General features: G+C 40.9%; 6 protein-coding genes across 8 annotated transcripts; 3 read left to right on the top strand and 3 right to left on the bottom strand.

Annotated features, from left to right (window-relative positions):
* Positions 1-9,795: 9,795 nt before the first annotated feature.
* Positions 9,796-25,954, top strand: opn4b (opsin 4b; the record flags this gene model as incomplete). The annotated part of the gene is made up of 11 exons (XM_079237135.1): positions 9,796-9,918; positions 15,593-15,729; positions 15,902-16,035; positions 18,631-18,834; positions 19,248-19,419; positions 19,856-20,017; positions 20,975-21,082; positions 22,730-22,895; positions 23,019-23,123; positions 25,061-25,135; positions 25,850-25,954. 11 exons carry the CDS (start codon positions 9,796-9,798, stop codon positions 25,952-25,954), a joined length of 1,491 nt encoding a protein of 496 aa, XP_079093261.1.
* A 6,405-nt stretch (positions 25,955-32,359) lies between these two features.
* On the top strand, positions 32,360-45,801 carry ldb3b (LIM domain binding 3b). 2 transcript variants are annotated; one of them, XM_079237136.1, is made up of 10 exons: positions 32,360-32,398; positions 32,661-32,965; positions 35,851-36,002; positions 36,246-36,321; positions 40,188-40,210; positions 41,844-42,041; positions 43,029-43,052; positions 44,414-44,580; positions 44,728-44,764; positions 45,167-45,801. In XM_079237136.1, exons 2-10 carry the CDS (start codon positions 32,870-32,872, stop codon positions 45,261-45,263), a joined length of 870 nt encoding a protein of 289 aa, XP_079093262.1. In that variant the 5' UTR covers positions 32,360-32,398; positions 32,661-32,869; the 3' UTR covers positions 45,264-45,801. The 2 variants fall into 2 exon arrangements, with proteins under 2 accessions (XP_079093262.1, XP_079093263.1); XM_079237137.1 differs by lacking the exon at positions 43,029-43,052.
* A 1,716-nt stretch (positions 45,802-47,517) lies between these two features.
* sncgb (synuclein, gamma b (breast cancer-specific protein 1)) lies at positions 47,518-57,123 on the top strand. Of its 2 annotated transcripts, XM_079237139.1 has the most exons (6): positions 47,518-47,645; positions 51,415-51,456; positions 51,990-52,117; positions 52,927-52,944; positions 53,861-53,902; positions 54,977-57,123. In XM_079237139.1, the coding sequence occupies exons 1-6, from the start codon at positions 47,525-47,527 to the stop codon at positions 54,983-54,985; spliced, it is 360 nt and encodes a 119-aa protein (XP_079093265.1). In that variant the 5' UTR covers positions 47,518-47,524; the 3' UTR covers positions 54,986-57,123. The 2 variants fall into 2 exon arrangements, with proteins under 2 accessions (XP_079093265.1, XP_079093266.1); XM_079237140.1 differs by lacking the exon at positions 52,927-52,944.
* A 2,152-nt stretch (positions 57,124-59,275) lies between these two features.
* glud1b (glutamate dehydrogenase 1b) lies at positions 59,276-75,788 on the bottom strand. The gene is made up of 13 exons (XM_079237134.1): positions 75,272-75,788; positions 71,988-72,068; positions 71,214-71,269; positions 70,428-70,491; positions 69,134-69,228; positions 67,798-67,977; positions 65,352-65,489; positions 65,077-65,214; positions 64,883-64,963; positions 63,902-64,025; positions 62,118-62,209; positions 61,243-61,305; positions 59,276-60,261 (listed from the first exon to the last, which is right to left on the bottom strand). Exons 1-13 carry the CDS (start codon positions 75,666-75,668, stop codon positions 60,142-60,144), a joined length of 1,629 nt encoding a protein of 542 aa, XP_079093260.1. The 5' UTR covers positions 75,669-75,788; the 3' UTR covers positions 59,276-60,141.
* Positions 75,789-89,341: 13,553 nt separating this feature from the next.
* prkcea (protein kinase C, epsilon a) lies at positions 89,342-120,515 on the bottom strand. The gene is made up of 15 exons (XM_079237133.1): positions 120,135-120,515; positions 105,853-105,916; positions 102,410-102,575; positions 102,288-102,322; positions 100,574-100,662; positions 100,195-100,324; positions 99,048-99,190; positions 97,676-97,778; positions 96,891-97,087; positions 95,675-95,848; positions 95,422-95,576; positions 94,956-95,094; positions 93,829-94,017; positions 90,884-91,030; positions 89,342-89,645 (listed from the first exon to the last, which is right to left on the bottom strand). The coding sequence occupies exons 1-15, from the start codon at positions 120,477-120,479 to the stop codon at positions 89,496-89,498; spliced, it is 2,226 nt and encodes a 741-aa protein (XP_079093259.1). The 5' UTR covers positions 120,480-120,515; the 3' UTR covers positions 89,342-89,495.
* A 6,062-nt stretch (positions 120,516-126,577) lies between these two features.
* six3b (SIX homeobox 3b) lies at positions 126,578-128,155 on the bottom strand (the record flags this gene model as incomplete). The annotated part of the gene is made up of 3 exons (XM_079237138.1): positions 126,578-126,716; positions 127,335-128,018; positions 128,118-128,155. The coding sequence occupies 3 exons, from the start codon at positions 128,153-128,155 to the stop codon at positions 126,578-126,580; spliced, it is 861 nt and encodes a 286-aa protein (XP_079093264.1).
* Positions 128,156-132,046: the final 3,891 nt, after the last annotated feature.

The raw sequence follows: 132,046 nt of genomic DNA on the forward strand, positions 1-132,046 counted from the left end.
GCCTGCTTTCAAATTAGATATACATCTTACAGCTGTAAAGTGTATCCAATAGTATTTTCTATTATATCAAGAGTGTCAATGTGCATCTATTGCAGGGAGGTCTTTAGACACTAATTGACCTCAAGCATGACAAAATAATGTTTTTAACAAACTCTCATAGTAACTGCTTTTTCATTTATTCTGTGGTCACTCATTCTGTGGTGTGTTGTTGACTGCTGTCACCAAACATCTGGATGCATAGCCTGAGGCAACCTGACTTTACTGTCAGGGTCAAAGTTTATCATCACCGGCTCTCCTTGTGTTTAACTTATACTGTCTCACTGACTAACTGAGTGTGCAACTGCCATCCACCCAGTGTCTGCATCTTAGGAATGAGTCGTGTCCTGCTTCAGATCATATTATTATGACGTTAGCATGGCTCATGTGGGGCCATGTGAGCAACTGAGCCTCAGGGTCACAGAATACGACCACAGTCGGACAAAACCACAATAACTAACAATATAACTAACAATAACCCAACATTACCTGACTTCACTTATCATGTGCAATATGTGATATATTATTATCTGTGAAATAAGATCATGTGTCATATACCTTCTGATAAAGGTGCAATATTCTAACTGTGCAGTATCCCCACATAACTTTCTTCCACCTCTCAAAATGTGCAATATTCCCATATGACTCTCCCCTTTTCCTTCTTTTCACAATCCAGGAACAGCACTTAGTACTAGCCTATGTATTACTGTTATTTAACATTTGCCCTCTCCTTTGTTGAGAATTTGTTTTTAAAATTGTATCTAAAATAGTACATATTACCACCTTTCTTGTGCATATTACCACCTTTCTGTACATATTACCACCTTATGTAGTGTTTTTATATTTTATATGTTTTTCTTTCTTATTATAGTGTGTTTTTCTTTCCTAAACTGTTGACTCTGAAAGAGCCCTGCACAAGAATTCCAATGTGTCTGGACTGTTGGTCTATGCACAAATGGCCTTTTTTCTCCATTTTACCAGCCGATCGCTGTCTAGTTCGGAGGAGGTGTTCTCGTCTACAGTGGAGAAAAGAAAAGACACAGAACTGACAGACAGAGGTGACTTGCACTTTATGATTTATTCATGGTCACCTCTCGTCTGCTCCACTCTCCATCCATCTGTCCAGAGGCCCAGATCCTGCATCGCCTTCGCTTGCTACGAAATAGGTCTTAAATCTACATGTCGGTGTTCCCGCTCTTCCTCTCCATCTGATCCCTGAGACTTCTGCTCGTCATCAGTCACGGGTTAGAAAAAAACTATAATCATTCAAGGATGCCAACTTGTTTTTCGGCAAATGTTGATTATTTTTTTCAACCTCAGTTCCTAAAGTGTATTTCTGTCCCGCTCATGTGAGGAACTGAAGGGAGCTGTGGTTTTCTGGTTGTTACTTTAGTATTACTGGGCCGTGGATGTTAACTATTCAGCAAGGCCTTTGATTAATTACAGTTGATTTCAATTATTTTATTTACTTACTTTATTTATTTTTAACATTGTATTCTGTTTTATTGTTATTGTATGTTATATCTTGAGCTCTTTTTGCAACCTCTCTCTCGCTCTACTTTTTTCAATTCTTCACAGATTCAAGCCATGAGCTGTTTCAGGTTTAAAACTACCTCTCTCGCTTGTATAAACATAATTTACTATGACAGTGATATTAACACAAAGTATTTCATTTGTTAGCCCCTAATCCAGCTCAATTTGCAGCTACCATTTATGCCTTTTTAAAGTACAAAGTGTTTCTTCTTTCAGCCTTTTCGGTTAATTCCTTTCAACTACAGTATTACAGTTTAGTTTCCAGTTTTCGTGGAATATTTCACTTTTAGCTTCTTTATGTAGTTCAGCAACCAATTCTTCCAGTTTGACATTTTAGTTGCATTTCCTTTAACAGTGTTGTGCAATTCCTTTGCACTTTAATACGTATGCAATCTGCTGTCAGCATTCACACGCATGTTCTGCAGGAAGAGCATTTTCTATTTGAGATAGAACTATTATTATTATTATTATTATTATGTGGACGGCCAGAAGAAGAAATCATTCGATGATACGATTGTCAGTCTGGTGCAGTTGTTAAACTGGTTGTTCGGAGCGATTCCAGGTCCCGGAGCAGCTTACCAGTCCCAGCTTCTCCCGACAGCCTCTGCCAGCGCTCTTACATAACCAAATACACACACAGATGGTTGTTAATGTCCTAAAATATGAGCTGATGCAGTATGCTTCCTTCTATTTGGAAGGCAATATTATTAATATATGTCAACAAACAATCAGTTGGTTTTAACATTGATACTGCATACTTAAGTTGAACATTTAATTGATTCAATCAATTTGAGCAGATTACTCGTTTTTGAATAGCTTGTACATCTAATAGCAGCAGCGGGACACGGACAGCTTGTCAACATGACCAGTAAGGCCCTTGTAATACCGTTCCAACAGTCCTAATATTTAGTCATGTTAATCCAGCTCAACAGGGCCGTGCTTACTTTGGACATTAGCGCACCATAATTGTTGTTTCATGATAGTCCTCTCTAATCCTGGGTTGCAAATGAGCAAATTAGACGTTAACAGAATTTGTACAATACTTTGATCAGATCACTCTTCTTAAATGAACAGCTATGGGGGTTGATGTAGGAACATGCAACATGTTCTGATGTCATCAGTATGTATTATATTTCCATTTAAGAGTTCTTATCTAAAATAGTATTCAGGAAATAAGTAATACATAGCTGAATAGAAGAGTTTAATACTTTAATAAAACAGTTATCTGTGTCTTTAAACCACTTGTTGCTCCTTCTGGGGTTGCTGGTGCGGCTTTTAAACCATTTCATTGGTCGAATTGAAAATCTATTGAATTGCCTTAAATGTTTATTCTTCAGTTCAGCCTTTTTTCCCGACAGCTGTAACTTGTATAACAAGATCAATCGTGTTAAATTGATTTGATACCAACGTGTAGCTGATTGCGTAGCTCAACACATTATTATTTAAAAATGCGTTCTATAAAAAAAAAAGCCTATTGGCTAATGATTCGTCGGCACCTTAAAGCTGTTTTGTTGCCCTGTATGAAAGAAGCTTAAAGCTTCAGAGCTGAGAGGAAATTGCAATTTGCATTGCCAAACTGCTAATAAATAAAGTTGGAAATCCTTTTGTAATCTCTGGAATTTAAGAGGAAGTTGCTATTGTGTCCCCTCTGAAACAGAGGTTACTATGTTTACAATTTGTTTGGCTGTTGGGGAAATATAATGCATGTAGATTAAGTGTGTGTGTGTGTGTGTTTATTAGTCAGCTTTGTTTACCCCTATATTCTGTCTGAACCCTGCACAGCCTTCCAGCCATCTCACAGATGAATATGTATACATATGACTGCAGGTAGAGAGCTGCTGACCCAGAGCGAGAATGAGAAAGATGAAAGAGAAAAGCAACGAGCTGCGGTGAGCCGAACACTGACTCACATGACACCTATGGTGTCTGCTGGACCGGATTGTTTGCTTTCAGCCTTTCCCAGCCTTCTTTCAGTGTCTCCAGGTCACTGAGAGAAGGGGACACTTGTGGTGTTTGTGGCGCCAAAAAAAACAAACACCTGACTGTGAAGCTGATATCACAGTTACTGTTGCATGTTGGGAACTTTAATGCTTTGCTTTCTGACAAAATACTAGCAAGACTAAAAACTTTACCATTAGCCGCAGCTGTGTGTTGCGGTAATGGGTCTTTTTGACATTTTTCCATGATTTCTGAACATAGCAAATAGTTGTGTTTGCTGCTTTAATAATGTTCAGAATGTACAATATAGCTCCTTTAACGTAACTACTTCAATCAAGGCTAAATATAAACAGATCTACTTTATTGGACTAATGTATCTTTGACTGAATTACCCAGCTCTGTGTTTCTCAATGCACCGCTTTCTTTCTGTCTGTATAGTTTAGTTGTTATGTCCTAATCCATTACTTGCCGGGAGTTATGACTGTACTGACCCCAGATTTGGTTTCGCTGAAATGTGTGATATCAGTCGCACGATCTGATCTGCTGTCCCACACCCAAACAGATTTTCTACAGAAATAAGCTGTCTCATAAGAAATGTTCAACACAGTTGACTGCAGTCAGTGTGTGTCGGTTGTGAGTTTGAAAATCAAACAATCCCAGAGCTGTCTTCCTCTCACTGATCCATGAGTCCACGACCCCTGATATGTAAAAAAAGAGGACAGAAGTTGTGGCTCAAGGAAAACAATTAGCTCCCATGGAGAACAAGGAGAAAGGGCTCTATTCATTGTATTTAGTGGACATTAAAGACATTAAATATGATATATGAGTCACGGCGTGGACCTGCATCCACTCGTGCGTTGCTCCTTTGGATGCACACACTGAAAAAGATGGCGCTAGTGCAGCTGGGAAACTGGTGTACCTCAACATACACAATCTCTTTAGCAGCAAGTATGTGCTGGTGAGGAAGGACAGTTGAATGGTGGGATTTGTATTTGAACACGCAAAAAGGAGAGCCTGGTCTGCTTTTAAAAGATATCAAAAGCTTTTGACTCGAGGCCTCAGAGACATTGCATTTCCCACATCGCTCCAACTACATGTCCAGAAGCAGAACATCAACATCATCAGTCAGACTGATGATGTTGATGATGATGCTTCATGATGCTGAAGTGGCTCGCTGCCCCCTGTGGTTCTCTAGAAGCTCTTTCCTTTCCCCATCTGATGGCTCTTGTCTTCATCTAGCAATCATTTTGACCGCCCCCCGTTGCAGAAAAACCAGAAGAAGTAAACCTAGCGAAGCAGTTTTGTCCCAGACAAATATACAGTAGCCCAGGAGTACACCAAGGCTATTAAATTACGGCTGAGACCGGGTCTCTGATCCAATGGGAGCTATGGGGTGTGATATATTGTCACTGGAGCTGCGGTGTAGGAAGATAGCAAGCGTTCATATTAAATTTGATGTAAAGGAAGAAAAACAATGCATGTTCATGTTAATATTAACTGTGCTTTTTCCACCAAGAAAATGGTATTTTAATTTTAATTCCACTGCCCTTCAGTGGGCACGCAAATAGAGGTCTGTGCTTATAGAATCAATAACCGTTCATTCCTTTTAATTTTATTAAATTAAATAACAGCAGAGTCAAGCCTACAGGCTTGAGTGTAAGATTTACTTACTATTTAGTTTCTCTGAATGTTGCTTAATAGACTCATCTGGTCGACACATTGTTTATTGACAACAACAAACACACATGTCTGACCTTAAATTGGGTCATTGAAGCTAATGATCATTAAACAACCTGATCTGAACAGGACTAAGACAGAAAGTGGAAGTAGGGTCATGGCACACAGCGCGTATTGTGCTGTTCTTTGTATTAGTTGCTTTGTTTGTACAATGCTACTGTTGTGTACAGTAAGTTCCAGATTGTGATCCTCTTAATATCAGCCAGAACTCCCTGTCATGGGACCAGTTTCTTTGTGGGTCTTGCGGCTCCCAAAGGGCCGCGTTGCTTGCAGATACACACACGTGGAAACGCGCTTTACCCACTAAATCAAAATACACAACCTCTACGCATGCAGGAAGGGTTTGTTTGTTAGAGAGTTCAGTGAGAAGTGAAGAAGATTAGAAGATAGACGGTTAAACATTGTGCAACCCTAAACTCACATGTCCATATGGGCATGTGTGTGTGGATATTTTGTGATTTAGTGCGGAGCTATAAAAGAGGCCCTGAGGAGGCGGGAGATACTCTTTCCTGTCACTCACCTTTCACGTAAGCAATCACATCTTTCTACCGGCCAAAGAAAGTGTAAATCTCAGTGTTAAATTGTATCCGCTGTCTCCCAGAATTTCCTCATTTCAACATTTAGCATTCCAGAGGTGGGTTAACTTGATGGAGTTTAAGGCAGGTATACTGTATGGAGCATTATAATACGGATAGATCAAATCAAGCATTCTGATTGGTTGAGAGTGAGTCACGAGGTGTAGTTTATTCAGCCATAAAGTACTGTACAGCCTGTTTACATTTAGAGCGTTCCATATCAGTGCGCACTTAAAATAACAGGTATGTTCAAATTGCGCGACCGTTAGTTGTCATTTCAAGCTTGACAGTTACCAAACATGTTCGTGTAAACTTTGATATTGTAACGTCCGCAGTAACGACTCAGATGTTGGTTTCCTTAACTTGCAGGTGTATTGCTTGAGTGTTCACAGTATTGCAACGGGGCTATTCGCTAACAGTAACGTTAGCTCAAACGGAACAGCTAACAAGCTCACTTAGCATCCCCCACACTAGCATAACGAACGACAACACAACGTCACTTCCTCCCTAAAATTAGATGAGGAATGAAAAGGGTTTGACCACAAAATCATGATAATTTCTAGTGAGAGATAATTACGTCGGTCATTTCCCGACGCGAGGCAAGTTCTCTAAACATCACGGAGGAGAAAAATGACGGAGAAAAGACGGACAGAAGCAGCGAGAGCACTTCTTTTCATCGGTGGCTGCGTGTCATCCTCCACCTGCTTCCAACCGGCAGTACTGTGTCTACAATAATGTACAGTTCAAGGGAACAGTACATTATTGCACGACACAGTACTGCCTCTCGTACCTTATTGCTTAACTAAACAGCATTAGAGAGCATCAGCTACATATTATTGTTGACTACGGAATAGGGCGTTATATAAGAGGTACATTGGGGTTAGTGTGCCTTAGTGTGCAAAAAAACAAAAGCACACCCAAAGGCAGACAGAGAGGGATGCAGCAAGAAGAATGAAAGGAGGTTTGGTATAAGTGAGGCATCACAAGACCTTGCTCTTCCCTCTAGAATGAACAACCACTGGAAGATTGCCACGCTTAAGTTCCTCGACATGTCAACACATTCCCAGTCAATTGTTCAGCATTTCATCCGTTGTGCCGATGTCTCCGTCCGCAGGGCAGAGCGCTCTCGGCTAAACGGTCTCTTGTGTACGTACAGGTTAAAGGCTTTATCGTTCACCCGGGAGCAGTTAGTCACAAGCCAACATGCTCTGGACTCGAGTTGGCTGCCAGCAGTCCAGGGTTCGGCCGCACCGGGAGTCCAGGAGTCGGCCGTCTGGGAGCCGAAGACCGTTTGTCCGCCGTTGTTAGGCCGGTAACTGGCCGGTGTTCAGATCGCTTGCACCGGGGCTCGGTCTTCACACCGCTTGGTCTCCTTCACGCCGGCTCCGGTCTTCTCTGAGTCGGGTTGTTTGTGAATGCAGCCCAAAGTGTGTGATAAACTCTATCTAGTGCAGTAAACCACTGCGATCATCGGCAGACACTCGGGTCTCTGTGGTCACATCAGCTGGAGAATCTAACGTAAAAAATATTCGGGCGGAAGGAGCCCAACATCCGGTTTTCAAAATACTAACTGATATGAATATGTTCAGAACATTTCTGACCACATCCAAACATTTTAACTGTACTGGTCTTACATAAATGTTGTAATATGTCAAACACAACGTACTGTTACAGTTAAGGCGGCCGACTCCCGGACTCCCGGGCCCGGGTCACTGGCCTCACCCCGCCCCTCTTTCTTTTTTTTCTCCGCAGAGTTACAAAATTAAAATATGCTTAAATAAAGCAAGAAAACAATAACACAAACACACGATTATAAACGTATTTGTAATACGTCAAACACAAACATAAAAACAATAAAACAAAAATATGTGTATAATCAACATACCTGTTTAATCAACGTATATGTGTATATGTGCAATACGTCGAACACAAACATAATCAGGGAGGCGATACGTTTCTGATCAAACGTAATTGGGAATGCGTATTAGTTCTGGGGGAACGTAATTTTTAGGAGACAGGGTTGGAGGCAGTTGCTATGGATGCTGTTGCTATGGAATGTAGCCTACACTAGCAGCAGGGACATTGCCTCTTCTTTTTTAACAGGCTATAGCGTGATATTGATTTCATTACTCAGATTTCGATTTACACTCATTTTTATGTTGGCATTTATTGCACAACCACTGAAAACTCAGACTTTGATAACTGCTTTTCGTGGACGTGTGTTGCCTGTCGTTACACTGTGGGTACCACACATCCTTAACAGTATAGATCTGATTTGTATTGTTTTGCTATTATAAACTATTTTGTTTTTAATTTAATTAAACTGAATTAAATCACAAATGGTATTTTCTTATAGTTGTAGCAGAGAAAAGAGTAGCTTTGAACTTTGAACCGCAAATATCTTCATGCTTCCAGATTTAAAGATGATATAATTAATATATGCGCAATGGATCACACAACTACTTGTGTGTGAACGGGGTCATGAGACTCAGCTCTGAAGCTCACAGCATCTTTCAGCTCGTTGTTTAGCTGCCCAGCCCCAAACTTTACTGATCTGGTTCATTCTCACTCTTGTAGCGTCGAATAGGGAGCGGTTGTTCAGTGTTCAGTGAGGAATCTCTGAAGAACTCACCTATACTCTACCGGCTCTTCTTCAAATGACAAACATACAGATATATAGCAACGAGCTGGTGAGCATATGGAGCATTTGAATAGCTAAATCCTATATATATATTTCCCTTTGGAGTTGGCGCAGAGCAAAGACAGATACAAAAGAGAGTGAATATTGAACTTCCCTACATCATGGACAGAATGACAAATCAATACTTAATACTGCTGGATGTGCATAAAATAAAAGGTTTGCTAGAACATTGCTTACACTGCCCTAAAGTGGGCACACAAAAAACTGTTATTGTAGGAGGCAATCTATCGATTTAAAAGGAAATTATGGCATTTATCAAACCGAGTTGTATTCTCATAATTGAAGCCTTTTGCACTTCACACTATTCCATATGATACATTGTTTAGGGAAAATAGCGCCAGCCTCCTTAAGTTTGGCGTGTTTTAAAACGCTTGTTTCTGAGTCTGACCAAAAGTAAACACAGCCTCCTTTATACCAACTGCACTGGGAACCCGAACAATTTGTCTGCAGTAATAATAAATAAACAAAGTTACAGAGACAGTTGTCAGAATGGACGCAAATAAGACTCAAGTGGGACAAAAAGGAATTTCCTGTGAAGTCGTTGTGTTTCCTTTTCGTACATCCTTCATTTTTTTCTCTGAATTCGTACTTCCTTTGTAGGATCACTGAATTTGTGACCAAATCAACCCTGAATAATAAATTCCTTTTAATCCTATCTCCTATCCCTCTCTAGTCTTTGCAGCAGCATGTTCTCCTGACCTTTCCTCACAGATGCACTATGAAGTACAGTCCAGTTGGCATGTCGCTGCAATGCAATAAATAAAGATGATCTGTTTTCACATACATGAAAGATGTGAGCAATACTTCTACAAGCTATACCTAAACATGTTGTTCTCTGCAGCTGCACAAGAGGACAGCAAGACACTGCAAATTGATCACAAGCCAGGAATATGTGCGGGAAATATTGTTTTGTTTACATGAAGTCTTTAATGATTGCCCTTTACCTATATGCCTGTGGAGGAAGCATTATAGGAAAACCAACAAGGGAGTATTGACATGAGAGAGAAAATTGCTCCATTGATTCCTCGAAGTTAAACAAACACACAGAACAATTTCTAGTTCTATCAACGCACACACGCACATGACACACTCAAAGTGCAGAGATTGGACGAGAGACAGAGAGCACTTCTTTCCCACCCCTCCACAGCTGCTGTACTCCCAGTACTCCCCGACTGGCCACTTGGACTCCTAGACCACCTCACATAGACCCTGCAGCTCTCTGGACCACTTCTAACACACACACACAACTGCTTTTCATCAACCACCGGACCGGGCATGGATTCTCGGCTCCTGATTGGACCAGAGGTCCCCACATCGGACCCGACCTCGCGGGCACCGTGGAACATCAGCTCCATCGGTCCGCACCGCCTCATGGAAATGTCTCCTGTCTCAACAGCTGTGAGTGTCCGACCACCACCCCCTCTTCTTTGAGTCGTTTGCTTGTTTTGTGACTGAAGGAAAAACCCCTGGAGAGCTTCTGTGCACAGCAGCGATCCAGAACACCTAAATACCAACTCGCCACATCTGGCAAAACAGGCAGAAACTGTCCGATTTAAGTCATTTTGCTGTGTTCCTTCCTCCGCTTTATGTTTTGAGTGGTACCGTATGAGGAAGGTGTGAGTGAGCTTGACGTTGAACTCTCTGTGAATGAAGGAATCACACCAGCCTTCCGCGCGTCCGCGCGCCGTTCATTCACCGCCGGAGCTGAATGAGAGGGAGGCGTAAAAAGCGCAACTCCAGTCATCTCGAGGGTTTCCACAGCTCGGCATGGTTGTAAAAAGATGCTGCAGATAGGTTCCACCTCTGTGGTGAAAGTGCACGTGGATTTTTTTGTAACAACATCTGTGCACACAAATGACGTTCACGAGTATATTGCAGAATTGTTCATACTTCCTACATCTTAAATTGTGGTGCGTTTAGCGACCTTGTTGCATGTCAGAATTCCGGTAGCATTCATGAGGACTTGTTTGTGCCTTTTGGAACCTTGTGTTGCACTAAATGGCATTTCATTTAATCACTAAGTGTGCTCTAATAATGTCACATAAACCAAATATGCCTATGTGTGTCTTCATTTTAATTTACTACATGCAGGCTGCAGGTTAAATTCAGTTCAGATCTAAGGAAATTCTTTTTGCATCATAAAGACATATGTCTTGATGCTGATTTGGATGTTGTTTGTAAATCCAAATATATACTTTCTTTAATCTAAAGCTGTGTAACCGTGCCAACTCTGATACCACTCACATCCCCCTGCAGCCTTACGTACACATCTATACACCTGGAAGGATGTGTGTTGAGAATGTTTCATAACCAAATCTCATGCACTCCATCTCTCTCTGTCGGAGAGTGGGATTAGTTTACGCATAGCCTTCAGGGAATTCCTTTATACAGATGAGTAAACCAATACAGTGGTGTATCCACCTCTGCACTGTACGTAGAATACAGAGCATGTAAATAAAGTACAGTGCATTAACTTTTGCCCAGGAGTCCAGACATTGATTTGAGGGAGAAACAGATGTTGGAAAGATGTACTTAGAAGCACATGGGTGCACCGCCATGGTAAATGTAGTTCAACAAGTGTGAATGTTTCAACTTGGACTTTGAAGTTCAGACCTGGAGGCTTCGGTCTCATGGTCTGGCCTTCCTGGTGCTGGGAAAGCTGATTCCGAAGCAATGCCCGAGGGCAGCTTCTCCTGGGACAGATGGGATCTTCTACTCCGCAACAAGTGTGGTTTTCATTTAAAACTCTGTAAAAGTGTTCTGTGTTTCTCTCCGGAGCCCTCTTTTCTTTTACCGTCATCTGTTGCTTTTTCACTTTTGATCATTGAATCTACAATCTCAAATGATTTAAAGAATATGGGTCCAATTGATGACTTTGTTTAATAAGGTGTGTGGGTCCGTGTGCATGCGTGTGGATTTGTTTTCTTCTACAAAGAGACTGTGTGTGTGCGTGTGCATGTGTGTGTGTGTGTGTGTGTGTGTGTGTGTGTGTGTGAGCCTCTGAAGTTGCAGATAACGCTCACCCGCCAACGTATTAGCTGATTAACAACTTGCTGGAGCCGTGCGGCAGATTCAGAGGCAGATGATTACATTACATTACATTTCATTTAGCTGACGCTTTTATCCAAAGCGACTTACAATGATGATTAGATGATTAGTTGTGCAGCAATGAAAGAAAGGATGTCGTAGTTTTGGAATGTTGTTGTGTTTTTTTTTTACCTTTACATATTCAGTATGATGAAACCTGATGAAAATGAAATCAGTAAAATACTGAAGCTGATTAATTTGCAAGACCACAAGGTTTTAACTGTGCAAACAAAACAAATAAAAATGAATCAGATTAAAATTAGATTGGCTTTGTGTGAACAAACTGGTCTAATACTTTGTCAGCTGCAAACTAATATTCAGCCCATATACTAGTAAACAATTTGGTTCCATCATATTGTACTTTAAAAAAATAATATTTCAGTGCTTGGCCATATGGCAGAAATCAATATATTTTCCAATATTGACATGCCTTATGTATGCAGAATCACTTTAATCACATCATTTTTTTAAGTGAAATGAACTGTGTTCCACTGTTTTATATTACATCAGACAAAACATTTTTTTTTAAATTTAAAACAAAAATAATTAACAACCATTTTTGTTTCACTGTCTTGGCAACATTATTTTTAGACATATATCATTACAATATGCATCCACTGAGAGAGTACAGAGGATAACACCTGATTTATGTTTGACGATTGTAGTGGATGGAACGCGGCAAAATATCACTTGAAGAGGTTTAAAAGAGAAATGATTTGATACCTGTAATCTAATCAGATGAAATCCTCAATGCCCATTTTGAAATATTGAATTATCACCTTTCGGCAAGTGAAGCTCTTCATTTACTGTTGAGGCTTAGTCCCATTGTCCCGGCTGTCTGTTGTAATGTGACGCCTGGATGGACACGTTTCTAATGAAAACACAATTCTCTGCACTGATTATGAGCATTACTAGAAGTACTTTTTTCATTTAGAGCCCCTCAGTCACATGTATTGATTTGTCTTGACTGGTGCACATATGTTGCAAATAAAGTAAATTACAGTGCATATGTTTGCGAGCTTTAAACACATATACACAGCTGTTAATGCTGGTATATGTACACGTTTGTGTATGCATGTTTTTTTACTCAGATTTTATTTCTTGGAAGTTTGAGTCATACATGGGTACGTGCTTGCAGAGTGTAAAGAGATATTACCACCCACTTTTTGTAATCATCTTTAAGGAGACTTGCTGCTCTTCGTGCCTGTCCTTCCTCCTTGCTGTGTAATCGGCAATAATCTTTCCTCGCGCGGCTAGAGAGGAAATGAGAGAAAGCAAGACAAAAGGAAATGAGTGATTTAGGAAACAGAGGAACAGAAGTGATAGGGGAGAATCGACAGGGTTCGGGAATCAGCGGCGATAGCGGAGATGAGAAAGAGATCCAGCAAGGAGAGTGGCAGGGATGTGAAAAGAATGAAGCAGGGAGGGAGGGGAGACCTTGAATGTGATCACCACATCACAGATGATGGCGTCAGAGGGGATCTAAGTGGGTCTATACATTCCACACACACACAGACACACACACACACAGACACACACACACCATATCTCCCTATCACCCTCTCTTCCTGCACTTCCTTTTCCCTCATTTGCTTACATGACCACTCCATCACTGTTCGCAATATCAACTGTCGTCCTTTTTAGTGACAGGAGCTTGTGACTCTGCAGGAAAGTAGGCCTGCTGAAACAGATGCTGTACAAGCACAGGCATGAAGCGAGGAAGATTGTGTGTGTGTGTGTGTGTGTGTGTGTGTGTGTGTGTGTGTGTGTGTGTGTGTGTGTGTGTGTGTGTGTGTGTGTGTGTCATGTCACGATCTCTGAAATGAATTCTCAAGTGGAGCTGTGTGTTCTGAAGTGCAGCTGTTAAGTGAAAATGTCATATTGATATAAAGTCAGCTTTTAGGATGTAACAAGAAACGATTAAAAACTTTTAGCTTTTCTTTCTTCTCTGCACTGTTTTTCATGCGTGTTTAGTAGCTTCTTTGCACATTACCGCCACCAACTGTCAATAAGCAATGCTATGATCTAATGCAATATGAGTTTAATCATCATTTTACAGTTTATGCTTAGGGAATGTAACACATTTATATTAGTTTTTTTTTGTCTTTTACTTATTAACCAAGGATATGAATAGATCTTCCATTACAGCTTTATGGTTTATCTGTGGTCATTAATAGCTATTTCTCTCCTTCTGTTGTATTGATATGACTTTCTTAAACCCCATCAATTGACACTTCGCTAAGTCCTTCCCTTTCAATGCAAACTGGCAAATCATAGCGTAGCATTGGCCAGTAGCATTGGCCAGTAGCATTGGCCAGTAGCATTGGCCGGTAGCATTGGCTCAACCTGGAGAGGTTGGAAGAGATATAAGTTTCTAAAACGTCCCTTTTCTACGTAAAAACCTGTGGAGCTAACATTAGCAGATTACGTTAGCACCTCATAGCGTTTGTACTTGCTACGCTAACTCGGCAACGTAGCTCTGACAGTTTGACGGAGTAGCAGCGTGGGAGGGGCTTAGCGAAGGGTCATTTACAGATACTGTAAGCTAATGTAAGCTGTGCCAGAGGCTAGACAGTTACTTTGAAAAGACACTTTCATCTTTACTCAGCTCTTGAAATACGATGAACACTGAACACTTCAGAGCGGGTACTTGTGTTCTGCTTGAAATCACCTAATTATGCTTTAAACCTCAGATTAACAGTCCAAACCAATTATTATGGACCTAATTCCTTTGCCTAAAAATCCTATTAAATTTTTATTTGAATAGATGTAGTCATGGTCTATAGAGTTGGCTCCTGAAGAAGTGGATTTTCTCTAACTCCAGGGCTTTATCTAACATTTGCTGACACATTTAAGCACCCTTTTTGAATGTGTACGAACCAAACTACAGCCATATCTTTAATCATTTAAGTCTAGTACAGTTTCATTGTTTAAATTGACAATGACTTCCCAGACAGAAGCAACAAAAGATTACCCACAAAATCCATCTTATTTTTTATGTTAAAAGATCTCCTTGTCTATCCTATGGAGGGTCATTTATCCAGTAAACAATCATAAATACTTATTAAAAATAGATGTTCTCTCAATTACAGTTAACAACGAGTACTTGCAGTAACATGAAGAAAAGAAGAACCAAGAGCTGTACACAATAATTTAAACAGGGAAACAGATTAACCGCCTTCATATAGTCTAATCATTATTTCTTGCTACATATTCAAATTTTTAAATGAACAAATCAAACTCCTATATGTATATCTGCATTATCAGATGTTTTGGCGACATGGGGGCAGCAGAAACAAGTTGTTATCTTATCTATTTTTTATTTGTTAGCAAACAATTCACAGTTTTTTGTTACGACAATATGCCAATGTAACAGGTCTTAAAGACAAAAGTTTGTTTTCATTTGTTGATTTTGTGGAATAACGAGAATGCTTTGCGAGTAAGTTTCCCAATTAAAATGTTTAACTTCCGACCCTCTAAGCATTTGTGGTGCACGATGCCAAACGCAAACAAAAAACATAATTGACCGTGAAAAACTGTTGTTTCTTTGTCAAGTTAACACAATTGAACTCTCAGCTGTGCAGCCTCCACATTTTTTTCTGGCTTTTTAACATTTAACTGAAAAACTTTTGCACAGAGAAGGTAACTTTCAGCTATTGTTTACCTTAAACAGCTACCCAATAACATGGCGACATATCTGGACATCAATTTATGCAGAACATGTTGTATTATATAATAGTATTACCTAAATTAAATACAGGCAAATATACTTTACATTGCTGGTAAAGTTTTAGTTGCTGGTTGACAATGTGTGCTACAAACTGCTTCTTCGTAATGTTGGAGTAGATGCATTTAGAGTTTACAAATGGGAACCGTTCCATTGTACTTTTCTCTCGGAGAGTTCAGAGATGTATGAGTTCTGGGTTGTGCGGAAAGCAGCCTAAAGCCAAAATTAACCCGTTCCTCCTTGTGTTCCTATTGCCAGGGTCCCGTGGTTCCAGCCCACATATTTCCAACGGTTGACGTCCCAGACCACGCTCACTACACCATCGGGGTTGTCATCCTGATCGTGGGCATCACAGGCATGCTGGGAAACTTCCTAGTTATATATGCTTTCTGCAGGTACCTTTTTTTGGGTACTGTCGTTTTAATGAGCTTCTTTCAATAAATATGTTCAGCACAAATCTCTTGGGCTGTATCTGTGAAACGAGATTATACACAGTCCTATTTTACCGACAATATTTGTGTGTGTGTGTGTGTGTGTGTGTGTGTGTGTGTGTGTGTGTCTCGGCAGGAGCCGGAGCTTGCGGACACCATCCAACATTTTCATTATTAATCTGGCGGTCACAGACTTCCTCATGTGTTTTACTCAGACGCCAATCTTCTTCATCACCAGCATGCACAAGCGATGGATCTTTGGAAAGAAAGGTAATGCATAGCAACGGTATCACATATGATTTTGCATTTTAAAATGCTGCAGAGTACCTGATGCAAAAGCAAAATAAACACAATCAAATGATGTGATACACTCTATTTTACAGGTGTGCGCACACACACACACACACACACACACACACACACACACACACACACACATCATTAATAATTATGGACACCCACTTTAAATTCCACAGGGACCTATGTAACACCCTGTATTTTCTATATGTGTGTCTTCCCAGTGTGTCCTGATTGTTTATTCACTTCACCTGTTCTCGTTCCAGACTCCTCCCTCCTCATGCCTGATTGTAAAGCCCCGCCCTCATTGTTTCCACCTGTGCCTCTTTGCCTGCCCTCCCCTGTGTATTTAGTCTGTGTCTTTCCCTTGTCAGTTGCAGGATGGTCTTCTTGGTCTCCCATGTGTGTACATTGCCGTCGAGCTGTAGTTGTTAGTTTTCTAGTGTGTGTTTCCCGTACCAGGCTTTTCCCTTGTTTTGTTTGTTTAGTAAAGTACCTTTTGATTTTGCCTAACCGTGATTCCTGTCGTCTCTGCTCCTGAGTCTCTAACCCCACCACACCCGGTCTTGACACCTACATTGACTCCCTTTCCTTTTAAATGTAACCAACTATTCAATTAACGTTCTACACACACTAACTTGACATCATCTATCACCCTTTTGTGCAGCATCCAGTATCCAAATTCCATCGACCACAAAGAGCAAGCAAGAAAGCATGTTGGTAGTGTGTTTTCTTTTGCCTTTGGAGAGAGTGATGCATTATGCATCAGCATGTAGCCTAGTGGGAGGTAAAAAGGTGGCAAAAGAGACGCCACTGATCAAACACTGATAGAGTATTTTCCTTCAGGAGTTGTCCTGACCTTGAAGAAGACAGCATATTGCTGTTAGATCTAGAGCTCAACTCTCAAAGGTGGTTACCTGCAAAGGTTACCTTTCCCTCTGCCTATCCTTCAAAAGACGCACACACACACAGATGTAGATAAAAAGGAAAGTCAGGGATGAATGGGGTGTTAAAATAATAACGCCAAAGCCTACTGTGCGTTGCCTTTATTTGTGTTTATTCATCCGGTTTTACTAGAACTCCACCAGTTCGAACCACACAACTTTCGATTATTGCTGGATATATTTATTCTTTCTAGTTCTAAGTTCTAAGGACTTGAATGACCCTCTGCTTCTTGTTTTGTCCCAATAAATTAAAACAAGAGAACCCCAGAAACTAAGTGCAGAATTCCCCTCACTATATAAGTCGAGATCCAATGACTCAACGACAACTACACATTAAAAATGTTAGCCTACATTGTGTTTTGTTTCTTTGCGTGTAATAATCTGTTACTCTTGAAACAGTTCAAGTGCCCACACTTCTAAATTTTAACCAACTTTGCAAAAGATTTGCAGAAACACATGCAAATTAGTGCACAATATGAGTTAGGTGCATTTAGATAAATCGGTTGGTGCTAATCCTCAAATTGCTGCCATCACAGAAGGGCACGACGACATTAAATAATTAAAAGAACACCAAACATCTCAAACACTGGATGGATTCATGTGGAAAACACGATATGTGAAGATGAAATATTGCATTTGTGTTCGTTTTTATGATTTGAGGAATCAAACATAGCGCCATACAGATGAGAGATACTGATTTGTTTTGTCTTAGTGGCATTTAAGACACATTCTTCATATTTTGTGCCCTAAGTCTGTTTCCATTGCACTTTGTAAATTTCATTTTTATTGATGCACCACATTTTTAAACAACCTTTTAATTTCTGAGATGTTTTACATACTTGTTATGTTGACGCCGCAGGGTTTTAAAATAATGTTCCTCTCTGGGGAACGTCTGCTGTTCCTTTGGAGCCAGTCTTGAATGCATTAGCCTCAGTAACTTAACAAGGCCTGTCAAACACACGCAGTCAGGACGCCGGCCGTACAGGCGCTGTGATATTCAACCCTCGAGAATTGTTTGTTTGAGTTTCTTCACACAGGCGACACACTTCAGATTTTGTCTTGTGCCTGGATGTGATTATTTGGCACCATAATTGCATGACGTGTGACCGGGTGGTGGGAATCGCACATGCAGAGCCCGAAGGGACAGCAACTGAAATAGTGATGATTGAGTATATTTTGTCAGTGTGTCTCTCTCTCTCTGTGTACAGGCTTGCACATACAGTATATCTGCAAGTGTGCATGTGTGTATCAGATGTAGAACAAAAAGAGACACTTTTGCATGTAAATACTTCCATTACAATCTGCTTAAAATGAATAATGAAGCATGTTTGTTGCAGGTGTTATGTAATATATGATTGTTGATAATAGGATATTTGCAAAGAATAAAAAATAAAAATCTCATATGGCAGTGAGATGGACAAAACAGCACAGAAATGACCCATACGGATCAGAAACCGTCCATAAAACTGAGTTGTGGGTTTAAAAACACAATTAGTTACAGTATTTTCAGCTGATGGTCAAGAAATGTGTCATCAACTGCCAGACAATAGATTCATCCTGATAGCTGTTAGAGTCAAAGATATGTTTCCTTTCCTCACTCCTTCTTTCACCTCCCCTCCTCCAGGTTGTGAGATCTATGCCTTCTGCGGAGCACTGTTTGGTATCTGCAGTATGATGACCCTGATGGTTATTGCGGTGGACCGGTATGTGGTGATCACCAGGCCTCTGGCCTCCCTCGGGGCGATGTCTCGCAGGAAAGCCCTGGGCATCCTGGCTGCTGCCTGGCTCTACTCCGCAGGATGGAGCCTTCCTCCCTTCTTTGGCTGGAGTGAGTAACTGCACACAGAGGCCTGAACGTTGAGTTATTATTGATCAGTTTAGTTTGTTAAGCTCTGTCTTAGTACTTTTCTCTCACTGTTTTTATTTGCGTCAGTGTCTCAAATTCCTGCTGAAAGTTGTACTACTATGTCAAATAGATCTGACTTTGCTTTCTGACAATATGGCAAATACATTTAGAATAAAATCAGTTATTATTAGGCATCACCTCATCATGCTTACCTGCAGCTAACAATACAGCCCAACAATATGAAGTAAATGATGTGTAAATGTTGGTCAGCATCGAGCTAAACGTTCCACTTCCACGTTCTACCTCTTCCATCGTCACACTGAACTCAAACTGCTGCAACGTTTCATATTTATCGGCTGACTGAATTTACGACCGTATGTGTTTCTCTCCCACAGGTGCTTATGTCCCAGAGGGTCTGATGACGTCTTGTTCCTGGGACTACATGACGTTTACCCCGTCGGTCCGTTCCTACACCATGCTGCTCTTTACCTTTGTGTTCTTCATCCCTCTCTTCATCATCATCTTTAGCTACTGCTGCATCTTCAGAGCCATCCGTCACACAACGCGGTTGGTACACGCACACACACACACACTGTTTGCATTCATTCATGCTCCGATCGTGCTCACTCTTGCAACACACACCTCCACATGCATCGATAAAGACCTGTTGGGTATGTGTGTGTGTGTGATACTGATGTCTTCTTGATTAACTATGTGTCAGGGTTTTTAAATTCATTTCCTCGGATGTCTCGCTCAACATGAACTCATACTGCCTTCTCCGTCTGACTCAAATTGTTTGTGTGCACCCAAGTACAATACATGTTGAAGTCAATTAACTTAGCTGTCAAAAGAAAAGAGAAATGTAAACACAAATTTCCTTCTGAAAACAAAAGATCTGAAAATGACACATTGTATCTAATATTACAAATGACTTAAAATAAACGAAAGACAAAATAAAATAAGGTTTCATAATAACTATGTTGCGTGTGTCTGTGTTTGACAGAGCAATAACAAAGATCAACTGTCAGGGAAGCAGAGACTCAGCCAAGAGGTTCCATAAGATGAAGACTGAATGGAAGATGGCAAAGATTGCTCTCATCGTTATCCTGCTCTTTGTCGTCTCCTGGGCGCCTTACTCCTGTGCAGCCCTCACTGCATTCGCTGGGTGTGTGTGTGTGTGTGTGTGTGTGTGTGTGTGTGCTTTGTCAATGACCGCTAAGGAGACATTTATCACAGTCTAGTGATGTCAAAACATCTCAATAAGAACTGAAAACCGTCGATGCTCTATTGTTCACTATAATAAAGCAGTATAGTTTAGGGTTGAATATGTTATTATAGATGCTCTAGAAACATATCAGATCTTAGTTAAAGCCACTATAATCATCATTTTCATAAGAGGAAAGTATCAAATGACAATGTGAAAACAATTTGACAATATGAAGGGGTTGCGTTCTCAGAATCAACGTCTCTGTTTCTCTGAATCATCCACAGACCTCATTGTAGTTTTCATAAGGGAATGTATCTGAACTGATATACTGAGATATATCAGTAAAAAGATGGACTGAAAATATATATTGTATGAGGTATAAAAATGTGTATTGGGAATGTGAAGTAAGCAAATTGGAATATTGTGGAATTGTTTTTTCTTTTCTTTTGAGAATTGGGAACTAGACAAGTATGTTGTTGCTTGTTTTCTTTATTAAATATATATTATTTAAATGTAATGAAGTGTATTTAATGTTTAATGCTTTTTAAATCATTTTGAGTAAAACAATGCATGTTCCAAAATGTAAAAAAATACTTTCATGGGCCACATATCATTGCTTCCTTAATTTGATGAGTTTTGAAGCAGAGTGCTGGTGGTCAGGACATCAGACTAATTGTATAATAATGAGCTATTAGTTGTAGTATTTGGATTTGATAGGATGAGCAGAAAGGCAGTATTGTTCTTTAAAGACTTGATGCTCTTATTAATGACATTTTGAGTACACATTGTATTGTTTGTGTGATTGTGTGACCCACTTCTGTGTCTCTACACTAGTCCACACCCATCACTTCTCTTATCACATGAATGTCTTTCATTCCTTCTCTCATTTGCCAACCTCCCTGCTGTGTCTCACAGGTACGCTGATATGTTGACTCCCTATATGAACTCTGTTCCCGCTGTGATCGCCAAAGCGTCTGCGATCCACAACCCCATCATATATGCCATAACACATCCCAAATACAGGTAGGTTGCACACTCAAGTGTTGACTTTCATTAAGAGATGATAAAAGGAATGTTACAATATGATGAATTTACTATTTACCTAACCATGCTCTTTGTCACAACTCTCAACTTCAAGTTTACTTTATTTGTGTAACCATAATTATGTTATAATTAGAATGTAACATTAAAATGTGACATTTTTCTGCTTCCTTGCCATTAGTTTTCTCTCCACGTAAATATTGAATTTTATTTTGGTGTGTCCGGTTCTTGGTGTTGCTTTTTCTCTATTTGTTTTGGCAGAACTGAGTTTTCTCTGTGTTGCCAGGTTGGACTGTGTCCACCAGTCTCGTCAGCTAGGGTTTGATCAAACGGTCCATATTCATATCAATGTATTTTAGTTTCGAGGCCAGATCATGTTCCAGCTGTTTTGTCTCATCAGCACCATAGTCTGTAAATACAATGTGGACGTATTCACCATGACTTCGCTTATTGGTTTGTGGACTTTTTGAAGCCTTGAGTTTGGCATTTTGGCCCTTCATATCTTGGTTTAGGCATTTAGGCAACCAAAAAGGTCACAAATAACTTCCGTGAACTGAAAACACACTGTGAATGGGTCGAAGTTGTAAGCAAAAAAAGAAAACCTCTCAGACCAGACGACGCCATGGTAGCGACCTGTCAATCACAAGATCACACATCCTAAAGCGTACCCTGCTTTATGGTCTATTTTACTCTTAATGGGACCATCATTTACTAAATGAACATCATGCTGTATTGAAGAAGACTTGAAACTATCTCCTCTAGTTTCTGACTTCTTTTTGCAACCAGATGACCGTTAGAAAGAATGCAAGTAGAAGTTACTTTTCAGCCCCTGAATTTGCCGTTGAATCACCACTACATACATAAAAAGATTATTTTGAGTATGTGTTGTCGATGCCCAGTTGTTGGTGTCAGTGGCACTCTTGGCACTAAAATTGACCTCAGCATAGACATGTCATTGTTCCCACACGTGTTGATGAGGTATTGACCAGTGAGTGGCAGACAATTGCTCATCAAAATGGGTGATACCAGTCATCGGGCTCCTCAGGCAACCGTAGAAAATGTTCATGGCTTCTCTGACAAACTGAATGACTGGGTACTGCAGGGCCAGCGTCAGCATGTCCCAGCAGCACAACCACCGATCTGTTCACCACCACCAGGCCAGCTTAGTCGTTTGTTAAGCACAACAAAGACATACAATGCTTTTACCTCTCCTCGAAAATGTAATTACAATGTGTATCCGAAAATAGGAATTAATGGCAATGACAAGCAAAAGTTGAATTTGTTTTATTTATTTAAGTTAGTCCCACCTGTCCCTAATAAAAAGCGCTGCAGGACGGATTATTTTTTCTTTGGCTATAATTGATGACTGATCTGTTTATGCTTGACACTACGGCTTAATGAGTTTATAGTTCACTGTCAGATTTACATTACTAGATGGATGCCTTGACTATATTTATATTCTTTCATTCACTTCTTGCCAGAGAGAATTTGATTTATCTTACTGGAATCCTAATTAAAGATTAAATTTAGCTCGGCATCCAGGAACGTCAAGGGGTCCTTAACTTCATTATCATATAATGAAATCGGTTAAATTATAGATTTGCATACGTCTCTCCATCCCCCCCGCAGGTCAGCGCTTGGCAGGTATATTCCCTACCTCGGGGTGTTGCTGTGTGTTACTGGCAGAGGCCGTTTCAGCAGCAGCAGTTTCCATTCCACGCGCCAATCAACCCTCACCAGCCAATCGGAGAGCAAAGGCAAGGCCCGCAACTCCTCCCTGTCTGAGAGCGAATCAGTGAGTGTACCTCATATCTAATCTGGTATGTCTATGTCTTACACTTCCAATGACACATGCTTATGAATACAGTTGCTGATGTTATTCTTGTGTGTGTGATTTTGTCCTTGTGTCGCCTCGCAGGCCCGCTTCTCAGACAAGGAGGAGGACTGCTCGTCTCGGACAGCCGCCGGTCGTCAGTTGTCCGTTGACGTTAAACAGATGCGCCATACCAGCCAGAGGACAAAAGTGAGAGGCAACAAGGGAGAGTTTGAGAGAACCGCCGCCCACAACCCCACTGACCCAGCCATATGTCACCTCTCACAGATCACAGTGAGTACTGGGGCCTAGTTCATACACTAACATTTAGATATACAACTATTTCTCTCACTATTCATGTGAACAACTGGGTGCAACACGAGGAATGCCGACCTCTTTTCAAGCATAGCCCGACCGTAACAATGATATCTATAGCATTCCATCCTAGGTCGATAAAGATCCATTCTCACCTTGATTCTCACATGACAGCCAGGTGGACTAGAGACTCTCGTGGACACAGGTTAAATGCTTCTGACTGCCAGAGGCAGTGAGTCAGAACCAAGAAGCAACTGCAGGTGCTGAGAAATGAAGCCAACGCGGAAGTGCCATAAACTGCAGTTCCTCAAATGGCCATTTTCCATCTGTAGTCCCGAGAATGTTAAAAAAACTAAAACAAACCTAAAAACAGAATTCAAATTAAATATACAAGGATTATAAAATGTTGACGCTTTTACAATACGTGCACAACAGTCAAACACAGCTAAACAACAATAAAAGACATGTAGGTAGACGATGGTCGACCGGCAAAGTCAAGACAGACAGAAAGTGGACAACAGACAAACAGAGGGAAAGTACAACATGGACAGATTGAGGAAGGCAAGGAGCATTGAGAGTGTATTGAAACTTCCTCCTTTCAATATACTCTATGGCTAATTTCCTCCTTCATGATTTACAATTTTAATATCACTCACCCATTTAAATGATATAGAGACTTAAAATCCACTGACGATCCATCTATTTTCAAATTTTTGAGAGTTCCTGCCAAGATGGTGGCAGCAGAGCCGCCCACTTTACCTATGAGTGACGTCACGTATGTCTTGGATAGCCAATAAGAAAGACACTAGGTTATATAAAAAATAAAAAAATGTTTTACTTTTATATTATATACTGAGCTGTATCAAAGTGATGTCCATTATTATGTGAGGTTAAAGCTTTTAAAGAATGGAAAGACGGATACTTATTTGCTTAAAATGTAATTGTTTGCATTTCAATGCATCTACGTGTGAAGGCATGGTGAAACCCAACACTTTTCACATGAACAGTGCTTCCTGGCGAATGCCTGCGTCGTCGTAAGCATCAAGCTGTCAGGACAGTGGCAGGGATTTATGTGGGGCATACAATATATGGAGCATTTCCGTCTCTCTGTAATCATCTTAGTTCACAGAAAAATCACAAGTAACCCACATGTACACATACACAACATAGGCATGCTGCCATGCAGGACTCCATTACAGAGGGTCCAGAGACTAATCCAATAATCTGTGAGTTTCAGACTTAATCCACAGCTTGCATTACACAACCTCGTATTTCAACGTGCTGCACTTGTTGCAAATGAAGACGGCTGATTGTTGAGTCTCTGAGCTCCATGTGCCTTGATCCCATCACAGAGCATATACACTTTTACTTTTGTCTATAATCAGTGCTTACCTACTGCGTGTAACATATACTTTAGCTCTCTAATTAACACGTCATATCTTGTTTGTTGCCAGTCAACCTTGCAGTGATGACAAGTCTCCATGTTTAGAGTTGCTGGTAGGACAGATTTCACAAAATCTCACACTATTCCTTTAAGAATTACTTTCACAACACAGTGGGTTTTAAGAAAACCTTGAGATTGTCGGTGCCCCCATTTTCAGTGCTAATGCTAATCCTGTTGCTATTGCCAAATGTGATGTTTCTGGCACAAGCTAACTTCATATAAGGAAACACCCTGACATACTTTTAAAGAGAGCTGCTCTTTTATTAAAGAGTGCGTGTTCAAATCGTGATCTGAAGCCACAGAATGTGACTAAGAGGGTCAAACAGTACAACATATCTTGTGATCATAACTAACACTAAATGGTTGTGTTTATGTGCGTACTGTTCAGACGCTGACGGAGCCTGAAGACATCTCCATGTCGGACATCACCAGCCTGAAGCCAACCAGTCATCTTCCTGCTACTGTAAGAGTCCTCCGATCGTCATCCTCTCGCCATGTGCAGTAGATGTGGCGTTTGTATCAAAAAAATCAAACAATTCCACAAAAAAATTTAATCAGCAATCATTTTGCATAGCAACAACTATTTTCGGAGTTTAGCTTTTAAGTAGAACTCCAGTCTGTCAGTAAGATAAAGTCCTTCAACCTCAACCTTTTCTGTCCATCCTGCCCAGGGGATTTAGTTATTTGCGTTTTTAAGTGGCTTATCATCCATTCTTCAACTCTGCTCAATGATTCTACCACATTTAAAATGGCTCTGTCCAGCTGGACAAACTGTTTTAAAAGTGTAATGGAATGTGAAATGGTTGGCATATCGCTTCTTGGTTTTCATTCTAGTCTACTCAGATGACTCGACTTTGACTACTGTTCTATTGTACTGTAAGAATCCCCCAAACTTAAAGAAGAACTATAGATAAAAAACTCAAGGGGAACTGCATGAAAGCCATTCATCGATCCAACCAATCAATGCATTTGACCAGCTGTGAATGTTTCATGTCTTACACTGAAGTGGAGTGGATCCAAATCAGAGCAACAGTTGATCAAACTCAATTATCTCCCTTAACCTCCATCCCAATGTAATTTCCAATCATCCACCTACTCACATTTGACATGGGGAGTCTCAGTCACAATAACATCAATGAACATCTGTCTCTCTCTCTCGCTTCCTCTGCCTCCACAGCTGGACAACGTGATGGAAGAGTCTAGGCCAAGGAAGACAACGACGTCCGTCATTGTAACCTCCATATCCAGCCCGGCTATATTGCATAGTCCCGCAGGTTTTTAGCCAGACTGGAGGCTGTAAACAGCGTTACTGTAAACAGGTGGACAAAAGTGCAACAACCGTGTGTAACTGTGTGTGTGTGTGTGTGTGTGTGTGTTTTTTAATATTTCCTTCCATGGGACTTTTCTGGACCAGCATGCTGTTTGCTAGTTATGGTAACTCAAAACCAGAGCATGTGCTTTATTTTTATTTTGTTTGCGTACAGAGTGTGAGTATGTGAGCGAATGCCTAGTTAATTTAAATATGTTCGTATTAGCACATATAGATGGCCAAATTGCAAAACCTCCTATCTGCAAAATGATCCAGGAAAACTGCACTTTATGTATTTTTTCTTTTTTTTTCTTTTCGTATTTTTTGTATTACGTGTTGGGTATCCTTAACAAACAGCATTCTGCAATAAAACGAGTTTCTTTTCTTTTTTGGATTCTGAAAAAAGTTAATTTTTCAGAAAATAAAGAAGACCTCCTTAATGTAGTGCTGTAGACTCTAAAACGAGAGCTTCACACTATCAAACCACTCATTGACCGCTCATTCCAGTCTTTCTGCCTTCTCGTGGTCAAAAAACACTCAATGCAGCTTTAAACAGAGGTGTTTTTCTTCTAAACGGGGTAATCAGACACACGTGTGCACACATGCAAAAGGGCAGGAGAGGACACCATCAGATGGTGTCCGCTCTGGCTCTCTGTCATTGATTTTTCCATTACAGCTGATATGCAGTACCACAGATCAGGTCCCCCAGTGTCACAACATCATAGTACATCACCCAATGTGTGTATGAGTGTATGAGAGGGAGTCCACACTGAAGAACTTGACTCAGTACTCTTTGCATTCCTCTTGATGCCATACCTTGCTGTCATATCTACTTTTAGATATGACTGGATTGACATTATAGTTCCCATCATAGTCAGATGTACAGCTTTAAAATCCTTTTAATTTCCAAAGCTCTTTCTCCACTTCTGTATAATACAGTTCCCTTTCATTCTATAGATTGCTGCATCATTGACTACGATTGCAATAATTGTTTTACATGATCGACATTCATATTAAAGTCTTAACATCTTAGTTAACAAGGCAACAAAGGTTGACATTCCCGCGTCATCCTGCAGTATCAATGAATGTACAAAATGACATGGGTTGCGTCTGAAATTGCATACTATGCACCGCAAACTCAATATGTGATATATATTCAACGTACCTTTGTATTAATAAACAGTGTGCGTGTCTTTTCAGGCGCACTAAACTGTAATTAACGCCTCACTTTCTCCAGTTGGAGACGTGAACCATGGTAGCAGGTGGTAACACATGTGTCGACATCATGTGACCACACGAAATATTAGCGAAGTGAAACAAATTTGAACTTTACCGCAGTGCATTGTGGGATAAGTATGCCAGCGTGGTGTCCAGTGTTTGCATACAGTAATATTTCAGTGGAAATAGTATGCAATTCATGTACTATTGGTTTCATACAATAAATAAGTGTGTGTAAAAAATAGTATGTTAGAATGGAATTTTGGACGCAACCATGATTTATGAACAAACAAATATAGAATAATTAATTACATGATGGTTTAATTATGTGATGGTGAAATGTTGATTTTGTTTTCTTTGTAAAAAAATGTCTTGTGTAGTTATTATTTATTTTTCTAAATAAAAATGTTGCAAGATTCTGCAATACTGTGGCCATGTCTCCATGTCTTGAACTAGCCATGCATTAACGTAGGGATGCGACTAATGATAGTTTCCATATTTTTTTCTTCTTCCTATTATTTTTTCAATTAACTGTTTTATACACAATCCACTTATGCAGTACATGGTTCTTCAATGGTCTTCCCTCTTCTAAAAAAAACAGTTTTGAGTATCTCTGGTTAATAAGGAAAAGAAAAGTACAACTTCATCTTGTTCCGCTCACACATTCACATTCATGTGGAGCGCCATAATGATTGTGGTCTGTGCAGCTCCCAATTCCTCATCCGCCCATCAGTGCTGACTGACTGACATATTCGTAAATCATTAAGTCAGTTTCCTGAATGGAAGATATCCATGCAGCACAGTAGACATCAGCTGGAACATCCTGATGTTAGATAACAGAGTGACATCAGCATAGGTCATATCTGTCCAATATGGCAGAGAGCAGATGTGATGGACAGTTATCCTGCATGCGGTTTGACCTGAATAGTCCATGCAGATTACTGGCGCCCTGCAGAGGTTGGAGTTGGTATTTAATTTGCATGAGTAGAGGGTGTAAGTGGAGATATTCAGGTCCATTACTAGTGAACAACAGCAATACTGTAATGAATAAATACTTTCCCAGTAGATAACGCCATTAAGACAATTCTTTTTTTGTGTCACAAGTTTCCTGAAAATGTATGTTTATTAAATATGCAAATAAGGCATTCTCTTGTCAACTATTAATGAACGGCTAATTTGCATGAATTTCTACATTAAGTGAAGCCAGGTTGAACACTCTTGTTTCATTTTCTTGTCACATTAGAGTCAAAGGTTTTTACAGAGGGAATATTGGATATCTCTTTTTATCACTTAGATAAATTAGAAAATACAGTGGCTTGCAAAAGTATTCATACCCCTTGAACGTTTCCACATTTTGTCAGATTACACGCCACAAACATAAATATATTTTATTGGAATTTTATGTGAAAGACCAACACAAAGTGTCACACAATTGTGAAGTACTTGTGCTTTGCACATCTAGAGACTGAGAGTTTTGCCCATTCTTCTTTGCAAAACAGCTCAAGGTCAGTCAGATTAGATGGAGAGCGTTTGTGAACGGTGGTTTTCAGATCTTGCCACAGATTCTCGATGGGATTTAGGTCTGGACTTTGACTGGGCCATTGTAACACATGAATATGTTTTGTTTTAAACCATTCCATTGTAGCCCTGGCTTTATGTTTAGGGTCGTTGTCCTGCTGGAAGGTGAACCTCCGCCCCAGTCTCAAGTCTTTTGCAGACTCCAACAGGTTTTCTTCCAAGATTGTCCTGTATTTGGCTCCATCCATCGTCCCATCAACTCTGACCAACTTCCCTGTCCCTGCTGAAGAGAAGCACCCCCAGAGCATCATGCTACCACCACCATGTTTGACAGTGGGGACGGTGTGTTCAGGGTGCAGTGTTAGGTTTCCGCCACACATAACGCTTTGCATTTAGGCCAAAAAGTTCAATTTTTAACTTTTTGGCCTAAATGCATAAACCTTCTTCCACATGTTTGCTGCGTCCCCCACATGGTTTCTGGCAAACTGCAAACGGGACCCCTTATGGTTTTCTTTTAACAATGGCTTTCTTCTTGCCACTCTTCCATAAAGGCCAGATTTGTGGAGTGCACGCCCAATACTGAGCTGTGGATCTCTGCAGCTCGTCCAGAGTCACCATGGGCCTCTTGGCTGCATCTCTTGTCAGTGCTCTCCTTGTTCGGCCTGTAAGTTTAGGTGGACGGCCGTGTCTTGGTAGGTTTGCAGTTGTGCCATACTCTTTCCATTTCCAGATAATGGATTGAACAGTGCTCCGTGATATGTTCAAAGCTTGGGAAATCTTTTTATAGCCTAACCCTGCTTTAAACTTCTCCACAACTTTATCTCTGACCTGTCTGGTGTGCTCCTTGGACTTCATGGTCCTGTTTGCTCCCCAATATTCTCTTAACAAACCTCTGAGGCCGTCACAGAACAGCTGTATTTGTACTGAGATTAGATTACACACAGGTGGACTCTATTTAGTCATTCGGTCAACATTCAATCATTCAGCAGTCATCAAGCAACTTCTGAAGGCAATTGGTTGCACTCAGAGAAAAGGGGACTGAATAATTTTGCACACTGCACTTTTCAGTTTTTTATTTGTGATTTTTTTTTAAATCATGTATAATTTTCTTTGTACTTCACAATTGTGTGACACTTTGTGTTGGTCTTTCACATAAAATTCCAATAAAATATATGTATGTTTGTGGCGTGTAATGGGACAAAATGTGGAAACGTTCAAGGGGTATGAATACTTTTGCAAGCCACTGTACTGTCAATAACAGTAAATAAATAAATAATCTATTCTCCGTATGTTCTTAAGAATAACATTTTCTATAAATCAGGCTATGAATAATACATGAACAAATCCCTCTGAAAAAAAGCCTTGAGAATATAGATAGGAATGAAACTGGAAAGTTTGGTGTCAGTAATTACATACACAAAAACTCATTTTGAGAGAACGACCGTTTATGTATAATAATAGTACATACATTTTGAAGACACTACGAATGAAAAGGGTAAATAAAAAATGATATACATATAACCTAAATTGATTATTTACATTAAGACAGTTGTTTTTTCTGAAATGTTTAAATATGCAAATGAGGCCTTATCTAGAGGTAACTTTAGCTGATTGTAGGATAAAGATGCAGATATATAGGAAAAGGTTTATTTTGGATGTTGGATGGAAAAGAAAGTACATTTAGAAAACATTGAGTATCAGCTCATACATTTTGTATGTAACATCCTAATCTGCAGAGAAACGAGGAACTACAGCTGTCAGATAAATTTAGAGTAAAAAGTACAATATTTCCCTCTGCAGTAGGAGAAAGAAGTAGCTTGAAATGGAAACATTCAAGTAAAGTAAACCTCAAACCTACTATAATGAAACCACATAAAAATTATTAAAAACATGTCAAGAACATTCTTGTAAGTTGTGATGTACTGTAGTTGCTTCCGCCTCTGTCTTTCTGTCCGCACTAACCGTGCCACAGCGCATCCAGTCTCTTAGAAACCTGAAGTCTTGCTACATTAGCAGGGCTGCAGGCTCAGGCATGTACACGTGCAAGTGTGTCGGGAAAGAGTGACAAAAGAGCATCCGTGACATCATGCTTGTTGTCTGTCACGCTCTCATTGATGTGCTGTGATTAAAGATGCATACACATGTGTATTCCCTCAGTACAAATCACTGTCATCAATATGTTTTGAGTCAAATACTGATGCTGTTTGTAAAAAGGTCTATTGGTGTATTCTTTCTTTATTATAATGTAATGCAATGCAATGACCTTCTTGTATCAGTGTTTTATTTAATCTGTATATTGTGTTTTAAATGGTCGCCTCTCTCCCTCCCTTTAGTGCTGTCTAATGTCCCCATCAAGAGGTCACATGGTCACACTTGAGGCAGAGAGGACAGCACATGCAGTCCTGCCTGGGAAGGAAATATATATATATATGCTCTATTGTATTCTTCTCTTTTTCAGTGTTTGACCCCAGCCATGTTGTGTGTGTGTGTGTGTGTGTGTGTGTGTGTGTGTGTGTGTGTGTGTGTGTGTGTGTGTGTGTGTGTGTGCACACACATACACACACACACACACATGCGACACAACACATGAATCTAAACAGATTGCTTTGCACTCTGAACTTGGACTTGGATGGATGTTCTCTATTCAGGGTCGCTGGAGCTGATCCCAGCTGACATTGAGCGAAGGCCGGCCACCAGAATATTACAGGCTGACATACAGTATATATACATTAAATATATATATATATATATATATATATATATATATATATATATATATATATATATATATATATATATATATATATATACATATACACATATACACATTCACAGGGGCAATTTAAGATACATTACAAACCCGGGCCCCGGTTAAACAACACATTCAATTGAAAGAAAGTGAATTTTGTTACGCTGAGATGGATTAAAAATGTATATACAAAATACAATGATTACCTAGACTAGGACATCAAGTAAACGTTCCTTTAAGTTGTTTATTAGAATTGGATGTGTCTCTGTGTCCTCAGGAACGTGGATAGAAAGCGGGGTCGTGAAACATTGTCGTGCCTTAACGGTTTGAGTGTCATGATTGCTCCTGAGTCTAGTCCTGAGTTTGTCCAGGCACATTGTAAATTGAGAGTTCAAACACTAAGTGACCTATCGGTTGAAGATAATTAGTTCAGATTGTGTCGTCGACATTTCAGTTTTATCAGAACAATTCTGTGGATGTTCACTACAAATGTCAGCCTCTGCTGGTGTTCACCTAACCTTTACAGCTGTGGCTGTCTGCTAATTGAATTGCTCCATATCTCGCTCACACAAACGTCTGACTCCAATCGGCTTGGTGGACGTGCTTCTAGGGAATCACTGTTGGGCAACATGTTCTTTCCTTTTGGGCGAGCAGAATGGGAGACTGTGAAACTGGAAAGTGAATGGCATCAGTGCATAGAGACTGATTACGGATAACAGGGTGCTAGCAGCATGAAGTGATAGCACTAAGAGAGGGAGAAGGAGAGAGGGAGAATGTGTTGCAGTAAGAGAGGTCTATATTGGCGATGTGAATCGGCAGTGAAGCATTCTGGGGCTTCGTGTTACAGGCCTTATAAGGGCCAGGGCTCCTGTGTCTATGCTCATCTCGGCTATTCTTAGGCTGTCTGTCCCTCGCCCTCAGCAACTCTGCAGGCAAGAACCTCTTCTCTCTTAATAACGTTTAAAATGTACTTATTAGACTTTGCATATTCTAATATTTGAGGTTTGTTTATGGAGTTTTTAGTGAACAGGGTAAGAGATTGAGGAGTTTATTTTTTTTCGTGGCTCAAGTCAAGAAAAAGTTGACTGTTGTTCTGAAGTGGCCCAGCTTGGCCCTGCACTCTATATGTGTGTGTCTATGTACACATATGTGTATCTGTGTGCGTGAACGCATGCCTGTGTGTGTGTGTCACAGAGGTTCCACAGCACCTGACCCACCCACCAGCAGTGTTTGTCCTGAGAGCTGGGAGCAGACGGGGAGCCAGTGCAAGACGGAGGAGAAGCGAACCAGCGAAGCCGACCGGGACAAAAGGATAGCAGAGAAGGACGGAGAGCAGCAGGAGGAAAAGACCACAGCAGCCAGCAGGAGTTGTTAGCAGGAGGAGAGGAGACGTTTAACCGAAGATGACTACGTACACAGTGACTCTGAATGGCCCCGCTCCATGGGGCTTCAGACTACAGGGAGGAAAGGACTTCAACATGCCACTCACCATCTCCAGGGTAAGGACAGAAACCGCTCACACATAAAGACAAACAATCAAATGTGACACCGACAGGGTATCTAACAAACACAGCAAACTGATGAAAACAATGCACGGCGTTACATTACGGTGACAAAATAAATCACGTCTGATTTCAAAGAGAAACCAACACACGCGATGATGTAAACACAGAACCCGTAAACTTAAAAAAGCTTCACTTTTATCACATTTTCCTGCTTGAATATCTGCGTAAGCATAATTTTGGTGATTTGCAGGTGAAGATATATTTATATATTTATATTTATTTTTTTGACTGGTAGGTTAAATATAACTCGACAAAGCAGGTTTGTAAAGGACCCCTTACCTGGTTTGACAATAACCTGATGCATATTCAAAGGTGTGATTTGTGTGCGAGCAGCGGTTATGTAATGTTTCTGTAAGTGATGATGACAGGGAGGCTCAGATGTAACATCGTCAGAGATGTCAAGAATAGAGCAGCAGTGGAAAGACTGGAATAGTTTTACTGGAGATGGGGTGCTTCAGCATTAGGTAACTTTTACTGCTGTGAGTTTTCTTGAACGTTTGTCTGGAAACAATGAAACATGTAGGTTTTTACTTTGATTCCATAGTCCACCCTCACATGTCAGCTCATTATCAGCTTGAATAATCGTGACTTACGTGTAACTACTTTTTGGATCCGCACAGTCAAAGTATCAGATGAGAAAGAGTGATTTTAGATTCATTTACTTTTTTGTATTTTAACTGTCAAATTTAATTCCAGAATTACAATTTCCCAACAAAGATAATGATTCACTACAACAAGGCGAAGTCTACTGTTGCAGATGACAGCAGACAAACATGATTTCTTTAGAAATTATGTTATGACATATATATGTACATAAAGACTTTCTCAACCATCTTTATAGATAATGATTATTAGTCTATACTTATACTACCTATATCTATACTATACTATACTACTATATACTACAATTTAAGGAAAAATGGTAACTCTACAAATTAAATAGTTTTAACCTCCGCAGCAGAGAGACAGCATGTCTCTCTCTCTCTCTCTCTCTCTGGCAGCACTGCTGGTGTATTTACAGCGTTTCCTTTAAATAGCACTGGAGGAGAGGTGGACGGATGGAGAGGGCTGGGAATGGGACAGGACAGAAGGCAGCTTGTGTTACCTTTAGTAAGCTTTATTCCTCACTTATAGTTCAGTTTGGCCTTGTTGGAGCCTCTCCCAAGAGGACCGAATGGATGGATGGAGGATTTGAGAGCTGACGGAAGGTGGAGGAGGTGACGCTTACTCGAGTAGTGTGGACTTAAACTCTCCTCCTTCAGTCCTGATTGATGCTCAGCTGATGTCTTGTATTGATTCACAGCCTCAGACATCTTCTGATCCCTTAGTCTTAGGCAACCAGGCGGAGATTTGATGCATCCGCCATGACATTGTTTCACTGGATTTGAGTTCATCCTGTGGCCGTGTCGGGCTCTGATAGGTTAACATAAAACACTGCAGCTTGACATGACAACTCGGGTTGCCATTACAGTTTGACGTAATACCTCCGCGGTTTGGATTTCGGCATTCTTTTGCCGAGAACTAAGAAGGGGAAGAGGAATGAAGACAGTGGATTCCTGACAACTTGTTAACCAAGCTGAAGCTCTCCTGTGCATGTGAATTCCTTTTGTACGACCTTTAGTGGAGCTGATGATGAGAACATGTGTCATCCATGACCTTACACTTCATTATATTTACATGCTGCATTGAGAATAGAAACATCTCTCTGGACACCATCAATAGATAGATAAGGCATTATGTGGTCTATGTTTTTATAGAGTAATATGTCACTTTTCCTTGTATAAAACATTCCACGGATCAAAATCTAAGACAGTATCACTCTGTCATTACAATCCAATATTCAAGGAATCAGTCCCCAAGCACTTCCTATTGTATTTGAAGTGTCTGACGCAGAGGAAAACATGCATGACAGAGCGTTATGAGTCTACATGTGTGTTTGATCACACGGAAGCAGCCAGGCAGAGATAACCTTTCACCTTGCTTCTCCGCCTACGATCACCTATTGTATACTTTCCACACACACACACACACACACACACACACGCGTTTCTACACACAGGCATAATGACTGAAATCCAAAGCAAGAAAAATATGTGCAAGAAGCAGATACAAAAGGAGAAAGTTGGACAAGAACGAGCGCGACAGACGTCGAGGACATTATGCGATGTGAAATCATGATGTAGGTTAAGTTTGGATTATAGAGAGGAGGACTTAGCGCATCGGGGAAAAAGAAAAATTCAAGGAAGTCTTGCATGAATGTCAGTAGCAGGTGTGTGTGTGTGTGTGTGTGTGTGTGTGTGTGTGTGTGTGTGTGTGTGTGTGTGTGTGTGTGTGTGTGTGTGTGTGTGTGTGTGTGTGTGTGTGTGTGCTTGGGGGATAAGGAGGGGCTCAGTCGGGTCAATCACAGTGAAGCCAGGAGCATCAACAGCGTTGCTTATTTTTAACTCTTTAACGAGTCGACTGAAAGCCTAGACCCGGTGCTGCCCCGGGCCTCTGGGCTCACTTAACCCTCCTCTCTGTGTAGTGTAAGCCCTAAAGTCTAGCTTTGTTGCAGAGCCAGGGAGCATGGAGATTCACCTGATGGTCAATTGGAAATATTAAGTTTTAACAGATGTGCTCTTTTGAAAATAAAAATATAGATGTGCTACTCAGACTGTATAAATAGTTCATTTACCTTATATCCCTGTACTGCACACTTCATTCATAGTAAAAAAAATAAAAAAATTGATTCCACAGTTTATAAACCTGCATTCCTTTTCCAGTTGCTTGTTTGTTCCCTGAGGAACAAAGTGTGACCTGCTCTTTTGGCCCCTCCATAGATAACTCCGGACAGCAAGGCAGTGAGCGGCAGCTTGTCCCAGGGCGACATCATCTCAGCCATCGATGGGGTCAGCACTGAGGGGATGACGCACATGGATGCCCAAAACAAGATCAAGTCTGCCTCCAGCAAGCTGTCACTCACCATGCAAAAGTAATCAGCCAGCACACTAATACCAAAACAACCATCTCTGTAAAACTGAAGTAGATGGCATAGGAAGCAAAGTATAAGGGAGTGGATATTACCTGGGTGAAAGAACAGAAAAACATGAAATGTACCAACAACGGTGGACCCCACTAGTTCCCAGGATTTGTCCATGACTTTTCTGTTTTTATTCTTTAAATTGTCAAAAAGTGGTAAAATATGGTAACGGTGTATTTATCATTTCATCTTTAGATCAAAACGTGCTGCAGCATTTTCCACAGCAACTCCAAGAATGGACTCGCCCATGTCAGTCATCCCCCACCAGAAGGTACAAACACAACAATAATGACCAGTCGACAAATCAACACACAAAATACCAGCTGCATATCTGCATACTTGTTCATGTTCTTTGTGCATGTCTTCCATATGCATTGTGCATTCTTGTCCTGTTTGTGAGAATACCATCTTCACTACTCTTCATGGTTTCATGAGGCAGCATCCTGCTGCCCCCTAGAGTCAAATATCCACAGTGCAACTGCAGTGAGGTCAGCGAACCAAAACGACAGCAACCAAATGAAAGGAAAAGGAAGACGGCACAAGCTGATACCTTTACTCTCGTTTCACTTGGAGGCGTTCTTTTCTATCTCTCCATCTTTACCTCTTCTCATCTTTTTAAGGAGTTAGAACAAGCGAAAGAGGAGGTTGGGCCTAACCATTTGGGAGAGGAAGTTCAAATGGTGCAAGAAGTGTCTTATGACATTTTCCAGGAAAGAAAGCCCTCTGAAAGGAACCTCTCCCAAGTTCCTAAAAAAGATCCAGAGCTCCCCTCGACCCCGATCAAAGCCCCGGCCTTCTCCACACCATCCGCAGCATCTTCACCAGGCCAGTGGACGCAGTACAATTCCCCAATGGGCCTTTACTCCCCCGAAACTGTCAAAGAAATGATGCTGATGCAGGGCAAGTTAGGACAGGGGTCGACAGCTTCCGGGGGAGTTTCATCACTGGGGTAGGTTATCACAGAGATACTTAATCTCCAGTTATGTAATACTAAGAGAAGAAGATTTAACTCCTGAGCTGATTTAACAAAACTTAACAAAAGTGCTGCTTTTCACTCAGGACGAATGAAGCAAATGCACATCCCCATTGAGCGCCACATTAACAGGACCGTAGTGAGGAAATATACTCAGAACTTTCCACCGCCATCCCAGCAGTCGTTCCTCTCACACACGGCACTATTTCGGGAGCGTACACACAAACATACCTGGACGGCCTCCAGGTAACGGAGTAGCAACAGATCCGACTACAGGAATGAAACCAGGGAGATGAAGTTGCAGAAGTTCTTTTTAAAGAAGACTTTTTGCTGTTTCAGCTCCCTGATTTCCCTTTCTGAGGCTTTTTATCTTCAAGCGAACGCGTCTCCGTTTGTCCTCTGATGCTGAGTTTGAAACCCTGAAACCCGGAGACTTCCTTGTGATGCTCTTTTTTTACCAATTGTTGCTCAAGGCCTTTTTGTTTCGTTTTCTTATTTATTTACACATTCTAGGGCTGTAACTAATACTTATTTGTTAGATTCCATGGCCCAATGTGACATCTTCACATATTTTGTTTTATTCCACAAATACTGAACTTATTGAGATCAGATTCACTATTATAGAATCCTACAAATGGCTGTAAATATTTTGCAATTAAAAAGCTAGAAACAGAGAATTTCTGTTATTTTTGCTTAAAAGATTATTTAAACAATTATCAATAAAATAAATACTTAACTAACTAGTACAATTGTTGCAGAAAGATCATAGTTACCATAGTATTTGTGGGCTATAACACATTTTGGATTAAAAAAAGAACACATTTTGTGACATGGGGTAGAGCATTTAAATAATAGTAATATGAATTGTGCGTTTTGTCTTTTTTTGGTCAATTACACTTAAAATCCGAGTGTAGGGAGGTGGGGAGAGAGTTTGTAACCACAACTGAGCAAAAGTGTGATTTAAGAGGCACTGAATATTTACACAATATCATTTTAAGTGTACATATTTTTTTCTTTTTGTGAACAAATCCCATGAAAGGTCCAAAACCATCAATGAGAAATTCAAAAACATTTCAAACTTCTTTTCCCTGTCTGTGACAACCAAAGACATACATCTTCTATTTAAAAGAAAAATGCTCAGTCATTTCCTAAAAACAGAATCTTGGCACTCTACTCCATCGGGAGGAAATAGTGCAGTGGATTAATTCACATTTGGTGCAGCACAGAGTATTTACAGAGGTCGATTCAAAAATAAACTACACTGCTCCTGTTCATCGTAATGAAGCAACCTGTCAATCAGTGCGATAGTGGAGGAATAAGATATATCAAGCTTTTGTTACACAAACAATACTTGTTCGTGGTCGGAGTTAAATTTGATCCACCACTGAGGGAACTTTCCTCAGTGGGATGGCATGAGTTAGGGTGAAGCCTCAGCTAGGAAATACTTGTAAATGTTAATTCAGGACACAATCTGCTTTGCCTCTGACATATGACATCCAGATATCAGTCTCCACTAATGTGTTTCCCCTCTGGAGCTGAGCTGCTTTACAGTAAAGGCCAACAGTAAGTCAAATGTCAGGCGAGGTGCTGCAGGCGCACCGCGGGGACGATGACGGCAGTATCATGCCAGCGACCCCACCTCATCGAGCATATAGAGACTCCTGATCCCACATGCACACGCACACACACACTCACACACACACGCACAGGAGAGAGCAGCTGTTGGTCAGGGAATGTTCCGCTCCGGTTACCACACCGTCGTTGTGAATCTCCTGGAGGCCCGCCTGCCAAACCTGAGATAGCTCCCCCTCTCTGTGGGGAGGTGCTGCCCGAGCACGGCCCGCTTTTCCTGCTGGACCTTGAACACATCTCATGTACTGTACGGACGAATCCGGCGGTTGAATTATGTGTATCGCGATCGGCATTCGTCCCCTTCGACCGATGTAGTTTGTGTAAATGGGGAAGATATTTTGTCTTAAAGCACTGGTTTGAAACTAGCTATGACACAGCGTTCGAGAACGAAATAACCACAATGCACCGCTTCTGTCTGACCTTGATGGCAAAGCGCTGTGTGCTCGAGTAGCGATTTAAATCAGGCTAATTACTTGCTAGCATGTGATTCAAGTCATCAAACTCCATCGCTTCTTGCTTTGGGATCAGAGTAAAAGCATTATTTAATTAAAAAAAACACATGTTGATGTTAAAGTGGGATTTCTGCGTGGAAACATAGTTGGTACCAAGCTAGCAATAGATCAGCGGTGGGCGCATCTCTCATTCTTTCGCGGCCCCTGCTTTGTCCTGGTGTATTTAAGTCCCAGAGAGATGGAAATTAGAGAGTTTTTGCTTCTGTACTGTGACATATTCCACAGTGAAATGGAGTATTTTACAGTTATCAAATCCTTTGTATTTGATTGAACCGCTAAAAAGTGTCCGGGCTCATAATGTGGTGCGACACGGTGCTACAGAGAAACCTCTCTTGTGGATAAAGTTGTTGATTGATTGATAAATGGATGTTAAAGTAAGAAAAGACCACTGGATTTTGATGTAAAATTATAAATAAGAATACCAATGTTGTTGTATAGTTTGTGGCCTATGTTGTGTAACACACAATATAAAATGTTTCATTGCATCTCAACTTTAATAATAATTGAAGTTGATAAGGAATAATGATTTCATGGAGCCCAGAGGAGACTTTATTGATAATATAGTCATCAAATGCTAATAAAATAAACTTTTCGACGGTATATGGTAAATTAGAACTGAGGTACCGCCGCCATAATGGTGGCTTGTCAACTGGGATTCGTCTATTTGTAACGGTTGCAGTCCTGACATGTGCAGAGGTGGTATGCCTCGTGTTTGTGTAGTTGTGTATATTTGTGGCTGTTCTGTGCTAAATGTGTCTTTGTGTCATGTGAATGAGACGCTCCTGCTCTTGTCAGTCACTCCTGATGATGCAGAGGAAGCTGGGAAATATCCCAGTGATAATGAAACGGCTTTCATTCTGACCTGCACTTGGGATTACAGCATAGTGCTGCAGTTGGATAGTTTTCCACAAACACACACGGTTCCATTGTTATCACCAAAATAACCTTCGGTGATTCATCTCGTTCTTTCCTTCTCTCTCTCTCTCTGTCTGTCTGTCTGTCTGTCTGTCCGTGTTTCAGATTATCGCAAACACATCTGCAAAGTCAGTACCGTCCCCGTATTCAATGTGCATGACGTTGACGCCAGTGGAGATTGTGAGAGTCGTGGTTTTGACGTGAAGTTCTGTCTAATTTGTTTCAGTGTGCGTGGCGTTGAACTAATGCTCTAGACTTCATCCTCAGCATATTGTGCAGATCATTGGATTCTTAATGTAACGTTTAATTAACAGCATCTGGATACTCAAGTACTGCATTCAGTACTGTTTTAAGGTACTACTACTTTACATTACTTCCTACTTAACAATTCACTATATTTATTTAACAGATGTTGAACTAGTTAGTTTATAGACAAATAATTGAGTTAAAATATATACGAAGAGTTCATAAAACTATTTTAGGAATTTTGACTGAAGTACCAGATACAGAGTTATTTCACATAAACACAGTTTAAAAAGAAAAAGAAAAGATGAGAATTTTTCTTTTCCATACTAGAGTTTATTTAAGTAATACTTGTGATGTTGAACCCATACTCCATATGAGATATACCTATGTTCTCCTTCTCTGCTGGTCCTATAGCCTTCAAAGGAATTTGTGTAAATACATATATTTCCCGTATATTGTTGTGTATAAATGCATGTGTGTTGGTGTTGGGTGTGTCCGTCATACATCCGTGTTCGGCTGTAGTGTTTATTGATAAAATATCCTCCGCGGTGTGTGGGGATATTTCGCTGTGTGTCATTATGAATATGCAGGAATTAATCAGTCTGGTTGTGATACATGAGCATGTTTGGTTTTCTTTGGACTGGTGTGTCAGCTTTGTCTATTCTAGTCATTAGTGACACAAAGTAGTTGTTCAGCTGCAAGTCGTGATGGATGGAGCCTCTGTCCTAATTCAACACTGCATAGTAATTTATGCCATGATATGTGTAGAATACTGTTTTTTGGTAATTTACTTTTTTGTGCTAATAATACTCAATCAAACTGCAACTTGGGAATGATACTCCTAATTGAACTCAAAGCCACTATGTGAGAATTTGATTGTAATTATATGATCTTTTTATTACAGTTTGGTGCAGCCCATTCATCTTACAATCCTTCCTTCCATTAAGGTGTGCAAAAGTCCAAAACAAATTCTACACATAGTGGCTTTAACAAAGAGAAAGCTACATGTTGTTTACTGTCCATCAACTATTCAAAAATCAAAGTTTTTATTTATTTATTTGCAACATTGTTGCTGTTGCTTTTAATAGTCATTTTTAAATTGTGTTCATTTATTATTATTCTCAACGTTGTCTGAGCAATTAATTATGCAAAAAAAAAGCATTTTTGAATCCAATGAAATTGGACATGGTTCTCCTTCAAGAAAGGCTAAAAATGTCTATGCAGTATGAAACTAGAGCGACAGTAACATGTGTTTTGGGTCTCTGTAGCTGAGTGTGTGTCCAACAGAGACTGTGTACTCCACAAGAATATATTGTACAACAGCCCCACCTGTCTTTCAGCTGCATTACTACACGTTGACCCAGTTTCCTCCCTTCACTTTGGTGCTTTCTTTCCTCCTGAATTCCCTCTCCTCCCCTGTCTGTTAACCTCCCGTCTTCTCCTCTGCACCTGAACCCTCCCCTAACCCCCCCCTCTTTCCTCTGACCCCATCTAACCCCACCCTGACACCAACAGTGTGGAGTACACTCCCAGCTTCAACCCCACTGCTCTGAAAGACTCGGCCCTGTCCACCCACAAACCCATTGAGGTGAGGGGTCCGGGGGGGAAGGCCACCATTGTTCACGCTCAGTACAACACACCGATCAGCATGTACTCACAGGACGCCATCATGGACGCCATTGCGGGGCAGTCGCAGGCCAAAGGACACGACAGGTGAGGTCACACAACCAAACTAATCCCCTCTCCAGTCTTGTATGCGCTCTCTCCACTCACACACTTCACTTCACATCACAATGATCAAACAGCCTGCAGAGGGATAGATTACAGGATCAGTTCACCCAAATGACAAAACAACTCCTTTCTTACTTCCTGCTTGTGGAATCCAGCCATGCTGAAAGGTTCTGGGTTCTTTTTGCCACCGTTTTGACATATGCACCTCTAACACACAATACAATGCAGTTGAAAGGAATTTAGTTTGTGCTACTCACTGAATTAAAATATTACTCAAGGAATTACGTTTTTTTCCAGAAACAGGCAGTTTTCTTTGAAACTACTTTCTACTAAGGATATAGTCATCATAAAATAATGTGTATTCCTCCATAAAACTGCAAAGTGGAAGTCAAAGTGGATTTTTCCAGTTGTTCAAGGTTCAGAAACGTTGGTGCTGTGTCTTGTTACCAACTGCAAAAAATGAAGCATTGTGAATTTGCCAAAGCTGTGATTCAGGCCGTCTTCCCCAAAGCAACATCGGCATAGGCTTATGGGTATTTTTAAATTACAGAAATATAGGTCCCTCCTAAGAAATTACATTTAAATAGACAGAACTTAAGGCCCAAACTTAAACCTGTAGTATCGATAAATTAACCAAGACACTTTGTGTGTTTCTATTCGAAAGAGATAATTAAAAGGAAGGCTGCAGTGATAATTAATTTGTGTGAAATCAACTTTTCTGAAATGCCAAAACGCAAAGCAGCGTATACTTTCATCCCACGCTGCTACAACTCGGATGTCTACTTTACTTGTAATGCCCGGGCTTTTCAATGTTGTCTTTGTCCGTGCCACATCCTCCTCCGTGCTTTTCACCCACTTTCCTCTGCTCATTCCATCCACAAACCCTCCCCTCAAAAAACAAAAACATCCAACCACACTGCGGTCCTCCACCCCTCCCTCCCCATCCCTCCTTCCTGGTTGTGACCTCAGTGAGGAGGCGGGCTCTCCCTTGGCGTAAGTACAGCAGCGCTCCTTTTATCTCCTGCCTCTCCTCTTTTGTCTCATGATTTCATAACAGCTTGTGCATTGCTCCATGTGTCTCACAAACTAATACCCCTCAACTATTATGATATTAATACGATTAGAATTAATACTATAATAAATAATATTCCTGAAAAATGTGCAGCATCTATTTGTCCATCTCAATGTGGTTTTATAAATGTGTCAACCGTGCTGTATGAAGGTCAAACTCACTAACCAAGAGGTCGTGTGTATGTGCACTGTATCTGAAAGTACTTAGAGGTACTTTGGTCAAAGTGTGAGAGTATGAGATGTGTGTTTGTTTTTTTAAGTCGTCCTCTTTAAAAAACAAAACAATGTCATCACAGCCTCGGGAGCCTGATGGGATTTGATGGCATGGGAATGTTCTGAGTATCCCATCACAGGTCTTTAAACAACTACTGCTCCATCAGTATTGACTCACTTGTCTAACACTCATTATTAAAGAATGCTAAAATTACAAAAAACACTATCCAGTCATGTTGCTGTGCAAACTCACTCCAGTTTCTGCTGTACACCACGGTAAGCACCTTCAACGTGGCGCTATAAGACAACCCGAATACAGAATGAAGTATGTTCATGAAGAATGAACAAACAGACTGTGTGCAACAACAACAATGCAATTATTGATCCTAATGAAATAAGTGCCCACAATGGAAAACAATTCTGATTTAGTGAAGCTTAGAAACATGATAATGAACTAAATAGCTTTTTTTCACTTTTAATGCTGTGTAGTGCTAAGTTGTACGTTGTCATGTGACCTTAACTCTATAACCCTCATGTAGAATTTTAAAATGTTTGAGGAAATACCAAAACAAACATGATTAAACAATCGTAGACATTTTTTTATGTTTGAACTGCCATATACAGAACCGACAGACCAGGGGATAGTTTTATTGTATTTTACGTTTGGGGTGTGCTCTGGTTTTATATAAAGGCACTTGCACTTTAACTTTATTCATTTTAAATTAAATTCTACAATGAAATTTAGAAACTTGGGAAGACTTTTTGACAGCTAGTAATGTGGACTCTTGCTGAAATGTAAGTGCATACCCTCTTTGATAATCATTATTAAAATATTATAATAATCACTCATAATTTCCCTGTGAACTAGTGGGAGGTAATTACATTTTTTGGGATCCCCTACGCATTAGAGGTAGAAGTAGAAGTTTTAGACCTTTTTTGACTTCATCACCAACAGACTAATTAATACCGCTTTAGTTGTAGATGATACGACATCATGGACATCAATTACATTATGGGGCTTTAAATACAGCACACACTACTCTAACAGCCGGCCCGTCTCCGCCCTGCAGCGGCTCTCTGCCCATCAAGGACCCTGTGGTGGACTGTGCGTCTCCGGTGTACCAGGCAGTGATCCGGCCCGGAGAGAACCCGAGTATGTCTGACTGGGCTCGCCGTGCCGCCACCCTGCAGTCCAAGAGCTTCAGGATGCTGGCCCACATCACTGGCACTGAATACCGTCAGTACACGGAGCCCCTTTTGTTCTTTCACCCCTTTTCTCCTGATCTTCTCAATACTCATCTCTGCAAATCCTTACATCTTGTTCAGAGACAGGTTTTTGTTCGTCCTTACCAAGTTGTTCTGTTTTTTATTTCCACCCATGCAGTGCAAGACCCAGATGAGGAAGCTCTGCAGAGGTCGAGGTAAGAAAAAATGACATAATAAACTGACATAACCACACATAAACAACAACTTGTCAAGTTTACACTTATAGGTCCTGTGTGTAGAATTTAGGGTTGTCCGTTGGAGAAATTATAACTAAGTTTTCTTTAGTGCATAACCTGATAATATAATCGCGAGAATCGATGTGTTTTGGTTCCCTTAGAATGAGCCATTTACATCTACATCCGTCCTCTTCACAAAGCCAGCCGCCATTTTTCTATATTAGTTTTCTCATTTTCAAGTTGGCCATCGTAGTTCTCCTACACGCTCAGCACACGGGTTGAAATCTGCAACCTCAGCACTGGACGAAGCCAGATCCTACACACAGGCCCTTCAACATGTTCATTTAAAGTGTAAATATGACCCGTCTTCCACACCATCAGAGAGAAGTTTGAGTCGGAGGTGAAAGGGCCTCGCTTTGCCAAGCTGAAGAACTGGCACCAAGGACTGTCTTCACAGATCCTCAACGTCCAGCAATAAAGAGGAGGAGGAGGAGGAGGTGCAGAGGAAGACATGGACAAAAGCACAGAAGTTAACAAGAAGAGGGGATAAAGTATGGAGGGATTAAAAAGGAACAGGAGGAGGAGGAAGCTCCTCAAGAATGTGAGATAGTGGTGTAGTCTAGATTAGTATGTGAAATACTAACTGTTAGTGTGAGAACGCTATGTGTTCATAAGCTCGATATTACCTGTCAAATGTATTTGTCCGCTGCTAAGACCTGATCCCGCATTTGGGATTTTCTTTCTTTCTTTGTTTCCTGTTTTTTTTTGGGGTTCTGTCTCTCTTCAATGAAAGGCAAATTGTACAAAAAATAATCAAATGAAAATGCAGAACTTTCTTTTAGTACATAAACCGCATTCACAAACGTATGAATTGTAACACTAAGCATGCTTGTGAGAAGGCACACAAGGACAAATGCACACATAGAGATTAACGTACGTGCAAAAATACAATATGTAAAAAAAATGCACTCACAAATGTACTTATATCAATGTGAATAAATGTTTTCTTAAAACCATACGGCTGAGTGAACTGTTGTACACTGACAAATGAAATGAACGAGTCACTTCCTGTTTTAGGAATCAAAAACTGTTACGATTGATGAGGACATTTCCTGTCATTGCTAGAGCCGTGGATATGGCAGAGGGCGTGTTTTGACTTTGCAGGAAACAACATCATTCAGAAAGAGTATCTAATAGCTTTTGATAGAATAATGCACTACATTTTCAAAGTTTGTTTTAGTTCAATAAATATATGTTTAGTGACTAGACATCCTCTGAGGGAGTAGGTGTTGCTAATATAGAATATTCTCAAGGTCTTGTGGCAAAAGTCAATTTTCATTTTTTTTTAAAAGTGTGTTTATATGTTTATATAATGCAAAACCCAAACCTGCTTTACTCATATTAACACACACTCATGCTAGAGCTCTCCTACTAAACACTTAGTAGAGAGACCTAATCAGTGACGGGGCAATACACCACTAGCTACCAGATCAGTACATTTCTCGTAGTGCTGCGTCACGATGTTGTGTGAGTCTGTGTGCGGCCACCAGAGGGCAGTGAGAGTCTGTACAGAAAGACTCCAAATATAACACGTCCTCCTCTGTGAACTGCACTGAGCCAAATACATCACGTTTCTCCTCTCGCCTTTATTTAATCAGGTATCAGGATGGACCGAATTCAAGAAGAAGTTTCAACAGCTTATTTTTGCTTGTGTTCTTAATTATTGTGCTCCGCTTGCATCCTCTTTGGTTTGATTATTTAAAAAAAGGTATATACATTTATAAAATAAAACAAAAATGGAGCTCTTCAAATAAAAACTATCCACCGAATTGCTGTTCTGCTGAGTCAGCATGTCTGGAGAAAAATGGGATAAGGAGATGTTGAGATGTGGAGGAGGGCGACAGTTGTGAGTCATTCAGGTGGAGATGACGAAGCATGTTCTCTCCTCACAAGATATAAATGGCTGCAGGTGCTCTCTTTTTCTCTCGTAATTCAATTCAGTTTAATTCAATAAAAAACAAAATTGTTTATAATTGTTTATATATATACACATATATAAGTGTATACACATATATAGTTTATATATATATATGTATAAATAAATGTGAGGACTACTCTGTATCAGGAAAAGGAAGAAGGGATCATATTTTGGGGGCTAGCTGCGTGACAACAGATTACATGACAAAATCTCACAAGGCATATGATGTGAGAAATCCTCTTTGCTTTCGGCGCTGAAGCGCTGCCGGTTATGTAACAGCGCACACAAGCTCATCGTCTAGAAAAGGTGTGTCCAGGGAAATCTGCCAATCAAAATACGCAAACGGCAAACCGGAGGCTGCACTGAGCATCAGTGAGAATCCTCCGGAGAAAGATGGATGACGGGTGGAGGTGTGGCTGAGCCGCGGGCTTGCAGCATGACTTGAAAATGCTGCAGCATCCGGCCGTCCCTCCTCCTCCTCCTCATCCTCATCCTCCTCTTCCTCTTCTCTCCATCTTGTGCATACCGGCTGTTTCCTCCCCCCTCTTTCCCTCAGTCTGCGTGCTGTAGTCCTGCTGTGCGGTCCTCTCACCACTCTATTGTAGCACACCAAAGGGAGGAGGAGCCACCAGCACACACACGCATACTCACACAGACACACACACACACACACACTCTCCCATCATCTCTTCTGCACGCTCGCTGTAATCACCAGCCAGGCCCGTTTGGAGCAGGGGAGCCTAGCCGTCTCGTCGCCCAAGATGGATGTACTGATGAAGGGGTTCTCCATGGCCAAGGAGGGAGTGGTGGCCGCCGCAGAGAAGACCAAAGCTGGCATGGAGGAGGCAGCAGCCAAGACCAAGGAAGGGGTGATGTATGTAGGTACGTAACACATCGTCCGTGGAGCTGCACCGAGTTTATTAAAAAAAGGAAAGTGGGTAAGTTTGGGGGAGATGCCCCTCATTGTATGTGTGTGTGTGTGTGTGTGTGTGTGTGGGGGGGGGGGGGGGGGGGGGGGTGCATCATGTGTTTTTTGCACCGTTTGCGGTGGGGTCCCTTAGGGTGTCCATGTCTGGGACACTTGAGAGAAGCGACAAGAACAGAGGGAGGAGGAGGCGAAAAAAGAGGAAGAAATCAGGCGATGGAGAGAGCTGGCAGGATACTGCTGCAGGACTGGTGCAGGGCAGAGGGTGGGGGTCTGCAAGAGTGAAGGATAGACAGAGAGGAGGGCGAGTTGGATGGAGAATTAGATGAATAAAAGTTGTAATTGTGGAGCAGGACAGTAGCTGGTGGAGGATTGGTTTGTGTGCTTTGGAGGGGAAAGCATGAATAAAAGAGGAGAAGAGAGGAAAGAGGAATTCTGCAGGATCTTGTGATGGCGCCGCCTCTCGCTTCTGTCACTTGCCTTATTTTATTCACATTGAATGGTTTGCAGAAGGACGTCCAGTGATGGACTCAATGCAGCGATGAAGTCCCCAGAGACTCGGTTTATCTGCCTTGGTTAATTTACAGAATAGAGTTGACCTACATTTGATAGGCTGCCATGCTTTTTTGGGGGGGTCTATTCACAGATGTGTAAAAATGAACGCATAAATACACAGATCAAGTGGGCGGACGAAACAAAAAACACTCTAGTTGCTTTATGTCTAAGCTGTGGTTCCCTGTTCTTTTATATTAGCTCAAGCAGCAAATGCGTCATATCTCAAGGTTACCTCGAGTGCCAGGCTTTTAGGCCGCCAGAGAGGGGAGGGGCGCTGTGATAGTAGGAGGGTGGGAGGGTGAGGAGTTAGCAGAGTGGAAGTCTTCGTCGTCGTCGTCGTCGTCTGCAGTCTGTCCCTTCAGTCACACAGCGGCCTCAAAAAATCATGGTGATAAAAATGACAGAGAACATAAAATGTGACGTAATGAGTGCAAGAGTCAATGTCCTAGGCTGAAAGATGGGGGAGGGAGGTGAGGAAGAGAGGGCAAGGATCACTTGAGCACTGCAGCAATTCACCCTCCATCACCCCCCTCCGACCTCACCCCACACTCGTGTTGATGCAAGAACGTGCGTGTATGTGTGTGTGTGTGCTCGTTTGTGGCGTTGCAGCAAGGTTTGCCTGCCAGTGTGTGCTGCTTTGATGACTAGCCACCAACCCAACTCGGGGAAAGATGGAGGGATGCAGGGGGAGAGAGAAAAAAAAGGGAGAGCAAAAGGAGGGGTGTTATGTCAGAAAAAGCTCTGAGCTTCTAGTCTCGTGGCTCCTGTATGAACAGATGGTGGCTTGGCAGAAAGAGAGCGACGGTCTGACACACAGTGATGGAGGGATGATGGAGGTGGAGGGTCAACAGCCACTGGAGAGTGAAACCTGTACGTTCCAGAGGGTACAGGTTGGTGACGAGCTCAGGTAAAGGAGAGGGTGGGGGAGGGTGGGGGCTGAGAGATGGAGAGCAAGGCATCATGGGAGGAAAATGATTTGCAGATCACAGGGGGAGGAGTGAGAGGGAGAGGGGATGTGATCTGAAATGAGGAGGGTCGATGGCGCCGATAAGCCACGGTAACGGCCTGCAGCACAGTGCGTACGTCAGTGACTGTGTGTACAAAGTATCAATGTCTGCTTTCACAAACGGGCCAAACCTTCTTTTTTTTTAAGGCCAAATGTGTGTCAAAATACCATTTTAAGTTAAATGAGAGAAAAGTCCTGGTTGTACACGTCATATTCTACGGATTTAAGAAAACATCTTTGTGTGGTTCAGATCCATGCAGCAACCTAATATGTTTTTCAAGGAAAATGACAATAATGACCTAAACATTATCATTCCCTCCAATATTGCAAATCATATTGTAATATCTGTCAAAATACCTGCAAAAATAAGCCCAGGTTTTACATTTTTTATTATGGATTCTTTAGTTTTATATTTTTATGTTATGGGTAATCAGTTGTTGTTTAAATTAGATGGGAGCACTGTTCATTTCCATATTCTTATGAATGAATAATACAAAACTCAATAGTCAGACAAGTATTTGTGCTCAGCTGTCCTGCAGTGATTTTGGTCCTTTAATTGCCTTTATTGGTCATAATTAATATAAATGTCTTTCTGTATCATGAATTTATAGGAGAGGTCTTTGTACAAGGTATCAGCTTTATGTGTGAATCTCCTAGTGTATAATATATTTTATATTTTAAATTGCTGCAAACACATACAAATGTATCACCATTATTAGGATGTTTCATTAAATCTGGGACATAACTAAGCTTTCATATCATCAGAACTGCGAGAGCACAAATCCTCCTCTGGGAAAAATGATTAAAGCCATATATTTGCACATTATTTCATAAAAGAAAAAAAAGAAAAAACATTCTAATCCGTGCAATCTTGCTTTATTGAGCCAAGCTGTCCATTGGGGTTGCCATTTACTCTGAGGGTGATTTCCTTTTCAGGAGATATTTTCAGAAGTGTCACCTGGAGAATTGCATCTGCTTCTCCCCCCCACCCAAAATGTGTTGGATTATTTAATTTACTATTTCGTAGATGTGTTTGTGTGACAGACAGATATTCACAGTGACACTCAGGTGGCTCCCTCTGTTGTCTGGGAGAAAGCTGTGTCATTGCAGTGTGTGTGTGTGTGTGTGTGTGTGTGTGTGTGTGTGTGTGTGTGTGTGTGTGTGTGTGTGTGTGTGTGTGTGTGTGTGTGTGTGTGTGTGTGTGTGGCTGACTGTACTGCAGTACTGCTCAGTACTCAGGCACGTGGCTCATGAAGCATAGGGAGCGTGCAGAGAAATGGAGGGAAGGAGACAGAGGTGGATACTTTCAATGCTTTCTGTGTAAAAGAGGGAACAGTCTGCGTGCACGACATCATGATATATTCTACACATTTATTCTTCTTTAGTTTCAACCTTCGTCCCATTATTCTCTTTCATCTTTTGGAGCAGATATTTCCCTCCGTCTATCCCTTGCTCTGGCAGATTATGCAACCATAATTTAATCTGCTTGGGATCATACTATAATGAGCACAGTGCTCGTGAGCATGAGAGGGAAATGCAGAGAGGTGCTGCTGTTCACAGATTGAAAGGATAAGATAACAGACAAATTAAACAATCCAAGCAGACAAAACCATGGAACGCATCAGCCACACTGAGCGAGCACAGAGTCTTTGAAATGTATTTTTAGACAGCGTAATGTATACTGCTAACCCAGCACTCAGTCCTGGAGGGCAACAGCAGCAAAGGCAGGGATAAATGTGTTTTAGCACGCCAACTTCTATGTTGTTTCTATGTCTTTGTGGCAATTATAATGCACATAAATAAACATCTATGAATGATGTCAAATAAAACGTGCATAAAGCAACATCACATTGTTATCTATCTATTTAATGATGTAATTATGATCAGTATAAATGTCAGTTAATGTAATAACGTTGTTCTTTTATTACTACAATATTAATTCATATGTTAGTTAGGTGTAAGGTCCACGGCTTGATTTATTGATGAATCAAGCATCCCATGGTAATCATAACTCAAGACGAAAAATAAATACTCACAAAAACATAAATATAAATAAACCAAACTAATAAAAATATGCAACAAGACTGCTCCATGAAAGCTAATAAAACTATCAAAGCAAGAAAACATGTACATGATTTTGATTGTAATCTCTGTTTGATCACCAGGCAGCAAGACAAAGGAGGGAGTTGAGTCATCAGTAAACAAAGGTAAGAAAACACTTCAGACACAGCACACATGTAATTTGTGTCGCTTGTTACAGGTTATTTCTGAGTTTGTCATGGGCTCATTGTTGCCCCTTGTGGCCGGGAAAAAAACTACCGTCTCTGGCCTCGGGTGTCAGTAATGAGCTCATTACTGCTCATTATGAGGCAAAAAGCACGGCGCTATAAAACTTGGACAACCGACAGAGATTTGGGATCAATGCTTTGTCATAAATGTTTTCAAACAGTATATTTTTTTCCTAGAGCGGTTGGCTTACTAAAGTATTGCTGCTTGCAGCCTTCTGCACATACAAACATCTTGGCTCACCTCCTTGGGTCATGAGCGATACACCTGATCGACATGTGATGTAGACGCTAATGTTGGATTATACTCGTTTTGTGGGTACAGTTAATATTGCGGTGAGCGATGGAGAGTTTTTTGGATTGCTTGTCTAAAAAAACAACAACTTAAAAAGACTCTTTTAGTTAGATTTGAGTGTGTTTCAGTTTCCCTAACCCTCCTCCACTTTGCATCGTAGTGGCCAACAGGACCGTGGATCAGGCCAACATCGTCGGCGACACGGTGGTTGCCGGGGCTAATGAAGTGTCACAGGCATCCGTGGAGGGGGTCGAGAATGTCGCCGCGTCGACCGGGATGGTCAACCAGGTCAGTTGTCCTCACACCAGCAGCTCGACCACGTCACTGTGCAGAAATCTGAACTATCATTGATCTCTGTCTTCAACCAGCTCAGACAGACTCGCAGGTTCACACTAAATTCGGCCTGAAACTGATATTTAATGATCTGTTAAACAGATGGTTTAAGTTCAGCCACTAGATAGAGCTGTGTTACCATATTAAACACAGAGAGCTGCAGTGTGTTTTCTACTCAGTCATTTATTTTCCAGAGGCCAAGGCGACAGTCTGAAATATCCATTGACATTAAGCGGAGACAAACGGCAAATACTCACAAGGGACTAATATCATTTTTGTTTACGTTTTTGGAAAACAAATCTAATAAAAAAACAATCTTGCTACAGCTCCCTTGGATTTGTCCCAGTTTGGCATTTCTGTAATGAAATTGAATCTACAAAGCAGTAGAATGAATGATTGCTTCCTGCTAGCCAAGAGCGATGCAAGGCAGAGGCCAACTAGCTGACTGTAACCAACAAGCTAAGGCTAGCTAGCTAGCTAACTGTAACTAAACTAAACTGAAATGTACTTACAATGTAAAGTGATTGAAACATTTGTCCTATACTATTGGCTCATTTTGTGACAAATGTTTTGTTCTCAACCCTATTTGTCAGACGTTTGACGAACATCACATTTTTGTCTCTTTCCTGCATGTCTGTCTAATAGTTTGTGTGTCTTGTTTGTCGCTTATTTTATTATCAAACTGTGGCAATGCTTCTGTCTCGTGTGTCGCTATTCTCACCTTTTGTTGTTTTTGTTGTGTCTCATCTGTGTTCCCCCGATAGGAGGAGCCTGTATACGAGGTGCTTATTGGACAGAGCAGTGTGGGGTCATAGGTCATGCTGTGGTGACAGAGGGACAGAGAGGGGATACTCTGCATGCTACATGCACCAAGTTGACAGTTTACTATGTGCACCTGTACAATCTAATCTGATAAACCTGCAATAAATCTTTTCTAGCAGAATGTTTTCCAGGAGGATTTACTTCAGGACTGTTATATTGGATTACAATAAATGGCCCAAGTGTACCTAATAAACTGGCAACTCTGTGTATATTAAGCCACAACAGACTCTGTGAGCGTCAAGAGGGAAACGTAGATGCTTCCCAAATAAAAATGGACCAATTCCTGCAGTATTTGGGTCTTTGGATAAAATCTTCTTTTGATTGTAAAAACATAAAAACACAAGATGTCTTTGCAATATTCAGAAAAAGAAAGTTGTGAATTACTCGCAAACATTTTCCTCAGACCTCTCAGACGCTCATTCAGTTATGTGGTTTCGGCAACAATGATACTAAAACTTTAAAATGTTTAACCATGTAGCTCGTCTGTGTAGCGTGAGGTGACATACAAGCTCTCCAGCACGTCAGATCAGCCTCAACCAGCCAATATACTCATGGCATGCACTAGAATAGCTTCATGCACTGCTCAGGCTGAACTAGGCCTGTGCACCTGGACCTGGCGCCCATATATGCTGTATAGTTCTAATCTACTAACTGAACCCCCGGGGAAGTCTGAAGCATGTTAATAAGAGTTGGGTCAACCCTACAGCATGGGCTTTGTAGTCTTAACTGCTTTATTATATCAGAGCTGGAGAAAAACAAAAGCTAGAAGGCCATTGGTGCTCCAAGCCCTCTGCCCCGCCATCGCCTCATTCATTCATTCATTCGCTCGGCTCCACCTCTTTATTTTTTTCTCACTCTTCTTGTTTCCTCTTGCAGGGAGAATATGGAGGAATGGAGCAGGGCGGGGAAGGCGGAGAGGTAAGGAAACACGTTGGAGTGCTACTCGGGTTCAAAGCTGGCAGAGGAGTTATAAGCGGTTCAGTCAAATCAATGTGTGACACTTTTGGCTGCAATTGTGCAGCAATATTGATGTTTCTCAGAGGTGGAAATGAACTAAATGCAGTCACTCACTTTGTGATTCTGAGACTTAATTATATTTTGTGAGACTTTGTTCAACAGAATATATGTGTTTATAGCTTTTACTACATTCCATTTATGTAATGGCACTACGAAGGCATATTAGGTCCATTGTAGGTAAAACAAAACGCTGTGGGAATATAGTGCACTAGAAATTATGTATATTCATAAAACAAAACCTGTATGTATCGTTCACGTTTGATTTACTGTAATAACTCTACTGTAAAATAAAACAAACTCATATTACTGTCGTTACCATGGTTTTGCACTCCACTGTTATTCTGGACTTAGTTTTGACAAATAAATTCATAATTGTATAACCTCGCAATTTATTTTCCCAAAAATGAGCTGCTAAGTGCATTTTGCTGCCAATAATGTGTTTATACTTTTTTAGTTTAATAAGGTTCAGTTTGGAATGCACGACTCCAAAGGGCCACAATAGCACCTTACAAAAAATGGATTGATTATTCAATTTACTTTACTAATTAAGATATTTTATATAGAGCAGATGATCATGTATTTGTCCCCTGAAAAAAATACTCCTTGTGAAGCCATTTTATCCCTTTTAATTTCTCAGAAATAAAAAGTGCAGAATGCAAATCCATTTAGATTAAACCACTAGCTTGATATTTAAAAACTTGCTGCATTTTACAAGAAAATCATATATTGTTCATGTTAAATCTTAATCTGAAAAGTAACTGTTAACTACAGTTGTCAGATCAATGAAGTGGAGCAAGTAACCTGGACTTTTGTAAATGTACTTTTCCAACACTGCTCATGATAAGGAAACAGATTTTGATGTATGATATCAGTGCAGTGCCCCTTCAACTAGTAATGGCATATTTGTATTACATTGTGGTATATATCTAAATATGTCCTCCACCACTGACATCCTCCTCCCTTCCTTTCTTTCAGGGGTACTAGTCGTCAGAGGACCTTCCCTCCCGTGCTCTTCGGCGTCCCCTCGCTCCCCTCGCCTCGCTGTACCAGACTTCAGATGTTCAACTTATTTTTTTGTGACTTTACAGAACCAAAATCAACTAAAACAGACTCTTCCGGATGCTGCACCTATGCCCCTTTCTCCCCCTCTGTGACCTCCGTGATGCCTCTCCCTCAGCAGCTCTCTGCCACATGTCCTCACGCTGACTCCTCCCCTCTGATTTCCTGCAGCCTGTAGCTTTTCCTCCACTGCCCGTCTTACCCTCGCCTCACCTGTGTTAGTGTCGTTCCTGATAAGAACCCTGGTGTTGTTACAGCCCTTACGCCTACCAACCAATAGGGAAACCTCACACACAAACACACACACACACACACACACACACGTACACGTACACAAAAACACACTTTCATTTGACACATGCATGAAACACACATACAGTACATACTAATGCCAGCACAGACGCACACACTGGGCAAACATGTCAATTGTAGGATTTTTTGGTTGTATAAATACAGTTAAGCCTCTGCAGTCCACAACAATAACAATAACTCACTAAGTGACTGAGGCAGGGTATGAGAGGTTGTGTGATCTGCTTTCTGTGTGCCTGTGTGTTCATGTTTGCTTATATATGTGTGTGTGCATGTGTCAAATAAATCTCCAGAGGCTTGTGCAGGGAATCGTGCATTGAGGACAGATATCATTCTGTTTTGTGTGCAGTAGTTAGTTAGCTACAGTAGACCGCATGAACAGATGTGTAGAATGACTTGTCTCGTGTCGTAAATATAGAGTAGCAGATGTTCTGTGTAGCTTTGTATGGCTTTGTGTGTGTTTGGCCTCGACATTTAGAAACAGGGTTTTTAACCAGGAAGCAATACCCAGTGCTCATTTTTCCTCAGCTGTTAGAGTGGAAACTTGAATTGTGTTCATGTGTTGCATGAGAAAACAAGAGCAGTTGTTCCACAAGTTATTTTGTTTTCAAATGTTCAAACGATTGATCTCTTATGCTAGATATTTGTGGCTAAATAAGCTAAATTAAAGGGACAAGACAACCAGCTTACACCTGATTGGTGTAGGAGATGTTGAGGATTCCACCGAACCATTGTTGCTCTAACTTTGTCAGAAAATAATGTATTCAGGACCCAATCAGCTGTTGGGTCTGTCATCACAAACACTAGCTGAATTTCGGGTGAAATGAGCTGAACATGCTTAACAATATACAATAATTCCATTTGATGGCAATAAAAAAAACATCTTGAGTTTGAAATTAAAAGGAAAACCTGGAAAAACAAAATGTTTTAAGGGACTTTGGAGCAGCTGATACTGATCACCTCTTGTTATCGTGTTGTTGCTTTTTAGTCTTTGTGAAACTTGTTTGCATGCCATCAGGAGAAACACAGCAGTGTGGAAATTAGCCTCTTAGTTATTTCAATTTCTGTAGTAAATAACATTGATTCAGTGAGGGAATCGATACGTGAAGAGAATGAAGGTTTTATCAAGTATTACCTTTATATGTAGTTCTGTGTATAGCTTGAATTTTGGGATGTGTAATTGTTTTTAGGTAGTTAGTTCATATTTCACACCAACTAGTCTGAACCCTGGCTGTTCTGAGGATCCCGCCCATCAACTGTCTCAGCCAATCAGAGGATTCCCTTCTCCTCTCAGTCAGTGTGATGCCACCTTTCACTGGTCATCTGCCGGCATCAGTGTGTGTGTCTGTATGCACTGTATGTGTGTGGGTGTGTTACGTTAACATAGAACCGGTTCAGCCAGCAAAGTGTGTGTGTGTGTGTGTGTGTGTGTGTGTGTGTGTGCGTGTGTGTGTGTGTGTGTGTGTGTGTGTGTATGTGGATGTGTGTGTGTCTCTGGAGCAGGTTTGTGTGTTTTTACTTTGAGGCCAATGGAAACTGATGACTGCATGTTGCCTTATCAAGCAATCTGACATTCACACATAGACTACACGTTGCACCACACCTCTACCAACACACACAGTACACTTTATATAACACGCAATCACAAATCACACCTCAAATACAACAACACAAATCACCATGTTTATGTTGGCATCAAAGCAGACTCGCTGATTTTATAAACAGTACCAGTGAAATTAAAAAGGTTTTGTTGAAATCCAGCAACTTGTCTCATGAATTTATTTGAAGACTGGGTGTTGTTTTGATCTCAGTCGGGGCCAGATTACCCGGGGCCACAGGGAGTGAAGGGCTGTGGCCCCCTGCTGAATTTACTTGTTTGTTACCAAGAGTTGAAAATAGAAACTCGTTAGCTCTTACATGTCTGTGTATTATGCAGATAAAGCTTTAAGCAGGTTAGTTTAGCTTAGCATAAAGACTGGAAGAAAAACAAATAAGATTGAAACAGCTAGCGTGGCCCAGAGCTCAAACATGCGCCTCCCAGCATCTCTAAAACTCAGATTGATATCATCTAGTTCAGGGGTCTACAACCTTTCCTATCCAAAGAGCCATTTTGCCCTATTTCCCACCAAATAAAATGTGTCGCCGCAAAGGCTATTTGATATGACAACTTATAAAGTTTTATATATATAGTCATATACAAAAACTAGTTTGTTGTATTTATGAAATTATAGAACAAGAATAAAGACAATTCTTGACATTCTATTGTTATTTTACTTGTTATAACAATTTCAAACTCTTATGAAGAGAGAAAAAATTACACTGAAATGTGTCGGTCAATTAAATACACAACTACGCAGGTTTTGACACATCTCCTTATTTGTGGCTCATGTATGGAGTGTCGTCCTGTAACAAGGTAGCAGGTTCGATACCTGTCCTCCCCACAGCATGTCAAACAACTAGCAGCAGTAGTTGAGTTTGGACACTTGATCCACTTCGTAAAAGTATATTTATTTTTGCTCAGTTTGCTGGAGCAGTTGAGGAAATCGCTCTTCTTCGCTCTTCTGCAGCTTGATACTTTTCAGCAAATGATGTGTGCTTGTTCTGGAAGTGTCTTTCAACATTAAATGTTTTGTCGTTTGCTAATTTCTCACCACATATCAAGCATACAGGCAAGCCAGCTTCGTTGGAAGTGAAAGCTAATTAATATGTCTTTTCTTTATCCATTGACAGTTTATCGAGGGCGGGGCTCTGCATATTATGAGTAGCCACCTGCAGGGAAAGGCGCTTGGCAGCGACCTCATATGTGACGCACATTTGAGATAAAACATTTAAAATATATATTTTTTTTTTTTCAGTGACACAGTATCACCTCAAACTCCAAGATAAGAGGTGTTCCCTTTGAAAGATTGTCCACTGGGCAAAAAGAAAGAAGCGGTAACACTTTATAATAACTACACGCTATTTAGCATAAGCATGAATAAAGACTTAATTCATCATTTATAAAGCATTGTTCCAAGATGAACACTCATAAGTAGACAATTCAGAAATAGCTATAAATGTTTTATTCATGATTAATAAGCTTGACTATTATGAGTTTCATGATTGGGTTTTCATACTTTGTAAATGATGGATCCCCATTTTTAAATTAAGTAATATATTACAAACCAATTATTAAGAACTTATACATAATGCACTAATGGTTAACATGTGCTTTATAAATGCGTTTTAATACTGCAATTCATGATTAATTCAGGTCATTAGTTAAGTATTTTGTGTGACCCCAACTAGAGTGAGGACTATATGCCTTACAGCGCATGTATAAGCAGTGCCTCAAAGCTAACACAAGTCTGTAATCTTCTCAACAGAAAAGGGGAAGACAGCACAAATTGATAATCAACATTAATATGATGGTGATGGGAGCGATGCCCATCAGTGGCACGAGTGGCGAGTGTTTCATATTTTGTATGTACGCATTATTGATTACGAGTAGTCTGCCAGTATGCTAGTTTGCCAGTATGCTAGCTAGCATACCGGTAGTCACCGTCCTGAGATAGGTACGCGCCACCCCATCACCTCAGTTGTAAGTAGATCAACCCAGGTGATAGTGAGATGCTCATAATCAATTATTTGTACCAGCAAACTGAGAAACATGTCACCACTGGTGCCACTGACGGGCACTTTCTGGCGCGGGCCACGGTGGTGACGTCATCAACGTGAGACACACTGGGTCCCATCGCGTAAACATGTCCCATGCCGGCCAGGTGACGTGAGGCGATGCCCGTCAGTGGCACTAATGGTCATGACTAAAAATATATTTTTTGTCACAGTATATATAGAATGTCATAAAATGTAATATGTCATAGCAAATTTTATTTAAAAGAAAATGAACCGATGTGACACACTGCATGTTTTTCTGAACATTTTTATTGGTTTCCAAAAATGAATAAAATAAAAAAAGTAATTTCCTCCAAAAATAATTTCCATGTCGAGGAACTGGACGATTAAAACTGAGGAAAGTTCTACCACGGGACGGGCCGTCACAGTGACACCTTACCCTCCCTGCTCCCCGTTCTTGGCCAGCGGAGGAGTTGGGGTGAAGCAGCTTTTAATATACGAGCGAAGGGAAAGCAGAAAAAAAAAAAAAACTGGATGAGAATCCTTCGAAAAAAAATTATAATCTTGTTTTGAATCTTTAACCTTGGCAACTTTACTACTACTACTATCCACTGCTCCTGAAGAGTTTGATGACAAACTCAAGATTAATAAAATCTCTATTCTCATTCATTCACATGAAGATAAATCCTTTTCATTAAAGTTAAATGTAATTGGCCATCTCCCTTTTAGAGCAGACCTTTTTCTGAAGTAAGGCATCTGTAGTCAGTCTAACTGAAATAGTCGCAGCAGGAGGGTTGCAGGTGTATTCCGCAATCACAAAATGGCCGTTCTGAACATGGCTGCCATACAACAATATCATTCACGTCTACAAGAGGGCTACAGGAGAGAGAGAGAGGATCTTACTCTCTCGATATAACCTCAGGCAAAACAGGGCAACTATTAAAACAGAAATGCGGATACAGTATGATGGCAGCACAAAGATCACAGGACAAATACCAGGCTAGCCAGTGTGTGTGTGTGTGTGTGTAAGAGCCAAAGGGCAGCGGTAAACAGTGATATGTTCTGAAGGCTGTTTAGAGGGTGGAAGAGGCAGGAGAGGGTGATCAATAGCAGGAGGGTTGGGGGCGGGAGAGGAATCGTGGGTCGTTATTGGCCATTTATGTGAAGGTAAGCCCCGCCTCGTTGTAGACTTTGAAGACCTTCTCAATGGCGTTGACGTAAGCAGCCGTCCGAAGGTCCAAACCCAGGTTATACTTGGTTGCTGTGCGCATGATTTGCTAGAAAGGCAAAAGAAAGAGTGTTATTTAATGTTGGAAAACAGCAATTCTAACAACTCAGATGGTGACCCATTGAAGGATAGAGCGGCACAAGCACAATTTAAAAGCAACACAACTGCAACAGGAGTTGGAATAAGTTGCCTTTGAACATTACAATAAGTAAATATTTCAAAAGGAAGGTCAAAATAATGACCTGAAACTGGGTTTCTGTAGTGTTGACCGAATTAGATTTTTAAAAAAAAGACCCATTTAAAAAATTGGACACAGAACGTATCTAATCCCACCTTTTTAATGGTCATGTCAATACAGTAAGACCTACAATTATTTATTAAGAACATACACTTTTTGATATTTAAAAATCACATTTTATGTCATGCTTTCTGAGGCATAAATAGTCAGAACATACTTAACTAATTCTTAACTAACTACCTGAATTAATCATGAATTGCAGCATTTTTTTATCATTTACTAACACTTTACAAATGGTCTTATTAATCATCTAACATTAATAACTGTTTATTTGCATACGAATGAGTTACTAATGAGTGTTCATGTTGGAATAATGCTTTATAAATGATGAATTCAGTGTTTATTCATGCTTTACTAATGCTAAATAGTGTGTACTTATTATACTACCGCATGATGTGTTGTTGCTGCCTTAACTCTCGTTTCTCAGCTATCTTCACAGAGGCTTGGAAGTCTTGGGCTCACTGTCAGCCAGTAAACCTGGGGTCTTTGAGTCTAAAACCTCTGGCAGTTTGGGAAAAGTTTATCTTGAATCGGTCATTTCTCTCAGTATTGTTAATAGTTGAGTCTTATTGATTTACAGTGAGATGGGGGACATGACATGAAGAAAACTGCGAACCTCTGTGCACCTCGCTAACATTTCCAAATTTCTAAAGTGCAAGGGGTGTGTTTCATCTCAGATAATATTATCACTAAAATAAGTTGGACTGCAGATGTCCTGTACGATTATCTTACCCGGGCAGATCTCTCCATGGTGTAGGCCAATCCAGAGTGAACGATATCCTTCTCAGAGGCACCCTGCAAGGGAAGATTAGTATTAATATATAATAATGACCAGGATTAAGAACAACAAACATTAGCGTAGTTGCTTTTACCACTAAGAATTTGGTGTTTTCATATTAATGTAAATGTATTACTCTGTTTGACACAACTCGGCTCTGGTAACTTGTGATGGGCCTTTGTGATTGTTTTTGACAGTGCATTGGCATCTGGAGAAAGGATCGTTTTTGAAATACGCACAGATCCAGTGTCTGTGCCAGGAGGTTTGATTGTTATATTGTCCCAGTTTACCCAGGCAATGAACCTCTAAATGCATCAAGTATTTCCAGTATGTTGTGTTGCGAACCTTTGACGGGAATAGAATGCTGGGCACACTGACATGGCAAGCAGGTATCCTCATAGTCATTATACTCTCATAATATTAAGCAGTAAGCCACATAAAGCTGATCACATACGAAGTCAAGATTTGTTTTACTTAACCTACTGTGATAATTGTGTTGGTACTGAATGAGTCTGTAACCTGTTTACGGGATGTAATGCATCCATTCATACGGCTGACAGGAGTGTCCGAGAGCTTCTGTCAGTGTACTTGAGCGCAGGCATAGTATCCATCAATCAAGTTTTATTTATACAGCACCTTTCAAACAAATCAAATGCAATCCAAAGTCCTTTACAGATGATTGACAAAACAAAAATGGAGAGAAGATGAAGAGTGCGTAGTGGCTGTACGTACCAGTGCAGACCCGTTACGGGTCGAACTGCCAAAATTGTCAGATGGAAGAATTGTAAATGAGTTTTAGCATATTTGTGTGTCAGCAAGTGTTACTCACAGCAACTCTGGCCTGGAAGTCAGCGGTAGGGACGACAGGTATGGGCCCACCCTGCTTGCCAAACTTCCTCTCTAAACTTTCCTGCACAGACACTAGAAGAAGAAGAAAAAAAAAGAGAAGGCAAAATTAAAGACATTTTGTTTCTACTTATTTATTGCATAGGGACAGAGCATGTAAACAAGATGTAAACATGCCGGTGTTAGCAGGAATGATAATTTAAGTTTATACAGATACAAATACAGGAGTAGAAAAGACAAAATACTTTGTGCTCCATGTAAATGTATTGCATCGATAAGAAATACTAGTGATGACACACCCATCTGGCATTCTTCATTTGTGTGATATGACCATATCACATGTTTCCGTTCAATGATTGGCTGTATGTGATCGAGGCAGAGTGTATAAATAAAAACGGAAAGAAGTTGTGAAAGAGGTCTTTTCTCTTGGACAGAGACTTCACATCAGCTGACACCTGTTTACGCCGAACTTACACAGAACTTCACCGAGAGCCGGAGTCGCCACAGATCCAGTAAGAATACATCCATCTGTCCTTCACATTCTTGTTCTTTTTATTTATTTTTTGTTTTGTTAATTACAAGATACATTTGTATTTAATTTAACATGAACAGTCTTGTCAGCAATGTAAAACTGCCAGCCAGGAAAGGATTGAACAAGAAAAGTTGTCCATGATTGTTTTGTAAAACTTAAATTTGGAAGTCAACAACAATGTTCGTGAAAATACCTATTTCAGTAACCACAGCATGTGCTGCAACAACCTGAAGCTGCAGTAAAAGAAGAGTTAAACTTAAGTGTTCAGCTTGTGCCTTCAGGAAGCTGCTGCAGAGACAGAGTTTCCACCATCCCACTGAGAAATCCAGAGCATCGCAACGCAAAGAGAAATACAAGGAATGACATCACAGCAAGTCTGATGGGTTGAATGTCTCGTGCCATTTATCTGTAGCATGTTCTTTTACCCCAAAAAATATGTTTCTTTTTTGGTCTGATATAGATGGCTGCTCGTGGATTTGACTACCCGGATGAATGTAAAGGTGACCAAAAAAGAAAGGACTTCAAAAAAACAACACTGCATACCAATAAAGACACTCTCTTTTACGATGAACGTGCTGATGGTAGAAGAAACAACCTGGTTTTCTACAGCACAAATGTAAAAGAATGGCTGAAAGAAATGAAGGAAAAGTATCCAAAACTTGAGGAAATTCAAAGCGACGACCTAATCAGACTCAAGTCCAAGGAATGTACCATAATGTTTCGTTCTGAAGTAACAGTTATGGTACAAGGACAACTAATGACAAGGTTTGAGAGAGATTTTCAACAGATGAAAGAAAATGCCCAGCAACACAACTTATCAGCAAACATGGAAGTGTTAAATTTAAACAATGAGGACAGCCGCCTTGACCAGCCAGAGGGCACTCTTCCCACCCCTACCAAGCCCAACTGATGAGATATAGATTTCTGAGGAAAAATATATAAAACGGATGATTCCAAGTAACTGCTTGTTAAAGCTTTAATTTTTAAGATTTAATTGCATGGGTAGGTAACTGGGTTGTAAAATCAACTACATATTTTTCTCTGATTGGTTATTCAGTTTGTCATTTACCGTACATCTGTACAACTTCTCTTTCTGGTGTTTATAGATTGGTTTAAAATTGTGTCCCACGAGTTAAGAATGTAATGACTACGTATCTTCTGATTGCGCCTCATGACCCGAGCACACTTTAGTGTGTCTGAATGTTATCAGGGAAGTAGAGAGTACTTGTACTCACTGAGCAGGTGGTAGTTTGAGTCTCTCTCATATTTGAAGGTCAGTCTTCCATAGCTGACGTGGTTGAGATTCTTCAGCCACTCGAAATATGACACCGTCACACCGCCAGCATTCAGGTACATGTCCTGCAGGATGAAACATCACACACACACTCAACCGTTTGATCTTCGCTCCGTGTGTTGACATATTGTGATGACGTTTCTCCTGAATTGTTTGTTTTAAGATTTCATTTGGGAAGAAAATTATTTCTCTGTCATATAAAAAGACAATTAAATGCTTTTGTGAAAACGTGTAAAATCAAGCAAAAGATAAGTATAACGCATAATGAACATTATATCTGTTGCTTACACAATAAAAGTTGGATTCTAGTCGACAACTCTCGCTTCCTGTTTTCAGAATTATTTACTTGTTACTCGTTTGGGTTTCGCCTTAGTGTCTTAGACTTATATTTACAAAGTGTGTATAATATTGTGTCTTTTTTGCTGCAACATTAAATATTCATGATCAAATAAGTAACAATTACATTCTAAAGTGAATCTGCTCCATAAGGACTGGGTTAGACTAGATTGACATTACTGGAAACAAAAGCAAACGGCTCCACAAACTGTCATCAGATTTTAAATTACGCAAAATCCTGATTGGTGCCAAGAAGTTTGTGACATCAATTTTCTGCCCACTACAAAATTAGTGAGACGAGTTCAGACAAAAAGATGAGAAATCTTTGATGGGAAATAACCAACACTTAAATGTTTAAGTTAATGTAGGGACCCATCACTCAGAAGTTGATGAAGTCTTAATTAAATTAAATGTGCTGCCTCATTGCAGTTTTGTAAAAAAGATTTAGTCGCACCAAACCTCTGGTTCGTTTTGACATTTCAGAAACTAGTTAAATAAGCAGAGCTGAAGGAAACATGAGTAAAAAAGCTTCATATCTGAATGTTGAGAGTGTTTCCAATGTTGCAGTTTGCATTTCTGTGCTCACAGGAATAACCATGACGTTGTTCTCCAGGAAGATCTTGTCGGCATCTGGAGTGGTGGGTCCATTGGCACCTTCCGCAATGATCTGAAAGAGACAAACACACACACTTCACATGACTGCAAACAAGTTGCAACTCATGTGGAGTAAACTAACAAATTTAAGCACGGCATCTCAGATCAATCAAAGTGAGCGTCTACCTTGGCCTTGATCCTGGGGGCGTTGACACGCGTGAGCTGCTTTTCTCCGGCAGCAGGGATCAGGATGTGGCAATCTGCTTCCAGAATGCTCCCTTCGTACGCTTTGGCGCCTGGGAAGCCCACAATGGTGCCGTTTAGCTACAGAAAGAGCAGAAACACATACGTTGCATACAAAATGTTAATGTTTCAGTAGACTTTCCAGAGAAAACTATTTGGGGGTAAGGCAAAAGAACAAATAAAAGAAAAAAGAAAGGAGACAGAAGTTGTGCTGGTACCAGTTTGTAGTCCTCCAGCTCTTTGGGGTCGATGCCGTCGGGGTTGTAGATGGATCCATCAATCTCACCGATGCCCACACACTTTGCCCCAAACCTGTGCAGGTACCTCATGGAGTGGAGACCCACATTACCAAAGCCCTGTGAAAGGTTACATTAAGTTAATAATCAGCACAGTTTAACATAACTATGACATGCACTTTTTAAATAATTGATTAGATATGTAGTACAAACATTTTAAACTATGATTCAGCTCCATGCAACTCTGTACTCTAGTGCCACCATGTGGCCGGTTTAAGTGTTCACACCATCATGACATCATCCATGACCTGAAACGAGATCTCTGAGGTGCCATATGGCTGATTACAAGTATTTTGAGTAAACATGGTGAGAAATGGAATAATAAACAAAAAAAATAGGCCCAGATGGACAGAAGGGATGCCGTCTAGTAGTCATTCTGTTGCCTGGTTACAATCTATAACGTATGTATTCATGAAAGAATAAATGTAGCAATATTGCCATAAAGCAGAACAATTACTGATTTACAACCGAAGCCACAATGATCTGAAAAGGCATACTAACTGTATACTACACACTGTACTGCAGACTGCCTGGTAAGTGAACAGCTGACTGTTCACACTGAAGTAGACTCAAGCAAGACATCTTCTCTGCATCGATCATGAGGTTTTAACGGTCCGAGGTGAATGAAAACCGTTTATAAATAAATCAACAGGTCCCGGGACAGTGATGTTATGTGTACAGATTGTAAAGCCCTCCGAGGCAAATTTGTATTTGTGATGTTGGGCTATATAAAATAAACTGAACATTGCCTCCGTCTCCAAATGTAATACTTCTCAGTATAATTTGAAGGCAAACTAATATTGTTGAATATTTTTGTGTCATGTTTTATGTACAGTGAGCTCCTGTGATTTTCCTCTTAACTTTTCCTTAAATTTTTCCTTTTGAATACCATGTGCTTTCAAACAGGTTGCCATCATATAATCTCTGGTAGATGGACATTACGTTTAAATGAAAAAAATTGGAAAACCTCTAACGGGTAACATTTTTACAGCTGAAGCATCCGGTCTCATCTCACAGTATATTTAGTGTCGCGTGCAACACATTCCTAGTTCAGACGTAACAGAACTGCAGGATAACAGGATACGAAGAGACTCACAACTGATGTATTTTAAATTAAGTGTAATGGAATAAAAACATGACCCTGTCTTGATACCACACTAGATATCGGTCTCTCCTCCGTCACTAATAAATCTCTAAGAAAATCTAATCTCAGCACAACATAATCCTCAAACACACACACACACACACACACACAAGCTTTTTGAACATCCACATCATGGTTCAGCTGCTGTGAACAATTCTTCTCCCTCGCACAAATACACCTTCCACAAACATCATCCCTCTTCAACATTGCTAATAGTTATATTTATTGTTTCTGGGGGAAAGAAACGTCCTCTTTGCAAATCTCTATAAAAAGCAAGGAATGGATATTTAAATGTGTGCTTTGAAGCACACCCTCTTGTATGTGTCTGAGTGTTACACATGCAGGGTTGTTCACAGGGCAACACAACGAACACATTTTATTGAGATCGCAATAAGTCCGAGAGACATTTTCAAATCGCAGGCTAAACATGTGTTAAAGGCGTAATATTGTCCTGGCCTAGACATTTTTTTTGTACAGCTACAACAACAAAATTCACACCATAATCATTGTAATATGTTATTCAATGAAAAAGAGAATGTCTACCGTAAATTATTATTCCCTCTAATATCTAAATCGAAATGTGATTAAATATTTTCTTTGTTCACCTTGAATACCTGATCACATTGTTGTCATGAAAGAAAAGGTCATTATAGAACGATTTCTAGGAAAGCAGAGGCCGGTGCCTGGGGGCTCAATGCCCGTGTTAGCGTGTGTGTGCGTGTGCATGTTTAGCAATGATACGTGAAGATCATTAGCAATGATCTTCTTTCAGATGTAAAGTTTAATTTAAAATGGTAACCTTATTGAAATGAAAATGTTTCCCACCTCTGTACTTTTTGCGCCATGTCTATTACCTCTTTGTTTGAGACTTATGCAAGGTTACTTGTCATCATATCTTTCAAATAAGGTATACCATTGATTACATTTAATCATTGACGATACAAAAAAAAAAAAAAAAAAAGCAGTGAACCTCCTTCGGTTCGCTGCCGTCTGCTCGGTATGAGCAGATCAGGGCTAAAGCAGATGGCGTGGCCCTGATTGAAGCTCTAAAACCCTTCATCATGATTTCAAATGAAACCTTAAATCCTTTGAGTATCCGTGTGCAAATATCTGCAGCACATATAGGGTCTCATCTATCCCGTTTCCATCTAAAAATGTTTCTTCTTTGATCATCAAACCTAGATGTGTGCACGCGTGTGTGTGTGTGTGTGTGTGTGTGTGTACCTGGATGATGAAAGTCTTGTCCTGGAAGCCGGGTGTCAGGCCCACCATGCTCATATAGGACGCCTCGTTGATGAAGTTTTCGATGCCGTGGAAAACTCCACGACCGGTGGCTGAGATACGTCCGTGGATTCCTCCCTGGCTGATGGGCTTTCCTGTCACACACGCGTGGGCGTTGATGTCCTGCAAACGCATACAGAGAAGCTCAAACCACATGCAGTAGGATTATGTACACAGCCTTGTTGACGATGCTCACAGGAGATTTTACTTCTCCAGCGAACCACTGAGACAAGCAACAACTACCATGGCTGAGCGTGATCGGCCTCGCCATTCTGAATGTACTGTATGTCGCGACACAGAATGGGAAGAGTTTGGAGTTGTTGTTGTCGGTAATGTGAGAGAAAAGCAGAAAGGGAAAATTACTACGAGACACAAAACGCAGGTTAAATTTCTAGCCGAAAACGTAGGTTCATCCACCAGAATGGATTCCAATGTTTGCAGAAATTAACATTGTATTGTAGGCGGTATACAGCGCGCTTAGCGAGTTGATTCTACAATAAAAAAGGGTCAGTCTCCTCTATGTGATTGAGAATCAGGAGATTTGAAGACCTCACCGTGGGCTCTGGGAAGTTACGACTTCTACATGTAACAATCATTTTCATAATTAATTAATCTATTGATATTTTTTTTACAATTAATCCTTTAGTCTTAAGATGCTTACTTTGTTTTTGTGCGACCAGTCTCAAAGATTTTCAGTTTATGAAGAGCAAAATCCTCACAATGGTGGAGCTGGAACTTTAGAATAGTTTTGCTGGATAACGAATTATAACAAAAAAAATAAATAAAAAATACTGCTAATAATCACTTAACTCTATTCTAAACAATGTCGCTGCCTTTTCCCACCTATTTCTGAAGTCAATTACACTTTTTCTGGACTTCAAGACAGTTAAAATCAAGGTTAAGTAAAAGTATCTGAGTATTATAATTTAATAATAATAATTAAAAAACAGCTGTGATATACAGATTAACATGTGCTTAAACACGCGTGGGTAAATATAATCCATCTTTCGTCAAATAAGTCTTGTTTGACAGGTTTGATAAGAGAACTATTAAATGATAACAAACACACAGGCCTCATTTTGTAAAGCTGCATTTCAAAGAGGAGGAATGTCTCAGTGGTCGGCTGGGAAGGGAGAGGCAGGAAACCACCGCTCGTGCTTTCCATGTGACTCACTCCTTCCTTCCTTTCAATTTGGCCTATTTTAAAATTTGTACAAAATAAAAAAAAATAAAAACAGGGCAAGTCACATAGATTGGTTGTGTATGCCCGAGAACTCACAGTGTGTGCGATGGTGTTGGCGTACGTGTCGGCGATCCAGGACATTTCCCTCTCTCCTGTGCTCATGTCTGGGGCCGGGACGTCGATGCCAGGTCCTGGTGTCGGCAGACGGGTAAGAAAGCAAGAGTTAACCAAGCACTCCGGTCACAGTGCAGGAATTAAACAACAACACACACTGGGCGGTTAACATATTGAGTTTTTGTATAAAACCAAGTTCCCAGTCTTGATAACCAATTACCTTGGCTTAAATAATTAGAATTCGGATGATAGCATGCATGTACACATACAAACCACCTTAATATAATGTATACAAAATCAGAAGCATGCATGCAGAGAGATGGGGGATGGGACTACCGAGAGAGAGAGAGAGAGAGAGAGAGAGCTTTCTCAATAGTGGCATTAGTGATGTGTGCAAAGGGTGCTGCTTTGCCTCCTGGGTGTATAACAATTCAGTGGTGAAGGCGCTTGTATCAAATCTCACTTAATGGCACAACTATTGCTGCATACAAGCATATAGTGTCATATCTCTCATTTCTGTGTGTTTGAACTGAACACACCATAAACACTAACATGCATTTGTGTAGGGGCCGTTAGACATGTACCGGTTAAGCAGCTTATGTGTGGCCTTGCTTAACAGGTAAATACTACAACTTTATTCAGAAACTTATATCCGATTTCTGTAATATTATTATGTTCACAAATCATTGGTCAAGGCAAGACAAAAATGTCTTCCGAAGGGTATGCAAGTTGCCTTGATTTGACAGTTCACGTTCATCAGTTATGGCTGAAAGACTTATGACCAGTGGCGGCTTGTGGCTTTATTTTGGTAAGGCCATCTAAACAATTTCCATACCTGCAAACTCATTCATAAGGAGGGAAAAGGTGACAGCCACACCCACACAGAATTAAGAGATTGGTTATTAATTCAGTTTTCTCCACCTGTAAATATCAGGTTTAAGTTGAACTATCATTTTAAGCCCTGTGCTTCTTTTTTACCATTATTAATTGTCTCCCTTTCCAGTTTACACAGGCACACCCTGAGCTACCCCAACCTGAATAAACAGCGCTCGATGACAGGAAATGTTTACTTCTCTGGGTGGAAACATTCACCTCTCACCACCACAGAAATGTCCAACACAGTCAAAGAACAACAAGAACACTGTCACGAACCAACCGTCAAGCGCAATAAATTAACACTCACAGTACTACTAAGAGTTATGAAATTACATTTGTTTGCAATAACTTAACAGTTATCGATTTAAACGATTGTTGAAATTCACACACAGAAACATACCAATAAAACCCTTCTTGGCCAGCTCAATAGTGAATCTCCTGGTAATCTTCTCCAGCTCATTATCCTGCAACAGACATACACAGTATAGTTTCAGAAAAACATGTTGGTTACAGTTTAAGACATTCGAGGAAGGGAAGTAAGCCAGGAAGAAAAAGTCAGTACATTACTAACAGCAATCCAAACAAGGTGTCGTCCATATAAAGCAACAGTTTCCATTTGATATAAAGAAACATGCTGCAGTCATTTTGACAAAACTGAGGTTTTTGTTTGGGAGCTTCCTTCCAGTTACCTCTTAGGCAACAGCCAATCAATAACCTTTCTAATAATAAGTCTGTTTATTTCCCCGTGTGTATCAATGATTGCATTAAAATCCCTCCCCATAATCAAATAAAAGGCATAACTTAAAACAGTAAAAATACTCGTAGACATCCAAGTATCAACTGGCAACACAGTTCCTACAGCCTTTAACCTCTTACCCAAATTCACTCTAAAGAAAGGCAAAAAGACACATTTGATATCCTGTTCTCCCTCTTTTTCCATCTCAAGCACTCTTCCCCAAAATGAAAGGACGAGATCCAGCAGCACTGCCTTTTGCATTCCAGTGTGATTGAGTCATCATCCATGTTTGTTTGGATGTGAGAACAGAAGAGACAGAAACACAGAAAAACTGATATCCGTGCAATGACTGCCAGCTTGTCAGAGGCTTTGTTGCTTTCAGTAAAACATGTCTGTGTGTTTCTACATGTGCATGCGAGTGTGGGGGAGGATTGACATTAGAAGGCTTACAGAGTAATTCTTGGGGTTGATCTTGACTCCGGCTTTGGCTCCCCCAAATGGCACATCTGGAGGATAATAAGAGCTTTAAAAGAGAGAACATTCAAACGCTTCTGCCAAACACGCATGACAAGATCTTTCCATAAACAACTTTATTTTATAAAATGTTTCATTCCAATACAATAGTTTTGATTTACAAGTTGCGATTCACTATTTGAGTACATTTTAAAACCATTAGCCTCAGCGTCAAAACAATGTGAGCATGATGATAGACAAACGTGTTCATCGGCTACTTGACGATTGAAAAAAATACCTTAAATTAATCTTTGTCATTTACATCATTGTAGTATGTATTGATAAATATAATATTGAAGTTGTCCATAAATTAATAAATAGATCATAAAAAAAGTCTAATGTTTCTTCTGAGTTCTGATCAGAGTTCTGATCAGTCAGGAATAGGCGTGGTTTTAAATATGAATAGTTATTACAGACTGTGTTGGCTGCTACAACACACTAAAAGCTTAATTCTCCATTCCAATAATTCACTACAGGTTCACAATCTGGTAGGCGAACTCATTAAAATATGCGATACCTAAGATCAGTGTATTTGTTGGGATGCTGGTATAAGAATGTGCAATGGCCACCCAGTTTGGGCTTTTCATGTTACTGAAGATTAAATATAAAAAGGTGGATAAATAATGAGAACTTGAGAAGACAAAAAGTATGAATATGTAAATGTGATGAGGGGATAACCAGCAGGAGTCTTTGTGGAAGACTAATACTTACCGACAACAGCACACTTGTAGGTCATCAGAGAGGCCAGGGCTTTGACCTCGTCCACAGACACCTCATCACTGTAACGGATACCTAAAAGGACACGCACACAGGGAAGTTTACAACACTGCCAATGTATAATATACTGTATTTTAAAGTACTTGTAAACAGATTAAGAGTTTAGACTGCAACATGGGGACATCATTAGCCTACACTGACACTGCCTCCACTACATGTGCAGCTCAACAACAGAAAGGGGAAATGAAGAGAAGAGATAGATCACCGTCAAAGACAGGACTGCACCAGTAGTCATAGTGTGTTTTCCACAACCACACAAGACCACACAAACAGGTCAGAGATCACAGACTGTGCCTGGCAGTCACGGTAGCGGGCGGTGGGCGTGTGGAGAACCTCAAGAACCAATCCCAGCTTCCCTTTCTGACTACCACCCTTGAGGTACAGTCATACCCGCCTGTTGTCTGGGGTTTACTACCGTAGCCATGGTGACATGTGTGGGCCAGCCTGTGTGGGGCGTTACATGAGACCATACAGCCAGCCCGCCCAAGAACCACTACTTCATCTTACTGGTATAGCGTGTGTGTGTGTGTGTGTGAGAGATTGTCTGGCATTCCCAAATATAGCTCGTCCAGGTTTAGCTTCCAAAGAGAAACCCAAGGGCAAACGGCACAAAGCGGAGGAAACACTTCTTTGAGGGGACAAAAGAACTGTGTGTCATTTGTAATGTGTTCGACTGGAAGCAGAAACACAAGTAAAAGGCCAACCACAATGACGTCATCTTCAAATGCCACTTCTGTGCCCACCTACTTCCCTTTCACATTACTGCAGTCAGAAGGAAAGATCAAACCACCCAAAACAAAGCTCTATCTTTAAGAGTGCTGCTGTGGTTCTCCCCTTCTATATTTATTTCCATTCATCCAAAGATCAGCTGAGTTACCTCGAGCCCAACACAAGACAATCTGGAGCTCGCTGATCAAATTAAAAGGAAATAAAGAAAAAAGCCTGGCTGCCTATACACCCATCCCCCATCCAGCCACTCATGTATCCGCCCAGCCAACAGCTCACCACAGCAACCGGCTCCAAAACATATTCTGTAAACACATTCCTCTGAAATGGAGGACAGATTTTTTGGAAATATACAGAGCTTGCACTGAAATCTAAAGTTCCTGCAGTGGTCGGGGCCGTTAAATTTCCACAGCCAGGCATGAAGGCCCGACAGAGCCTCTCCAGCCTAAAATACCCTGCCACATATCTATATGAAGTTATAAGAAAGATACTACTGTCTTTAACTTTCATACAGTATGGGACATGCAACTTTGACATACTGCTGCACTTGTGTTTTCAATGTGACATGAACTTCTGCACAGAAAGGATAAAGATCTTGACAATTTAGCCGAATAAACAAAACTAGATCAAATAAGACCATCTTCCACTAACTATCTTCCATGGTTGTTCAAATAACTTTGCACACACAGAAATGGCACATGATATTCCCGAGTTAGGACGCTCATTCAGGAGACAGCAGCTGCCGCTCTGTGTCGCTCTGAAAGGGGGGCTATGAGCAACACATGCGCATAACAACAAAAAAAAACAGCCTTTGCACTTTGCAGTTTGATCTGAATACAGCAATAATGGGTCTATGCACCACATCAATGATTAAACCCACTGGAAACAATAACTGCTCTTACTCCTATCACACCCCTATAATTCAGAAGGCTCGCACCAAGTCCAAACAGACTTGTTTGACAGGCCACTGCTGTGATTTGTGACCATTGGTTAACGGTGCCTTGGATCTGGATTAGGCAACATGAGAACGAGGAAGATACTTAGTAATACTACCACTGTAGGACCTTTAACACCAAGCTGGGTTTTGATTTAGCGTCGGCTCGAGGAGATGCTCTGCTCTCCTCAAGCTTTTATGAGATGAATAGAAGCCATGACGCTCTTTTAATGTTATTGATTTTAATAAATGTCTTCCGAGTGATCTCTCTCTCTGATGGCTGGCTGTACAGACTGGAGATTATTTAAACCGTTAAGTGGTTTGAGGAAAAATCTGTAGTAGATCATGCATCTTGTTCCATAAATGAGTCACTCTCAACTTGTCTGTTTTCTAATCCATCTTTGAAAAGTGAATTCAGGCATGTTCAGCACAGCGCCCACGCTAATGTGCTAGTGCATGTCTTCAGCAGACATATGCCTATATGTACTACTTCCAGCAGGTACAATGGAAGGGCGTTATATGCGGGTAGTACCAAGCAAATAGTCACACCACACCGTTCAAACATGCCATGTCTCTTTCTGCTGGGAAAGCCTCCTCGCCCACCCTCCCCCAGCTGTCACACCACTGACAAATAGGAGTGCCTGGAAACAAAACCACCCCCTCCCCAGCTTTCACACTCCTTCCGACCTCATATACATCATATCCCTCCAATCACAAATTACCCAGAGTGCACTGCAGCAGAAGCCCATAATGCCTCTGCTTTGAACTTTGAACCAAAGTATGTGACAGTGTCATACAATGTACACCATACTCGGCCCAAGGTTGACACATTGCACATGAAGCTTGTTTAAACAGTGCATTTTAGTAGTTGTCTGAACAATGAATGAGTAACACATTGTGTGTATTTGGCCCGACTTATATAATGTGTATACATCATAGGACAGAAAAGTGCATAAGCAATAGGCCTTCAATGGTCGACCATGTGTTTTGTGATAGCCAAGGCCTGACATGCTCAAAGACATAACACCTGGTGCCCTTTTCATCTGACACACACATAAGAATAATATGAATAAGAGTAGATCAGAGGAAACCCCAACCACATGATCGGTATTGAACCAGATCAAACAACTGGATCGCAAGATGGCAAAACTGTCGTGCAAGAAAAACAAGATTACAGCTCAAAACTGCACAAAGAATTGGGGGAGGGGGTGCTGCAGTTTGACTGCAAGCCCACATAACATGGTAACATTATATCTTCAGGTGAGCAGGAAGGTCAACATAAACTGCACAGAAAGTCTCACGAGCGCAGTGCGCAGTAGTGAAATACAGGAAACACATCAAGCCGTTATAATTATTATTGTGGAAACAAGGTGTGGTTGAAGTGTATGTTTCGCTGCGGATTAAACAGTGGAGCGGTGTGTAACGGGATACACTAAAATTAGCAGCAGTTGACAGCAGCTGGAGTTCATGCTAGTGGAGCTGCTAACTAAAGCTAAGTAGCTGGCTACAAGCTAGCCGACATGGGGGTGCCAGCCGCGGCGGTCCGGCCGGTTCTTACCCCCTTTGCAGGGTGTCCTGTGCTGGCTGTGCTGGGCGCGGTACGCCTCCACCACCTCCCACTCTCCGTTGTCCCTCTTGATGGGGAAAGACACGCTCAGGACGTGGTTGCAGGGCTTGATGATGCGCAGGATGCCACGCACACGCTTCTTCTTCTGCTCGGGGGTCTCCTTGGTCCTCAGGTCCGCCACCAGCTGGTCCTCCACGATGCTGGCGCCGCGGTCGAAGAAGCCCTCGACCATCCGGAAGAAGTTGGGGTCGTCGGGCTTGTCCGCCGCGTCCGCATAGCGGCGGACCCGCATCAGGGACGAGGACGCCGGGAGGGCGGACTCGACGTACCCCGAGGCCAGAGCGCTACCCGCAGAGCGGCTCAGCAGCTCCCCGAAGTACCGATACATGACTGAAACTAGCGAACCGGGTGAAGGAAGTAATGAAGAGGCAACTAAACGACAAGGACAATGGGGGCGACGACAGGAGAGGGGGATAAAATGAGCAACACAGCAACTCCTCACCGCGTCCCGTCCTCTGGCCGAGTGGGGAATGGCATACTGTGTCCGTTTATTTTAAAAGGCAGCAGGAGCCAAGGAAGGCAGTAAGAGGGGGCTCCTTGGTGCGCACGCGGAAGAGGAGGACCAACGGGAGCGCGCGCGACGGTGCAAGGAAACTGACAGCGCGCGTTCCCGAGTTTGCGCCATTGAATTACTAGTCTATTATTTTAATTAAATGAAAAGACCATAAAAGAAAGTCAAATTATATATATTAATTTATTTCCATGCAGGAACCAATCTTAGGGTTGTGATAGTGTATTAAAGGATAATTGTGGATAGCTTCATGTGATCACAGTTGGTCACAGTTAATTTCAAATGGTTGAAACTGGTTAGTATTTTGTTAATTGGCAATGTTCAAAACATAAATGGTGATGTGTGTGGTAAGGAAAACATCATATAAGCAAATGATGAAATATGATTTTATCTTGTTAAGATGTGTTGTATTGTTAGATGCTCAAATTACGGTGCAATTAATAGTCCATATAAACATTTCCATTCCTGTATAAGAAACTAGATTGAAAATTAAATAAAAATAGACATGGCTATGGATACAGATACACATGCAAATGTAGGCAAGTATCAAATCTAGATGCCCTCGATTAATTTTGGACATCTGGTTTACAAGACAAGCACACTGAAATTACATTTTGGAGAAAACAATTATTAAATAAAAAATAGTGTGGGTGTAAAACGTGGTAATAAGTGAATTAAAAAAATATTAAAAAGTATATATATTACCAAAAGGAAAATAAGCCTGTTAAAGAAATATTTCACACAACCATGGCATATATACCTGCCTGATTCTTTAATTTAGTTCTGATAAAACATTAAAACTAAAATTCAAAAGAGTATCATTAATTCCCAGTATTGATTTTCTTTCTGACCAATGCCCTTTGAATAAACAATACATTTGAGTTATAATAGGAATGTCCCAGGAGACATGACGGTTGCATTAATTTCAGGCCAAATATCCACCTGGAGGCCACATGATATTGATCATATTTAAACTGACTGCATTCAAAAATAATTGAGATGAATCACTTAAAATGAATGTAAATATGTCAATAGTGCATTAAGTTTGTAGGGTGAGCGTTTGTAGTGCATGAGCTTAGACATTCATTAGCTGTTGTACAGCGACTACTACTGTTCTGTACTCTGTGGTTTGTCCAGAGGATCTCTGTGAGGCCTGCTGTCATCAGCAGTTCTCAGATCTGTGGAGTGAGTGAGAAAGGCCCATTGTGTTTGCATCAGTCATTAACCTCCCTCATGGGCAGCAACACTTAATGAGGGGGTTGATATACAGTTTGTGACTCTCAGCACAAATAATTGACTGTTGCCATTGAAGAATATGCATATTCTGAATGCTCGGTTTATTATATTCTCCACGCTGAGAATGCAAAGTACCGCTAAGGTTGATGGGATTAGTTTAGAAGGTTTGGTGAAAATCCAAAGTATTGAACACATTAAAACTTTTACTTGATGGTGGCCCTCAATGAAAAGGGGTCATCAAAGTTATGATAATTCATCCTGAGGAGGACATGAATGTACAAAGTGTCATAGCAATCCATCCACATGTCACTTAAAACCACAAATGTAAAAGAAAAAGGAAGGAGATGTCAGGGGAGCAGGAACCACACATGTCAACAAACGTGTCAATCAATCTAGATGTTGGAGTATTTGAAGTAGAGCTTATGATCTTCTCGTTGAGCTCAATCATAACACTAACAAAGGCCTTGTCGTGTATGTCAGGTTTTCTTAAAACAGCATTTAATACAAATTTAACAAATATCCAAGTATGCGTACAGATGTGTGTGTATATGGTGCATTATATACCCGTATACAAGCATTTAAGATGGATTCAATTATAAGTGTCCAAGTGAGAAGGTGTATTTCAGAGCAGCAGGTCACTCAACACCAATTTAGTCCAAATCTCAACTACTATTGGAGGAATTGGGATTCGTGGTCCCCCAGACGATGTATCCCAATAACTTTCCCATCAACCTCAGCTGTACTTTGTGGTTCGTGCTATTTAGCAAATGTTGACAATCGAACACTCAGAATTAAGATGCTGAACATTTTAGACATAATACAAGCTGCACATCAGCATAGTCATTGTGGGCATGTTGGCATGATCGTAGCTTTTGGCTTAGTGGAAGTTCAGCCTCATAGAGTTGCTGCAATGTGCTGTAATGATCTGCCTCTCTGTCAGTAGCTGAGAATGCAGGGTGAGAATAAATATTTCTCTTTGATACATTCTTCTGTCCTCTTTTAAACAAGGGCCTTTGCAATTAGGTCACATGGGTCACATGGAGGACTGACTTCCTGTCTGTGTTTTGTGCCTGAGTGCGCTGCTTTGAAACGTAATGACAGTAAACCCTCGCACCACCTCTTATCTTCGCCCTCTTGTGCTTCAAACTCAGTTATACTGGAGTAATCCGGCTTCGGAAACAACATGCAGAGACACACATTTCATCAACAACTGCCAAGGTCACCTTGAAGCCGGCATGGTAGCAACATTTACCTCTTGAACTCTTGTGAAACGGTGACCAACTGTGTGCTTAAAAGTGTACGCATATATGCTCCCATTGCCTGGGAACAGATAAGATCTCCTGGGACACTGCATTCCTTGCATGTTCCTATTATTTCACACATACACAACATGTATAGAGAGTAGAATCTTAGTGCTGAGCTCGTCTGAATGAAGGCCCTGACCTGGGCTTACACTTGTGGACTCTGTACAGGAGATAAGATTAGATCGTGCCCCCAGGTGCAGCTACAATATGCTTTAAACAGTAATACAAACACATGATTACACAACATGAAAAGAAAATGTAATTTTGATTTAATTGGGTGTGTTTTTACACATATGTTAAATCTGTAAATACACAGATTTGGTGCAGTCAGGCTGTAAATCAAACATCTGAACATCCAGTGTAATCACTCTGATGTCAGTTGCACAAAGTAATCAATAGTAACCATTGTAACCGTTGTCCATTGCAAGGTTTCACTATTACTAATGCAATGATGATAGTGCTTATTTCCTCATTGTGTTCACTGAAGAGACATGCAGCGTGATTGTGTTTTAACGGTTGTAAACCAGACACAAAGAGAGACGATGTGCTATCTGAATATTCATATGCCTGTGTGTTCATTTGCCACAGAGATCCTGTATGAGGTAGTTGAACTGGATCTCAAGCAGACACACACACACACACACACACACACACACACACACACACACACACACACACACACATGAGATCCAGTTGAAGAACTTTGAACTCTGCACCAGAGGACACTTCCATTTAAGTGTCTGCCAACTTTTTTTTATCTAGATATACCCTTATATCTTACACAATTCGAACAATGACCAATAAATTACATTTGATAATCAAATAAATGTGATACACAATCACTCCTTCATCGCCCAGTAGTTTCCTGCTTGTATGCCTCCTGTTAATCGTTATTCACATACTTTGCCCTATCTCAACCTGTATCTGTACTCTCCTCTCTGCACTGACACTGATTTTGAGGGTTGCGTTTCAACGGGTGAGCACTGTCGTGTCATTGGCTGACAGCCTGACAACACCCACCCAACCATGGGGGTGTGACTGGGGGAGGAGGGGAGGGTAGAAGGAGAGCTAATGGGGGTTAAACAAGAGCCTTTTCAGTTGGGTCACATGGGAGTTTAGAGGAACAAGGACTGACTTCCTATCTTTGGTTTTTGTCTCTGAGTGAGCTTCTTTGAAATGTCAGCTCATACTAGTACTACATTTAACCCTCACACCACCAGCATGACCTCTTCCACCTCGAATGTCTGCCCTCTCGTGCCTCAGACTCGGTCTTACTGGAGTAATCGGGCCTCTGAAATAACGTGCAGGCACACGAATTGCAAGGTCACCTTGAAAATCAGCACGTTAGCAACCAAGCAAAACTAATCCAACATAAAAGACTTCCGATTGAGACGAGTTAATGAAGAAACATCTTTTCTTTCATTTTCTTTTAAAGGCTCAAAATCTGCTGTGACTTCATGAATGAGAATTGAAATGGTCACATGGTTGGATGAAAGGATTATTGATAACAAACTTTAAGCAAAGACTGCTTCTATTGTAAAGGATTAGCTGAAACTGAGGATCAAAGAATGTTCTCAGAGTTATTCAAGGGCAAATAACACGAATGTAAAAAACAAATGATCATCTGTGTGATTAATATCATCTAGTACGATACACATTGAGTATTCCACCTTTTATTTTCCAACCTGAATCATTATAGTTGTGATATCATCTCAAATTCGGTCGTTAATGGAAAAATAACTCAAATAAGCACAAAAAAACATCTAAAAAAACGTCTTTTTTCTGCAAAGTTGCTGTTGGGTCTCACTGGGAGTTTTGCTGAATTGACAGTAGTCGCCCATCAGCAGGATGTAAAAAAAGCTGACGACTAGCTATTTTTGGTGACAGTTCTGCCAAATTCCTATTTCAAACAGCTGGTGGAGGAATTGTTCGATCTTGCAAAGGTTTCATTTCAGCTTCTTTAGTTTTTAAGTGAGTTCTTGATTCTTTTATAAATAATTATTTATTTTATTCACCTGTTTCTTCAGTACATGACATTTGTACGTGCATATATATATTAATCTCACTTAACCTTTATTTTCATGTTACATATTTTAACGAGTAGGTGATAATCTGAGCTAATGGGTCCAAATATAATAATAATACAAATAGATAACATGCTTTATTAAATTTAGCATTTCCTTGAGATCTGTCACAACCTGGAGCAGACATCTTGGAAATGTTGTTATGGGAAGACAAAATCACATGACCTGTCACATGACCCACCAACATAAGATGTTCAGTAGGTGTCACTTAGGGACTTCATGAGTTCAAATCAAGGATAAAGCTCTATAAGGAACTTTCCGGAACATTTAAAGGTCGTGTGACATCTGTGTCACTGTGGGTCCATATGGGTAAACGTGACAATCTGGAAGATTTTCAATCTAACTTCCTGTCTGTTAAGTCGCCAAAGGAGGTGACACAATGGTGATTGAGTCATATGGACCACTGATGAAAGTATTACAACATTTATACATTTGCAGTATTACAAACTGGGCGTTCCTGTAAACAAATGCTGTATTCCAGCGTTTCTCCATTATATATACACACACACACGCATGTATTTTTTTTTCCCATTGTTTTCACTCAAATAGAAATTATGAATTAATCAGGACTGAAATCTTGATGATTGCCAGTTCAAACACTAGATGGAGCCAGAGCCTTTCCCTACGCGTGAGAAGACAAATCCACTCACGGACGTTGTTTCATATCAAACGGAGTAAAAAAAAATATCCAATAGAGAATTAAACTAAAACAAATGTATCTGTTCAAGTGTGAAATACTGAAATATTTGACATATTATATAAATATTCTGACATTGATGATTTCTGACAAACTGGAAGGTCTATGACAACTGTGACTTTAGGAATCTCAGATTCTTTAAACAAATACATTTATATTTTCTTAGTACTAACTACTTTCTACCAGAGAAAATAAATAGTAAACTGGAGAAATAAAACTGAGAAATAAAACTCCTGACAGTGAGGTCTGTGGATTATCCGGAGTAGCCCAATTCAATTATATTCACCTGCATTGTATTGGAGTGTTGGCAAAGAAACATCTTTCCAACTCTCTGTGTTTAGATGCTAGTAGATTGTTTATTTTAATTTAGGGGAACCAACCAGTTCACCAATAAAAATTATCGCAAATTATAGAGTAATTTAAAATCTATTAAATACACATTTATCCAGGTTCGCAAAGATACAATCGTTTACCATGTCCTCAGAACAGCAGAGTAGAAAATACATCACTTTAATAAGAAATGACTTGCCTCCAGTCGACGTATTAAAATCAACAAAAATAAAATAGATATCTTGTTTGCTCAAGTGTCTCAGATTCATAGGCCCTGGACATAGTCCACATATTATTAGAAAAGGATACAAAGACCCAAAACAATAAAAAGCTTTCATCAAAATTCGCCCTGAGGATAGAGGGAGTTGTTAGCTGTGCAGATTGTAAAGCCCTTTGAGGCTAGAGATATATAACGCTAAATCAATATGCACATCAGAAAAGCCAAGGAGTCACTCAGTAAGCTTTGATTTGGGGATTCAAAACTCAGTTTCATTTGTTGTTTTTTCACTATCCGTTCATGATAGGGGAAATATTCAGGTCGTATGTAAAACATTCCAAGTAAAAAGTCCTGCATTAAAAAAAAAAAAATTAAAGGTGCTCAATATAGAATTCAGAGCATATTTGTGTGTTGTTGAATCTTTAATAATGCATCATAATTCATGAGCTCATCATATGTTTTGGGTCTGCAGAGGAACTTGTAACTGTCGCTATCACATACATGTAGCTTAGTAAAAAGTACTACATTTCTCTCTGGATCTGAATAGAAGAATAAAGTAGCAATACTCAAGAAAAGTACCTCAAATGTGTACTTTACATTCCCCTGCAGCTATATTTTTTGTAAAGGAGTGTGTTTTCTCAACTATTGCTGAGACGACTGATTGTTGGAACGCAAAGATCATAAAGTAACAAAATATTGTGCTTTTAGCTCTTAACAATCGTATAGTTATGATTATTGTCATCATGCACTTCCTTCCTTCTTTTTTTTCAATTCAGTTTCACACCAGTAAAGCTACTAGAACTGAAACTTAAAAAAATTGTCTGCTCTGTGTGTGTGTGTGTGTGTGTGTGTGTGTGTGTGTGTGTGTGTGTGTGTGTGTGTGTCAAGCCAAGAGGTAAAAAGTTTAAAAAGTTCTCACGAGAACTTTCCTACCAAGTGTCTCTTTCAGGAAGCTGTGGCTTTGACTTGCGTCTGCTCACATCTCCCCATCAGCAAATGCGTATGTCGCTATATCGACTGTGTGTGTGTACATTATGTTTGACAGTCAGATGTCACGCCACATGTCAGGTGGCCCAGAAGGAAACCCCACAGGAAGCAAGGTCAGGCCCATAGAGGTCAGGAAAAAGTCACACTGCCTGCTTTCGGCGACATATTTCAACTCTCACAACGCCCTGTCAACTGTCTGGCAACCACAGTCTGCACCGAAAAATTTCAATTTCATTTTAGTAAAGAAGACAGAAGTTGTGCGACTGAAGCAATTCTGCAAATCTTGATTGTGAAGCTTAGTTAACCCGCTTAAAATGTACAATCATTTGCCAATCATTTCCCAATAGTTCTGACAGGTCAAATATTCAAAGCTTTATCCGAATACTAAACAGAAACATGAGTGGTTGACAAAAAAAAAGAAACAAGAACGTTTTCTATTTAATAAAAGTTTGATCAATAAACATAAGTGATAAGAGTTCACAGATGGAGGTAGAGAAGATTGTTGTGTCTTCGAGAAAGCAGGTTTTGCAGACTGTTCTTCAGACTCCAGCTCAAATGTGCACAATCTGGTCCACAGAGAGCTGCAAGGACGGCTCCTCCACTCCACTGTGAGACACATATGAATATAGCATTACACCTTTTATTAATCATAAGACTCTAGTGTAAAACACAAGCAAACAGTCAGGTTGCAGCTTTTCTCTGTTTTCTATCGCTGTACATTTAATAACTGTTGGTCAGACATAACAAGGAATTCAAGATGTTATGAAAGTAATCAACAATGGATAATGAAGGTAATCAGAAGTTGCATCCTTATAAACAGCCGTTCAGTCTAGCATTGATTTCCTTTCATCTCAATGAGGCATTAAAATGAACATGACTTGAAACCTTCTTTGAGATTGATCAAAGTTAAACGGCAATGGCACAAACACACCTGAGGACATAGGTCACACAGAGGATGCAGAGCGGCTGGTGGGCACCGGGCCTGGACTTGGACGGTCGGACGCTGGGGATGACGGCGCTGTGAGTCTCCACCCAAACGTAACCTCCACCTCTCACCAGCATCCTGTACTGACCGCTGACCGACTGGCTCTTAAAACACACTGCAGAGAGAGAAAGAGATGTGAAATGAGGTCTGTAGTGTGTGTGTGCGTGTGTGTGTGTGTGTGTGTGTGTGTGTGTGTGTGTGTGTGTGTGTGTGTGTGTGTGTGTGTGCGTGCGTGTGTGTGTGTGTGTGTGTGTGCACCACTTCTTACAGTTGAGATGGTTTTGGGTTAAATGGTTTATGTCCATAGTGTGACAAAGGTCATAGATGGAACGGCCCAGCAGCTCCTCAGTACTGAAACCTAAAAGCAGAGTCATTCTGCAAAAACACCAACAGACAAAGAAGAAACAATATTTATTTATTTATCAAAAATACGGCAAAATAAACTGGTATTTCAGCATCAACTGATGTTAATTGATTACTTAGTTTTACTTATTCAGCTGCAGCCACAAACAAGTTTAAGGTTCACTGATATAATGCAGTCATAGGTCTAAAATAAAAAAAGGAAATGATAAAAGGGGAACGGCTATACTTCTAAATGATTTCATAATTTTTTTCCCGCTAAATTGAACACATAAAATACAGTTTTCTTGATTTGTTTCCGATTAAGTTGAAACTGTCTTATTTAATACTCTCACAGTATCACATATTCTGCATCAAATTGATGTTTACACTGAGAGAAATATTAAACCTTAAGACTCCATCAAATGGAAATATTCAAAGTGCCCTCTGCATCATTTTATACACATTTCCCCACAAAATTCAGCCTCCCATATATTCTCTCTTTGGAAACTTTGAGATCTCCACTAGAATTTAGAATAAAGTGGGTTTGGTTAATGTTTGGCTGCACAGCGTGAAATTGTAATGGGTCACCGATAATCGTTGTGCTATTAATATACAGTATTCTATACAAAACTGTTAGTCAGGATATTTCTTAGAACTTCATTACGACATAACTGGTGTTGAGAGATATTAGTAAAAAATCAGAAAGATAAACATTTTGAAAAGCATCTGTATATAACATGTTTTAATCATGTGGAAGAGAAGTTAACACTGACACTGTTTTTGGCTCATTCATTGCTTTGCTCCAATAAAACCAGCAGAACCAGAAGAAAAATACTAGTGCAGCGCAGATGAGTAATAAAAAGAGATGTAACACTACTTCCTCTTGGGGTTTTGCATTCTTTTCCAGTTCTTTCTCTACTTATTTAATACAAACTCTATGCAGAATCAGAAGATTTAATAAAGCATACTTACAGGATGGTTGGTAACTGCACAAGGGCTGAATAAATAAATAAAGTTAAGTTCAAATAAGCTGTATCTGGGTATACATTAGTGTAAATCACCTCTGGTCACAGTAGGTGATCCTCATGTCCATGCTGTGTTGGCTGGTGAAGGTGTGTGCACTGAGGAGTGTGTGTGAGAGGGGCAGAGGCTGGCAGGTGAGCAGCAGGCAGGAGACTGAAGACGGGGCGACACACACCTTGGCCCGGCCCTGGCAGTGGAGAACCTAAAACAGCAGCGAGCGTTAAATCAAACGTATAGATATGATCTGGTACATGGTATTGTTTCTCACCAACCTTCCAAGTAGCTGACTTGAGGTTGGCGATTCTTCCTCTGTGTGTCAGAGCGCTTTTTATCCTCATGACAAAGTCTCTCTTTGCACCGGAGCAAACGTCCTCTAAAAAAAACACAAGCAATTCTATAAGCCACAGGGATAAACCTGCTCAAATCTGTACGATCTCCCAAAAAACACACAACTACAGAACATCTGACCACAGATTCTTGTTGCCGACAATCCTCGATACTCACACACACACACACACACACACACACACACACACACACACACACACACACACACACACACACACACACACACACAGAGACTCACACACCTGCTGTTAGACGTAGATTATTTCTGATTTCTTCATGGTCACAAGGGTGAGTAAACTCAAAAATATTGTGTCCCATCAGCTCATTCTGTCAGAGAACATATCATTACACATCATTCACATATAAATGTGTGTGTAAGTGTGTGTGTGTGTGAGTGTGTGTACCCGTGTCAAGCCCATGTACTTGCTGACGTTGTCAGACAGGTAGATCATGTCTCCCTCAGAGGACAGGACAATCAGAAATCCCTCCAGGATGCTCAGGTACAGGTTTGTCTCCTCCGAGGCCTCGACTTCCTCGGTTTCTTTCTCCTCGTCCTCCTCACGTCCTCCGTCACACTCGCCCCGTTCCTCTCCACCGTTCATCACTCGTCCACATTTTACTTTGTGACTATTCTCTGCTTTTGTCCAAGTCTCCCCTGAAACAGTTATAACACAATTATAGTCTACATGTTCAGAAGGTTCATTATTTACGAGACCTATCAAAAAAACAATGTGGCGTATTGCGGATATTGTATAGGATACTATGTGTGTGTTCTGTCTTTTTTTGTAGAAATAAATACATAAAAAAAAAGCATTAATATATTTTTGCTGGTTTTGTATGATTTTGATACACATCCTTTGAGCAGTGATGGTGTGATATGTAACCCCTCCCTCCCCCTCCCTCCCTTAAAGTGTGTGATTTGTGTGTGATGACTGTACCTTTGAGCAGTGTGTGCATGCGTATGTAGCTGAGCGTGAGGCGAATCACCGAGGGCTTGTCCAGGTGAGCTTGGACAGACGGTTGGAGCGGCAGGAGGCGAGACAAATCTTCAAACACCTCAGACTCCACCCGCCGCCTCCTTCTGGCGGCCTCGCGGCTAATCGCCCTGCAGAGGACAGGAAGGAGTACAATAAAGTCACTATAAACTCCCACTGCATTACTACAGACTTTATATGTACAAGGGTTAGAAACGCAATAGTATGATGCCGTAGTTAAAATTGTAATTGAACTCTCTGTTCTAACAAACATACTTACAGTCGTGTCTGTTTTCGTGTTATGAAGATTAATTTAATGGTTTTCTACCAGAAATTTCAGAGGAGCAAGACAGTGAGGTGCATTTACTCAAAGAGTCTTTGAGGCACTTTACTTTTAGTTCACGTCACTAAATTTCACAAGGAAATACTGTACATTTATTACTTTTTACTGTACATTTAATAGCTATAACTTTCATTCAGAGTCGACCTTCATCATTAACCTAAAGACATCATTGCATCTCCAGAACATAAACTTTGTAGGAACTGCAGGAAGATGACACAGACATTGTCATATTATCTGATGAGACCGTTAGGAAATATAGAGAAGCATGAAATACTTCCACTAAGATGACGCTTGTGAGTTACGAAATCTGCAATTTTAGGTAATCTTGCTTACTGTTACTTTTGACACAGCAAACCTCTACAGCTAATACCTTTAACTTTTACTTCACATTTTGATTGTTGGAGGTATTTATATTTTTCTCTGTTTTGGTGTTGTAACTTTTACTTTTCCTGAATGAATTTCAATGGTTCTTCCATCACTTATGAGCAGATGTGCAAATACAGTATTTTATTGTGGTCAAGATTCAAGTCATCTAGATGCCTAGTGTGGCCACAACACCATCTTTGGGCTCGCCACATCATCCCAGTTACTGACCAAACCAGAAACAATTAAATTACAGCCCAAAAATAGAAGCTGCCCTACGGCAACACGCATCTTTACCTTCTCTTCTCCTTGTCGGTTGTCATTGCGTCCAACGGGCGTCTCTATCTGGCGTCATGGTGAATGTTGGCTCAGAATAAAAGAGATGGAGGCAGTAGGAGTTCACAGCGCAGCAGGAAATCGCCCCACTACAATTTGCACCATCACAGGTAGTCTAATTAATCAGAGAGGCAATTAGAGGTGCCAAATGTCACAAGGCGAGTGGATGACTTCAACAGCGAGTGTCTCCTCTCCCCTCTGCATGTGCATCACCTACAGGGCCTGTAAAAGCTGAGCACGGTGATAGGTCAGCTGGCCAGGAAGAGCATAGCCCTAGCCCTCCCCTTCCTCCTCCCCCTCCCCTTCACCTCCTCCTTGAAGCCCACAGAACCAATCTGCCTCTGAACAGCGGCAGGCGAGAATCGACAAAAAAACAACGAGGGAGGAAAGACGACGCAGAGGAGTCTGGGAGTGATGTAGACAGCTCAGTGTTTTATTGGAATCAGACCAGACAGGACTAGCCCGGCTGTTGCACTACATTTTGGCACAGAGTAAGATAGTGTGACCAGGAACAGCCCTACCCCTGGGTGCACAAAGCTTCACTACACACCGACTCTACTGCACACAGAGCAACCAGCTCGCCTTCCGATCACTGTACAGTACACGCGGCAACAGTCCTTCTCTGTGTGTGCATGTGTGTGTGTTTGTCAGAAAGAGAGTGAGAAGAAGAGGGAGGAGGCAAAGGAGAGAGTCTGTATGTGGTGTGTTTTGCTTGTGTGTGTATTGGAAATGAGAGGTAATTCAGCTGCTGGTTTTCCACATTTCTTTTCGCCCGGCTGCAACAGACCTATGATAGTATAGTTATAGTATTATACACAAAGGTTTCCTCCAGATACACTTTACAATAATAATAACTATAATAAAATAAAAAAAGAAAGAGAGCAATAAGAATGAAAAGCCATTCTTGAAAAAAAGCAAAAGTCAGAAAAGCAAGTGGTTTTGGCTGAGTCAGACGGCTGCTGGAGGCAGGAAAGGGGAATTGGTGCTTTGGAGGAGAGGGGAAGGAAAGGGGAGGGGGGCGAAAACACTGATGGTAACTATAGAAACAGAAATACTGAGGACGAAAAGTCACACACCGACAGGGAGAAAGAAAAATCACGCATTCGCACATACAAATATGTACATTCACGGGAATAAAAAGAAGAAGAAGAAAACGCCCACGGGCCAGCACATTCTTGCTGGCGGGACAGACACGGACACTGAAACTAGCAGATGGGTGAAATAGCTGGAAACCGGGCTTTACGCTGCTACACAGGCCGCCTGTAACACTCTGCTCCACATAATTAGTTCAATAGCCTGTAACTCGTAAGCTCGACATTCACTTTATACACACGAGACAGGAGCATGATGAGAGTTCAATCATACCGCACAAAACCCCCCCACACATTTTGAGGAGAAAAGAAAAGACAAAAATAACACTTGAAGAAACAAATAAAATATATAGATAGTCAGGGTATTGCACAAATATTTGGCCCTAACTGCTCCACAATAAGGACAGTAATAACACAGGTAGGGTGCTTGTCCATGCGCAACAACTCTCCTTTACTAGCAGACAATACCGACACAATACAGCCACTCAACACAGGCGATATATACAGGCCTCTGCACCCAGCACCCACTGTACAGTCCTGGTGCTGGGGGAGAGAAGCGGTGTCAGTGTGTGTGTGTGTGTGTGTGTGTGTGTGTGTGTGTGTGATTTGGTTGTCTGAGCATGTGCAGTGAGCGTGTTTGTGTTGGAGTCAGACTCGGGATTGTAGTGTTTGTAAATCTACATTAAAAGAGTGCAACGTGGGAATGTGTGTGTGAGAGCATGTGCAGCTGTGTATATTCATAGTCATATTCATATTTATATTCATAATAAACCCAGGCAACAAGAACAACACAATGCAAAGTAAAGAATGTTCAAAAAAGTAACAACAACCAATAGCTTAAAAGTAGGAGTGACCGTGTGTGTGTGTGTGTGTTTTGTAAAGGGATTTATGTTTCTACACATGTATGAATGTCAGCAATGTGTGCATACATGCGTGCCAGGTTTAGTGTAGTTGGATACGTGTGTGTGTGTGTGTGTGTGTGTGTTAAGTTTGTGTTTCCTCGGGGGCACAGTAGGAGAAGTCCTTGAACTCCTCCTGGTTGATCTGTCGGATGATGGCCTCGTCCGTCGGCGTCAACACGGGGTCCTCCTTGGTGAAGTCCTGGTCAAAGTTATTCACATCACGCTTGGTCTTCTGCAGAGACACACACACACACACACACACACACACACACACACAGGGGAAAGACGTCAGAGGAGGAAACTTCGCTCCTATCTAGTGCTTCAAAAGTGACGTTAGAGCGACCCCTTCTGACCACTGAGACTCGCTGCCTTCTCTGTGGAGAGAACACACACCTGCGTCAGGACTCCAGACTTTTCAACTGGTGGCACTGGTTCTCCAAACGTTCTCAGTTCGCCACCCCGGCACATGATTTGGTCGCACCCTTTTATTTTGGTACAAAATCTCCCCCTCATTTCTTTGTTTTACAATAATCAGCTATAGAATGCTTCATTTTTGGAACACGGTAACATTTAAATGTATTGTTATTTCAACCCCACTAAGTACATGTGCATCATGCGCGATTTATTTATTCTCAAAACCGGCACACATAAAAAAAAACGGGCGTGTCCACGTGACACGAGCTCACAGACCAGTATCTGCGAGCGGAAAAGCTTCCTCGCGAGGGAGCTTTTCCGCTCCGAGCGGCGGGCTCGTGACACGTTTGAGCTTGAACCTCCCTACACACTCGCAACGGCTCAACACTCGCTCGATCATCGAGTTGACTTTTCAGACTTTGGAGGCGTGGATGGAACAGACAGGAGTGCGTCCACAGTGTGCATATTGTTCTCATTCTAAAACAGATCCTCCCAGTGGTATTAAATTATTCATCTTTATTTGTTTTCAGTAAGGTTCTTGTAGAGACTGTCCGCTTATCTTTGCTTTTATTGTGAAATACTGGATGATTGTACTCCCTCAGACATAAAACTGGTGAAAATATTGAAAACCAATGCCAAGCCCTACTTTCTGATACCACAACAAAACAATAACCTTTTGATCATTTACTTTGAGGAATGTGAATATTTTTTCCCACCAAGATCGTTTCAATATTTAACAAAATAAGAGCAACTTATTGAATGAATGAGGGCTTAACTTTGTGTTTCCACAAAGCAGACATACATTAACTTAACCAAAATCAAATACGACCACAAATGAGTAAAATGTTGATATTATTTACATTTCCTTTGTTTCCATCACTAAATGTTCTGTGCACTGTTCTCACCACAAGAGGAGAGTGTTCTTGCAGCAAGACAACAACTTTTGGATGTCATGAACACATGGAAACCGATAGATCGTCACAGTTCACAGTCTTGTCACAGTGATTCACACTTAATAAAACATTAGTGTGTGCTTGTGTCTCGTGTGTTGCTTACAATACGGGGTTTAAAGGGCGGTTTGACTTTCCTCTGCTCCAGCAGCACCCAGTCGATCTCTCTGAAGAAGGCGTGGGTCTTGATGGCCTCCTCGCAGCCTTGGCTCACCACGCAGCCCAGACGCTTGGCCGGGTTCTTTGTCATGAACTACACACAAACAAACACACACAAAACACACTTTTTTGATTTACAATTGCACCAGCATTGTGCGCCGGCTCCAGGAGGCCAGGCAGGAATGTGCCTCCCCAGGAGAAATCAAGTTTTATTATCATACATATTTATTTTGTTGTGATTTATTATCATCGTGTAATTGAAACATCCCGTTTCTTTTGTCTTGCAACATAAGCGTGTGTGGAATATCATGTTTTTCTATGGTGGGACACGCACACAAGCACACGGCGTGTTGCCAACTTTCTCGCTGGACTTTTCAGATCCGTTTTAGCAACTTAATGCTCAGAGTAAACTCAGTCAGCGGCTCCTCTGGCGACAGCGTGTCTCCCGCCCACTTTCCCGCGAGAGTAAGTGGTTGTCGCGGCTAAATCCTGAACATTTAGCCCTGAACATCATTTCAAATGTGAGGCTCAGCAATGTGAGATTAATACTCGTAACACAACAGCCTGTCAGAACGAATGCAGCTCTCTAAACTAACTCTGTGTGGTGTGTGTGTGTGGCACAAAGCGCACATATATTTATACCACAATTCATAACTAATCTGGAATGTAAAGCGTTTTTTAGGGAGGCATGTGGGCTGTACTTTGCATGTGAAAAAGATGCCAGAATGCATAAAAAAACATCAATATAGTCCTAAATTATAAAGAAATTACCCACCTGCAGTTGGTTAATGTATAATACATATATTTTTTTCATTTGCATGAAGCTTGTTCTGCAGTATGAAGTCATTTCTCAGTCCCATTTTTCTAATTTTGGTTTTAGACATTTATTTACATGCATCTACCATTTTATTCAGATATTCCACTGCTTTTGTGAACCTAAGACCTTTGGCAAACCAATTTCAAGCACCAAAACAGTTGGTCCCCATGAGTAAAGTTATATTTTCACAAGAGATATGAAGAATTTCAAAAATCAAGCTTACATTTTTCAGCTTTAGGGCCATATTATCTCTTTAAACGTGTGCCTTAGGACAATGGTGCCTCATTATATAGAGAGCTGAGATTTTTCTGCAATTTTGTATGTAACACCTGGGTATATATCTCATATGCAAGGGCCTTTAAAAAGGTGAATTTAAGAAATGATCTAAAATCAAGAAGAAGTCAAGAAGAAGTCACGTTTACTCGTATCGATCTGCTAGTCTTAAATCTCGTCCAGATCTTGGCAGCTCTCCAGAAGATAGCTGCGTTCCATTTCCCTCGTACCTGCAGTCCAGCTGGGCTGCATGCCCACTGACCTACATTAGCTGTAAAAGACTTCCCTGTCGTTTCTACGTCAGTGGAAAGTCACGACGCGCATACATAGATAGAAAGAATGTGTTCAGCCTGATCCGAACGCTCACGTGTGCCACCTATTACGTTTACATCGCCCACAGATTTATGTACGCGTGTGATAGCCAACCCCCTTTAGGACGCTCAGCTGTGGTTTCATCCATAAAATGAAGAGGACAGAAGCAGCACGAGGGGTTGAGCAAAAAGCATTTCAGTGCTAATAATAGAGTGAGGCATTAATGGCTCTGTGGTACAAACAGAGAGGCGTAGTGGCAGAGTGATGAAACGGGTCAGTGGAGTGCTGGTGTTATTTACTGCGACTGAAAGCCACGTCTCTTTTGTTCTGCTGTCTGTTCAGTATTGTAAGAGCACTTTAGTTTTATGATCGCATTGTTATTACTTTAACCTCTTTGACTGACTTTTTGTTATTCTGCTCGGTATCAGAGCAAAGAGAAGCGTAACACCTATGTGTTAAGTGCTCTTACAATGAGTTTCATTTGTTTGTGTGCAGCTCTGCCGATAGAAACGTGAACGATAGTGCAACGCGAATGACAACAAGAGCGCAAAGACGAACGTCTGATAGTCTCCAGTGAAACCTTTTTGGCATGAAGTGAACATTTTGGAGGTCACAGTCATCCATGTCATAATGCAGCATGGTGATTTGAAGATGAAAAGTGATGTTGCCACCTGGCTGAGGTGAGCTTAGAGTTTACATTGAACTGCTGTTGAAAAAGCATTTAAACGACTCTATTTTAACATCAAAATCTAGCATTTTAAAGTGTTGAAACAAAAGTTATATGTAACTTGGGCCTAGTTTAGGACCTCTCGTGTGCTATCATATCACGCATTCTGATGTATTTCAAGAGTCCTCTTTTTGATTTTTTTTTACCATCTGGATAGAAGAAAAATTCCATCTGTTGCATTATAAAAATATTTTTTAGCCTGTTTCACAGTTCTGTTATCTAATCCAAACAAAATGGTAGCTGGGGATGATAATCTCCTCGCTATCAGTGATATTTTTCCATATTTATACTACTTTCTATGATCTAAGATTTTCAAACAAAATAATTTGTTTATATATTTTTGGTGTTATTCAAAAAGAGTTATTCATAATTCTGGAAATACCTTCAGAAGATTTGTAAATGTTGTTGAACGACCTTCTGGGTTTTTAAAGAATTACTAAACTCTTTAACTCACATTTAACCAAATTCAGCCCATTTTTATCTTCTTTTGAATGATTACCGGAAAGTTTTTGTCTAAACTGCGTCTAACAGAAAGATTTTGTTGATGTTAATTTGGTAAAGAAAAGTCTGAAAAGTACATGAATACCAAACACATTACAGTACGTTATCTGATTGGGGCAAAATCTACTGAATTAAACTATTAAAAACCAAAGTGATGGACGCCTGCGAGCGCCTGCTGAGTAAGAGGATGTGCACTTTTGAAGAGAATTTAACAGCTCTTCAAACTCTAATTACTAAATGAACAAAGAAAATGTTCTCGTACCGCTCTGAGGATTGAAACGGCTTCTTTGCTGAGCCACACGGGGTAGAGGACGTCGTCGTGGAGAATCGACTCGAACAAGTCGTCTTCGTTATCCGCTTCAAACGGAGGCTGTCCGGCCATCATCTCATACATCAGCACCCCCAGGGCCCACCAGTCCACAGAGGCTCCGTACTCCAGCTCCTGCAGGATCTGAATCCAACAACAGGACAGGGTTCAACATGGAGGACCGTAAATACTGTAACACAGGCCCATCGGGGACGAGGACTTGATTAGAAAAACTCTACAGATTCCCGGTCCACAGTTCTCGGACGACCAGCGAGCTGGAAATACGTCACCCCTCTGGCTCACACATGTTTTGTAAAATTGTCATGTTTGTGCACAAGAAAATCAAACACTCAACTAGCATTTTAACAGAATACATTTTTATGTTAACCCCCTTTTGGTGGTTTAAAACAAAAGATATTTCACAGATTCCTTTACGGATGAAATAACACATGTAATGGAAGAAAAACTGAAATTACTAAGGAGCCACATCAGGATGGTAAAATCCAATCAAGGGAATAAACTGCATTTAACATTTAGTTTACTGAAAGTGAAGAAGCAGTAGAAAAAAAAGGAAAGGGAAAGTTAGCTGAAAAATGTTCCTAAAATGTTTCCGATTGATGTAAAAAAGTAATTGTGCTGAAAGATTTTGACCCATCGTCCCCCATATTTAAGTACATTAACTGCAGCTGAAGAATGTATAACTTATTTGATTGATAAGAGGATTAAAGGGCAACTGTTAAAATAATGAAATATTCAGAGTAGTTTTTTAACTAAAAATCTAAGATTTCTATGATAATATGAACAGAAAATAACATTTCAGCTTTAAACTGACAAAACAAAACATCTTCATACTGTTTGTTGAAACATATTTTCTGACATTGTCTTGACCAAGTGATTCATCCATTAATAGCATCAACAGATTAATAGATAATGAAAATAATTGTAAGTTGATGCTCCACCAGTAACATAAAACTGTACTTCAGTAAATGTACTGAGACGACAGAAGAGCCGAGGGAGAATCTAGAGCAGCCGGGAGAATCTAGAGCAGCCGGGCAGAACGGGCCGTGGACGGCTCCGCTCACCTCAGGGGCGATGTAGTCCGGCGTGCCACAGAACGTGGTGGTGGTCACTCCGTTCTTGATGCCTTCTTTGCACATGCCAAAGTCCGCCAGCTTACAGTGTCCCTCTGCATCCAGCAGGATGTTATCCAGCTTCAGATCCCTGGGAGACAAAGACAGAGAGAATTAGCACCATCTGGTTTCCATAACAGTTGGACTCGCTGAGAGAAGTGAGCATGCGAAGTGAAGTCAAAAAACAAATGGGAGAATCTCCACGAAATGCAATTAAAGTGTGAAACGTGTTGTCATGCACCCTCCAGCGTGTTCCTGGTGAGATAATCGTTTGTGAAGTTCCTTAATAGTCCTCGAGTTCTTCAAATAAGCTCACAGAATCTGAATATTATGAAGAATCTATTTGATATTTCTAGCGTTCTAGTTTTCCCGAAGCAGTCCTTTGCTGAAACACATATCGAATACTGGGCCGGTGTACCTGTAGATGACCCCGTTGCGGTGCAGGAACATGAGGGCGGAGGTGACTTCGGCGGCGTAGAAACGAGAGCGAGGCTCGTCAAACTTCCTGGATCGCTGAATCTGGAACATCAGGTCTCCTCCGTTCACGTATTCCATTACAAAAAACAAACGGTCCTGCAGAGCGGGAGAGAGAGAGAGAGAGGTATGGGTCAGAGAAAACAGAGATGAGCCATCACACCCGCATGTGTGTGTGTGCCGTTTGGCGGTCCTACTCGTGTCTGGAAGCAGCAGTAGAGCTGGGTGAGGTAGGGGTGTCGGCGGGCGAGGGCCAGGATGCGCTTCTCGGTCATGGTGCAGTCCACGTCGTCGTCCTGCAGGATCACGTCCTTCTTCAAAACTTTGACGGCGTAAACCTCCTCCGTCCCCTTCAGCTCCGCCAACATCACCTGTTTGACAGATGGGGGGAGACAGGGAGGAAATGATCGTTATGCATGAATTCTGCATCACAAAACCTTCGTCAAATCAAGACCGCAGAGGGATGACTTGATGGACGTTCGGGGGACTTACTCTCCTTTTGGCTCTGTTTTGGTCTCCCCTTTAGCAGCTAAATGTTCAGCTGCGAGTTGCTAATTTTGTCTGTCAGCTGCTTTGTGCTGTTCACGCGCGTTCTCATTCCCAGAGCGTCAAATACCGACGCTCTGTCCGGCCTCTCGGCATCCGATACCCTTCCACGACTGTATGAGACGCACCGGGCTCCAGAAACGCATAGTAACTACAATGGAAACTGATCCGTAGACCCTCAAAGAAAATTCTCCGGGAGTGCAACGACTTTGTATGAAGATCAGAAATACCCACACGGGGTGAGCGGGTCAAACAAAACACGTGACTTTCAAACAAGAGGTCGCCGTTTGTGCCCCGTCTGAAACCAACATCGAGTTACAAACAGCTGTTCGTGTCCCGTAAGTTTGGTTTCAACTTTAGTAACAAAGTCATTTGAACCCAAACCATGATTGACGCCAAAGCGTCAATATGTGACGAATTGGGGTTGAAACGTGTCGACTGTTTTATCATTTTATTTCGTCGTTGCTGAAAACAGCCGCTAACGAGAGTGAGAGTGAAACAAAACAGTGAAGTTGAGAGATGCTGAAAGGCTCAGTTAATATAAAAACATTGATTAGCTTTAATGTTATCCCCTTACTGCATGTGAGATAGATAGTTTCACCATTTTGTTCGTTAATGTTTTAAAACTAAAGTAATAATAGGAGAGGGTCTGAAAGGAAATGTGTAAAAGAAGCTGCCTCCATACAACATAATTGGCATGTGTATTGTTCTATTCTGGTCCCTAAAAACACTGACGTCTCTTCTGAATAATGGGAACTATGATGAACAGGGTGTCAAAAGAACAACATAAACACCATGTTTCAATTATGAACATAATGAGCAGTAAACAAACAAACACTGTCAAACGCCTCCACTGCGGCGTCGCACCTTGCCAAAGCTGCCTTTGCCGAGAACCTTGATAAAGTTGAAGTCCTTGAGGCTCCTCCTCTGGATCTGTCCGTTCTCCCTGCCTGCCGACGAGGAGGACGAGGAGGAAGAGGAGGTGGTGGAGGAGGAGGAGGAGTGTTGGGGTCCCTGCTGGTCGAGTGACAGCGCGTCCTGCAGGCGATCTAACTGTGCCAAGTCTGTGGGCGTCAACAGAAAAGCAGATCCGACATTAGCGAAAACAAGCCGACTGTCTTTTTTTCCTGTTTTTTACAAATGTTGCTCATTATTTGTGACTGATTTACTTTTCAATAAACTTTAAAATGATGATCACATCCTCTGTTGAAAACCTGTGATGACTTATAGAGTTATATTATCTCTGACCAAGGTGATTAAATAGCAGCAGTGCTGTTGCTGTTGTTCATCAACGTTTGGCTCCATGAAATAAAAATGGGAATCTTTCCACGAAAAGAAAGTTAACTTTCATTTCTCGGCTTGCAAAGTGTGAGATGACTAACTGTGACAAGCAAATGGCGGTGGGCGGTGGGGGAATCATTCTTAGATAATACGTTTAGTCTTATATACACACAAGGACAATAACACATTCAACTACTTACTTCTTAAAAGGAGCAACAATATTATTCCTGAAATGGAAATACTACCTCTTACTGGTAAAATTAACACATTAAAACCACATGCTGCTAAGAACTCATCTCGAAGGGCTTTGAAATGCCTGTTTGTGTCAAATCTGTGTTTTCTGACAGTGTGTGTGTTGTGTTCAGTGTTACCCTGCTGTGAGGGGGAGGTGGGGACAGCTGGCTGGATGAAGCTGTTGTCCTCCGTCTGGGAGAGCTCAGGAGGAGACTGGGGAGGGTCCTGCCCTGGAGTCAACTGGGGGGAGAGAGAGAAAGAGACAACATGACTGAACTCTTCAAATCAGAGAGCCCAATCTCAAGCTCACAAAACCATGAATTGACTTTTAAATACTAAACAACTGCCGACAGAAAGAGCAGAAAGTCCAGCCGGTCAGAGGCAGGTACGAGCTCCACGAGGCTCTGATCAGGCGCAGTGCATTTTAACAGCCCGCCGACACTTTTTGTAATTGTTTTAAATGAGAATGAAGCGTTTTGTGTGAAGCTTTTGAGTTAGTGAGCGCCTCACGTTTTTACAGGAGCTCCCTGAACACCTCACGTTGAAAAAGATTCAACTCAGAGCATGAAAAGTGCCCAATGTATTTCGCGTTTTTTTTCCCATTGTGGTGACTTTAGCTGGATATCTGGAGGTAGCAGTTGACAAATAGTTTATATGATCTGAACAGAAAACAGCAGATAAGTTGTTTTCATTCACTTAAACTGTACTTTTAACTATTAGGTAGCGTATAGTTCATGGTTTGCGTGAAGCTATCGTTAGATGGTGGCCGAGCAACAATAATAATAAAAAAAGATGCAGCATACTAAAAGAAATCAATCAGAATAATGAATAATAATATTGAGTAGAACCTCCTTTTAAAAAGGAACAAATCCCCGATTTTTTATCTCTGGTTTGAACTGCAGAATCCGATTCGACAGGCACAGTCCTTGTGTGATTTTAATGTTGAAATAAAACCTTAATACAGTGGAAACCGCTGATATGGATCAAGTGTGTGTCTTTGTTTGTGTTGAATTTGTGAGCCTCTGTGTTGTCTTGTTAGTACTTGGCAATGTCTCCTGAATGAGGATACCATGTATTTTAATATTCTCACTCATTCATTGTTTGTGCACGCGTTGTAAAAGCGTCAATATTTTTATAACCTTGTATATTTAATCTTATTTCTGTTTTTATGTTTGTTTTGTAACATCTGCCTCTCGGGACTACAGATGAAAAATAGCATCCTGGCTAACTCTGGCGCATTTACAGAAATGTTTTATTAATGTGCACTGTCCCCTTTTAAAATAAACCATTAAAAAAAAAAAACGTGGGACAGAATCACTCAAATCCAGCTTAGTGTTCATTTAGAAGAAAAAAAAACTCAAACGACGAGAAACTCTCATGGGCTGGAGAAAAAAAAACTGTGGTTGAAGCCGCCCCCGTTAGTTATATTGATAATGTGTGTAGGGTCATTTAAAAACTGTTTAACTGATTCACTCATAGTAACCCATTTGAAACATCTTCCTCGCTTACCTTCCTCCTGCGCAGCGCGGTGTTGGAGATCTTGTCCGGCGTGACTCCCAGGTCGGCCAGGACCTTAGCGATTCCTCGGGCGTCCACACCGCAGTTAGGAGCTACATTGCTCTCACACCGCCGGTGCACATTCATCTTACAAACTGCAGGACAAGAAAAGCACATGGAAATGGTTCGGGTTAAACTCAGAAGGCTTTCTGGCTCAAACGCTGGACTTTAAAGAAAATGTTGCCTTGTAGTTAAAGACATCAAGCTGCGCTGGAAGGTGAGATCAATAGCAAACAGGTGTCCATCAATAGACTGTAGAGTGTAAAAACCTCCCCGCTTGCTCATGGTATTTTACTTTGGCAAACATTGTTTAGTAATTATATCAATTATTTAAGATAAATTCATCCCAGCAGCAAGAACACAGGTATGTTGTTTTTGGAAAAGTAGTTTTTCCAAAAATACACGTTGCACCATGATGTCAGTTATTGAACGATATCAAAGTACAGGAGTAACACGGTAAACATCATCTTGGGATGCTATTGCTGCAACTAATGATTTATTTATCGACGAATCTGTTGATTATTCTCTCAATTCGTTGCTCAGTGTATTAAATGTCACTGAATAGTGAACAAATAAACGTCCATGAAAACTGAATTGGCATCTACACTACATTCATTTCAAATTATTTATAAAACAGAAAAAAGCACAAAATCCTCTCATTTGAAGGGCTGCAGCTTCCTAAAATCAGAAAATATTTGACATTTTTGCTTGATTGAACAATTATTAAAATCAATAATTCATTAAAGAAAATGTTCATACACCTAGACAGATACTCGTGGGATACATATGGCTCCAAGAAGTATTCCCTTTCTTCTGCAGGACAGAAAACACATCCTGTTGGTATTTATTATTAAACTGTTAACTGGGAAAATGTTTTTAATTTCATTGTGACTTAACACCAAGTCAAAAAGACACTTTCATAAAATAAATTGATATGTATTTATTTATTTTAATGAATTAATTAGTTTCTTTGTTCACAGCCTTTGACTTTAAATACTGTATATGCCCATTTAGGCTTCACGGGGGTTGCGAAACACAAGCACCTCTAAATGTCCCATGTGCCCCGGCACTCTGAATTTCCCACTGCACATGAACTCACCTTTGCACTGCAGTCCCTGCCTCATGAGGCCCCACAGCAGGGAGCCGCAGTGGTCACAGAAGGTGGGGACCTTGTAGTTGTGGATACTGAACTTATGGGGCATGTTAACACTGAACCGCTGTGAGCCCACCTACAGAGGGAGACACACACACACACACACACACACACACAAACAGAGTGTTACAAAGAGGTCACTGTTGCATTATTAGAGAAATAACACAAGTGTTGCATGTTACCTTAAGTAACACAGATGTATTCACAAAAGACCTGAATGGTGCCCATATTCAGTTTTTCCTACATGATTATAAATGTTAAAGAAGACATATTCTTCTCTAAACTAATCTTTCATTTTGACCAACAATACACTGTTTGTATGTACCTCTTCAGGTGTGTCCTCCTGCTTCTTCATACCGGCACACTTGGTGATGATGAGCTCATGGCAGCGCTTGTGGACGACGCACGTACACACTGCAAGCACAGCATTAACATGAGGCGTTCACAAATGTTCAATCAGGCGTTCACAAATGTTCAATCTTATCAAATACATTTTGGTTTGGCCTGTAAAGTCAATATGTGATGCTATCACTAATGATATCCTCGAGATTAGATGGACCAGGAAGAGTAAAAGGTATGTTCTCGAGGGATTTCGATGCAATATTGTTGCACCTAGTGATGCATCGATTTGATACACTGATTTAATATCCGAGCCAATACTGACCTTATTAAGGCGGTCGGGTAGCGGCTGAATGTGACTGACACCGTTTAAAAGTGGATATAAAACGGTATCAGATTCATACTATACGCCGGTCACTCCCAAAGACTCAAGATCTGCTGAGTGAAGTGTCTTTAAAACGTGCATTCTCTCTACTGACCAGCAGGGGGGCGACTCCTCCGGTTGCAAAAATAAGTTATGGTAACTTCTGTTCATTGATTGCAGGGGAAAAAAACATGACGACGGCCGTATTCCAAAATGACGATGCCTAATTTCATCGATTTATACATAGTCTTACAATTGTGGTTCTAATATCGAAAGACTAGTGTTCATTTCTTTTGTTTTACTGGTGAGAAGAAAGATCAGTCTGTTAACTCTTTTATCTTGTGTGTTTATTTGTATCTTCAAGTTGTAAAGCGCTACTACGACTACAAATTTCCCCTTGGGGATTAATAAGGTATCCATCTATCTATCTATCTATCTATCTATCTATCTATCTAAATACATTTATCTGCTTTTTAGTTTACATTAAATGTTTTATTAGCGTACAGCTTGTCCCGCCTTGCTCCAACGTTACGGCTGTCAGATTGAGTGGTGACAAGCTCCTCTGATTGGTGCTCATGGTGAAAAAACAATGTGAAACAAATCTATGGCCCAAGTAGGTAACACAAAGCAAAGGAGCGATGCTAGTCCGTCATACAACGGTGGTTAGAGTGCTGATATGTTCTCAAGATATTGTGGTCATCTGGAAAAAAAAGTTTAAATCGTTTTGTTGTTGTCACGCTGGGATGAAGCGCGCCCTGGAGCCATGTGGATACAGGGCCTTTTTTTATTAATGATGCGGAAATGGCAGGAAAAAATAGTCAGGTGCTTTCATTGAGGAACAAATTCGCTCTTCTCGTGATTTATAGATCAGGCTAATTTTGAGATGGGTCACTATGGTTTGTCAGGAAACAAGTTTGGGAAACACCGCCCCTAACTCTCCGGACAAAACATTCATATCGGACGACCCAGTAAAACATGGATAACAATGTTTTTAAATGAATAATTTCTACAACATCCCAATATGATTAGTGATATGATTGTAATTCCTGAGCAACAAATGAGTTAAGTAGCACTTTGACTGCCAGCTGAATGTTTAGGATGTTTGCTTCCACTGAAGAAAACAGGCTCAGAAACTGTAAAACTGAAACGATGTTCATGAGCATTTTTAATAGCAGATGTTGTTGGTGTAATGCAGGTCATCTTTGGCTCTGGGTGAAGGTGGCTTGAGACCAAATCACAGCTGTCATTCAGCAGCATGTAATCCCTCTTGAGTTCTCGTGCTTAAATAATAAATGATGTGCAGAGAAACTGGAAGCCGCCAGAGAAAAGTACTCACCCTGACATTGGTATCCCTGCTTCCCCAGCACGCCCCTACGAGATCACACACACAGGAGGTTGGTTGAAGGGAACACGACAGCAGGTACATTGTTGGGTCGAGTGTGTGTTTGTGTTGCCTACCAGATAAAATCTCTGCAATGTGAGCAGTAGGTTGGCTGTCTCAGGTAGGTGGCCATGAACTTGTGTCCATTGACTTGATGGACGCGTCTTCGGACGGCGCCTTGTCGCCGGCGAGGGCCGATCCTCTCTCGAAACACCCGCTCCTCATTCTCGTTGGTCCCAGTCGCTGTCAGGTGAACACACACAAGTTCATCAACATCAAGACATTTCGGACCATTTGTGTTGCTGAGTCAGATTTAAATGAGCGTTCACACACATTTAGAGCGATGTTTTCTCACCGCCCATTGGTTTAACTTTCTGAGACCCTTTGCACAATTACGGATGATTTGCATCCTGTTGATTGAGATGTTTAATCAGTCAACAGCCTCTCATCTTCATCTTCATCACCCCCCACCCCCATCCCTCACTCTTCCTCACACACAAACACCCCACACCTACCAGATGCCTATGCATACGTATGTGTGTATGCTATTTATACCTTTATGTGTGGGCACTAAAATGAAGGACAGCATATTAAAATACTCCTCCTCCGCGAGCACCATAAAACCAGCCGTTCCCTTCCTCGCTGCATCTCCCTGGAAAGATAAATGCTTTCCGAGGGTAATCTTAAAGCAAGAGAACCACCTCCACACACACTCCCACACACACACTCCTTCCCTCCGCGCTCCTGTCCTAGTTTGCCTGTCTTTCACACTCCTGTCTCTCTCCTGGGTGCGTTATAGATGTGGTTACTGTTGAGTTCGATTACAGACAGGCTGTCTAGGGACCGTGTGTGTGTGTGAGAGGAGGAGTGTGTGTTTCTGTGTGTGTGTGTGTTTCTGTGTGCGTGTGATGGTGGTGTCGGTGAGAGGGGGGAGACAGCTTAACAGGCCATTACTGGGATCACTTTGTTTTACATAATACATCATCCATCTGTCCTGGACACACACGCACACACACACACACACACACACACACACACACACACACACAGAGGTGATGAGGCATAACAACAGTCAGGAGCGATCGTCGTGGAGACAGACGTACTGGTCATCTGAATGACCAACTGGGAGACGGCCGTCCAATAAACACACACACACACACACACACACACACACACACACACACACACACACACACACACACACACACACACACACACACACACACACATATAGACAGACAGAAGATTCAGATTAGACAGAAATGTGGAGAAGACCAGCAGACAGCGAAGGCAGAGGAGGATAAAAAAGCTGAACTACAGATGGTGATTAAAACAAATGTTACGTAAACATTTATAACAATACAACCGCGGCCGTTATCCACCCGCTTCTCAAGTGATTGTAGTCTATAGATAATCTGTTGAGATTAAAGGTGATCTAAACCAGGAACATACAATTTCTCATTATTGATATGTGTGTGCAATATTCAATTAAGTGCTTTGAGGTATTGAAATTGTGGATGAAGTTGAAGCAGCTGTGAAATCATCTGTGAAATAATCTTTCAAGATTTAATGAAACTAAAAAGGTAGAAAAGGCTACTCATTATTATTAAGGATACAACAAACAATTATTTTATCAATTAAACTGCAGATTTTTTTTGGATTCATCAAATATAAAAAAATAACATAAATAAAAGTAAAAAATGTCTCCCAGTTTTTTAAAATATAAGGTCTTTAAATGTCATATTTCGTTAGTTCAAACCCCAAATATATTCAGTTAAATCTTCATTGTTAGTCGATTAATCACTGCAGCTCTAATTATAATTATTATCAATATCATGAATATATGATCAACTTGTAGGGAATACAAATTCTGCACTGAATCTATGTCAATAATTGCCAAGCACATAGTATTTGTTAAAGGTAATTAACTTAGATAAATATAAGATATTGCATTGAAAAATAATAATGATTTTGTTAAAAAAAAAAACATTTCTCTGGTCATTTTTAAGCTTTCATTCATGAAGGCTATCTTTTCAGCTCTGAGGAAAGTGAATACAAGATTTAAAGGTAACAGAAAAGGATGAAGAAACAGAGAGGGAGAGACTGCAGATGGTCATATTAGGTCAGATTATTGTCTCTGTTTTCTTCCTGAGAACAACAGATGTTCAAGGACAGGAGAGGAGAGGAGAGAAGAAGAGAAGAGAGGAGAGGAGAGGAGAGGAGAGGAGAGAAGAAGAGAAGAGAGGAGAGGAGAGGAGCAACTCTTTCCAGCCTCTGAAGCTGCAGAGAACAGATTGCACCAGGGTAAAAAAAAAAAGTCTGCTAAAAATACCACCTCTTCCTCTAGTTCTCACCCTCCATCTCTCCATCCCTCCTATCAGCACACACACACGTGCACACACACACACACACACACACACACACACACACACACACACACACACACACACACACACACACACACACTTGTTTTTATCAGCATACATTAACATCACGAGTACTCATGCCAGCTGAACTCAGGGAGGAAGTTCAGGAGTGGGTGGGGAGTGGGTTGTGAGGTCACCACAGAGTGTCCAATCATCGATGAGGGCTAGACACGGACGCCTGAGTCTGCATATGTGTGTGTGTGTGTGTGTGTGTGTGTGTGTGTGTGTGTGTGTAAGCCGTGGCTCAATCTCACCTACTATTTTAAGAATCTACTCCCTCTCTCTTCACCCTCTACTGCTCTCTTCATCCGTCGTTATACAGAGAAACTATACTGCTGCATAGACATATATATATTTACTGGAAAGTAGAGAACAGTTTCTATTTATAACCAGGTGTGAAGATACCCAGGTGCAGGTGAAAACCACTCTTATCGGGCAGCATGTGACTGAGCGTGTGTGTGAGGACAGGGCTAATTGAGAGAGCTGTTTCCATGTTTAATGAGTACAAACAAATTGAGGATAAGAAGGAAATAGAGAGCAAGAGAGAGGAGGAGAAAGTTCTATGAATTCTGTTATGTAACTTTCTAAGAAAACAGGAAGTAATCTTTCCATCGCACTCAGTGTTCGTAGTCGCACACTAACCGAGGGTTTTGAGCATCTTTCAGCTCCTTGATCAGGTTCATATGACCCGAAACTGTAACGTTTCTCACTCTCGCTGCTCTCGTCGTCGGCCACAGGAGGCAGCTGTATTCAGGGAATGAAGCTTTAATAAACTGGTGCACATGGAGAAACACTTAGAAGCTACTAAAGAGACAGATATTTCCCACAAGAGTTGGGGCGAAACCAAACCGGAGCTTAAAGAGAAGTGAATATCGGACTTACTTTTGTAGGTACCAAGAACCACGACTCCTATTGTATGCTGATGTTTGTCAAATGGCTGGACGGGTAGCGGATTCCCCACAAGTTCACCACATCAACTTTACCTAAAGCTGTACTGTCCGCCAGCACATGCCTATGTGTCTGCATGTGTGTTTTAATGTGTGGCAGAAGCTTCCTTTCACTTGTAAAATAGTGTGATGGTGTGGTGGTTTTACCTTCGGTAGAGGATCCGGACAGATCGATGACCACGTACACCCTCCCCTCCGGCTCCAAGTCAATCTGCAACAGACAAAGAAATAGAGAGAGACAGAAAGAAAATCAGTGAGCTGAACGTTCATTTCTATCCTCAACATCCCCATTTACTCCTGGAATCAACATCCTATCTGATATGTTATCTGCTTAAAATATTCTTCTAACAGGGCTCCGCATTTACACCTGGTGTTTATACGCATTCTGGTTGTCTCCAATCTGTCCTTGAGATCCGATCTCAATGTGCAAATTAGGCAGCGGGAACTGGCAGACTTCAAATATATGACATGACGTCTCTTAGCTTTTTCAAGGCTCGCTTGAAAAAGCAGAAAGACACAAAGTTAGAGGACCGCTCAGCTTCACAGCCTTCAGGAGCAATACGGGGTTCAGCATCTGGACCACGGACACTTTGAGATGCAGACTGGAGGGATTGAACCATTACTGGACAACCTGCTCTACCTCCTCAGCCAAAGTCAATGTAACGGATGAAGCTACCGTGGATTTAATTATTACAGGTGAACTATAATGTATTCATCCACCTATCTAGTGTATGTTGCAATCATTTAACAGTTCCATTTCTCCTTTCTCCTAACATTTTCATACAGAGATTAATAAGGTATAACATTAACTTTCTGCATAGTATCGTAGCGGATATTCTGTTAATATTAACTAGAGCAGCAAAAAAAAGAAAGAAGGTAAATACATTTGAAAAACGAATTGTATAAAAAATGATTTCCTCAAGAGTCAAATCCGCTTTCTTGACTAAATGTTCTTGTGCTGTGAGGAGTTTGCAGCCAACACATTTGCAGCATTGCATGCTGGACAAAGTGATGCTTGTAGAGTCTCATCCAACCTTCTTATTTTTACATCACCAGTGAGCCCAGTCCTCTCTGTGTCAACAGGAAAATTGTTTAATGGTAGCAATTGATTGACGTTAAGAGTGGCCAGAAAACAGAATAGTTGTTGGAGGATAACTGAAGGGAAGTACCTGAGTTAATCCTATATATATATATATATATATATATATATATATATATATATATATATATATATATATATATATATATATATATATGTACATACATATATACATACATACACGGCATACATTACAACTGAAATGAATGAAAGCTGATTAAATCTCCATACATTTAATTATTGTGTATTAATCATTGACATTTTATAAAAAGGGATATTTATTTACAAACATCTTGAATAACCGGTCATAATGAGTTCTTTGTGATTGAGCAGGTGTTATCAAAATGGAGGCTAATTTATTCTGAAGAAATGTTCATGCTCAAACATAATACTTGATAAGCGAACACACAATCTGCATACGCACACGACTTATTCAACAAATAATGACATCACCCCCCCCTTCAATATCCGAGTGGAGAGATTAGAGGGAGTGCAACAGAGAGCGCTAGAGAGACAGACGACGCAAGAAGAGAGAGTGAGAAAGAGGTTTAAATCCTTAGTTAAGCTCTGGGACAGCAGCAGATCCTCTTATGCAACAGTCAGGCTCGCACACAGCAAGCACACGCACACACACACACATACATGTCCATGCATTGCTGAACAGGAGACACAAAGGCCGCACAGAAGCCGGCATCAGACACGCTGCATACATCTCATGGCAAAGGCACACGATCACGTGGAGAGGAATCCAGTGTTGAGACCTGCAGCAGCACTCTGCTTATACCTGAGGTGCCATATGATCTGTCACACGAGTCGTATGACAGATCATATGGCACCTAAGTCCCTTATGCTGCACTGCAAATGTGGATTAAAACACTTTTTGGTGCATGAAAATAAAATTGTCAACTATCGCCTGATTGCGATTATTTAAGCTAACCGCGATTATTTTTGCATAAACGTTAGATTTCAAATGTTGCAAGTGTTCCAACAAACAGAAAATGGCCGAGGGGAGATTCCATTCGCTGGTTTGAGGCAAAGTTATGCTGGAGTTGTCACTTAAATTAGATAACTAACGTGAGAATGCTTGGATGAATGCGTGGTTAGCATGCCATGGTAGTGTAAGCCATGTAAGTGGTTGAGCTTTTCTTCCACTGGGTGAAGCGATGGGGTTCTTGGTGACCTTCGACCCCGGGGCCCGCTGTCCCCCGTGACTCGAGACCCCGTGCCGGAGGCCGAAGCAGGCTAAGTCCTCGTTGCATGTTTACTGTGGAAAATAAAATCAAGCAACCTTCTCCATTCATTAACAGTCTTGAACCACTTTTTTGTTACATTCAGTCAGCCAACACAAGAGCTTTAGAACATGCTTTAAAAATCTATGTGCAAATCTATGTGCAGCAGAGCGGGAGGTGAAACATTATTACAGCAAACTATTTGAAACCATCGCATTGTTTTGATGAGCAGCCAACGACATGTCGTGTCGTTGCAAAGCCAAACACAAAAGTGTGGCATCAAATAAATATAAAAAATACAATTTATTTGTTTATCGGAATTATTTGTATGACTATTTATCATCAAGTGAAATGTCAGTAAGAAAGATGACACGTCACCGTAATTTAATTTTTTACCCGATTTGCATTTTCTTGGATTCATGTATATTTAAAAAAATGTATATGTACTTTGACATATATCCTTGTACAGTGAATACCTTTGAGTTTTGTCGTTTGTATAATAAAAAATACTTTTGAAGACATCACCTTGGGCTCTGGCATGTTTTAATGCCATCTCTCCATTTAATTACTTAATGAACCAGTAAAATAATGAAAATAATCATTAGTTGCATCCCTTACGTTCAGGAATATGAAGCTAAATATAATAAAAGACACAGAGAATGTAGCACAGATGCTCATACGTGCAGTAGTATCATCCTTTTGTGACATGTATAACACATAACAACTGCGTGGGATTTGTGACCTATAAATGCCGCTGGATTCTTGATGTCTACCCTTGAAAACGATGTGCTAATCCCCAAATGTAACCTCTTGCATAACGGTGCATCTCGACGGGGATTTCCGCTGAAAGATGGACTCAGAGTGATTTGGAACAGAGTGAAGCAAATAGACAGCACCATCATTGATTTAGTGCCCGGGTTGCTGAGGTGGCATGCCAGCCCAAAAAAAGAAAAACAGAACTGCTCCCACGTCACCAATTACTGGACACTTGAGCTGTGAGTTGTCTTCAAGCTCACGCTTTCTATCCAAATCACTAAGAATTACTTCTACACAGTTTTTGAAGATACATTGCCAGTGATGAATATCAGGTCAATAAAGTCTCAAATAAACAGAATCTTTTTTATAGTAAAACATCCACTAAAACACAGGACACAGTACATTATTGTCACTATTGTAGATGCCACTCAGCATAATCACAGGCTTATTTATATTCAAGATTCAAGATATTTTTTTATTGTCATATGCACAGATAACAGACAGTTACTCCGTACAATGAAAAACAGGTTTTGCTAAATCCTCCTTACACACAGAATTACAATGAACTTAAGGTAAAAAAAATTGAATCAGTATTAAGAATGCATAACAAACATTGCTATAAATGCTAATAGTATAAGCAAATGTGTAAAATAAGGCAAACAAATATGACAACAGTATTGCACAATCAGTTTCACTGAGTGTATAAAGTGCACTATGCATTGTTACCACTATGATTTGTATGCTTGAGCAAATTAGCTCAGAGTGGGAGCACAATTAGGATAAATTCATCCAAAAGGCTTCCCATATATCCAGCGCAGCATTGATTACTGATTATAGCAACATTTATTAAGTTCATGGGAACGTGAGTGTGTTAAAAACGACAATGTTATACGACAGATTTTAGTTTTCCAATATCTAGTGCTGCAGATATTTCTATGGGTACCGTTCTACCACAGTGTAACCATGTATCCTAGCAACAGACGTTTCTATGATTGCAGTGCTGCTTTATTTTTTTGGTGGGAGCTTGCTACTGAAATTTGCTGAGAATCAATGTATATGTTCAATAAATTAGATAATGTAGACTAGAGCAAGCTGTTTGTGTGAACTGTCTCTATTAGTATTGGTAGAAAATAGTTCCACAATAGAAAATAATAATTTGGGTAAACTGACCCTTTAACCTTCACCCCTTTTTTACATTCTTTTGTGAGTGATTAATGGACAGAATAGCAGCGCATTAGGCAAACATATTGTGGCCTTGTTGTCAGTAAACACAATAACTGGGCTTTGTACTTGGGACTCGGGCTGTCACAAAATCAGATTTTCACTGTATGATTATCGCGGCCGTAAGAATTCCCGATAGCTATATGTTATCTCAATATCTATATAATAATAATAATAATAATGCTATCATTAAGATCGGAATACTTTACCCACCAAATGACCATTTGTATAATTACGCTCCCTGTGTTTGAGTGAGAGCGAGCGCTTTCCCCGCAAGCCTCCACGGGAACAAAGATTCTTCAAAAAACAGTCTCACGCATGCTCAGACAAAGGACTCGCCCGTGCAAGTTTGGACTTGTCCACAGTGTTTTAAACAGTACGATTTTAGAAGATACATGCGTCTGGTAAGTGGTGAGCATACGACTGGATAAATACGACTTACGCGGATGTTTGGCCATTTTACTTTAATTCGACCAGTCTTCTGTGAGAAATGCATGTGAGAAAAATCAAGTTTTATTAAAGAATTCAAAGTGAGTAATGGAAAATGCAAATGGCCATTGTGTGGGTAAAGTAGTCTTTTGTTATTAGATACACCTGTGCCTTTCCTGCTCTGAAAAACCAACATGTCTGCTGTGAGAAAAACTACTGGAATCAGTGTGCAGTCTCCCTCTCTGTGATTCTCACACCTCACCTGTCTCTATTTGAACTGCCACATAAGCCCAACCCCTCGGCAGGTAACTCAAGAGAAAACAAACACGAATAAAGATGTCCTATTGTCAAATTGAACATCCCTCAGGCCTTTTAATGTAATCAAGTCAAATGAGGGTTGAACTGACCTGACAAAGGTGCGTCAAATAATTTGATCATGCAAAGGTCTGTTCATTGCAGGTCAGGGTTGGGCAATGTGGCAATAGATAGCGTGAGTTTGCTATACAAGCTGCACTAATTAATATTTGTATACGCTGCTTCCAATGGATCAAATGACCAATGTGTTATAATTAATATGAGATATGTTGTGATGAACTCACAGAGCATTATCACCCGTATTGTGTTCTTCTTTTCTACCACTGTGGCCCGACACCACATAGAAAGTACTGGTGAACTCAGTGGACTATTTAGCAGCTAAAGAGACAGATATAAAGAGACAGATATTTCCCTCAGCAGTCGGCAGAGACCAAAAACAGAACTAAAAGATTATCAGGTGACCTCAGACATGATTCCAAATAAATTATAATGTTGCTCCGTAACTGCCGGTCCAGTAAATAGTCACCTTTTGGATAAAAAATTCACTAAATATATTTAAGGTGATAATATGTCATATGTCAGATGGCCAAAACTCAGTTAATATAACTTTCAATACCTGGGCTTTTATTTGGCCACTGTGGGCAAAACTGTGAATTAATGACTACTTTTTGACAATATTGCATTTACAATATCAAGCATCAATGTCATTAAGTACCTTTCAGGTATATCATTCCCCCTTTAAGCCCAGCATTTAGAATAAACTGTTTCACAATGGCGTTTCCAGAGAATGCAGTTAATTATATAAATATTTAGGGCGGCAACTAATGATAATGGTTGAGTTTATTAAACGTCAGAAAATGGTGAAATAAGGCTTGTCACAATTTCCCAGAGCCCAAATACCAAAAGATATTCAACTTAAAATTATATTAAACTGAGAAGCTAAATCATTTTTGCCTGAAAATTGTCTTAAACCATTCATCTCCTCAAAACGGTTGATTTATTTCCTATCAGCCCAGTAATAGATTAATGCCTAATAGTTAAGCACTAATAGAATGACATATACAAAGACAGAAGATTTTTATCCACATCACCACCCGTTAAATGAACTGTAACTTGACTTCGATTTAACCTGCTGCACACACACACACACAAACACACACACACACACACACACACACACACACACACACACACAGAGCTGCCCCGTACCGACAACAAAAGATGGGAGGAGAGAGAACTGGAGAATCTAGTTCGACTCATTAATCTTGTTAGTCCAATTAGGACACCGATACAGCCAGGGAGACGGATAACTTCTCAAACCCTTTTACGCGCACACACACACACGCACACACACAAACACACACACACACAGGAAGCTTGAGTGTGCATGCCTGGGGATTTTAAAATGGACTTCGGAGGGAAGTTAGCATTAAACACACATACAAGCTTAACTCTCTTGCGCTCGTCTCTTCACCACACATAAACACACGCACACACACTTCTGACAGAATGAAAACACACACACACCATATGCAGCAGCAGAGAAGCACTCAACCAAGCAGACAGGGCACTCAAAGCTTGTATTATATCAATACTGTGGAGCTAACGCCCTCCCACTCTCCGTCCATCTAGTTGGCTATCTCTGTCCAACCAGACAGCTCTCTCTGTCTCTCTCAGGAGCGTTTAGTCTCAGTGACAGCCTCCCACATCCATCTGTCAAATTCGAGCTTTGAGAAAGCTCGACCACATTCACACAATAGCATGTGCGTTTCTGTGTGTGTGTGTGTGTGTGTGCTTGCCCTTCTTTCTATCACTCAGTGGTGTGTGAGCGTGTCCGCCTGCAGACACACTCGGGAGGCCCATGCTGAGTGAGACAGCATGAGAGTCATGCATCTTTAATGTAACATCACAGATGGCTAATAATGTAAGAGGAGCTGAGCTGTGTGGCAGTGGTGAAAGGGGGGATGATGGGGGAGACTCAACAAAGCCCGCCCCCCTCTGTCACGAGTGACAGGTCCAACGGTCCAGTAGCATCAACACTAGACAGGAGGAGAATTTGATTTCAGAGAATGGACATTCCCGAACAAATCTTCCTGTCTGTTCAGTCGAGCTCAAACACAACCAAGACGAGTGTGGATCTCCAGATGGACTGGCAGACGGCCTGCTGAGCAGCCGCTGTAGATCAGACAGTCAATGCTGTTGGATCTGTCGAAATGAAAACACACTTCATGAAGACTCACGCTGCCGAAGGAAGCCCCGCTTCTAACCACGATGGGATTTCGATTGCAATCATTTTCTATAAATTCAACTCTCGGGTTGAATATTTTGTGTCAAAATAGTATTAAACAAGCTTGTGTTAAGTTTGGACACAAACTTAATTTGTTTAATCAAAAGAGAAAAAGGTGCAGTAAAAAATATTACATTATGGTCATCGGTAGTGCTGCTTGCAGCTTTCTCAAGAAACACTCACCCAAATGACTTCACACTTGACATTGAGCTTCGTCGGGTCCTTAGCAAAACGCCCGCCAAGAGGGAAGTCGATCGGATGAACGGTTGTTAAGAAAATCAAAAGGACAGACAGACAAAGACTCCCTCCATTTTGTTGGATTAAAGAAAACATTTGAGAAATAGCTTTATTACCTTTCTGGTATAGATATTAAATAAGAAGGTACAACAAACAGCTGGTTAAAATGAAAAATGACAAATCACTGTTTTATCGGAATTTTGTGTTTGACTATTTGTGAGTTGTTTGACATTTTTACTTGTGGCAATACAATACCTTTGTATTAGTATTAGTATTGATTCCAAAACAATACTTTTGTTGATACCTCAATGAACAAGTTCTTTCATAAAAAACAAACAAAGGTTTTTAAATAGTCAATGTTGACAAAACATTATCAGTTTGCAGAAGTACTCTTCCTAAAAAAAAAAATCTGTCCAGATATCAGATGTACATGGGTTTTAGTTACTTTGTGCTACAGATACTAGCCGTCAAAATCATTGGTCGCCAATACTTATTTCACCTCGTTCAGCTAAGAAAGATATTCGTTAAGATTCTAATTGAATCTAGGTTACAATTAAAATCTTGGATCACATGGTTTTAAAATTGCACTTTTCAAATCATGAATTCAGTTAATAAATCTATTGTTCATCCCTACTCTTTCCATGAATAAAATAAAAGACAAATTTGTTTACAATCTTCTTTGCGGATATGCAAAAATAGAAATACTCTAGGTCGCAGAAAGAGAGGCAGTGGGCATTTCACCTGCTGTCCTAGAGCTCTCAAATATCCTCCCATTTATTGCCGATCACAGACAACATGCATTAAAGAGCCTCCAGAATACAAACACACGCACACACCAAAGGTTGACCTGATTTGGCATCAGTGGGCAGAGCACCGTGCTTATCTTCTGTGTGCGTGTGCATGTGTGCGTGCGTGTGTGTGTGTATTGTCAGGGTGGAAACAGTGCATCTTAAATCCAGTCCGTCCTACTTAACCAGCAGGTCACTGAGAGGTGGAGCCTATGATCTCATGCAGCTTGTCACGGTTAGGGGAACTAATGACAATATATGATAACGTGATATGTTTAACTTCACTTTTAAAGGTTACAAATTTGAAAGTGTCACAGAAAAGGTCATCCACCTGTGTTTTCAAAATAGCCACAGCTTAAAATATAGGGGACGTAGTTACTGTACTACTGTAGCTGGTGAGCGAACAGCTAACAATTAGCGAGCCGAGAAAACAGTAACACTAGTCAGTCACAAAAGCTGCTGTGCTGTTAAAAAAAAAAAAAAACACTGTCAAGATGGTCTCATAATGGTCGACGTCACAAATGTGCCTGTCCATGTTAACCAAAGTTGTCAATGTTTAAGATTTGAGCACTTTTACTCCGTCCGAACCACTGGTGAGGATGAACTGATTTAAATATGAAATTAAGTCATTTTAAATGCTGGTGCGATCAGGCCTTCACATACCAGTGGGTGACCAACACTGGCCATTGTATCGCATTGCAAAAAATTGGCAATAAATATCATGTCATTCATCATAGTTATGGGCAGCCAAATGGAAAAGAAAAAAAATGTGTGAAAATAATAGCCTGGAAATTGCTACAAACAGGTTTCAATCAGTTCAATCAAATATTAACATAATAATAATAATAATAATAAATTTGGCGACATATAGAGTAGCTTTACACTGTTTGCATCTGTCATTTGGTAACAAATCTTAAACAAAAACAGGATGGGGACTGGCCTCAGATTGTAGTCCTTCTGTCATTAATCCTGGCTGCTGTAAGTATGAGCATGTGAGTGTGTGTTGATGCCAAGTGTCCAACAGCGGCTGGCTGACATCTGACGTGGTCCATGTCCCTGAGAGGAAACGTTACACTGTGTGGTCATCGTGTCTTAGAAGCTCCTCGCAGCCTCCTGCTTGATTTATTTATATGTACACACATCTTATTTCTACACCTCAGCTCCTGAGCTCCCTCCTTCATCGCCATCTTCCTCCTCGCCACAGACTTCTCCTCTTTCCCTTTTTATGTATTTTCATTTCTCTTTCACAGACCCAAATCTCCCTTTTCTTAATTTCTATCTCCTCCGCTTTCACCCTTAATTTCAAAAACCTTAATTGAAGACATTTTACACTCTAAAGACTAATTTAAAAAACTGAAATAAAGTGGACTAAACCAGCATATTTCCAAATGAAATTTTAAAAAGCAGTAGTATTCAGCATAAACATGTTTAGCTGTGGCAAAAATAAAAAAAGCAATCCAGCAAGAAAAGTAAAGGTACTAGATAGCAGCTAATGTGCATAACAGATTTGGTATCAAGAACATAAAAGTGAATGACCACAGCCAACAAACACATATTAGCTTGTTAACTGACACAAAACCAGATACCACCGCTAACAAGCTAACAAAAAAATATGAGCTGGTTAGCTGACATAACACCAGATACCACAGCTAACAAACAAATATTAGCTTGTTAGCTGACATAAAACCAGATACCACAGCTAACAAGCAAACAAACTAACCTCATCTTGCGAGCAGAATCAGATACCACATCAGATAGCGCTGACAAACTGCTATTGGTTTGTTAGCCAACACAACAATCTGATAACACCGCTAAAATCAGATGTCATAACTAACGAACTAAATTTAGCTTGTTAGCTAATACAAAATCAGGTACACAAGCTAACAAGTTAATACACTGACAATCAGTGTATTAACTTAAGATACAATATATTGTTTGCAAAACCAGATGCCATAGCTAAAGATGTGCCACTGGTAATTAAACCTTTCCTTATCAAAAATGCGCAAAATACTCATACATCATTTTGTCAAAAAGATTCCTTATAGTGACAATAATTTGTTCAAAGCTGTGATGCCTCTGAACTGAGCACTTCATTTGCCATTTGACGTCTTTCTTTGCTTGAAATATGAATATACATTTCAAATACAGTTATTTACTATAGGCATGCGTAGTATGGCTATGATATTATAGCTAGTAAGCATCACAATAATGACAACAGATGATATGAGAAGAGCGATGCTCATTACTGGATCATGTGAGGTGGCTTTTTCAAATGGTTGTGTTCCCTCCAATAAATACTTATTTTATCATGGAAGAAGGTGGCGAAAGATGATTCTGTTGCCAACTGAAAACCATAACAATATATATGAAAATGTTTTAAGCGTGTACGCAAACAACACAAGAAAACTAATGACAGATCTGTCCAAAAGATAATAATAATACCCATTTTAATCATTAGCTGCATTGTGGGCACGTTGGATTCAACAGACAGCTTTACAATAACATCTGCGAGAGCAGCCAAATATAAACCTTCTATCTAAACAGCTGATTTAGAAGTTAAAAGTAAAATCAACAATATTGTCATAATCCTTTGCTTTGCTCTACCACTGCTATACCATAGTCACCACAGGAATGCAGAGACACGGTTTTGTTTACAGTGGTGTATGGTTCACCTCTATATAAAGGCGGTGCAAGGCAATTGTATTTATACAACCAATTTCACAAGTAAACTCAATCTGCTTAACATTAAAAGGTACACATGCAGAGAAAACATAACTACATTGCAGTACGTGGCAGAAGGAGTAATATGAAAGGGCACCAATAAAAGGTATGTTGTGTCAATATTTACATTACTGCTGATATTTAAGATTTGATCTAGTGGCATGGCTTCGACAATGAGACGTTTAACTTACATAAAAAAATTGGGGTTTAAACAAACGTGTACAACTTGTTTAAACCTGACTGAAGCTTGGTGGGCCCACTACACGTCATTGTCATGTTGTGTCTAGCTCAAAGCCTGCAAACAAAATGTCCACAATTATGCTGGTGTGTAAAAGGGAATTTCCTTTAAAGAATGGACAAAGAACCTTTTACGTTTCTCTCCCTTTGAAGACCTTGAATTTAATTGATTCTGCCTTCTCAAAGATACATCAAGGCGCTGCTCGACTTGTTTTTTTTCTGTCTTCTTACCCCCCTCCGTCTCCCCATTTCTCTCTCTGGTGTGTCTGTGGGTGAGAGGCTGTCACCAAGGGGACGGGCTGTCATTGTCGCCATGGGGATGGGCTCCACAGAGCATCTCAATTACTGAGTGGGACAATTAATAAGCATCAAAGCCTGGTTAATATTTCACCGGCGGCACCGAGCAGCAACCTGGCCCACAGTGCTCGGGTCCACAGGAGATGTGTCATGGAGAGGTGGTGGAAGACAAAAGGAGAACAGGAAGCGAGAGGGTGAGAGTAGCAGTGCTGAGACGAGAGGGAAGGTGGGATGAGAAGAGCGAGGCAGCAGAAGGGAGGGGGAAGTGAAAAAGGCAGAGGTGCACAAGCCTCAGTGTTCATCTTAACGGCATACTGTCTAGTTTATGGCATCATAGTGAGGAATCTCACTCTTATTCTTTTCATACATTTTGTATTTAATCTATATCACTGGTACACCACTGACGGGGGTTTAGGGAGGCTGCACTGTGAGACGGCAATGCATCTAACAGTTTAATTTAGTCCGGACCAAAGTGGTAGAAAACCAAGTCAGACGATCTCTACTTGGCACAGTTAAAACGTACATAAAGTAGAGAATTTGGCAATTGACAACAATTTGTATAATCTATGATGCAAAAATTCTCATTCTCTTTTCCCCTCTTTTGTAGACATATCTCTGGTTTTGGGGCTGTTGGATCGGACTAAACAAAAAATATGAAGACGTCACCTTAGATCCTGTAAAATGTAAAGATGGAAATTTACAGAATAAAAATATTTATAATTAATTAGCCCTATTTATCATAAGAGTTAAAGTTACTGCCTTTAACCTTCATCCCTTTGAAAACGGCTTCTTTTTAAGGTTTCGGTTGTACACTCTGCGTTTTACCCGGATTATTTCTACAACAGGTTATTCATTTTGAAAAGGACCACAATCACTGAGAAGAAAAGAGTCTAATTCGTCAGCTCATATATCACGTGTTCAAATTCAGTCAATTTATGACAGCACTTTTTATCCGCAAATCTTATTTTAAAACGTACATATAAATTAGTATAATGTTTAAGAGGACAACTTGATTGACTACAATATTTACTTTACATAACTTTACATCTGTCACTGGAGACTGGGGAGTAAATGAAAGGAGGAGCAGCAGATGAAAGAAGAGTGTAAGGTACACAAGCGAGGCAGGATAGAGGGAGATGATGGGTAAATGAAGGCAGGAGGGAGGGTGTAAGCAAGGAAGATGAGAGGGGAATCACCGCTGGAGAGGGGAGGCTGAGGGAGACACGGGAGGCAGAAGTGGTGAGTAATGAAGTAATGGAGGGAGGGGGACGGATGGAAGTGGGAAGGACTGTGAGGCAGATGTATTGACGAGCCGGCAGGCTGATCAATGGAATGTGGTCAATCAACACAGTGATCCATATGCTCTGACCTCACTCTGGATGGCTGAGAGACGAGGTGTGTGTGTGTATGTGTGTGTGTCTATTTATATGGCAATTGTATAGATACAGTGTAGGATTACATAACTATAGATCAATTAAACCCCTCCTATCGAACCACACTGTCAAGCAACAACAAATCACGTTGTGATCTGAGAGCAGAGTCTGTTCAAACTCAAACTCGTGCATTGAGGAGTTTTTAAAACAGTATTGCCATGCTGCAAACGTGCCATTTTGACAGAAGAAATTGTAATAATGTTGTAATAAGTACAACTAACATTTACTGCAATTGATGACCAACATATTACGCTATTTTGGTGGATACTTGCATAAACTGACTCTACTGACTAACTACGCTTTGGAAAATGGACGACAGTAAAGTGCATGGAGGTAATGAGAAAAAGGACACAAGCGGTGATTTTAAATGCGTGTCCACAGCTCCCAGAAAAACTTGTACTACTTCATCAGCCTTTCATCTAGCGTAAAGCGAGACGAAAATAAAACAAAGCGTAGAAGTGAAACAATATCACATGTTAAAACTGGAGACAAACCTCACAGACCCCAAACAAATAGGTCTTTATCCCCTTACATACAGATCTACGTGTGGCAGTCCAACACCGCGGAGATAACTGACGGGAAACCGTAACAAATGAAAGGAGTCTTTCCCACCGCTGAGCTACAGTACGCGCGTCTGTCAACATGCAGTGAGTGGAAACTTGTTGAAGACGTTGAGCCAGGCTGTGGGGAAGGCTCACAATATCTACATTGTTTGTGTGTTTGCTTTGTACATGCAACTCTGCAGGGGGAAAGACATGGAAAAAAAAGTAAAAGTACTAAACACTGTAAACAACAACAGCAGAAGAATATTCAATATTGAGATAGATGGGTTGGTTATCATCCGGGAGTGACACTAAATACAGTTTCTTCATTCATTAATGTCATTATGAAATCCACTGATTTCGTAACAAGTTGCACTCATTCATAATAACAGTGTCTTGTTCATCCCAGTGAGTGTAATGCAGTAGTTATTGTATAGATTTTAAATTTGGGAGAAAGGCGTCAATGGTATCGGATCGGTGCTCAGTATGAGTGTGCCCAGAGTGTGTGTGTGTGTGTGTGTGTGTGTGTGTGTGTGTAAATTAATGAATTTTGTGAAGCAGCAAATTAATAAATTAGTCTATTTGAATACGTTAAAAACCACCAGGTTTTGGTTGAGCCAGAGTTGAGACACTGAGCAAACTGCCCGATGCCTCCCAAGTAACCACACGCAGCATCAAATATGCAAAGCAAACAATGCAACAGTAGAGTTGTTGCACCAACACATTCTTCACAAATTGACACGCAAACCTGTGACTTTGGAGACTGCGAGGACTTCTGGCCGACTGCTCTGTGGGTAATTCAGACACATTGAAACAGTCACCCATGGAGCACACATACCCAGTCCTCATAGTGCCTGGTCCCGTTCTGCAGCAGATCCTCCAGCTGGATGGTGCAATTGGCCACAAAGTCGTCATATCCGATGGGAGCATCGTGGAAAACAGACAGCTCCAGACTCCTTCCCTCGCGGACCTCAGTGCAGAACTCCTGGTGCCAGGCCGGGCTGTTGGTCTTGGTCCTGGTGGCGGTCTGGCCGAGCCGAGTCTGGTCCAGATTCAGGGCCAGGTAAGGGTCCAGCAGGAAGGAGCCGCTCTTCCCCACAGCGTGACGCAGTGCCCAAGGTGTGGGCTTCAGGTCCACTGCCTCACACACTCGCACTTTCAACAGGCCACTGAACACAGGCATGGCTGCAGGCTTCGTGTGTGCGTGTGTATGAAAGGATGAAGGTGTGTGCGTGTGCGTGTGTAGGCTAGTCTGCCTGTTCCTGCTCCTTTACAGTGTGTTTCCTTCCAATGAGCGGGGGGTCACTGCACAGTCCTGCTACATCCCATAATGCCGCTGGCTCCTTGGACTCTCAGTGTAGTACAGCCATGTCTGAACACTGTGTTATTCACACACACGCACGCACGCACGCACGCACACGCGTACAGCCCAGCTGATCTGTAATGGGCTGAAAAACGCAGTAACAACGCAGACTCGCAGTCTTCAGAGGTCGCTCTGCTGAACACACTCCCACCCGAGCGGCTGTTTGTTTATGGTCGGTCCCGTGCGCCGCACGAGATCCCCGTTTCGGCGGAAACAGACCGAGATTTAAAACGGTCTAGGGGGGTATGCGGGTTTACGAGCTCCGGTTGGTTCACGTGAAGCCCCCGGAGCGTCCCCACGGTCCTTGTGTGTCTCTCCCGGGTCAGGGTGGGAGAGAGCGCGAGCAACCGCGCCTAGCCATCCGGGATTGGTGCTCCGTTTCCAGCCCCTCGCTCGCTCTTCTCTGGGATAATCTCCTTGCTTCGACCTCACGGTACCGCGATATTTGCGCGTACTCTCGGAAAGCAATGCCCGTTTTGCCCCCCTCAATGCTGTCTTTTTGGGGCTCGCGAGCACCCCAAATGCATCACGGTGCCTACGCTGCCGTTCGTTTTTTTTTCCTCCTTTCGGTCCTTGCGCACGCCCTCTGTTTCCCGTCCCCTCTCGCTCTCTCCTGAATCCGTGAGTGAGCGCGAGCTGCAGGAAATGCGCAAAACGCGTCACCCGCGCTGCCGGGCTCTTGCGCCGGATGAGAGAGAGAGAGAGAGAGAGAGAGAGAGAGAGAGAGAGAGAGAGAGAGAGAGAGAGAGAGAGAGAGAGAGAGAGAGAGACTATGCGTGTGTACGCGCGTGCAGAAAGAAGAGGTGTTTTTGTGTGTGCAAGAGACGAAGAGGGGGATGGAATTCACCCGCAGGCACTGTGTGTGTGTGTGTGTGTGTGTGTGTGTGTGTGTGTGTGTGTGTGTGTGTGTGTGTGTGTGTGTGTGCGTGCGTGCGTGCGTGCGTGTGTCATGGCCAGACAGCCAATAGAGCCAGTCAATCAGTCTGTCCTTATGTATGGAAGCACACACACACACACACACACACATACGACGCACGCACGCGCACACACACATGCACGCACGCACGCGCACACACACAGAAGAAGAGCGTCTGAAGAGACCGAACAAATGTTATAACGACACTATTATAATACAAGTTGTTGGAATCTGAGTATCTTGTGATACTACTGTGTCCTAATATAGTCACAGCAGCAGCAGCTATATTATATATACTATATTTAATATTACGGAGGTGTGGTGGTATTTTTGGTCAGCAGGGAGAGTTGCTGCACCAGAAAGTTGCACAAACTGTGTGAGCTTGAGGGGAAGACCGTAGATCCAAAATGGCACACCTGTCTATATATAATGTCTTTATCTCTGTGTTAATCCTTGTAGTATTATGATGCTTTAATGATTTAACCTGTTCATCTCTTCAATGTCAACTCGATTTCTATATTAATTTTATTAAATTATGTAACTGCAATGCAATAACATTACCTTATGTTTGATTGTAATGTATATGTTGCAATAGTATTTCTGTGTATTATATGTTTTATATATAGTAGTAGCTGGTGCCGTTTTGACACCTGATGAGCAAATAAATAGACAATAAACTTGCATGATGGTATTAAAAAGCATCCGTTTTCAATTTAAAAACAATATTTTCCATATGCGTTATGTTATTTTACTAGATTTAAATTGCATCTGTTCCTATTTTTGTTCAAGGATTTAAGGATCTTTCTTCCTCACATAAAGTGACATGAATCACAAGACAAAAAGACAATGTAACAACTTAATTTCCCAAAAGGGTTTTAACTTGTCACCTTGTGTGAAGTGCTTTATAACCTATAATCTATGACCATATTTAGATTTAGAGTATGGCCACGGTTTTAGTTCCTTATCACATGGCTCTTGCAAACATACACATGACATGTGACAGATCCATGGAGGTCATCACCCTGATCCTCCACTTTTTGTCGCTTGATTGGTCGCAGTCACAATGAATGAAAGGGAGTCGCCATAGCAACTCCATCATGCATTGAGGCTTGAGTGTGCCCAGATGTTGTCTCACACACACAAACAAACATGGAAGTGTGTTATTGTAATCACAACCGTGAGCAACAGGTTTTGTGTACAACATCCACATTTTGTGCTGAATTTCAGTTTTTTCAAATCAGATTTTAGTTGTGTTTGCATGTAGGAGAGTATGCCACTTTGAAGAAATAAATGTTCCTGCTCACTTGCAGTAAATCTCGAGATTTACAGAAAACAACTCTTCATGCAGAAGTAAATTAACATTTATTATGATTGATTATTGTCTTAAAAATACAATGCAAATACGTCCACGTGCCCTCTCACAGCTTGACTTGCAAAGGGGGGAAAGATCGAAAGTCTTCAGTAAAATAGTAAGCCTCGTAACTCAGCACCTACCCGTCCAGCATCTGGCCAGCTGCGCCACCTGCTGGCTCGTGGGATGTATCGCCAGGACGATGACATGACGTCACGGAACGCTGCGTTCAGGCACTCCTCGTAGATTCATGATTCGGCAGTGATCGAGTGGATATCTGTCACACGAGAGGAAATCATCTTTGAGTTTAGTTTATCATAAATATAGATGTCTGTGAGCTAAAAGGAAATAAAAGGCTAATCATTGTATATCTTTTGATTCACAAATCAATGTTTGTGAGAAGTACTCAAAGTAAAAGTGGAAAATACGTCAAATACACAAGTAAAAGACCTTTACTCATAATTTGCTTTAAAACATTTGGATGAGCAGTAAAAACGTAGGCTACTTAAATAAAAAGTAAAAGTAGTTACCGGGCATTATATTATTTTACATATTGTATTACACTTGTTTATGAATACATGTGTAATATACACTGTAATAATGTAGTTGGTCAAAGTGGAGATAATTTGAACTATTTCTACAGCTGTCAATGAACACATTTTTTGGGGGTTCATGCCCAACATTTCTATCTTAAGATGTTACCTATCCATGTAAAATAGTTATATATTCCAAAGTGTGGCATACACTTTTGAGAAAACTTACCTAAAAACATGTGATTGGGACATAATTGATTAAGGCCTATATGCATATAAGGTTCATTACTTCAACTGGAGCAATATAAATATATTTTGTAATACATTTTATTGTCTGTACATAATATTACTATTGTGGATTCCTTACCGTTTGTATTACTGTTTTTCCCCACTGTGGGACTAATAAAGGAATATCTTATCTTATCTTATCTTATATGTATTGCACACTTTATTTGTATTTGGACAAACTGTGTGAATATCTCCAGAATGGTTTAATGAGTTACATAGGAGGTGTCAGGTAATGTTGTGTGTATGGTTCTTGATTCTTCTTTTTCTCGTGCTGCTTTGTGTTGAACATTGTTGAACTGTAAATAGCAGACCATCTAGTTCTTCTGTTTATTTATGTTTTGAAAAAAAGGGCAGGCAAAAGAATTTTTTTTTACTTTCTCCCTCCTCCTTTTTGGTCACTTTGGTGTGAATAGAGTTGCGTTTTGACTGTCAGCCTTCTAATTATTCTTCTGTGCACTACCATGAGCCGCACAAATACAAATAAATTAAACGTTGCGTGTTCCAGGACCTGACTAAGACATGTGTTCACTTCAGTCACTATCTCTCCCTCCATTTGTACTTCTTTCCTGCTGTTTGTTTGTTCTTTCTTTTTTATTTACTGACTTTGTTGCAGTAGCACTTAATATTCATGCATCAGTCAAAGCTTTTGAGCAACATATTAACTGTGGCAATTTTATGAGCTCCTCTCGGACGAAAACTAGCGAATCAGATTAACAAGCAGTTTCCTCACCTCGTGCGTTGCAGGTCAACTTCCGGTTTGCTGCTTACCCCGCCCACCTGGTTGATATCGCACCAATGAGGGCATGCGATTTATTTTTGGGTGGTGCCCAGGTAGGGCTTTTTTTTCACTCATCGTGCGGGGAAAAACATCTGAATTGTAACACTATCTCATTTCACTGTATGTCCTATTCACCCTAAATCCCCCCTCATTGTTAGAGCATCCGTTCAACACGATTTTTATCAAAGCTTGGTTCGTGTTTTTAACTGTTTATTTTCTGGACATTTTACTACTGTGACCACTGGGTGGCGCCACTGTGGCGGATCCAGAGTTTGGACACAGCGCTCCAAAGAAATCCGCTTTGTCCAGTTTCAGAGATAAATACGTCTTCTTACAGGGCAATGTGGCACATACAAGTATCTTATATGAATAAATGTGCATGTTGGAACCTTTTATTTTATTTTTTACTTTTTAGGTATTTTATGTTTTTAAATAATGTTTTTGTGGATGTACAGTGTACAAGAATATCTTTACAAATCAACAAACTAAAATAAGTAGGTCACTCTGCAGACGTCTTCGATTCAGAAAATATAATGCTAAAAGACTTGAACAGGGAAAACACAATAGTATAGCAAACCCAATCGACAGCAGTGGCGTAAGTATTAAGATCGTTCACTTAAGTAAGAGTAGCAATACAATCACAAGTAAAAGTCCTATACTTTAAAATTTCATTCATCATTGGATAGATAAAAGCTCAAAATGAAGTGCATCAGAGCACTCATTATGCATAATGGCCTATTTCAGAATAATGTACATCATAATGTTGGATTATAATTATTGATGCACCAATGTGTTCATTATTTTAATATTGAAGGTGTTGGTGCTAATTTTAGTTAATGCATATACTGCTGACATGTGAAAATACCCCAGTAATCGAAGCTATCTTATAACAATACATCATTATTTAATTCTTGACTTAATTAAATATCATTAATCTGAATCTGTAAAGTAACTGAAGTTATCAAATAATTGTAGTGTAGTAAAAAGTATATTGCTCTTGAATTGTAATGGATTAGAAGTACAAAGTAGCACAAAATGGAAATACTGAAGCATCTCAAAATCGTATAGTACTGAGTAAAAGATGAATATCAACAGATGATGGATTGCTGTAAATCCCAAAGACGCTCTGGAAATTCAAACGCAGAATTTACTGAAAAAATAACGTTATTTTGTTGTTTTTTTGCACCTGTCTTTTAACAGTTAATATGCCTCATAACACACTTTAAGGAGTTGTAATCATACACTATATATTACTGTGTAATCAATAATTGACCCATGTTTATACACCGTTTTATTATGTTTCATTGTTAGAAGTCACAACAGCGATGGTGTCATAAAAGAAGAGCGGGCACAATATCATATATTAAATACTTTTATTTATATAAAATACCAAAACATTTACTCAGCATCAAATTGAACATAAAGTACAACATAGTATCACGCAGACTGCACAGTGAACTCTGTGAACTTAAAATAAAGTAAGAGTGAAGGTAAAGAAACAGAAAGGTTCATGAACAAACAAACAGCCGGAGGCTTCAGTGCATATTGATTGTCTAGCAGTAGACATCCAGGGGTCTTCCAAGAGTTTCATAAAAAATAAAAAAATAACACATAATTCGAGAAAGTAAGAGTGTTTTGCTCACTGGCAGGTTTCAGTCTGTAAAGGTCCTCCCAGTGTGGGGGTCTCTGGGTTAAAGTCCAACAGGGGTCCACGGCTTGATGTCTGTTTAATCAGGTTGATGGAGTAAGCTGTCAACAGATGCACCGGCACCAGTTATGTGGTTCAAAATAAAATAAAAATGCGGGTCTGGTGTTTAAAAAAACAAAACCACCATCAACATGGACAAAAATAATTTCTTAGGAAAAAAATAAATCTTGATGTGACCTGTAACATCAGCGGTTCTGTAGGCTGGTAGCTCTTTTATGGCCTGATAGTTTATTGCAACCAAAAATCTGACCAGCCGTTTTTTTTTTTTCCTGAATGCATCCTCCCCTCTCCGGTAATCCACGACGGACCATCTCAGGCCCCGAAGTCCGTTTCATAGTTGAGTCTCAAACATCCAAGTCAGAGTCACTGTCCGTTACTGAGAGAAGTGTTTCTCCATCTGCGCGCTCCCCGCTTTCGTCTGGACTGCACTCTCCTCCGCTAAATGACCGCGCGCCATCTGGACACATCCGGTGGTGTTGCAACCTGAAAATGAACAGAGAAAAGAGTTGAACGTGTGTCCAAACTGAAATAAAATGCAACATTAAAGTTGACAAAGTTCTTATTTTGCCATTGTGGAAAAAAAGAGCAAAAGTAAGGCCTTCCACCAAAACTAAAATCAATATTTAAAAGTACTCGAAAAACGGTGTCAAATCAAAACTAATCACCAGTGCGGTGTGGGGAGCAATTTGCGCCCATTCATGCACGCTTTGCTCTCCCCAATAGGATGGGTGACCCGCACACTGACCCTGAAGCAAATTATAGGGAGAGCGAGAAGGAAGAAAGACCGTCCAGATCAGACTGACTGAAGGGAAACAAAAAACCCACAAGCTGAATGGCCATGCACTTTTACGCATGAATGGCCCCTTTACGCACAGCCTTGGCCGCCTGTGGAGATGAACTCACCTCCCCGAGAGAGTGAAAGAGTCAGTGAGTAATCAATAAGGAGATTACATTTTGGACATGGGGGTTTTCTTGATTTTAACAATGTTTCAATACTGATAAAATAAACTTTAATTTCGCAACTCAACAACGCCTGCACGTTTCTTCCAGCTACAAGTCGCAGCTGTGACGCTTAGAAGTTATTTCCAGTCAGTCACTGACCTGTTTTTAGCTGCTGCCGCCCGGTCTCTCTGTCTCCGGTTTTTGAACCAGTTCCCGACCTGAGTCGGTGTGAGTCCGGTTGCGTGCGCCAGCTCCCGCTTCTTCCCGGGATTCGGGTACGGGTCCTGCAGGTACCACTCTCTTAGCAGCCCGCGCGTGCGCTCTTTGAAGCAGTGCGTCTTCTGCTCGCCGTCCCAGATGGTCCTCGGTAGCGGGAACTTCTTCCTCACGCGGTATTTGTCAACAGGTCCGAGCGGTCGCCCCCGGAGCTTCTCTGCCTCCCGGTAGTGAGCTTCGAGCCACATCGCCTGCAGTTTGCCGTGCGAGGCGCGCGTAAAGCGGTGCGTCTCCAGGATGTGATAAAGCTCGCGGAAACTCCCCGTGTGGTAAGCCACCACGGCGCGAGCCCGCTGCACGGACTCGTGCTCGGAGATGGAGTCTCGACCGTCCGCGGTCACCGGGAGAGACCAGAGGAAGCGGGCCAGCCGCTCGATGTCTCCGGTCTCCTCCAGGGTCTCGCAGACGCTGGCGATCTGCGACGCGGAGAAACACAACCCCGGGAGAGACACGGGGGGACAGGCGGATGGAGGGTCCTCCGGGGACCGGGAGCGCGCCAGAATAGGGGGCCCATCCGCGAAGTGTGGCAGGAGGATCCGGGAGGCGGAGAAAAAGTCGAGCGGCGATCTGAACACCATCTGGACGTCAGAGTGAAACCAGGGACACAAAAGTGCGTCTCGGAAACGGTCTGACAGAAATCTGCTGAAGTCTGACTCTTTAGCTCACCTGGGAGTCGGGGAGGGACCCCGGAGCTGACTCCTCATTGGATACCCTGGAGCTGATGCGGGGTTGTCATGGCAGCGCTGTCAATCAAACAGAGGATTTATCCCTCCTTGTAAGCACAAGAGGGACACATGAAGTCTTTTCTTAACTGACTCTCTATTGGGAAACATTTCAATAAACAGGAAACCAAAAACGACTTAACTCAAGTGCCACTTACCAGCTCCTTTTCGGGTTCTCTGAACCAGATTAAAACGAGTGGGAGTGATAGAAACACATCGGCGGTAATTTCAAAAGACCAAAAACATATGAAACAACAAACATAGTAGTTGGCTTCGCAGTTTGATATTTGGGGAAAAGACTTCCCTTAATGTTTGTAACAATGTAATGGAAGACATGAGTTTCTCAAAACTTAATTAGAAAAAAAGCTTTTTATTAATGCTAGGACATTATTTCGTTTCCAACATGTCTTATCAGTTTCATTCTTATCTTCTTCTTCTTTTTACTTTGTATTATAATTTATTTCATTTCCTTTTTGTATTTTTTTCTTATTGTCTACTTGTATTTGCCTCATTGCTGTCCTGGAATATTGTAACCCTGGTTCAACCATGTAATGCAACTTTGTAAAGCAAGTTTACTATAATAATAATAATAATAATAATAATAATAATAATAATAATAATGGCCTATACCACTGCCATGTTTTTTATTCGAGTCATCTTCAGTTTGTTTCTCTACATCACATTGACCAACAAAACAGCAAAGTGATGAAGACAAACGTGTGAAGACAAATGCAAGGCAACTTTTCATAAAAACTAATAAGGAAATATATGACAGCAAACAAATAACCAAATCACAAGAAGACCACGAGGGCCCTTAAACGGAGAAGAACAAACTGATTATGAGGGCGACGCGTCATATTTTAAACAAGAGAAACATCTTGAAACACAACTGACATTATTACTGTCTGCTATCAGCGATAAATCTCATGACCTCTGTGCCGTAAGCTGCTTGCATCATTAATAACAGCAGTTATGTGAACGGGGTGATTGGAAATCTCACTCGGACCTGAAAGCGTATGTTTCTGTAAGTGGTCTCCCTCCACTCTAATCACTTTTCTATTCTCTAATATCCACAAATTCAGAGATAAGCTGCAGCTCAGCTTCACTCCGTTTCCTTGGATTAGCATCGGGCCCATGCAGCCTGCTAACATTAGTCAAATAGAGCAGCATATTCAATCAGCATTAACACATTTTGGTTAGCCTGCGCCATATGCTTTGGAGTGTGGCACCCTTTGTGCAGGGTTAGTGTGTGTGTGTTTAATATGGAGGTAGATATTTTTGGGCTCAGCAAACAAAAACACACCTTATTGTGCACCATCTCATTCTGTATTGTCACACACGCACGCACACACACACACACGACTAGACAAAGTGCCAAATGGGAGCTCCAGTGCAGATGTGTTGAGCGTAAAAAAGACGGTCACCCAGCTTAAAAGGGTTAATGCCAATTACCCCAAAAGACAGATGTCCCTGCATGGTGGTGTGAGGAGTCATGTGCCAGTTTTTTACCCCAAATGATGCTTGGTGGTGGTAATCTCTCCTTTCTATTAAATAAACTCAATTAAGCTTTATAATGATCGTGATAATAATAATAATAATAATAGAGTGTACTGTTTCTTTGAAGGGAACTCCACTGAAGACTTGACAATTAGAAAATGTCTTGCAGTGTGGGAGATAAAAAAAAGAGCTTGCTCCTCATCCAGCAATGCTACAGGAATGCAAAGCCATCAAAACAAACCTTAGACCAACAGTTCAACCCTACAGACATTCATAAAGTTGATTAACAAGGTTGTTGATTGACAAGGACGAATGTTGCAGCCAAGAAATATGTTTCAGTGTTGATATTAAGCATCTCTTCTTCCCACATTGAGTGGCTCATTCGGACTCAACTTGAGATACTTGAGTCCCCAGTAGGATTGCAGCATGTTTCTCTGTGTGTGTTTTAACCGCAGAAACGATGGACAAACACACAACAGTCATGGCCAGGGCTCCTTCAAGTTGAAAAGACATTCTCCTAATTGATGCAGGAAGCATAGAAACATAGAAGGAACCACTCAAGGTGTGTGTGTGTGTGTGTGTGTGTGTGTGTGTGTGTGTGTGTGTGTGTGTGTGTGTGTGTGTGTGTGGTGATGAGGGGGCGAGTGTGTCATAATGGTGACAATTAAGTTAATTCAGCTACATCTCCTTTCAGCGACAGGACAATTAGCGTAGAGGAGGAGGGAAAGCAGAGAACGGGTAAATGACACTTCCAGGGTGGCTCGAGGTACACAGCGAGGATCCGAAGTGAATCGCCTCCTGCGTCTCCATATACCCCGTAAACAAAAGCCCTGCTCCTAATTAACCTCTTCACTGACCTCCACAACTTAACACTGACCTCTTAAGCCCTGAAACTTTAACCCCTTCACCTCCTCTCATGGAAGAGGCCGCACAGACCCCCTAACTCCCTGCAAAGCCTCCTCCTCGTTAAGCCACTAATCACTTCCTGAGTCTTTGTTGTGCTTTTGTGCTCTTACAGGGATCCAGGAGAGTTTGGAGCACAATGGTACCCCCCCCCAAAAAAAACAAGAATGAGAGCGGTAAATCGTGGCGAACTGTGGAGGATGAAAATTGAGATGTGGAGCGAGTGGGAGGACAGTGCTTTTTATACATGCCAAGAGTGTTGGCTAATGGAGTGTCGGATAGTGGGTTAATCAATTAATTGGCTGCCAGGAAAGTAATCAACAATTATGACAATGAATATGTAATTTAAAAGAATAATTCAACATTTTAGCAAATGCACTTATTTGCGTTCAAGCTCCAGGTGAGAGGATACGACTGTTTAAATGTGAAGGAGACAGTTAGCTTAGCTTAGCATAATGACTGGAAACAGGGGGAAACAGCTAGCCTGGCTCTGTCCAAACGTAACAAAATATGCCTACAAGCGCCTCTAAAGTTCACTTATTAACTTGTTACACTGTTTGTTTCATCTTCCCCCCTGCTTCCAGTCTTTATGCTAAGCTAAGCTAACTGTCTCCATGGCTGTAGCTTCATATCAAGCACACAGATGAGAAGCTTGACACCACTCAGTTCTAGCTGTCTGCAAGAAAGCAAATAAGCACATTTCCCAAAATGTTGAATTATCACTTAAAATAATTAGAAAAATAAATTGGCTGCTTTTAGCCTCTCAAATATTAGGATTGTATCACTTTCATTTGAATATCGTTTGGTTATGGAATATTGGTCAAGGGAAAGCTGGCTACACATGTGGACAAATTGATGTGGCTTTGAGTTACAGAGAGATAGAGTGTGTGTGTGTGTGTGTGTGTGTGTGTGTGTGTGTGTGTGTGTGTGTGTGTGTGTGTGTGTGTGTGTGTGGTCACCACTTGACTGTCACAGAAAGGACAGGTATACTCAAGTAACTGTACTTGAGCGACTAATCCTGCCGCCTAATTGGTTTGTAACCCAACACTTTAGAAGGTTAATCCTGCTATTTTTTTATTGGTAAAGCGTCAGTCCAGCTGTGTGAGTGCTGAAACAGCTGAGACTCTTTTTTTCAGAAACATAAACACACATGTAAACACATAACCAGTTTTGCGACACACGCAGATGTTCACAAACAATCGTCCACACATGACAGATGGATGACGAGCAGCGACATTAACGCACAAACACCTTACTGATGGATGAAATAACAAAACAATCAGATAATTTGACTAATAATTCCTGTGCTGGAATGCTTTCTAGACTATATTGTAGGACAGCTGGGCCAGATGTGAAGGCAGCGCTTACATCATTATCCTGTGTTTTGTTGAATCAAGCTATTAATTAAAATGATGTGGTGAGATGACACCTCGCCACATCATTTTAATTAATAGCTTGATGACACAAACACAG

This window comes from Taurulus bubalis, assembly GCF_910589615.1.
Source record: "Taurulus bubalis genome assembly, chromosome: 2".
NCBI classification, from domain to species: Eukaryota; Metazoa; Chordata; class Actinopteri; order Perciformes; family Cottidae; genus Taurulus; species Taurulus bubalis.

Bases quoted from the DNA above. Each gene is read 5' to 3' on its own strand.
- glud1b (XM_079237134.1), bottom strand. From the start codon at position 75,668: ATGTATCGGTACTTCGGGGAGCTGCTGAGCCGCTCTGCGGGTAGCGCT. The intron at 67,978-69,133 runs GTGAGTTCTCGG...ATGCGTTTGCAG, and splicing joins CCAACACCATCGCACACACT to GACATCAACGCCCACGCGTG. The intron at 60,262-61,242 runs GTAAGATAATCG...TTGCCTTTCTAG, and splicing joins CCATGGAGAGATCTGCCCGG to CAAATCATGCGCACAGCAAC.
- prkcea (XM_079237133.1), bottom strand. From the start codon at position 120,479: ATGCCTGTGTTCAGTGGCCTGTTGAAAGTGCGAGTGTGTGAGGCAGTG. The intron at 95,849-96,890 runs GTGCGACGCCGC...TCTGTCAAACAG, and splicing joins GCAAAGGCAGCTTTGGCAAG to GTGATGTTGGCGGAGCTGAA. The intron at 89,646-90,883 runs GTAAGCAACACA...GTGTCTCTGCAG, and splicing joins CGCCCTTTAAACCCCGTATT to AAGACCAAGCGTGATGTGAA.
- sncgb (XM_079237139.1), top strand. From the start codon at position 47,525: ATGGATGTACTGATGAAGGGGTTCTCCATGGCCAAGGAGGGAGTGGTG. The intron at 47,646-51,414 runs GTACGTAACACA...TTTGATCACCAG, and splicing joins GGAAGGGGTGATGTATGTAG to GCAGCAAGACAAAGGAGGGA. The intron at 51,457-51,989 runs GTAAGAAAACAC...TTTGCATCGTAG, and splicing joins TGAGTCATCAGTAAACAAAG to TGGCCAACAGGACCGTGGAT.
- ldb3b (XM_079237136.1), top strand. From the start codon at position 32,870: ATGACTACGTACACAGTGACTCTGAATGGCCCCGCTCCATGGGGCTTC. The intron at 32,966-35,850 runs GTAAGGACAGAA...GCCCCTCCATAG, and splicing joins TGCCACTCACCATCTCCAGG to ATAACTCCGGACAGCAAGGC. The intron at 42,042-43,028 runs GTGAGGTCACAC...TTGTGACCTCAG, and splicing joins CAGGCCAAAGGACACGACAG to TGAGGAGGCGGGCTCTCCCT.